The following is a 111,222-nucleotide window of genomic DNA, read 5'->3' on the forward strand; positions in this document are numbered from 1 at the left end:
AATGCAATTCCAGATAGCTTCATTGACTTGTAAGTTTATGTGAAGGAAAAGCTTGCAGATAAATGCCTTGCATCATCAAATTATGCAAATGGATCATTTCTGTGCAGTAAAGCTCCAGTTTAAAAATAAAGTAACAATAAACAAAGTATTTCTTTTTAATTCTGGGTAAAGCTTATGCAAGTCAATTGGAGGTGTACTAATAGTAATATTCTGATGGGGAATGTGCTGGGTTTATTCTGATGTTTTCATACAATAGGCCTACTATTATGATTTCATGCCCATGTTTGCTGTTACTGATCCTTTGTATGTGAAGATAAATTCTAAATAAATAACTTATTAATTGAATTACACATGCAAGTGTGTTTGCGTTTTGTCTTCCATTTCAGAGTGTTAGAATGCTTTTTCTGCATGCAAAATACCTGAGAAAAGTCTGATAGATGTGTGCATACATATTTTAATCAAGAAAATCACTTGCTTTAGTGCAAAAATGTCGATGTAAAACCCATAACTGCTGCCGTGCATCATTCAAGATGAAGGTTGGGTCACAACTGCATGATTCAAACACTTAAGCATTCCTTCTATGTGCCCACGCAGAGATGAAGACACACAAACACCGCTTTTGTGTAGGTGTAGTTGTGAGTACGACACACAGTTTGTGGCTCTGAATGGACTCGTGGAGACTCGGACAGCACACGCTCTGTCATGTGTCACTGCCAGATGTTTCCATTGTCAGATACTCAGTCAGCCAGAAGCGCTTTGACTCTCCCAGGATGTGTTTATCTTTTCCTCTGTGTGTGTTCATGTGTCATCGCTATGTACACAAAACAAAGAGAGTGAGTTGGTTTTATAATTTCTGATTGTTGGGAGGGTTAGGCCACTGGATTTGTTGTGTTATTATATAGTCACCTATAAAGCAGCTGCACTAAATTAAAAAAAATCCGGGTAAAATAAAATTTTAAGTTAATATTCAACATTTGTTAGACATGAATATTGTAATGTTTAATTCTAAACAAAAACTATTGGGAAAGGAAAGGAAAGGCAAACAGACTAAACACTGCAGCTAGTCACAGTATAACGAACAAAAAAACTGAACAGAAGGTTAGATTCACACACAAACAACAAGATATGGAGAGAAAAATGAAAAGAAAAGGATAAGAGTGAGAAAAAGTGAACTGCTCACAACATAAACTCATCGGCATCCCCCCTGAAACAAATGCACACTGATGGTGAGACAGTTTAGAAATCACAGCTGAGAACAACAACACCTTTGATAAAGAAATGTGTGCTGTGAAATCTGTACTGTGCTGTACCAGCTGACTTCTGGGAGGGGGTGGAAATGTTTAGTTGAGGTGAGAAATCAGCTGTTGATAGAATAAAGACCAAGGTTGTTGTGTTTGCTTAGTTGTACATCCACAAGCTTTGCTGCTTCCCACAGGCTGATGCTGTGGAGTTTTCAAATTACAGTTATTGCAACTGAGCACCACAAAATCTAAATCCATGGTCGTCTCAAATCCTGAGCAGAAAAAACCCCAAACTCTTTGTATGGTGAAATTTTGTGATGTTGGTTAAAAAGGCAGTAAAGAAATATGAGGAGGGATCTAGGAATGAATGCAGGCCTTTGTAAGTATAGCAAATACAGAGACTCCACAACCTGCTCAGACACACATGCATTTATTCTGCAGCTAACCAAGCATGAAGCACACATTTTCTCTCTTTTGTATTTTTACTCCTTCATCTCCCTCCTTTCTTTACCTCTTTCTATTTTTCTCTCACACACTTCTTCTCCCTTGTGCTTCCCTGCTTTCTCCTTCTCCATGGGCTGAAGTGACAGGGATAACGGGAGGCTGATTATCACAATGAAATTATCCTGATTTTCTGCTCCACTTGGAGCCGTGGGGCGGGCAGCTGCTGCCTACAAGACCCTCCTATCCGCCTCGCCTCTAATCATTTGGAAACATAAATTCTCGCGGGCTGGAAACCTGCCGGTTCCTCCCCAGATGACTGTGGGCAGCTGCACAGTGTGTGCATTTCTGGTTAATGTGTGTGTGCAAGGGGGAAAAAGTGAAGACAAAAACCAAAGAGAGAATACAGTTTCTACATCTGTGTGTTCACCAATTGTGAGAGCTTGTTTGTTTGTGTTCTAGTCCTGCCTCTGTTCGGTGTTGCTTTTGTTTTTGCAGCCGTTGTTGAGCTAGTTATTAAAAATCTGCATAATTTCACTGGCTGCAGAAATATTTAATTTATAAGAGGAAACAGTCCTGTCCCCGAAGGCCCGGAGGTTTAATCTTAATCTGTTTGTTATTTTGAGGATTTTAAGAAAATTGGTGATAAAAGCAAAGCAGGGGGATACAGCAAAAGGAAATCAAATCTCATGTAAGCTTTAGAGGAAAACATAGTCAGTGGTCTCACACATGATTATGCTATTAGCCCGTTTATGCTACCACCAGCACTTTAAGTGAAAACCTGATAACCTCATAAGCTTTGGTAGATCAGTGGAGCTCACACTAGCTTTATCCGGATGCAAACTCGATCAAAATCAGTCAAACTTTAAAAGAATCTGATGAAAGATCCAACCCAACTCATCAATAATGTAATAGCTCAATTATTTAATATTCTAATCTTCTAAAGAAGCAAAGAACTGCACAGCAAACTTGCTATAAAGACTCTGACCAGATCTGAGGGACAAAAATGTTTAAAATTTTGTTACAACTTACAACAGAGAGAAGAAAGGGAAAGAGAAAGTGAGTGAGAGACTGAAACACCCATCGGATTGGAGGATTTTCAGGCTCCAGTGTCAAACACAACAGTTCAATATCAACCCGTGCTGGACTGGAAAAAGTTAGTAGCAGACTGAGCTTTCTCTGTCAGCAGACGCACAAAATATTTATTGACCTTGAACACGATACTTCAGTCAAGAAGGCTCACACTGATTTTCCTTTTGTTTTTGTCTGACTGACGTGATAAAAGAAAAGAACACTGACCGTTTGAAACTCAAGCCTGTCAGACAGTGTTACCATGCTGCCTCCTTCAGATAACATGTAATAATCATGTGGAACAGAAAGGTAAAATAATCATGGCTTCTCCACAGTCTGCGTGTGTCTAATTGTGTTGCTATGTTGTGGACATACAAATCTGTTTACACAGTCACATTGTGGAGACCTGCATCCTGTTTTGTGACAAACAATCATGTCCTTTATACATTAATCATTACATTTTATGGTGGAGCCTTAGTTAAAGGTGAGATTAAGGATAAGTGTCAGGGAAACAAAGTTTACAGAACCTTTAGAGGAAATTAATTTCCAGGAATGTATTCTGAAATGAGGGATGCATAACTGTGTATGTTGATGTTGTGAGTGTTACAATATGGGTTTTAATTGACTCTCTGAGAGATTTCTGTTCAGTCAAAGAAACAAGCTATGACAGCAGCTAATTTTCTCTCAGGTGTATAAGATGTGTAAATGTGGTGCCCTTTGGTGTTTGGTCATTTGATCCATCATTATTTTATACTGAAATATCTCCTAAGCGATTGGATGTTGACCATTTGATACCAAAATCTGTTGTCTCCTGTGAATTAATCCTAATGTTTTGGTGCCATATTTCTAGCATCACTGTATGATTGCTTTTTTTTTTTTTACTTGAATCAAAGACCTCAACATGTGTTGGGTGGATTGCAATGACTCTGGTGATCATATAACTTTTCATCAAGTGTCACCATGAGGCTATTCAGGCTTTAAATAGAATGTTCAATTTAGCTCATTTTTATCGGTTTAACTACGCCTGAACCTAATCAAGCAAGCACTGCCCTAAAGCAACAGTGCTAAGGAAAAACCTTCAGCAGAACGTGGCTAATAGGGTGAGGGTGACTTATCTGCTTGTGGCGGACAGTGTAGAGAGATGGAAAAGAGGGGAGGCAGAAGAGAGAGATGGACACACCATACATGTAGATGACGCATGATACATACCTGATTGACAGTAGATAAAGACTGGATAAAATGAAGGGAGCCTACAGTCAAAGTTAATTATTGAACAGCTTCAGGGTTTGATTGGACAGTCAGAAGTTAACAGAATGTCTTTATATTGATTAGCCATACCTGGTTTATCCTGTAGAGGGTTGCAGGGGGCTGGAGCTTATTCCTGCTGACACCAGGCGAGAGGCAGGGTACACCATGAATTGGTCACCACCAGTCCATCACAAAGACAACACCAGTTAACCCATCAAGCAGGTTTTTAGACTGTGGGAGGTAGCCAGAGCCCCAGGTGGAAACCCACACAAGTATTGCCATATTGCTAACTGCTGCACCACCATGCTGTATTTAAATAGAGTTAAAACAGAATGTTTTGATCAGGAAAATTCCGCTTAGATCAGAATATTCCTATAATTAATTACAGCAAAAGAAATCACTATTTTTCAGGTAGCAGTCGAGACCTCATGCTTGTTCCGCTCTGTTTACTTCATGACTTGCCTCGCTGTAGGCCCTTGTGTCCTCCAAGTGTTGATGCATGGAATTAAAAAAGAATGTGATGTTCAGAGCTTAAACACATAAAACGGAACATACAGAGTTTCAAAATATTCACCAATGTATGCAGACTTTAAACGGAATTCAGAATTATTGATCAATGGAGATTACTAACAGTTACTCATCAGTGTGAAACTTGAAAACTTACACAGCTTAGGCAGAAAGATATAACCGGATGGAACCGGGATGCCAGGGTCATTTCTAGTGGATAACAGTCCACAAACAGTGAAAGCAAGAGGGGGCTTGTCCTGTATCACGTAACTAAATCACCACAGATCATTAATGAAGCACTGGGCTCCAGCGTGGCGTATCACAGCGTGGATGACATCAGATCGGGTGGACCGATTCAGGGTTTTAATCTGTTTAATCACTATTCAGAGTCTGAATAAAGTTTTAAAAGAATGTCATGAGTTTGGATTAAACATACAAATTTGCAAATTTAGAGTTTAGATGGCTCAAAAGAGGGCTGGAGTTCAAATAGAAGTTTGAGGGATTGGATAAAATGTTCAGTGTTTTAAAAAGATATTCAGATATGAAACAGAATGCTATTCAAAGTGGAAACTGTTTCATCAAAATTTTAAGACATTTTAAAGGATATTCAGAGTTTAACTGCATGTTCAGATTCAAGCAATTTTAACAGAATGTCCAGAACTGAAGCAGCAAGAAAGTAAAGAATGAAAAAAAACTCTTTGGGCTGGAAAATATCTCTTACGATGAATAGAAAAGACTTGACCTCTAACACCATTCAGTGCTGACGTGTGATTTTCGTTTGTGTCCTCTGGCATTTATTATATGCTTGTATTGTGAATTTTGTCCTTGGGAGGAATATTTGTTAAGCATACTTTTATCATGTCATTCATTTTCAATTTCTTGTTTGCATCAGGACGCTGTGTACTCCAATTGTGTTTGTATGACTGTGGTTGTGTGTTTTTGTGTCAGAGTACTGCATCCAGAGCCAACTGGCAAAGAGTGAATGAAATCTGGCACACTAAAGTCATCAGATGTGAGTCAGCTGTGTTTTGTTTGTCATCTGTACTTGTGCACACAATTCTGAGTGTGGTCATATACATGTGTAAGTTTGTGTCGTGGTGCAAGTGTGAGTGAAGATGCATGCATAAAGTGTATGTATGCAAAACTGTGTCTGCCCACCTGTGCTGGTGCATGTGCCAATATGTATGTATGTAAATCTACATTTGCATATTTTCGTCTGTGTGGCTTTATCAGCCTGCACATGCTGGTTGTGTTTGAGGCAATATTTTCTCTTAGTTCTGCTAACTGTGTGTGTACAGTGTGTACATGTATATATGTCCTCTACTGATGCAGTTATTCCTCCGGACTTTGCACCTTGGGGTGTCAACAGAGAGGACGGCTGCATTTCATTTCTGTGTGTCTTTCTCTGAGTGTCACAGTCCCCTGAGGAGCTTATAGTGCTTGCTGTAAAGCAAAAAAAAAAAATCACTCTAGATTTCTCATCTAGAGTTCCAAAAACCTTCAGTTGCCTAACCTTAACCCTCTGGACAAGACAGACAAATAATGAGGCATCTTCTGTCACGCTCCCACATATGCAGTGTGTCACATTTAAATAAACTCTGTGTGACTGCATCACAGACGCTCTCACTTGTTTGAGCTCTGGGCAGAAGATTTCATATTGTATGTACATTCTCATATTTGTTCATAGCGTAAAATTTTGTGAGGAAATTATTTGTGAAATGACACCAAACTGTAAATTGCTACAACAATGCAACAAGAAGCCTTACAAACCATGTTGTCAAATCACTCGCCACTTCCAGTTTACAATGAACATCCCTAACCAGTAAGATGAAAAGATTGCAAGCTTCAGTCACTGATGTATGGGAGAGTTTGCATACAACAACTACTGCCTGGGTTATTCATCAGTCAAAATATTATGGGAAAGTGGCAAAGAAAAAAGACTGCTGAAAAAGAACTCATATTCACTAGCAAGGACCACATCATCAATTTGATTGTTTTGTTTTAATTCTACCTTAATTTATGGTCATGATCATTGTAAGTCATATAAGTTTCCTTTGCATATGGGTTGGGCACGGCCTTTGAGGTCGGGCAAAGAAGTGGTCATTTGTAGGGAGTTTGGAGCAGAGCTGCAGCTCCTTCATGTCAAAAGGAGCCAGTTGAGGTGGTATGGGCATCTGATTTAGTTGCCTCCTGAGTGACTTGTTAACATGCTCAATAGAGGTATGTGCCACTGGCATCTTGTGCTGAGAATTTAAACAGTAGGCTGATGTTGGTATATTATGATGGAAGAAACTGGCATCACAGTGCCAAAAATGCAAGACACAGACTGTTGACGAGGTGTAAAGATGCTTGTGAAACTGGCATCCTGGTGCCAGAATGAGAGCCAAAATTGTAGAAGAGGAGGACAGAGATGAGTGGAGCTGGCATTTCACTGCCAGAGAGAGGGCAGGAGATTGTTGATGTTGGGGTCTTTGAATTTCTTTACTTCTTTGACTGGCAGCGGGCATGCTGCCTCTGGATCTTCTACTGCAGACTGAAAATTGTAGCACTTGCTGAGGAAAGTGAGATGAATCGTGGGTAGAAACTGTCCAAAGGCACTTGATGTGGAAATCAACAAGTCTGGTGTTGGATGAGTTCCTAGAGCACATTTCTGTACTGGGATGTTGATGGGAGTTTGGCAGATGTGACGCAGGGTCAGTGACTTGGTCAAGTTCTGTGGGGTTGTGGAGGCAGCACAAGGAGCAAATGTGCTGGTATCGGTACTAAAACTGACTGAGAATCTGACATCTCAGTGTGCAAAGGTGGAGGGTTGTTAACGCAGGGGTAAAGGATAGTGACACTGGCATCCAGGTGCTATGAATTAAAGTAGAAGAATGATAATTGCTGTGGGTTCTACAGTCAAGAATGACCGATGTTGCAGAAGAAGAAGCATGCCAAATCTGTATTGAGACGTCCTAGATTAGGTCTGTTACAGATAGTTTGTCTTTGGAACTAAAGTATTGGTTTTCCTTTATGTCCACACGTTTGGGCAATAGTATGGAAGTGGAAAGCCTTGTGAGTTCCTGGGAATGTGAGGGTGGAGGAGAGGAACTGGCAACCAGGTGCTGAGAGAAGAAAGAAAGGTTGTTAAGAGGAAGAGATAGTGAAGAGGCGGATTTCCACTAGAGCACCAGAGATGATGCTTGATGTGTTGGACCTGGGAATATTCTGGTATAGGAAATGAGGTAAGGAAACCTGGCAACTTTGGTGGAGCAGCAGGGAGCATGCTGATGTCATAGCTGGGAGGATTATTGTAGTTCATCATGCGCTGAAAGATCCAGGAGTTGTTCAAATGTTGAAATAGTTTAGCTTTCTGGTTGGAGATTTCGTGTTGAGGGAGATCTGTCAGGAGTCTTTGAGTGTGAAGAGCTTTTCCAGAGGCGTTGAGAGAGTGATGGTACATATCAAGAGATCAAGTCACAGTATTATATAGAACGGTCCACTAGGGAGTGTGACAACAGGCGCTTACCTTCACCGGAAACTAGTAAAGCCATGTTGATCCGATCCCTGATGGCTCAGTCTCAAACTTTCTCTTTTATCACGAAACAGTTTAATGAGAAGTGTTTTTTGAAAACATTTGAGGTGAGAACTAATCTATGCAGATGCTAAATCTGTCCTGACATTAGTTTAACAACTAAAGTCAGGACAGACTTTATTCAGCTAGTTAAGAGGTTTACTGAAAGTTTGATGAGGGGTCTAACCTCCATTTGACACACCTAGCATTAAGTAGTGAAAACATCAAATTTATGCAACTATGCCCCGTCACTTGAAACATGCCATGATGCAACCAGAATGTTAAACGGGACGTTTTACAAAGGCGATTCATGTAAAGCGTCCTGTGGACAAGTACCATGAGTTGATTTCACTGGACACTTGTCTGCTTCAGATCTCAGTGCTATTTCTCTTTCTTTTTCAAACTGGGCGGAGCCACGGGTACGTGGTGACGTCACTCTCTGGCGCACAGCTGGGACGTCAGCTGGAGATTGTTGTGGTTTATCACGTGGTCTAAACTCCAGAAGTTTGCCAGAAGCTGAAAAAGTTTGAGTTTGTTGTCGGCGCTGTGGCAGGTGAAGACTTTCTCTTCGTGCTCTCTGAAGACCCACGAAGGTCCGGTGGGAGATTTCGTGTGGAGGGACATGGCCCGGAGATCTGGCAGGGAGCGCACCGATCGTTTCAGGACGCGACTGCTTCTCTGGAGGTCCGCCTGCTTCAGACATCAACACTGGACCGAGTGTAAGTTGAGGAGGGAGTAATTGCATTTTGGACTAAACTGAGAATAGCGTTCATGGTTGTAGCTGCTAGACGAGGACTTCTGATTGGACTCGTCTCTTCAGGACAGGCGGACAGTTAACAGCATTTCTGGCGATTTCCTCGTCTTCTGCGCTTCAATGTGGATTAGGCTTATCGATGTGGAGAACATCTAATCGGACGTTCCCTCGTTGAAAGGCGCAGACGATAGAGATATCCATGGTAAGACAAAGTTTTCTAAAACTTTCAGACTGGTAACGTGGCGAAGCTGTGCTGTGTGTTGCTGTGTGCAGGAAGCATGGACATGTCTGAAGGGCCAGTGGTTTATGTAGACATAGACAGGAAGGGGAGTGACTGAGGTGGAGGTGTGGTCCTGCTCTTGAACTTCAGCTGAAGATTTTTTTTTTTCATTTAAGAAAGTACTATGGTGTGGTAAAACCAAAATGTAGCTTTTTGTCCATCAGACTCAGATGCTATGTTTGACAATCAACCATCATTGGACTGCAAGTTGCTGTGAAGCATGGTGGTGGCAGCATCATGATGGCAGGATGCTTCTGAGCAGCAGGCCCAGGAAGGCTTATGATAATAGAGGGTTAAATGGCTGCACCAAAGTATAGGGAAAGCCTGGAGGACAAACTGATATAGTCTGCAAGAGAACTGCAGTTTGAGGAAGAGTTTTCTTCCAGCAAGACAATGATGAAGCATACAGCCAAAGCTACACAGAAATGGTTTACAGACAACAAGGTGAATGTTCTGCAGTGGCTGAGTCAGAGCCCAGACCTCAATCCAATTACGAATTTGTAGCTGGCCTTGAAATTGGCTGTTTTTCACCATAGCTGTGTCACCTGACAGAGCGTGAGCAGTTTTACAAAGAAAAATGTGGTAAAATTGCAGTGTCCAGATGTGCAACGCTGATTGAGATCTACAGTATCCACACAGACCCGGTGCTGTAATTGCAGCCAAAGGTCCATCCATCCATTCTCTATACACCGCTTTATCCTCATTAGGGTCGCGGGGGGTGCTGGAGCCTATCCCAGCTGACTCGGGCGAAGGCAGGGGACACCCTGGACAGGTCGGCAGCCAAAGTTGCTTCTAGTAAATACTGAATTGAAGAGTTTGAATGCTTTTTCTGCTTGAGCTGTGTATAGATAATGGATGGATGTTTAAATTGGCATTACCTTGTCGAAATCTGTTCTCACTTTTAAATGAAATCGTATTTTTTTGTATGTTTTTGTCACTAAACTAAATGAATCATAATACAATGCTGAACAACAATGAAGAGGGAAAACTTTTAAAGGCAGTGAATATTTTTTTCGGCACTGTACAAAGCTGATACTCACAACATGATGTTGAATGTTCACTACCCAGCTTTTGAGTGTTAATTTTTGTTAGTAATTTCTTACTGGGCAAAGCTGTGTTTTGTTTTGCTTTTACGGGATACATTCGTGACTATATGTGAGAAATTGTATTAAAGATAATACCTTGTGCTGTTCTGCTATTGGGGCAACACACGTGTACATACACAAAGGACTCAGGTGTGTTATAGTTGCTGCATTTTCGAGTATGTCTCTCTCTCTCCGGTGTGTCAGCGTCAGATTAAAGCGTGGAACATCTTGCTGCTCCCAGCTGCTCTACAACGTTCCCTTTTATGATGCAAAAGTGCACTTTCTGACGGTCTGACGTTGTGACACTGCTCTCACAGTTGACATGAGATTTCAGGGTTTGGATCGTTGCTACGTTTCACTTCCTGTTTGAGGTGCTCCAGCAGGGCTCGCTGTCCAAGGTGCTGAATCTTTTCCCTTAAGCTGCCCAGTCTAATTTAGTTTTTTATTTATCTATCTTTTTATTAGTCATTTCTGCAATGAGATCTGATATATCATTTTACAAACCCATTTATTTGTAAATGAGTAATGAGGATGAGATGATGACACCATGAATCCATCAGTTGCTCCTCAAAATGAGCTTTTAAGAACCAGTGTTACATCCTTCCATTCAAGTATTTCATTTTCTACCCTTTCCTCTGCAATTTTTTTTAAATATCTTATATCTTATACCAAATATCTTAGCCAATAGGTGTGTGTTAAGCTTGTTGTCTGATTATATTTAGCAGGTGTTTCTCTCAGCAGGCAGCTTCATTTGACCAGCTTCAGCTCTGCATGAAGGAGCTTCTCTTCTCTGAGGTCATAGAAAGCAGTAGAGGTCAAAATTGTGTTTCATCAGGTAGTTTTGTTTTATTTCTGCTTCTATTTTATGCTGTCCCAATCTGCAAAGCATTAGCAAAAAACAGAATAAAAGTCAAACAAGCCAATATTTTTGATGAATTGATGGAAGAAAATAAAAAATCCTAAAGAATTCTCTCAATGACCAGACAAGAAATGCCTCCTTTTTTAAAATGTTAAATTATTATGCAACATAGAAGTGCAGATGCTTTCTTGATTTATCAAAGTATTGTGTGCATTTCGTTTAAAGGTAATTTTCTTCAGTGTTTGCTCAGGAAAAAAAGACACTCGAAGATTTTTTCCCCCCACAAATATTTTTTTTTCTTAATTCCAAAACAACGTTTCCTCATCCATCTATAAATATTCATCACAGAGTAAAAAAAGTGTTCTTTGTGAGCATATGTGAGTGTGTGTTTGATGTGAGCAATATTCTACTTCAAGAAACAGCCATTGGTGTGTGAGAGAGGACCCTGCGTGTGTGTGTGTGTGTGTGTGTGTGTGTGTGTGTGTGTGTGTGTGTGTGTGTGTGTGTGTATGTGTGTGTGTGTGTGTGTGTGTGTGTGTGTTCAGAAGGCTCCCATTGGAATGAATTATTTAACGGAGAGTCTCCTTTACTTATCCACGGTCCGCTGGCCGCAGGCATGTACCGTTCTGCTCCCAACGACACAAGAGACTACCCTAATTTACCCTCCACCCTTCTGCAGTATGCCCCCATCTCACCCTACAACCCCACCCTAACATTTCCCAGCAAGCTCAAGTGGTTCACTGCAGATGTCCTCTCTTCAAATCCTTGCTTATTGTCACACAGGATCCCCATAACTACTGATCAACAGGGAAGAAGACAGCAGAATCTAAAGAGAGATTTATGTGGGGCAAGAAAGGTCAGAAACCAAAGCATATCGCAGAACTATGTTTATATTTTTCCAAAACTGAAAAGAAGCATGAAGCGATTTCCTGCTGACACAAAAGCTGTGACAAGTCTGTCGTCCTGCTATCCAGGAGTTGGATGCTAACATTTGGCGTCAACAGTGAAGAATCATGTAAAATATTCATCCATGTGGCTGGCTTAATAATGTATTATCCCGCAATTTACCACCCAGAGCTTTGCTGCGCTCAGCTTTGCTCTGACTCCCGCCAAGCACTTGAAGTCCAGTCATTCAAGAAAGACCCACAGCTTTAAAATATCAAACTTGCAACATTACAAATTCAGATTAAAGTGGCTGCAGCTTTTCTAGAAGCACCCAATTTGGGAGTTTTTGAGAATCCCATTACGTCAAAGGGAAACATCTTTGTTTAGGGAGAAATGAGAGGTTTAACATGAAACAGATTATAGAAGAACGCAGCGTTGTCAGGCTTGTTTACTACTTCATTCCCTGGTAAAAGTTTGAAGGGCAATTCAATAAGTTGGGGTAGAGCCTGTTAGGGAAATTACATGCATCACACAAATACAGTCCAAATATAGCTGGAGTAGCTGGTAGATCACAGGCTGATCTCTTCATTCTGTGAGAGCCAGGCACTGATGTGACCCTGTCAGGCTGCAGACTGAAACTGATGGGATACTGTGTGTGTCTGTGGTTCGGCTGCTGCTGCTGCCTCTCTATATTTATAGCCCATCCATCCTATAATCCGCATGTAGTGAGAGCTGGGCTGCTAAGTGCATATATGAACTCACATAAACATGTTCCCACTTTGTCGCTATCTCAGCCTCTCTCTTTCTCTGTTTCATGCTCTCACTTCCTCAGGTTGCAGGCGTAATCTTCCTTTCCTCCTCTCCAACACACACACACACACACACACACACACACACACACACACACACACACACACACACACACACACACACACACACACACACACACACACACACACACTCATCATGCGCACACTAATGTGTATTTGCTCATTGAGTATGCACAAATAGGGATTAAGTGTGAGCAGCTGAGTTGTTGAGAGCCACAGGCTGGGCCAACTCAAAGCCATAGTCACACTCCAATGTGACTCTAGGGCGAAAGGGCTGTGTGATGCGCCTTCACCACCCTGAACTTTCAGTGAGTGTGTGTTTGAGTGGGAGAGCTGACAGGCACATTCAGACTCACCCATGACCTTTAATCAACCGAGGGGAAAACGGGAGAAATCACAAAAAGTGAGGAACATCAAAAGAACATGCTGGGCTTTTGCAGTGAACATGAAGTTTGTGCCATTTGGAGTTTTATTGTACTTACCTAGTTTACATCCATGGCATGATTCTGTGTAGTTATTGTTTTGTAAAATCATATTTCAGACTGATGCCTGTTGGAGCAAATGATACACTAAACTTACCTTATGTCCTCCCTGGCATGAAATCACTCTCAATTTTCTGAAATAGTCATTTTCTGATGAAATGATAGTTGTTAAATGCATCCACAGATATACTGCTTTGAGCCTAGCTGCCACACCTGCTCAACAAAAATCAAAATGTTTAACAAGGTACTACTCCTAACAGAATTATAAAGAGCTTCACAATTAATACACAAAAAATTCAAAATCAGTAACACAGAATGAATAAATCCATACAAATTAAAATCTTCTGTGGGTAATGTTTGTTCTTTTGTCAGATATAAATCAGTTATTCAAATATCAGTGTGGCAGTATCCACATGTATAAAACACTAACCTCAACTTACAGTCCATATGTATATTTGCAGTGAATCTAAGAGTTTTATGGGACGACTCACATCAAGACCCCCACAAAAAGAGAAATCTGGTACTTCCCCAACAGCCACATGACTCCTCTGACACCACCTATTTTCAAGATAGTATTTATGCATTGTTTGTTGCACTGATAGCGTTGTTTAAGAAATGCACACTTGTTAATAGAGGCTACTATGCAGCACTTATGTGTCAAAACAACAAAGACAGCAGCCTCATTCATTTATCACATTTCTGAAAATCACTGCTTTAGAAGCAGAAGCTCAAGAAAAGCTCAATAAAAAGGTTATTGATGAAGCAGCCGTGAATTAAAATTCCCCCTTTTTCGTTTTTTGATACTCACTGGATGATAATAGCAACTCAGCTTTAACTAGACCAGTTCTGAGCTGCTACACAAGATGAAAAATAACAGAGTGCAGTTGTTTATACAGTGCTGGGTGTTTTTGATTATGTTGTGCTAAACAAAGAGGTCCTCTCAAGTTTAATCTTTGCGTTTGCTGCAATATTCTTTGCAGCTTTTATTTGTTTTCAGTGGCTTGGGGCAATTGTCATGTCTACATATTGCAGTACAAAATCGGACTATATATGTCTGTAAGTTCTTGACAGTGCAGTTTATGACTTCCAGTGATTTGAAGCTGCTTCATTTGTGCTCATAAGCTACTAGTGCCCATTTGTCCAGATCTATTCTGTTCATGCAGTGTGATTTTGTAGATTTTTCAGTTTTCCATCCGTTCTGTCTTGTTCCTGTCTTTTACCCTGCGTCATCTCCATTTGGCCTTTTAAAACCTGTCCTTTTCTCTTATCTTTTACTCAGCAGCTGCTTATTCCTTTACTTGTCAGCTTAAAAAACATGCGCCACTATACATTGATCATCTACAATAGAAAAATCACCTGCCTAATACTGTGTGGGTTGTCCTCATGGGGCACAATAGCTCTGACCAGTCAGTACATGGAGATGGGCCCTCTGAGGTGTCTTATGGTGTCTTTCACCAGGACCGGGGCTGATCTGACACTAATCAGATTGGGATCTGGGGAGTTGGAGGCCGAGTCAACACCTTTGGCTCTTTTTTCATGTTCTTTGAGTCAGTGCAGTCATACTGAGGGAAGCTGCTAGTGTCTGCAGTATGAAAGATGCTTGTTCTGCTAAAATGGTTTCTACATGTCAACATCCACATGCACAGTTAGATCTAAGGTTTCCCAGGAAAACATTGCAGTGTTACAGGATGATCAATGTCCATTCATTTCAGCGGTGAGGGCTTTAAGTGTTGTGGCTGATCGGTGTATGTTTACCACCGATTTACAGAATTCACACAGAGACACAACAGTGAAGTCATACACCCTTTTAAAGTCGGTAAGTCATCAAACAGAATGTCAACATTCAACATCTTAGAAATGACTTGAGGCATTTCGTTATTTTAAATCTTTTTACAAGTTTAATCTACATTGTGCATTTTAAAGTATTTTTATACATTGCAAGTTTGCACTGCTGTCGTCCGTGTGTGTGTGTGTGTGTGTGTGTGTGTGTGTGTGTGTGTGTGTGTGTGTGTGTGTGTGTGTGTGTGTGTGTGTGTGTGTGTGTGTGTGTGTGTGTGTGTGTGTGGTGCAAGATTAAAACACACATCGTCATTAAAGGTGTACAGCCACAGTCAGTGTCCTTCTCAGAAGCCATGCATGACTCACTTATATCTTACAAAGGTATTTACAGGGAAATGTACTTTCAGGTTCAACAAGAAAAGACAAAGTTATTACCAGCTGTCAAAAAACAGTTAAGTAACAGTTAATCATATTTAAACTTAAGAGTATATACTGTACCATACAATAGTGTATTGTCTTTATTGCACTGGCTTTACAATGACAACGTGCTATTGCAAAGTTATTCAGGTTCTATTTTAGTGATTCATGTCTTAATAGATTCTTCTACAGTCATTTAAATAAAAATCCCTTAAGTAATTACCTGACCATGTTAGACATTGTACAAGACTGTACAATACCAATGACTTAGTGCACATCTTTTAGTAAAACACACAGAATGGAAAGGCAGCCACAATGGAGAATGAAGACGAATGTGAGAAGATGAGCTGTCAGCTGTGGCAGGTCAAAGGACGGCACAGGAGACGAGAAAAACAAAGAAAGGAGAGTCAACGTGATAATAAGTTTCGGAAAAAACTGTGATGCGAAGAAGGAGACTGGACAACGACGACATTGCCTGCACATTGACAGGGCATAAACACTGAAGAAATGTGGAAATCCGAATAAGTCATGCGAGAAAACAGACAGCGGAGAGCTGTAAGTCACGGATGATGATGGAGTCCCAGAGAAGAGCTAGAGACAGATTCAGGAGAAACAAAGAAACAGAAAAGGAGGACGAATGTACTCTAGTGTTGATGTGAGAGAACTGCAATGGGGATAATTCAAGTTGGGTATAGAGATGGAGAGGAGGAGACAGAAAGAGTGAAATGGGAGAGCGATGACAAAGACAAGCGTCTCATTTTAGGAAGCTGATGAGCGGCTGGAGGAAGAGTCCCAGAGTGCCCAGCACCACACACTGTCACAAAAACCCACAGGAAAATCCTGGTCGATGACCATGGCAACGTACTTCCAGTCATCCTCCACCTGAGGAGAGAAAGAAGGAAATTTAGGTGCGTGCATAAGCAGCAAAATAATACCGTACAATAGCGCTGTGCTCTCTTTCTCTCTGTTTCCCAACACTCCCGCGCCTTTGCCTAATGGTAAATTGTGAACTTCTATAGCAACGGTGCAGATTGTCACATCCACTGCATGTCAACGGGGTCAACACTGCAGCTGTGTGGCTGTGAGGGAAATATGTGTGTGTTCTGTATTTCTGTGTAAGAGACACTAATAGAGAGCCATCATTGTTCACTATTGCGTACCTCCTGTTCATGTTCTTTGGTTGGAATAGTTTCTACGGTGTGTTTGGAGTACTGTGCAAATGTTTCAGCATGTTTTCAAATCACAAGGACAGTCAGGAAGTTGTCTGATCAGTCCTGCCTTCACCTGCAACATGACAATGACTGCAAACAGAGTCAGAATCATAAAGGACTGACTTTAGCAAAAAGAAGAACAAAAATACACAATAAAGAAGCCCTGACCTCAATACTATGAAGGAGTCTGGGGTTGTACAAAGAGACAGAAGACACCGAGCAGCCTAAATCCACACAGGAACTATGGCAAGTTTTCCAAAGACGTAGCACAAATCTACCTGCCAATTACCATGAATACATAATATGCCAATTGATAACTAGGAAGATCTGTGGTTACACCAAATATTGAGTTATTTCTTTTGAATTTTTTTTTTAGCTTTAGATTTACCTGATCTATTGCAAGAAGGCTTAACTAATAAATAATAATATATTGTCACCCTGAAAGCATCCTAAATCAATGTTAAGAGCCTAAAACATTTGCACCAGCCTGTTTAGTAGCATCCCTCCAGTCAGTCAGTGTGTGGGACAATAAGATCATAGCTGCAATGGATCCGTGATGCTATTGTGTGTTTAGCCGGAGGCAGGTGCAGCGACTCCACCAAGGCATCAAGAAAAGACCGCAGCGCTGGCTGAGAAAGATGGAGCCGACAGCAACAAAACATATCAGGACCATCCAGAGTGTGAGAGAGGCGCACACAAAGCCCTCAATCTGTAGCAAACAAGCGGCTTTACACTCCCTTTATAGCGCCATGTAAATGGGTTCTCTGCCATTTACTAAGCTAGGTAGAAATTCACCTCATATGCAGAGATGGCACACATGCAGCAGAGCTTTGTTATGTGAGTGTGTGTATTTTTGTGCAATGTATTAATCTGTTTACATTATTCTTTAAAAAACATTCTAAAATATACTAAATGATTAATCATGACTTTGCTTTAAGGCCAGGTCATGGTTAAGGCAAAGCTTCAGGTTAGGCATTTCAAATTTACAGTTACGGTTTGTATACGCCTCTGTGGTGGATTCTGGCTTTGTCATGGCCTTGAGGAGTTGTTTTCAGCGAGTTGTTATTAGCAATACTGGGTGCCTCTGGTCACATCATCCACGACTGACCCTGCAAAGTTTAGCTGCCCTTCTGCCTGCATTTGTTTTGATTAGCTTTAATTTACCCCAAAACACCATACATACGCCACACATTTATTTGCAAAAGCATTTAATTTTGGGGGCATGAAAAAAGCCAGATTCTGCAGTTTTCTGAGTAATTATGAGTGTGAGTCTGTACAATGTCCTCACAAGTGTAGCAGCTCAAGGTTTTGTGTGTCTTCTCTGCTACTCTAAATGTTCCTGTACGTATTTGTAGCAGCATTCAGGGCTGTGAAAGCAGCAATTTGTGAGAACAAGAGCTGCACACAGCTGCATGCAAGATGCTACTACAGTAATGTAAAAAAAAAAGATGTGAGCAGGTTTGACAGCACTGCACACAGAATGCAGACAGATTATTATAATTATGAATGTTGTTATTGTTGTGTACTCTACAAGACAGAAAATTGCTCTTATGCCTGCATAACATTATCGGACTCCTAACAGACAATTAAAAACAATTAAAAAAAGAAGGATAAAGACCAATGCAGGAGAACCAGAGATATTGTGTTTATATTCCACAATGTCTTACTCCTTGTAGAAAACCTGCTATTTTAGCAACTATGTAGGACAACCATTGACAAAGTGGTCAGAGACTCAGTGCGTGCTATACTAGTAGTGACGAATACAGCCTCAAGCCTCGAGCAGACTAAAGTCCTGGTAAGCTTTCTTTTTTTAACTCCAAACCCTAGACTATTTTCGTTTTCAAACCTGTAGCTCCGCCACCATTTCCTCAAATAATGTCACTTAAAGCATTTTATCCGATTTTCTCTCTCTGAGGCTACAAAAGGATTTATAGAATTCTTTGCAGAACTTCAGTCGTGTTCCCCAAGGCCTGTAAACGGACTGACGTGTAAAATTCAATGGATTGGCCCTTCAAGACTCAAATGTTATTTTCTTTATTACATATAAAAACAGTATGTGTTTGGAAGAATTCTGCTTTTCTGTGGGTAGTATTCTGGTTATCAGTGCAGCTTCATTTTGTCAAACAGCATCCTCAAACAGTGCAGTAAGACTCTTTCTCTCTATGAACTTGGACATTTTCAGTGTCATACTTAACCATGATTTCACATTATTAGATCTTCTGCTGAGAAATATCAGCAATCTTAATGGAAGATGCAAACTAGTGCTATCATTCCAAGTCACTGGATTTGTTGGGCTTCTCTCCGTAATACATTAGTGTAAAGTCTTGGCTGTGTGAAGTGCCCCGAAATGACTCATGTTGTGAATTTGTGCTATAAAAATCTAATTAAATTGCACTAAATGGAAATTCAGAAAAATAAATAGCCATCAATAAATACATTTACAGGTCTCCACGGAGACTGCCCCTAATGATCTTCCCCAGTTATACAAGCAGCAACACACACAACTCAAGCGTACGTACCTCTTTGGCTTTGTTGCGAGTCCTCATGTTCTCTGCGATGTACTTCACGCTTTCAATGGCCTGCTTGATCTCTGGCGACACCACAGAAAACGCGACGACAGCATTGACCGGCGATGGAGCACTCAGTGGCCTCGGCACCTTGGGCAGCTCCGACTCCTGGGGCCCCTGGTTGAGAGGTGCCTGGGGGGGAGGAGGAGGAGGAGGCGGTGGTGGCACCATCGGGGGTGGAACGGGAGTCGGCACCTCTTTGCCTCTGTAGGGGCACCTCCTGTTTAAATCCCGGTTCAAGTCACGGTTTAAATCGCGATTTAAATCACGGTTCAAGCCTTGATTTAAGTCACGGTTTAAGTCACGATTCAGGTCGCGGTTCAAGTCGCGGTTCATGTCGCCATACTCCACACAGTTCATGGAGCCTCCAGCTGACGAGGTTCCTCCTCCTCCTGCGCCACTATCCAGCGGTTGACAAGCTACACCCCCAGTTATACCTCCAACACTTACACTTCCCGATCCACTTCCGATGCTGTTCTTTCTCTTCTTGTTTCCTCCACTGCTTCCTGACATCCCTCCGGTAATACTGGCAGGCGAGGAGCAGCCCTGGTCAATAGGCCGCCTCATGAGCATCACCTTGGGCAGCACCCCGAGGAACACCGCCCTCACCCACTCCGGCATTGTGTGAGTCATTGGGGTGCGGTAGTGAACATTCAGCACAAAGACGGTGATGACGATGCTTAGCGTGACGAAAATCATGGTGAAGAGGAGGTACTCGCCGATCAGAGGGATGACCAGAGATGTTGAAGGGATGGTCTCCGTGATGACCAGCAGGAACACAGTGAGGGAAAGGAGGACGGAGATGCACAGAGTGACCTTCTCTCCGCAGTCAGATGGGAGGTAGAAGACCAGCACGGTGAGGAAGGAGATGAGGAGGCAGGGGATGATGAGGTTGATGGTGTAGAAGAGAGGCAGGCGGCGGATGTAGAAGGAGTAGGTGATATCCGGGTAGATCTCCTCACAGCAGTTATACTTGATGTCGTGCTTGTATCCCGGTGCATCGATGATTTCCCACTCCCCACTTTCCCAGAAGTCTTTCAGGTTCACCTGGTGAAGTAAACGCAAATATGATTACCGTAGTAAGCTTTAGAAAAAACTACATTTTGGAAAACCTAACAAAGTCAGACAAGAAGTTATTCAAAATCCACTTAATAGGTGTCTGTTTTTTGTTTTTTTAAAAAGTCAGGTTTGTGACATAAAAGTGAAGGGATCAACACTAAAATATTCTCAAAAATGTTAAACACAAATCCAATCTAAGAAGAATTAAAAATATGTCATGTACAGTAACATTTCTAGACCAGATCACTCCCATGTGACACCAGATGATTCCTCTGACCTTTGAGCCAATGAGCACCAGGTCAATCTTGGCCTTGTCGTAGGTCCAGGAGCCAAACTTCATGGAGCAGTTCTGGTAGTCGAAGGGGAAATAGGTGATGTCCATGGGGCAGGAGGATTTGAAAATCGCTGGAGGGACCCATGTTATTGTGCCGTCAAACTTCAGCAGAGCCTTGGTCTTGTCCTCCACAAGGAAATCACCTACAGCACTGTGAGGGAGCATTTTCAAGGCCATTACAGCATTTGAATAAAAAGGTCAGGGAACAGAAAACATACTTGAATATCATTAGCAAGCACGACGTAAAGAAATAGAGTAAATATACTATTTTTGAAAAGTTAAAGGGCGAGGTGTCAGTCGGGCTGACGTCACACTATTAGTCCTACTGGCAAGTAAAAGGACATGCATATTTAATGCATTGGTTGCGTATGACGCAAGATGTTTCTTTAAAATGTAGCTGCAGCAGCTACTCTGGCAAAGACAGGACAGAAAATGACACACTACATACTCAGAATTTTACAGATGTGAAAGTGTAAGGAAATGATCACTGAAAAAGCTTGATAGCAGCTATGTTTCTCAGCACGACACCAGATAAGCTGACAAAAGAGACCTTTACTGTTTAGCATTTATGCACTAAAACTTAATTGTTGAGGGTGCTCCGGTATCTCAACTGGTTGAGCAGGCAACCCGTAAACGGGGGCTATAGTCCCTCACCCTTCTCCCCATGTTTCCTGTCTAACTCCACTTTCAACTATAATAAAAGCTAAAAAGCCCAAAATAATAATAATTATTACTAGTTTTTAAAAAAAAAAACTTACTTGTTGTACAGGACAATGTCTGGCCTCCAAATCTTATTGGATGGAACTCGTATAAACTCAATCCCGTCATATTCAACGGGGGTCCATCTCAACTTGTAGTCGTTCCACACCTGAAAGACAGGCAACGCTAGAAATAGTTAGATCTTAACATAATTCACCGTGAGCAAATAAACAACGCAGCTCATGAAGGATCAGACATGACCAGCACTCACATGTCTCAGCCACAAGTTGGTTTCCATGATTTGATTCACCTCATCCTGAAAGAACAAACAGGACATATCAGTTCAGTGCACGGATTGTTCAGAGAATATTTTGAAACGTGATTTTTATTGAAAGACAGATCTTACCACTTTAACAAGCTGAGATATGGACACCTCAAACTCCACAGTAACCGGATCAGATACATTCTCCACTGGCCGGATGAACTGGTTGTACCTTCGGAACAGCCTCCGGAATAATCTGTCCTCCGCTTTCGATGAAAAGCAGCCTATTACAACAAAACAAGATGAGCAGTTACCATGACATAAAACATGGAGAGGAGGGAAAACACTGTCACTTTACATTGAGTGAAATTAAAGTGAAATGTAAACTTCGTGGAGCCAATCAAGATGATAACAGCTGGCAAATTGAACTTGACTCCAATACCCTAAAAAGGTCAGTCACTCAAAAGGTTTAACATTAGTGTCTGCTAAACACATATTATATGGATGTGTAAATGAATGTTATGCTCTCATCAAGGATTAAGTTCATTAGCAAATGAGAAAGTAAGAAAAGACACAAAGAAAATAGCACACATAAGGAGTCACACTGAATCTGCATAAGTCAGAACAGCTCTTATATGATTATTATTAGTTCTATTTTTACTCTGTACAGTTTTGCACCTTTTATTGTAAATCCCAACAATTTCACAAGCACTCAGAGCGCAGTATTCCGCCAAGGCTGCTCAGTCATAAGATTCTGATGGATAAATCTCAATGTGGATTCGCAATCAATGTGATTGTCAGCAGGCAGCTGACGTAGCGTTCACTTGTTGTCATAGTTACAGTGACGCCGTGTCGCTATCTGGCAATGATACAGAAATCTTTAATAAATCCATGGATCCATACTATAAGCTGCATAACTGCCCAAATCTGTTGAGGTGGTCCTTTTGTCATTTCTGACCTTCCCTGAAAATTTCATCCATATCCGTTTTTGAGTAATGTTGTGCACAGACAGACAGATTCACAGAAGGATAAACGTACAGTGATCATCACACAACTCTGCTGTGTTCCTTGGCAGAGTAACAATCAAGTCAGAAGTCCAAAGTATCCGTGCACCACACAGTTTGTAATTCTGCAGAGAAACATTACTTTTCTGAGTGTAATTTAATTTTTCCTACAATACAGACCAGTTTTGTCCAAAAAGTTCAATAATCTTTAAGCTATTTATCCATCTATCTGTCTGTCTATCTATGCAATATTTCTTCACTTTCATTTAGTATCTACTTTAGACAACCTAACCAACACACTTGTCTACATTATTTAAAAACTCACTCATAGATGTGCCTTGTAGATATACATATATTTTAAGTTTACTCAAGAATGCAGTAAAGGTGAATGGCATCTTTTTTGTGGTCACCTCCATCATGCTTCAGACCTGACAGTGGACATTCTGACCAAATAGTCACACCTATCCACACAGTCTTCTCAGTACTTCAGTTCTGTATAGGCAAAATCATGTTTGAGCTATTAAATCAGTGAGACCACTACGATCAATTAAAGTGTGTTGCAAATGGCATTTTATTTGTACATTCACACAATGAAAGCAAAGCTTTTACGAAGTTTTCAAACATGAAAAGCTCTAAGAATCTTGTGTCTTGGTTGGAGTGTCTGCAGATGTGTTAGTGTGTGTCTGAGGCTGTAAGTGAAGGTCATACTGTGGAAAACTGCCACTAGTAACATTGGTGCTGGGATGGCACATGGACCCACGCCTGTCCAAGCAGAAAATGTTGCCTCACTTGGGACGGCACACACTCAAGCCACATCACACCCTCAGAAACGCTGTTTAAGTGGCTTCAACAAGCTGCACTCTAGCTCCTCTATACATCACATCATAAATGCACATAATCTTCTTTTAAATTCTTCCTTGTCTTCATCCCATTTTCCTTTTGTTCTATGTTCACTTTCTTCTTCTGCTTTGGCCATTTCTTTGTCCTTCGATTCTGGACTGGCCGATTTATTTTCTTCAAGCACAAATAACAACAAAAGGGAAAGGACACGGCAACCTTTTCTATTACAGCTTTCAAGTCAAGAAGTGAAGCACACATTATTCAGCGCAGCCTCACATCATCAAACCAGCACTTAGCGAGCCGCATGAACCGTTTTAGGAGGTGAAAGTGTTTCACCAAAAGGGCATCTGGGGCACAACCCATATACACACAAATAGCCATGTTCACTGGAAAGGTTTGTTTCCTTGACAACAACTAAATAAAACATGGATCTTTACTGGGACACTTTCTGGTAAAGTCAGTTCACTCTCTACAAGCCAAAACGCATGGAAAACTACCTTACTGTCTTACTTTATTCTTCATTCTCTTATTATCTTTTTATCTCTGTGATGTTTTAATACCGAAACAAAGAAGAATAACAAGTGAAATTCTATGTTACAGAATGTGCATGCAAGATATATAAATTTGTGCCAAAAAATTTGACCTTGGGAGAGTTTTTTTTTTTGCAGAAAATATAGCAAACAAGCCCATATAAGGGAGAAAATATAAATATTAAACAAGCAGCGCTGCTAAAACTGAGAGTGTAAAGTTTCAGCCAGATTGGACTATGTACAGGGTAGTTACACAGAACTTCCTGTTTAATGGCGAGAATTCCAAATGGCTGCCAGGTGTTACATGTAACATTGGGCCGGACTCTGATGACACTTGTAAAATTTGAGACAGATTGGAGCATGTACAGGCCAGTTAGAGAGCACTTCCTGTTTAATAGCGAGGCATTCAAAATGGCCGCCAGGTAGCACTATGATTGTCAGTGTATATCGGCCTATGCATGTGACTGTGAATGGACTCTGATGACAATTGTAAAATCTGAAGCAGATTGGAGCATGTACAGGCTAATTAGACAGCACGTCCTGTTTCATGGCGAGGCATTCTAAATGCTTGCATTTCGTGGGTCGCCATTTCCACGCCTTCAGTCTTTTGCAGAGCGTTTTGATAACTTTTGATCACCTATGACTGGAGAACATCCTGGCCAAATTTGAGCTCTCTCATTGTTAGTTGGTTTGAGTTTATAGCTTTTGAAAATGTCCAAAAATGACAAAGTTGTCCAAAATATGAATCATATGTCAAAATGGCCACATTCCGTGGGTCGTCATGGCCACACCCTCAGACCTTTGCGGAGCATTTTGATAACTTTTGATCACCCATGAGTGGTGTACACCCGGACCAAATTTCAGCTCTCTAGACATTACGCTGTTTGGGTTAATAATTTTTGAAAATGTCCAAAAATGATTAAATATGAATCATATTTCAAAATGGCCGCATTCTGTGGGTCGCCATTCCCACGCCCTCAGACTTTTGCAGAGCGTTTTGATAACTTTTGATCACCCATGATTGGAGTAAATCCTGGCCAAATTTCAGCTCTCTCGGGATTACGCTGTTCGAGTTTATAGATTTTGAAAAGTGTCCAAAAATGACACAAAATTGTCCAAAATATGATACATAATTCAAAATGGCCGACTTCCTATTGGATTATGGGTAATGGTCCAAGAGGCTTTTTTTTGCATCTTGACGAGTTACATATGTGTACCGAATTTCAGAAATCTATGTCAAATGCTGTCCGGGGGCTGAATTTTCTTAATTTTCTAGGGGGCGCTGTTGAGCCATTTTGGTACGCAAGTGTGCCATTCCCCTAAACTTTTTCGCTGGTTCTGATGTGTGTGGCGATTTTCATGCGTTTTCATGTATATTAAGGGCATCAAAAAGGCCGATTTCCCGGCTGAAAAATAATAATAATAAAAAAACCCTAGGGTTTCAATAGGGTCTTCGCACCGTCAGTGTTCGGACCCTAAATATATATAAACTGTAAAAAACTAAGCAAGAAAACTAAGCAAGTATGACTGGAGTGTAAGATTGGTTTGGTTGGATGCTCTTTTTTGTTGATCAAAATAAAGGGAGAGCCCCTTTCCCATGGACTCTATTCCTATTATTATTATTATTATTATTATTGTTATTATTACATAGCTGATATATACCTTACTTTGATATTAGAATGTATTCAGATGCCACAAGATGCTGTACCAAAGACAGTCACCTTCTGTAAACTGACTTTCAGCAGGGTTAATACTTTAATATAGCATTTTTTTTTTCATATTCACTGTGCTTACAATAAAGTCATGAAGCCACTCTTCCATTTATTGCCACTGGGAGTACACTTGGATGAATATCTTGCAGACGTCTCAGCTCACAGTCTGTCTGAACTTTCATTTTACGAGACTAGCTCATTAGCTCATGTTTACAGAATCCACTGTAACTTGCCAGAGTCGGATAAGTATCACTGAAATGTATGCCAGCTTAGTTTATTTGAGGGTCTTTAAGAATCAGACAAATTCCAGATAATGTCAGACTTTGTTAACAGTAGCACAGAAACACAGTGAACAAACTTCTTAAGCCTTTTACAGGTTTTAATACTATTTAGTTTAATCCTCGGAGCAGCTCAGAGGGAAACTCAGCTTACTGAGCTCAAAATTTCAATCACTAAAACAAAACACTTATGTAATCGCAACATCTGGTGCACAGACAACGAATACACCGATAAGACTCCAGACAATATTTAGTTCACCGTAAAGGTCAAAATACTGACATGAACAGCAGGCTTCAGCAAAAAACGCAAAGTTTTTCAGGCTCAGAATAGGAATTTTGGGGTGATGATGCACAACAGTAAAGGCAATGATTCTGTATTACCTTATTAGACAGAAAGTTGTGATTTATCCCTTCTTTCTGACCAGTTGATTAATTAAAATGTCTATTTTTCTCCATTCTTGTAAATTTGGTGTTGATGGTTTTTCTTTGGTGCTATCTAAAACCTGTTTCGAGGGGCTCGGACCAAAATTTGTCTATGCAGAAAACGCCCGCAATAATGTGATAAATCTGAATAATTTGCATGCACAACATTCCTTTAAAATGATGCCGTAGTAATCGTCTCCCTAAATATCAGATTTAGATGAAGCACACACAGCTGTGCATACTAGAGGAGGCAGAAGTCAATCATATACAGTGTGATAAATGCGGACTAGGCCCTGTTTTTTCAGATGTTTTCAGCTGCTTTGCCTTCATTAAACTCATCGTCCTGGTCATAATTGCTACACTGGTAGAAAATAAATAAGGCAGGAGAGTGGAAGAAAAAAGTAGAAGCTGATTTTCTTTTCATGAAGCTGTTGGTAACAAAAACCTTAAATACACTAACTGAAGACAAAATTGCATCCACACAGTTGGTAAGAAGTTGCATTATATAGTGACTTTAAAACTCCGAAGAAGTTTCTGAGGTCACTTGAAGAGGCAAGTTGACTCTTAAAGCTTAATGAAAACGTCTTTCTCTAGAGACGCTTGTGTAATTTCAGCTCTTGGTACCTGTCTTAAAACTGCCTGCTGCTCTCTGATTCGCTGCACTGTCAGAACCTTGTTTAAGCCTCTAATTGGGTGAGGGGAAACCAAGGCAATTATAATCAGTCAATTAATTGGACCTTTTGTTCATTGTGACAGAAAAAAATGAAGCCAGTGTTTTTTTCCACCCTCTGTTGGTTTAGTCGCTCCCTTGATTCCCTTTATTTGTTCTGCCAAAGAAGATCTTAAGCAGCCTCACTTTAAAGGAAGTTAATTATAACCTTTGCACTTTCACCTCGGCTGATTATACACTGCTTTTACTGCTCGCCACACTCCCCGGCATTTAACGTGAGGTTTTAATTTGTGAGGTACAGCAGTTAATTTGTGAGTGTGTATGTGAAAATAGCAGACAGAGGATTGAAGCAATGGTGGTTCAGGATGATTAACTTATTTCATGAGTAAATGTATCCCCTTAGAAACCAAGTTAGATTAAAATCTAGAGCACATGTAGACTGAAGAAATATTTATCTTTCCTTTTTTGTCCCTCTCAATCCGCCGGCCAGTGGCAGATGGGTCCTCCTGTATAAAGAAACGGGTTCTGCTCAAGATTTCTTCCCGTTAAAAGAGTTTTCCTTGCCACTGTTGCCTTAGGGCTTGCTCTGGGGTTTCAGGCATATATATGGGTTCTGTAAAGCGTCTTTACAAGATTTTTTTGAACTGTAATTGGTGCTGTACACACACACACACACACACACACACACACACACACACACACACACACACACACGTACATATATATATATATATAGATAGATATAGATATAGATATCTTTTTTTAACGTATGGCTTTTTTTGGGGCATTTTCAGCTTCAGCTATGCCAAGGGACCGCTGTAAATAGCTATTTTTCAATGAAACGTGAGAGTTCCAGCCTTTAATGAGCATAACGTCATAATCAGTCACATGAATACACATGGATGAATCTTTCATTGTATTTTTCTTTTGAATGACTGAGTATTGAGTTCCCTCACCTCCTTGTCCATCCCATCTACTTACATGGATAATTAGCTGCTGACTGATGATGACTAAACATGTCAATTAATGCTTCTTTCCTATAAGTTATCTGTAATACAACGAAATAGGGAATATCTGTAAAATAACCTTTACATGGTTTTAAAATAACTACTGTCAAAAACATTTTGAAAATGTTCCTCTTATTTTTACAATGTACATCCAACTGATGCAGCTGTGGAATTATATTTACAGTATTTTAGGCCTGATCTCCTACCCTTAGATTATGGTAACTTCATAGCTTTCAGGTGAAGAAAAACAGCACATTAGACTGACACTACAGCAGCACAACTTTGACTGTTCTTTGGCACAATGTCGCTTTAGTTAAGGTCACCGTATCAACAATCTTGACATACTACTGATGTATATCAGATATCGTGTTTGCCTTCTCAGTTTATGTGTATTTAGCATTCTAAGATTTGCTAATTAGCACTAAACACAAAGAACAACCAGAAAATACATTTGTTCTACAGGTATATGATCACAAACTTGGCATGGAATATTTTTGACTTTGAATGCTTTTATTTTGACAATCAAAAAATCACTGGAATACTTCATCTTTTTAAACACAGATGTCTTCATAAAATTTGCAATACATCCAACAAACAAATCATTCTAGCGTTATAAAATAAATCTATTTGGATTATCTAAGATTTCTCCAGGAGTGATCCCCATCCAAAACCGTCCTCTTTTATCAACTCTCACATCTCCAGCTTCAGAGCAAAGTTGTTAATCAGAACTGTCTTTGTCTCTGATGATAAAATCATATCAGATCAGCTTGACATTCATGTCTCACGTTACCAGACACGTGGCTCGTTACTTCACCAGACTTTGTGACGTGATATCAAAGTGACAAGCCTTTGTACTGACACAACTGAAGTCAAGTGAAGCAGTCATGCATTTCACCCTTAAAAGCCACATTGATGCAGAATTAGAAAACCAAACAGTGAGTGTGTCTTTGTCTCTCGAGGCTACAGGAGCCTGAAAGCTGCATAAGGACCAGCAGCCTGTTGGAGGCTCTTTGATCAGACATGCTTAACAGGATGAGCCTGGGAGCCAGTGGTGGACACTCTAAAGGAACTAATTACCCTCCAAAAACACATTGCCGACAGTGTGTGAGTGCATAGAGAAGAGATACAAAGAGCAAGACAGTGGAGAGAAGAGATGGGGGGGGAACTGACAGCAAGAACAGGCAGAGAAGAGCTAGATAGCGTGTCTCCACTCTCCAGGGTTTTTGATGGCCCGACTGTGACACGCTGAATGACGCATAGAAGGATCCGCAGTGATTACTGCATTTGCTGTGGCCATCCTATTAAGCATATGGTATCTAACTTATGTGTGTCTCCGTGAATGAGGTCTCGCCGTACAAACATGTAGCTGAATGTTTCCGCATATGCACACATTGCTATTTTTGAACAGAATGTCCATTCACCTTTGATTTGACTCACTTTGAACAGCATATGATTTTTCTTTCACTGAGGCATGAAATTCTGTGGCTCCTCTCCTGCATGCTTTCATCTGAGAAGATGTGGGAATTTTGAGAACAGGATTTCTGCATATGTTATAATATGCTTTAACAAACTCACATTTTTACGACACAGAAGATATTTCTCAGATGTAAAGCTGATACGGTGAGCCAACAATGTATTTCAGTGAACTAATCCAATAATATGTTTATGATTAAAAAAAAAAATGAAAACAAGTATGTTTCCTTACCTGCTAACGGATACGAAGAGTTGGCAACAAAGAACTGCTCACTGTACCTTGTGTATTGTATTATAGTGGAAGGAAACTGTGACACGTCAGGATTTCCTCACGAAAAGATCAGCGTGTCAGCTATTTTAGACTTTCTGTTGACATTTTCTTTGACAACGTATGACAGTTCAGGATGAGGAGCTTGGAAGACTTTCTTCACTAAAAGCTGAAAGTGATGAAGCACTAGAGAAAAGATGCTGCTGATGGTAGTTGACTGACCTTTTCAAGTGAACCCGGTATCGACCAGATGTGAATGATCTCAACCTCCAGGTGAATGTAAAAGTCAGTCCATTGAGCTTCTTCTGATTAACAATGACTGATCCATTTCTATCGGTCAGAAATTCAGAATTTCTGATTCTATAGCCATCTCAGAAACCACTGAAATAATGTGCTGTCTGATCCCTGCATAATACGTAAATTATGTTCACTGTAATGTTGCTGCATGTATCAAACAGATGAAGATGTAGCAATCATCAAAAGAGATGAGCGTTTTATTCAAAACAATGAGCATAGGCGACTGCATAATACCCCCAAAAAAGTACTGACATAAAACAAAACAAAAGAAAAACAATTACAACTGTTGTGTCATTTATAACTCAGAGAACGGTGAAATTATCCTGAACACTACTGACAGAGCTGACCAGACAGACAGTCAGCAGCTAATTATCCATGTAAGTTAGATGGGATGGAAAAAGAGGTGAGAGAACACAATACTCAGTCATTCAAAAGAAAAATCTAACAAAAGATTCATCCATGTGTATTCATGTGACTGATTATGACCTTATGCTCATTAAAAGATGGAACCTTGTGTTACGTTTCACTGAAAAATAGTTATTTATAGCGGCCCCTTGGTGTAGCAGGAAGCTGGAATTAACAATTCACTATTCAGAAATACACTTTGGGAACGTTTTCTGTCGTATAGCGGTGGTTGTGGTGGTTTTCTGACAGTCACAGCTGCAGTAGTCAGTACTAGTGTCTTATCTTTCTGCGGTTTCCTGTCTATCATGCATGTCGGCCGCATTGACTCCATCAGTATTCAGTGAAGACTGTAAACTTCTGTGCCCCAAATCCATAACAAATCATAAAGTTTCTCTCTTTTTCAATCCTTTGGGGAAAAAATGTCCTTCCTACAACATAATACTTAGATTAACAAAACAGATTTTTTTCCAGCAGACTTGTCATATTAGGAAAACAGTGTGTTAGAGGATTTTTAATCAGCATACTTTCTACTGCTTAGGATTAACCATCTGATTCTGCAGTAAACGAGCATTTTAGGTTTTGTTAGAGACCTCAGGTGTTCTGAAAATGTGGTAATCTTCTCTGTGCTCTTGGGTATGCCGCAACAAAGTCCTCAAATTCATACGGACTGCATAGGTCGTTTGCCACCGTGCACCGGAATGCGACCTATGCGGTCGTATGAACGTTTGCGCCCCTACGGGAAAAGGAACACATTACGGATTTAATTGCGAAACGGCTTTTTCTCACTTTCCCAGCACGGGTTTAGGGTTATGGTTAAGGTTAGGGTTAGGGTTAGGGATAGGGACAGGGATAGTGTCAGATAAAAGTGTTCATGTGACGTTCAGCTGACACACCGGAGTGTCGATATTTACTTCAACCGCTTAGAGTCGGAAACGTCAAAACTAACATGCGGTCATAATACGGGCGTGTACAGACGACCTATGTGGTCGTTTTTCTTTTGAGGACAGGCTGGTATGCCTGGAGTGCTGCTGCAAGAATCAGTATTCAATTCAAATGGCAAATTCTGTTTCCATTCTAGGGTCAAACCACAAACAACCAGAAAAAAAAGTCTGAGATATTCAGGGAAGACGGGAAGAGTCTCAACCAAAGCTTCAAATGTTTAGTAGTGAGAAAGCATAAGAGATAAATGATACAAGTAGATCAAATGACTGGATGGCTGTGATTATTCTTTGAGCATTGTGGGAGAATTGAGGGCTGCAGGAGCGTCCAGCTCCCACTCTGCCATCGAGACAAGAGTCACTCAAGACGAGCAATAAAAAATGCTGAAGAGGCTTCAATAGATACAAACAATAACAATGTGAATTCTCATGATTCATCAAGATGAAGGAAATTCTTAAATAAATTATACTGAGCTGCTTTGTTTTTCACAACCTACCCATGGATAAGAGAATGGAAAATGGATGAATAACTGGATGGCTCAATGGAGGGCTAATTAACAAGCCACACTGATGGATTCTGAGCACGAAGCTGCAACTAAGACAGTTTTTTTTTGTAAACAGTAGCTATTTTTTGCCACCATGATTGTGGAATTTATTGGAGCGTGGAAGGTGACTACAAGCAAGAACTATGATGAAACATGAGGATAAATCAGTGCAGGCAAATGGGCAACATGGCAAAGCTTAATCTGGTGAGGCTGGAGACTTTACAGCAAAGTTGCAGAGTCATTTCAAGAATGCAGAGATTAAGTTTACAGTGAATTGGAATAGATGCCTTCCTGCAGACACCCTAAAGACGGTGGCTGTCATCAATCATGAAAATGACAAAGTTTCCTCAACATTTAAGATGCAAAAATTAAAGCAAAATGTACCATTGGTGATGTTAACCATGAAAATTGTTAAACCTGTATGTCTGTTCAAGACTAGGAATGCGCTGAGCCTTTATGAAACATACCAGAAAGAAAGATATGAGACATATTTTAAAATCCCAGTTTGAGTGATAACAGCTTGTGGTAGCTACTAAATAAATAATGAATGCATGGACATGCATTGCTGTGACCTTTACTCGCTTGCAATAAGTGTGTTCCCATCTTGAACAACGCAAGACACTTTGGAAAAACATTTTTTAAAATGCCAAATCGCAAGAGTCGCAGCAGCACGTCACTACAGAAAAGTGCGAATGGTCGTAGAGTGAAATGGAACAAGAAATGTGGAGAGATAAAAACAAGCCTAACCTCCATCTGACGCATCTTGCGCAACCTCATCTCTAGCTTTCTATTTCTCACCTTCCCTCCTTCCATCCCAAAGCGTGACTTAGTTCATTGCCAGCACAGAAGACCAGGATGTCCCAGAGCAGTCAGCAGCAGGACTGTCTGGAGGAGGGAGTGCGTGTGCGCGCGTGTGTGTGTGTGTGTGTGTGTGTGTGCGCGCGTTTGTTGGAGAGGAATGTGATGATGGTTTAAACCAATCCATGGGGGTGTGGACTAAGGCCTCTCCGCCTGTGGTGGTTACACAGTATGTGTGCGCGGAGAAGGAGCAAGAGTTTGGTTGCAGAAATCACATGACAATCACGTTAAGAAGATCATCAAGAAGCCACACAGTCCTTAAGCCACACGAACGAACACACACACACACACACTGATTGCCTGTCAGACTCTAATGCAACTATATTGCTTCTGGGAGGGAAACCAGAGAGCTGCTCTGTAGTTCCAAGCGAAGCTCAGATGAGCATTTAAGTCTGGCAGAGGAGCAAATATGCTTGATGATGCTGTGATGCATGCAGACGACTCAACACAAGCAGACTTGGATAAGAGCTACAGAGGCTTAATACAAACCATTTCTAAAGCTGCTGTTAGAAAAAAAAAAAGAGAACGCCTGATTGTTGCCACACTGCAACTTCTGTTTTGTTGAGACGATCACTTGCGATGACAGTATTTTTTGCATTATTAGCAGCCTGCCTGCATTTTCTGCTCTCTTGTGCTTTGGAGGCACCGTCCGCTTACAGCTGCACCCTTTTATAATGCACAGCAAAGTGAGATAAAGAGTCAAGCCTGAAACATAATGCGGATCAGATCAGCACAGTGCAGGCATGGCTGGACATCTCTCTCAGCTATTTCTGCTGGAGATGGTGCTGCAAGGAAATGCATCGCACAATTTCCCTCACTCAAACCTTAAGGAAAACCCCCTGTCCTAAAATATGCTGTCACTTTATTTTGAAAGTCATAACTCCAACTAGCCACCCCACACTGAAGAAATCACTCCTTCCTTACCTCCAAGCTACTTCAACCAGATTCTATTTTTGACTCCCCCAATCCTATGAACTGCAGGATCAGCATCTCCTCTGTTATGGGGACAAATCACTCAATCCTGGATGGCAGGAGACAATACCTTCTGTAGCCCACTAATCGGACCCCCACTGGGACTGTGTGTGGCAATGTGTGTTTTTCAGGCTCTTATCTGCACACACAGCCCTGTTGAATATCGTACAAAAGCCCACACAGTCAATGAGGGATTGAGGAAACGGGGACAGGAGAGATGGAGACCAGAATGGGAGAAAGAGAGGGGAAGGTGAGGGCAAAATCCTCTCTTTCCCCCCCTTCCCCTTAGAGCCGAGTTAACCACCTCTAACTAGCAAGAACATGGAAGGGATTTCCTCTTACTGAGCAAAATCTGTCTGCGCTGACACTGTCATCCTTTCAAAGCACAGTTTTCTTTTGAATTCTCTCAGTTCAAGGGCAAAGCGACAAAGCGGCTGGCTGTAGCAAATCTCTCCAGCTGAAGAGAATGAAAGAGAGAGGCATAAAGAGAGAGAGAACGGAGGAGTCTTCATCCATGTGTTACAGAACACATCCTCTCTCCTCCACTGTAAGTCTGCGTCGGTTGCAGGAAGTGTAAAGCCGGTGTCTCTCACGTGATGACTGGAGCGTGACAATACAAAGGCAACTTATGCTGCTCCACAGGAGGAGCTCCAGGTAGCACATCTGGGATAAACTGACTGGTGCACTCAGGGCTTTAAAGTAAAACACTGTATTGATCAAATCTGCAAGCTCCTCCTACAGTCCCTATCTAAAAGCACATGGTGCCTGCTGGGACTTCCCAGCAAAACATTTAGGTTTGTTGGGATAAATGAGCAACAGATATCCATCATAGATGAAACAACCAAGAAACATGTCACCTACAGGCCTCCGAACACGCAAATACCTACATACACCGATCAGCCACAAGATTGAAACCGCTCACAATAAAGTAAATAACATTGATTACTCATTCCAATGCAATGTTATGCTGGGAAACTTTGGGTCCTTGAATTCATGTGGCTCCAACTTTATCGAAAACTATCCATTAAACAACAGCTTGAGGAACATGACCAAGAAGCTTCCACATTTGATTGAGCTTCCATTGGATATGCTGGGAAAAAGCCTGCTCCACGGAGGGCCCCACCCTGCAGCCCAGACTGCTCAGAACTGTTTTAGTGGCACAAGTGGACCAACACACGGTACTAGGCTGCTGTTAAAGTGAGGCAATGTGTTGTTTCCCATCACTAACGACAGGCACTTACCTTCACCGGAAACCAGTCTTGTAGAGGCTTCAGACCAACCATGGATGGTTCTCTTGTTTAATAAAGCTGTTCAGGAAACAGTTCTGAAAACATTGAGGTGAGGAATAAGCAATGCAGCTGCTGAATCTGTCCTGATTTTAGTTTACAGCAGTTAATTTAGAGGTTTTATGTAAGTTTTGTGAGGTGTTGGACCTCAGTTTCGACATGCTTCGTTTGCGTGAAGTAGCCAGACCTCAACTTATGCAAATGAGGTGCGGGCAGCCTAGCGGGCAACGCAATGGCCTGTTGCTTGAAACGTGATGCAACGCTACCAGAATGCATTTCACAGAGAAAATGAATGACACGTTCACCCTGTGGACATGTCCCATTCATGTTGTGGCTGATCGTTGTGTTATTGTTCAGGAGAATCAGTCTGACTGACTCCTGACACCTGTTTTTCCACATAAAAATGCTTCTAATAGTTTCTGTGAAAGTAGTTTTTTACGTTTAAAGAGAAAACCAGCAGTAAATGCGTTTGTCTTTTCTGCTCCTATCATAATTGATATATAATAATTAATTAATTAAGTGAATATATTGATATTTCAGCTTGTTATCCCACATAAAATCTAATCACATGAAGAGGAAATGAGAAATACAACTCTGACTGTGGCCAACTTCCTTAGCTGCTATGTTGGTTTTTGCCTACAGGCAATTAGATGAGCTTAACTATGTGTTGAAAGTAAATTGATTCATAAACGGACATTAACCTAGCAAAGCGACAACACTTTTATTTCTGCTGAACTATCATCTGTAAGTGAAACAACTAAAGCTGACAGGTAAAATGGACATTTCACAGCTCGGTGTAGTTTAAGTCTATGTGCGCTTTATATCATTATATATTGGCAGTGACTTTCGTGTGGGCTGAAATAATCAGCGTTGAGTCATGCAATGAAGACATTACAACAGGTTCTATGTGCTGAACAGTTTGTCCTTCAGCCTGCAAACATCTTCACTGCCTCTGTGGTTTCTGCCCTCACTGAAGGGAGGGGTGGAAACATCAACTTCAGCAACAGAATATTCTCAAAAAAGACACTAACACATCTCACTCTCTTTAACTGACAGGTGTTAAGCGTAAAGACAGCACTGAGCATTTAGAACAAAGTCGCTGCCAAAAATACATAGCTGCTGCCATTCAAAAGTGAGTTATTTCATCCTCCACATAGATACCCATTATGCTGGCTGTTCCCATCGGTGAAGACGCTCTCCCAAGAAACCTGTGTTTGTGGAGGCGAACACAGATGAAATTCAGGATTAAAATAGCCCATTCAGCTACACGGGAACACAAATTTTGCTTTAAAGCATTTTATCTATTTGTTGTTTTGCTCCAGATCCCCAAGGAGACACTCAAAGACCCCAATTCACAATCTGCTGTTTGAAGGCAGCACTGAAGATTGGCTGCAAAGACAGAAGGAAATGGAAGATATGTGTGGAAGCAACCTTATAATACAAGAGAAAAGAAAGAAGCAGAAAACACAGAGAGCAAAACTAAGCATAGACAACCTGCCTGTTTTTTTTTCAGTGCAGCCCAAACCATGAGGGAAATTAATATTCTTTATCATTTCCACTCACATTTTCATGAGGATGACCTGTAGGGGGTAAACCCTGTGCAGTAATTACCACTGTCAAACCATCTGCTTGCTGATTTTGCCTCCAGCAAGACACTGAGACCACACAGCTCCAGCTATACTCTGATTTACACCACCTAACCCTGACCTCTGACCTCAGCGGAAAGAGGAAGCCTCTGAGCTCTGCACATCTGGAGAAATCATGGATGAAATCAAATTTGACGGTTATTGAGTTTCCTGCCATAGATATGTATGCCATGTTGGCTCGTTTTTTGCTTTTTTTTTCTTGCATGGATGGCTGCTTCCCAGTAACTGCAGGAACTGAGATATCAGCTGTAATGAGACCTGTCAAGATCCAGATCATCATCTCCTTGGTAAAGTAAACCCAGTGTGCATGTTAAAAATGGCACGTTTAAATAATTCCCTGTGCATGGAGCCCACTGGGGCCCCACAATTTCTGACTCCACAAGTTTGAAGGTGGGATATTAGGCTTTATTTCACAAACACGTGGGGTTTGTTTGGAGTGGAAATAACCGGAGTGCAATATACTTAGTCCCTGGTTGCAAAGCGGTGCAGGACGCACACAGAGTCACCTTAGATCAAACGTGGAGAGCAGCTCCTGTGTCGCTCCGGGCTGTGCGCAGCTCAACTCCCAGAATAATTTGAGAAGAATGCGTTAATATTTTAAAAACTGCCATTCCAGCTATTTGTCATTATCAATATGCATCAGTGCACAAACAGAATCCAGCTAAATTTAAGGAAAGTTTAACTTGTTCTCTTTAGAAATGAAATCCCGACTGGGTTTTACCGAGCTGAGTTGGAAATAAAAGCCACTTAGAAGCGCACAAGAGAGTTTACTGGAGGCGATGTAGGTGCACAGAAGATATGTAAACTAACGTGACAAGCGAGATAAACAGACAAAGTGGTGGTCCGGTGGAACAGAAACGTTACTTTGCGCGTTGCGACCGAGCGCCGTCTTACCTTGCGCTGCGAGGAGCACCAGCAGGAGGACGTGTGGTAGTTTCCCGGAGAAATTCATCGATACATCAGCGCTCGACGATGCTTTGTGTGGATTAAAAAGGTGATGCCAGAGCGGACAGTTGTCGTCAGTAACCTGCGGCAGACGTCTGCGAAGCCTCCGGATTAGAACAACATTTCCCTTTTGCGCTCCGGAGCGTGGAGAGGTTGGGACTCGGCGGTGCGCTCAGCCGACATGGACAACTTCTGCACGTCCCGCCTCCCCCCATCCGGCTCCCCCACCCCTCCAGTCCCACACACCCACTCACCCAAGGGCCAAACCTAGCGACATGACTCACTGTGACTCAGAGGTGATAGGTTTGGAATAATGAAACGGGCTTCAAATGTGGCTCAGAGAGGTTCTGCAAGTTTCACTGAAAAAATGTTCATCTTAAGAAGTAATTTACTGCCTCTCTATCTGTATGTCTGTCTAGATAAAACTTGACATTATCTTGACCCTTATGAATTATTATCCTCACATCTCCTCAATCAAGCACAGACACACACACCTACACACACGAAAGATCTCATATTTTCAGTAAGGCTGTAAATGACCTATTTAGTCACTTAATTGATTTTGTACGCATAACAATGCTCATGCAGCTTAAAGCATTAGCTGCTCTATTATAGAGTCTTGAAGGCTGCAGACTCTGCCCAATTCGAATAATGGAAAGCCATTAATGCACAGCAGCGCTGTGTTGGAATTGCACTGAGACGATTCTAGAGCACGCAAGTCCAGACTGACTACTGACTCATCTTTAAAGGAAAATGCACTAGTGGATGGTTTTAGAAACCATACCCTGACGTCGTCATTGGGATTTCTTTACTTTATCTTTAATTCACATTGTAGCTCTGTGCAGCAGAAAGTAAAAGTAAGATTAAAGTCAACTACAACTCTTAGATTGTTCATCCCGTCATTGCAAACAACATAACAAAAATATGCATCCAAAGCATCTTCTTTTTCCTACATTCATCTTGCCTTAAGCTCGTGTTCTACCTGCAGGTACACAGTGCATTATTGTATGAACTCACAAATTACAGGATGGACAGGAAAAGCTTTTAGTTGATTTGTTCCTTAATATTTGATGAAACTGTGTTAATGTATGCATGTATATAGAACACAAGGACTCGAGTGTATGTGCTGATATGCTACATTTTTCTTTCTCAGCAGCGTGAGATGTGTTTTCATCTGCTCCGCTATAAACCCACTTATGTGTCAGGGACTGCTATATCTGCTTCTCAAGTGGAGCTATACATACATATGACGTATTCTATCGCCTGCATACACACACAGCTGGGCAGGCTATAACATATGCACAACAGGGGAGAGTGTTGCAGACGGAAAAGCAGGAGACAAACATGATATTCTGATTTCATTTTATGGAAAACAACTCTGTCTAGTTCAGCTCAGGTTGAAAGCAGTCGCCATTCATTTTATTCAGGTGAGATTGGTGTATATTTTCTTTTCACTCTGCCAACAATTCAACAATTTGCTTTACAGCAGTTTAATGTGAGTGCAGGATCAGTGAATGTGATGCATGTGCTGTTTATTGTAAGGGCTGTGCAGGTTAAAAGCTGACAGGTCAAAACCAAGAGGTTAAAGACAAGTGGAACTGCTCAGTCCTCAATGTTAAGCTCAATTAGTTTTGTCGTTTGGAAGTGAAGTCAGCCGAGGTCGTTGCTGGACCTCTGAGGAGGGAAAGCTGCAGTGATTAATGCCTTACATGGGTCAGTGTGAGAAGAAAGGAAGGAAGGAAGGAGGTATAGTGTAAAGAAGGATTTTAGGAGAGCGAGACAGAGAGGGTGTGATCAGTGAAATTAAAGGAATGTGGGCAGATCAGCTGACCAGAAAATGTAAAAAAAAAATATCCAAAAATGCAGTGTAGTGAGGAAGAGAAGAGAAGCTGCTTCAGTGCTTCAGTGTGACAGACTCAGTGGCTCTGTTTGCAGAAATGTATTTTTTGAATTAGCAAGAAGCAGAGAAAAGCTGAGGAGGAGTCTCCACCCACCGGCCCTGAGAGGAGAGAAACGGGAACGCTTTCTTATTCTCCTGCATTCACACCTGCTTGTTGCTTTTCTCGGGTTTACTTTTTTTCCTTTTCTGTCTGTTTTCCTGTTGCAGGATCCAGCAGCTTTCTGCAGTAAGTTCAGTGACTCGCTGCACGCCAGGTAATGATTGATTGGCATTTAAAGCCTTTTCGATATTTATCAGCAAAGAAACAAACATTTGGGGGTATCATTTTGTACCATTGAGCCAAAAAGGTCAACTTTCTGCATTTTTTTACATCTTAATTTTTTCCTTTGTTGCCCATAACTGTATGTTTTCATCAACAAAGTAATGAAGGTGGAGGTTTTTAGCAATGATCTGTGTTTTTAAATCTGATTTGAATAGAAGCATTGATGACAAAATGATTTTGTAAATGTAGGATTTTCTGGCGTCACATTGGTAGTAGAAAGAAATACTTTATTATTTCTCAACTACACTCCACCTGCTTCTTATCTACCTCCCTTCCTTTAAGATTAGTTTCCATTTAATTAAGGAAGTCAACGGGGATTAGGACTTTGCCTGCATTCACAGTCCTCATTAAGATATTTTGTACACGGATATCATCTACAGGCATCAGGAAACAGTGATAAAGCTGCTTTGTGAACTGTGACAACTGCATTTTAAACAAACAATAACAAGTGCTGAAATACTAAAGGAATTCATTCTTTTTTTAATTTCTAAGGAATACAATAGGTTTCATCACTGCATTTCATTTCAAGTCACATTTTAAAGCAGCAAAAAAACTTGAATTATCTTCACAAAGGAGTTATGTGCAAAAAATATTTTTTGAAAAAGTGGATGTTCAGATTTACAGGGAGCAACTTAATTCATGTATTAGTGTGGAAATACTGTATGAATGCCAGCGTGAGACGGTAGACTCTATGGGCTAACAAAAGGCAGTCGGATGGAGCAAAAATGGGATTGTTTTTTTTTTTTTTTTTTTAAAGACGCGCGTAGCACCTGCAGTGATGCAGGAATTAGTCAGGTTCACAAGAGGAGAATATTGCTCTGTTGTGTCACCATGAGTTGGTTGGTATTTGGGCACCATCTCAAGCCAAGGTGACATCCCAGTGTGAATCATTCTCCATACGAGCAAGCAAACAGGGGAAACATTCCCTCTGCCTTTTTGCATGGCATTTTTTTTTTTGTCACTTTAGGACTTTTCTGTCTTTCTAAAAGAAAAATAGAAAGGCTGAATGCAGACATCCACCCTTCAGAGCTGCAGACTGTTTACTACCATCCAGCAGCAGATGAACTGTGCAATTAGAAATGCTTCCACGGTGATTAATTCAGTGTAATTTTCTGATTAGTTCTCAATTGCAGACCAACTGATGTTGGCAATGTGTGTGCAACATGCAAGCCCGCTTCATTACAGCTAAAACATACACGGACAGAATTCCTTTATGTGATCCACTACAATATTTTACAGTCATTAAACCCGAGAATCTTCACACAATAGATGTACAAAAAACAGTCTTTAGCAATTTAGTTTAGCAGATTCTAACACATTTAAATTATTCCGCATGTGCAATATGAAAAATTACTGCATCAATAGCAAAACTAAAAGAAAACGAAAAAAGCAAATGTCTTCCGAGATAAATATGCTACCTAGCACTGATAGTCTGCAAGTCCAGACATTTGTATTCAGCCAAAAGGAAAATGGCAAGTGTAGTTAAAGTGTGTGTCAGACAGGACTGTCCTGCTTTATCCACATCAACCGTGCACACACTTTCTTTCTCCCTGGCTGAGTGTATCCCTATTTTTTTCTTGTGTGCAGCCTTCCTCTCTTCTTATCACGCTTCTCTCTAACTCAGCCTACCCTCTTTTTTGATTTTCCCCTCTTCATAGCTTAATGTGCGGAGATTTCCCTAATCTGGCATAATGTCTGTGAGTAATAGTAGTTTTTCACTGTGCAGTTTGATTTGTCAAATACAGGTGTAACTCATGTCATTATGAAATGCTGGAATGCATTAATTCCTAATGCCATGACAATTCAAAATGCTTGCTGTGTAAAGGACCATTTAGAGAAGCATACAAAGGGAAGCATAGGACAGGCCAGATCTATTATGAGAGGTTAAGGTCAAGGACATAAGAGAAAAGAGCATAGGGTTTAGTCTTTCCACACCTAAATAAATAAAATATTTGTTCTCATTAGTTCCTTTTATCCCCTCAGCTGCTCACTGTCTCATTTCATTACTTGTCAGTCACACTGAAGAGGTGTCTGCTTGTAAACAACCTGTAGTCTGACGTTACAGCAAATCCGAGCCTTCACCTGTATTATTGATCAGGTTGTGTCTGTGGCAAATTGAGCTTCAACTTGGATTACAGTTGACCACCTTGTCACCCAGACAGTTTTTCACTTTTTCATCCATCAGCCCTGGTGAACATTTTGTGTATTTTGGCCTCAGTGTTTTCAGTTTTACACCCTAAAACTTTACTCACAACTTTTCTTACTATTGTTTCTGGCCACAGCAGACACCTGTTTGCGTTTTGATAATGCACTATATAAAGACAACACAACATAGAATTTTTAGCAGAAGCAAATATATGTTGAAGGAAATAAAATGTTGAACAGACTGCATTGTCTAAGGATGTAATTAGTCAGTTTTAGTGTTTAATATATCAGGCATGTCCCGAAAATGCTGATCTAAAGTATCTATAATATCTTGACTTAGGTTACCCAAGTTCTCTCTGCCAGTATGTTCAGTCTTGCAATACAATATCTGCTACTGCAACATTACCTTTTTATTCAGAACATTTTACAGGCTAAAATTGGTTCAGATATTTAAAAAAGATTCAAGTGCAGTTTCAGTTTTAATCACATTTTATTTATATATTATGTGGGTATATTATATATATATTTCCATATGTTAATTCATCATGCCTTGTACATTGTCTTCATGAGACCTTTATTATATCTTTATTTTTGGATTTATTGCACTTTTTGTAATTCTTGTGCTGCTTTTGTCATGCTTCATCTGTATGCAGCTGCTGTAACATGTTGATTTCCCTGGTGAGGGCTCTGTAAAGTGTATCTTATCTTATCTTATCTTATCTTATCTTGAAATATGACAACATATAAATGCCATTATAAACATCATCTTCTTTCCCTTCCCCTTTAGCCTTATCTTGAAAAGTTTTATCTTTTTACCATAATCCACTGCTTCCTCATGCTCTCCACTACCACAACCCATTTTAAAAGCTCTCAGCAACCCCTTTACTCCCGCAGCTCGTCCTGATCTGCCAGTCATACTACACTCTGTGACCCCACTCAGTCCTCCAGCATGAACATCCTCATTGCCTCCTTCCTCCACCGCTGCTCTCACCACTCCCTACTCTTCCTCCAGACCCATTAACGCCACAGAGATTCCTCCTTCTCTCCCATTCATCCAGCGTCCACTATAAACTGTCTGCTTGGTCATGCCGTGGCCACTTCCAGCCACCAGCAACTAATTAAAGTCCCTTCACCGCTCAAATCACAGTGATCTGATTAAAGCCCTTTGCTGCTAATTAAACTGCCATCTCTCTCTGTGCCATGTTTTCCCACGAACTCCCCCCTCCCTCGCCTTGCTGTGCTCTCACAGACACACACGTCAATCTGCAACAACAACTGATACAATACACCGAGGCAATTCGCTCCGTTCAGCTGTATGTTTTATTACCATTGTCCTTCTTATTGTCTGAGTAAAAGCAGTGTGATTTTCAGTTAAACAGCTGCAGCCTGAGGGACTCAATCGGAGCAAAGCTTACTCATTATCTGGTCCACTCATGTTTGTCCTTAGATGAAATCCCAACAGTTGTCTGGGCCTCTGATGATGTTCTCGTCGTAGCTGCAGGTGATTTTTAATCAGTTTGAAATGTGTTAGGAACATTTCATTAATAGCCCTCCTCAGGGGTCTTAGGGCAAATATCCAAATGAGCCATCTTATCCCTTATATTATTATGACTCAGACATCTGCTAACATTTTTTAGCACAAACTTTAGCATTACTACACATTTAGCAACTTACAGTATCTATAGTTTGAACAAGCTGCTAAATTAAAAGAGTTTAATGAAATTCTGCTAGATACGAGGTAAATTATAGCTTTTTTTGACCTTGAGATTTACAGAAGATTCCGTTGCTTTACATGAGACCAAAGGGGAACATTGAACTCTGCAGTACCTCTTCTGGCCACTAGTTAGCAGCAGCGGGCATCCTGATCTGTCAGCAGGTTACAGACTTGAGGAGATATTTATTTCTCAGGAAAGGACATTACAGAATGAGCCCTTTAGCCCAGTTTAAAACCGTGTAAAGTGTTTGGAGCACAGCAGCACTCTGTCTGTCCCTCAGCTCAGCAGAGAGGATCGATGCTCCCCCTGACTGAACTGTGTGGCAGCTACACATTTTGTAATGCAGTAATGCAGTTCATAAATATCGACCACAGAGCTGAAATGGCAGGTATAAATCCTAAAGGGATGTCCTGTGGATGATAATGGGGGAGATGGAGGGCAGCAGCCAACTTCAGGAAACGGAACAAACTGCTGACGCTCACCGGTGCTGCATCATGATGACCACAGCAGGTTAATAGAATAGAATAGAATAGAATAGACCTACGACCTCTGACCTGTAAGTTTCTGCTGTACTTCTTAATTTCTTAAATGCATCACATGAGGTTAAACTTCTCAAGCATTTCCTTATCCAATTCCCAACCAAAACAAGCTCCTGGTTTTGCTTTCTGAGATCAGGTTTTAATGTTCATGGCTGACATTTCAAAAAACAACCCCGTAATGTTTAATCATTATTCTGCTCGAAAATATATCTCTTCTTAAAAATCTACTCTATATTATACAATAAAACAAAGCTAATTCAAAAACAGTGAGAGTTGAATGTGCAGTGAACATGTTCACCCGATGCATGTGTGCACATTATACATGTATGAGAAGAATAAATGCTTATTGATCTCTGACTGCAGAACGAAATGGTCTTTAATGCCAGCTCCTCTGCCGGTCTAACAGACTACAAAAGTCTTGTGTCTCCAGTTTATGTCCGACCTTTATCATCTCTGTCATCCTCCATCATATCTCCTCCCTCCTTTTCTTTGTACCACCCTGCTCGTTACTCCTCCCTCTACCTCCACCCATCTGCTCTCATCTCTGTGGTCACAGTTCATGGTCTCGCCTGGAGAGCAGAACGCATTTCTCCCTGGTTCTCTCTACTCACTTGTTGTCTAACAATGGCTGACTGCTGGAGAATGGGCCTTTATGCGGTGATGCCATCATGGAAGGAGTTCACCTCTAAAGGGACACAAGTTTCACTGTATTTAGGAGGCAGTCCTGTTGAGGGCTGATTCTACAGTATAAGCCAGTGAGACAGGTGGGTAAATCTGAGTACTGCTGAGGGAATATTCTGTGGGTAACCTAGTTTTTCAGGTTTTTGTTTGTTTGTTTGTTTTTTGTTATGGACAGTCAACAAACTTGTTAGCTGATACAAGTTACCCACAACAAGCCAATTCCCTAACCTTGCCAGCAAGTTGATTTCTCGCGATATTTGAGAGTTCACAAATCTCTCAAGAAAGCATCTTGTACCGCTCCCGCTTTCACTGTTCGGACAGAGCCAAGTTGGCACGGGCCAATCACGCAGCAGTATTCGTGCGTGGGGCGGGATATCCGGGTGTGAAGACGACACCAAGCACCAGTAGATCAAAACAAACATGGCAACGGAGGACAACGATTGTGTAGATGCTGCTATTAAGTCAGTTTTAGCCGAATCTCGTATCGCTTCTTTGAAGGAAGAACAACGAGAGGCGCTTTGCGCATTTCTGGATGGTAAAGATGTTTGTGCTTTTTTACCAACGGGTTTTGGTAAGAGTTTAATCTACCAATTGGCTCCACTCGTTGTGAAGATCCCGCGATTGGCTAAAAACAAACCTGTAAGAGGCGGGACATACTGTTGCATTGTCCAATCCGTGCCTCTTTCCTCCAAACGGATTTACATGGAGCGGTCCCAGATTGATATTGTGGAGTACTATCAAGTACTACACAATTATTAATCTGGCTATTGCCAGGTTACCAATTCCCAGGTCAAGAAGCATCTTTGGAATCAGGATAAGCTTGAAAATACTTTCAATTGGTTGTCTCTTTGCATTGCTCTTTGTTGGGGTTTTTTTTGTCTTTTTTAGAGATATATGTGTTGCACTGGGACAGACATATCGACTAAACCCTTCCATTGTCAAGCAATAGTCAAAATTTATTTAAAGTGCCTCCATAGTCATTGATTAAACCCTTAAAAACTTCATCTCTTATGCCTAAAAGTGACTCAGTTGTAAGTCTACACTGAAGCCTTCTTTAGAATATGGTCATCTATGTAGTTTTTCCTTCTATCTCCACACTCAACCCACCATCATTTAGTGCAACTTCAGCACACCAGCTCACCTCCGCTCTGACTCTGTAAAACTACTCTTACGCTACACAAAGGCAGATTCAGAAATACATCCTCAAACTGGAAACCAGTTCTCAAAAGAAAAATTTTAAGAAGCATCCCACAAAATTGACCTATTGAAATAACATAAATACACACAGAAGCATAAGATAATATCACAGGATGTTATGCAAATGAATGTCAAATGGCAGCAAATACAATTAAAACTGAATTAAAAGTTAAATAATGTTTACAGATCAAAATGTGATGCAACTCTGCAGCTCCTCAGACCAAGAACAACAACACTCCTCACCGCTCAATTCCTCCCTACACTCATTTGGCAGCGCTCCTAATGAAAATTGATGCAGATGTCAAGTGTCTAATTTATGTGTCATACGAGGGAAAGACAAGGGGACAAATATGAGCCATGATTGCTGAATCCAATTCCAATTTACTGTCTGTCACTACATCTGTAGGATTATGCCACTGTGTGTGTGTCTGTGTGTGTACATGTCAGTTTGTGTGAACTAATTTCACTTATAAACCATCTACTGTGCAGTGTGAGCAGATTTTTACTGTCTGTCACATCTTCAAAGAGCTGTGTGAGGGTGAGGTCCTGGCTCAAGATAGAATCAGTTTAAGATTAGAGGTGAAATCCGTTTACACGGTCATGTTGTAGGGTCTCACTTCCCTTTGAGGGACAATAAGCAAATCTCCATGACATATATCATAAAATGTGAGGATAAACACTTGGTTTAATGCTGGGGCAAGTAGTGGTTATGGACAGGGTTGTAGTAGATTTTGAAAAATGTAATCAAGTAAATGCAGTGTTCTCTTGAAGGGATAGAAACACAACTCTGTGTGTGTGTGTGTGAGAGAGAGAGAGCGAGAGCGAGAGAGAGAGAGAGAGAGAGAGAGAGGATGTTTGCTGGAAAATTTTTATGACTCTGTATTATCTGCTGGGAGCATCAGCAATTCCTGGGAAATACAGGCTTGTTTTCTTGTCAGGTTTGGAAGAATAATAGATAATCAGAGACCTTAAAATGGCCATGCAGACTCTTGCAGAAACTGTAAGTAATCTGGAAAATCATCGTAATAAAATCTTAACTAATGCTGTTATTGCTAAAGGTTAATCTGAATCTTTACTTGTATCTCAGAAGTATTATTAGGACAACAGTAGATCAGCTCCAAACTTAAAGTAAGATTGTGTAAAATGTGATTACATCGCATGGCTTCCGTCCCTTTTGTAGGTCTATGTGGCACATTTTGGTAAGTAGTTGTCATGTGATAAAGAAGAGGAGAGCTGCCATCTTTAGCTAACAGAAGGTGAGGCTGCACCCCTGAGGATACTAGACTGTCTAATGAATCTGTGCTCAGCTGACTAATATTTAGCCCTGACGCAGGACAGTTCACACACAGGAGCAAAAGTACCAAGAAGGAAATACAAATTTGAAACAAAGCAAGAGCTGGTGAGGAAACTGTGAGCGTCAGTGAAATGCTAAAGAGATTAATGTAGAACCTGGGGCATGTTTATGATATTATAATGAAAAACTGCATGACACAATGATCAATTAATGCGCATGCCATTCATCAGGTCCACTTAATGCTTTCATTTCCCTTTATTGATCCACTTAACAAGATATCAGGTCCCATCACAGTTCCGTCCTGCAAGACGAAACTCAACAAGTCACACAACATGACCGACCAGTGGGAAGAAAAAGAAAAAAAACACATTTCATTTCACCATCCACTGAGAAAACAAAGATGAAGGAAAATCAAAACTGCTGGATTAGTACAGTACACTATTTCCCGGCTAACTTTGGCAGCAGTGGCAGACGAGTGCATTATGATAGTGACATGTTAGAACACCCGCGAGAAATAATCACTGGACACGGATTCAAGTAACGTCTCTGCAAACAGAACGCGATTATAAAGCATACAATATGATGGACGGTAATGCAAGTGAAGACACAAGCTGTTTGGTTATTTTTGTTCCAGGTCAGAGTGTATAAAATACTGTACAATATTATTACTGCTGGTTTCCTTGGTGATGGATGCTGACAAATTACGCCGACAAAACCAGCGTACTGTACCTTTAAAAGACGCACGTGAGCAGCAACAGCCTTGTGGCCACTAAAGAATTTTTTAAAATTGTAACCTCCATCCTTCATTTAAAACAAAGCTGCTTTCAAACATCACAACAGCAGATGGTCATAGAATAAATCAGGCCAGAGTTTGCACAGTGAGTTATGTGAGCACAAAAACAGGCTGGGCACTGCCTCACACCCTCCCATCCATTTCTATTTAAGCAGTCGGCCGTTTTGTGTCCTCTCAGTCTCATCTTGAAGGCAGATATAAAAATTCTTTCAGTATGTGTGCTACTGGCAAAATGACGCAGGGAGAGTGAGCTTCTTCTTCTGTGTTCCCACACAGATTCTTCTCTTCAGGGGTGCGTTAGCGATATGAGCCCCATATCAACTAGCTGAGTTGACTTGTGAGATTCTGTGGCTTTGTTCATTTTAAGCTCTTTGAATCAACAAAATGCAAAGTATAAAAAAGTCTGTGCCTTCTTCTGCGCATGCTTACCCCAAAAATGTCCCTTCGGTGCCACTGGAACCTCATTTAGACACCGTGGCTCTGTTCAGACCTGGCATTATCATGCATCTTTGGAGATCCAGTCACAAATGGACAACTTGTTTGTGTCATTTCACACCTCCATGAACATCTCCTGTCACCACACATAATCACATTTCTGCTTGTTAAAAAAATAAATACATATATTATTTTCATTTGCAATGACCAAGTGCATTGTTCTTTTGATTAAGAAGAAGAAATCACCATTTTGTCTGTTATCTTTTTAGTTGTCAGTCAACGCACTTTTCTATGATTCTGCTGGTGCATGAATGAGTACGTACTCCTACTGAGTGAGGACAGCAGTTGAGTAGGTGGTCACATAGACTCTGCTCAATTTATGTAGACATACACAGCCCAGACCACCTGCAATGTAGTCTTAGTGACTGGATCTTATTGTGTCTTCGAAGGATGATTCACTTCTGTGCTTAGGTGTCCATTTGTGATCAGATCACCCAATATTCATGTTAATTTATAATGTGACCACAGACATAGATATGAGCTAGAAAAGAGCAAAACCAAGTTCATTCTGAACAGAAAAACAAAGTCCTGAGTTGCTGTTGGCCGGTAAACCTTAGTGAACAGTGATAAAGGTCAATATATTTTCAATCTGACATTTTAGGTAAAGCTGTTTAGATACTGCTACATGTCAGTCCTTGGAGAATTGTATTTGTGCTGATTCCCAAGTGAGAGCATCATGGCTGAAAGGTGCCTTCACCTCACATTTTAAGATAAAAGATACTTGTGGTAAATTAAATGTTGGATCTTGCAGTTTTGGCCATTCTTTCCTTTGATTATGGCACCAAAATATGACGCAATTGGAACTGTGATTTACACCACAAAAGACATTTTGCGGTGTAAATGTACTGGTTCTCTTTTTCTTTCTCTGCCAATGTGTCTCCGCTAATGTGTTGGTTTCAGGTTGGCTGAAATAAAAAGCTCCCGGTGTACATGACAGAGCGTGGCGAGACATTTAGATGAAAGGAAGATGGAGGAGGAGCAGGTGATGGATGAGGGCTAAAGTCCATCATTATCAATTCTCAGTCAGGAAGCGGTGAGAGGCAGAAGTGCGACTTTATGTGTTAGGATGCCATAAGAGCTCTGTTTCTGGGAGGATTAAAAGTTTGTTTCTGGGTCATGTTGAGATCAAAGTACAGGCTTCAGATTTTAGTTATGCTCCACGTCATCAACAATAGGCGTGTTGTAACTCTGGAACAGAGGCTGCATGAAGAGGCCCAGCGTCCCGACCACACAAACACACACAAAGATCCACAGGAAGAGACGATCGATCACCATGGCCACGTATTTCCAGTCCTCAATGATCTGCAGAGAGGAAGAGAAGTTAGATGTTAAATACTGCCACTGTTTGGTTCATAGTGGACTCTAAAGTGGACTGATATTATTTAGGTGATTTAAATTCTCACATTTGATTGAATTTGATTTAGTAATTAGTTTTTCATATTCAATTTTGTGTCTGGTAATTATTTATATTTATTTATTTACTGATTAAAAAAACAGTCACATATTCGTGACATTTTTCTGAAAATATACATTGTACAAATTCACTCATTACTGAATTAAAGCTGCTCATTAAGGGTTCTGAGCGCGCACATTTGGCATTATAGCTTTTTAAAAAAAAGTATTATTGATGTTACTAATTTTGGTTTTCTCCTGGTGCTCCAACTTCCTCCCACAGTCCATAAATATGCTCAAAATAGTTGGTAACTTTAAATAGACCGTAGATATGAATGTGAGTGTGATTGTTTGTCTCTATATGTAGCCCTGTGACAGACTGGTGACCTGTCCAGTGTGTCCCCTGCCTTCACCCTAAGTCAGCTGGGATAGACTCCAGCCCCCCCGTGACCCTAATGAGAATTAAGCGATGTACAGATAATGGATAGATGGATGGATGTTGCTAATTTTCTTCATTATCAAAATCATGCAAAAATGTAATTTAAAAAGTATGAAATATGCACAAACAAGCAAAGTAAAGTCAAATTTACATAAAGTAATCCTTCACATTGAATAGACAGTACATACAGCTAAAGCAAACTGTATATTTACAGTTAAAATCTGTATCTAAAGAATTTAAAATTGGTCAAATTGTGTCATTGCAGTTGTAAATAGTTAGGAATGTATTTCTAGTATTTCCACTTTGTTAGTGGAACAACTTTCCCAAGATCCAAAGTGCAACATTTAGTGTTTGGAAGTAAATCTTAATGTTAGCATGCTAACTTGTTGATGTTCAGCAACACGCTGTGGAATATTTTCTATGTTCACCATCTTAGTTTAGCAAATGTTGTACTTTTGCATGTTTTATTAGGTCATTCAACAAAGTACTAGGAAAAGCAGTGTGGGATCATGGGACTCAGAAAAAATCTATCAATGTCTGTACAAGGTCTCATGTCAATCCTTTCACTATCTTTAAGTCAGTATCAAAGCAATGTGCCGACAGGCAGGCCATCTTTGCTATTCATAGAGTCATATGAAATGTGAAAAGGCATATTCTTGAAATGGCAATGCTGCCACAAATGTCATTAAAAGCCCTTTTAAAACAAAAATTGCTTATATGACAATTAAATAATTTACCGTATGAGAAAAAAAAACACAAGTGGACTCTATGTCATGGCTCACTTTGTTTAGGTTCACCCAGGCAATTTCATGTTTTCTGTGAAAATTCACATTTTTATTCATGTGCTAATATAATTGCAAAAAGATTTTCTAATAATCAATTAGCCTTTCAACACCATTAGCTAACATAATGTAGCATTAGAACACAGGAGTGATGGTTGCTGGAAAAGGGTCTCTACCCCTATGTAGATATTCCTTTAAAAATCAGACTGCATTTCTGATTAATTTAATCTAGTCTACATTGTAAAATAAATGATTTTCTTTCAGAAATAAGCACATTTCTAAGTGACCCCAAACTTTTGAATGACAGTGTATATGCAGATACTTCCTCCAGATACGTACCCCCTCATCATCATCCTCGGTTTTCATCTTGTCAGCGATGTAGCGTACTCCATCCACTGCATCCTCCACATCTATGTTATACTTGAGCGTCATCCTCCTCCTGAACTCCGTGTTCTCAGACAAGTCACTGATCCTCCAGCCGTAGCGTTTGGCTGAGTCTTCATTGACAAAGAAGGACGAGGAGGAATCTGCCATTCCTGCAGAGCTTCCAATCCCACCATCTGCTCCACACAGCTTCTGGTTTTGCTTCTGGTGTTTTTTCCGGAACCGCTCGCGAATGTTGGACTTTCCGGGTCTCCGCATGAAGAGGAAAGAGGGGAGCCGGTACAGGAAGACTTGCTTGACCCAAGGAGGCATGGTGTGTGTGCTGGGGGACCGATGGTGCACATTGAGCACACAAACGCTGGTGACGATGGAGAAGGTGACCAGCACCATCGTAAACATTAGGTACTTCCCAATCAGAGGCACTGCTAGAGATGTGGGTGGCACAATCTTTGAGATAAGGAGTAAAAACACAGTCAGGGCCAGGAGCACTGAGATACAAAGAGTCATCTTCTCACCACAGTCTGATGGAAGGTAGAAGACCAGAATCGCTAAAGATGTGATCAGAATGCAGGGAATGATCAGATTGATGGTGTAGAACAGAGGTTTCCTCCTGATAATAAAGTCATAGGTGATATCCAGGTATCGGATATCATTGGGGTCTTCATTCTTGCGTCCAGGTAGTGAAACAATATCCCACTCGCCGCTGGGTTTGAAGTCATCACGTGAGGCATAATCGCTGAGGAGGATGAGATCGATCTCTGTGTGGTCGTAGGTCCATGAGCGAAACTTGAGGGTGCAGTTCTGCTGGTCAAAGGGGAAATCACGGACTTCGATTTTGCAGGCCGACTTGTAGATAGCTGGTGGGAGCCAGGCCACTTCACCGTTGTTGGAGACCACAGCGTTGGAGTAGAAGGAGACTTCATAGGTCCCATCAGCACTGAGGAAAAGTTAGGAGATCAAAAGAAAGGTGAAAGTAAAGTCAAACACTGACAGACAAGCTGATTACTGGAGCATCTATTAGATTCAACACTTCTACTACAACCATGCATGGTACCATGCATACATAAAAGTTTTTAAATGTAGGAACAGAGCAGATCTGAGCAAAACAGCAGCTTGTTTGCATTTCAAGGAGTCAGTTCAGGTGCTTCAAACACCCTTTGAGGATGCCCACTGGATATACTTACATAGATATTCACATAATATCCATCTTGGAGGAAACCCTGGGGCAGGAACAGAATGCACTGGGGAGATTATTCAATATGTCCTATGTAGTCGGGGAACACTTTGGGTTTCCCCTAAGGGCAGCTGAAGGAAATGTCTAGTCAAAGAAATCTGATTAATTGGCTTATATTGCCACCACCACAACCAAGTATGAGAAAATCAACAATAGAAGTTTCAAAGGACACTTGAAATAATACATATTTGTAGTTCAGACAGAGGCACTTGCATCAGTAATTGAACCAGAGTAACAACGATGACTCTTGTAAGAGAGTTTAACAGGTGATGTTGAAATGGGGTGAGCTTAGCAGAGTAACGATGTGATCAGACAACAGCATGAACAAATGCCAATACAGAAAGCTCAGGTTAACATACACAGTCCAGCAGCAACAGTTTAACCTGATTATACATATATATATATATATATATATATTTTTTTTTTTTTTTTTTTTTTTTTTTGCATAATGTTACTTCATCCAACAAAGCGCTGCATCGGCCAGTTAAACACAATTCTGCTTGTGCTCATGGTGCATTTATTTTCCTTACCTTGTCATCATCACAACAAAGCATTAAATGATTGCTGCCTTAATGAAACACCCGTGTGCCTACACTCACTGACCTCTGTGGGTCTGTTTTCAATCTGACGAACAGGGTAAAGTGTCAGGTTTAATGGCCACATCACACATTACTTGTTAGTTCATTCTGAAGTATACATGAGGCAGCTAATTAACATTATGCTTCATTAGAGTGTTCATTTACGGGTTCTTCCAAACCTCCTAATGTACTTAATAAGAACCACTGTGCTGCATGTCATGGGCTAAAATCTGATACATTTGTTAGATTCATGTTGGACTTGTGCAAAATCAGACTCAGTGCTGCAATGTTGTTTCAGGAGACAAAGAGTAGATTAATTTGCAGTTCAAGCTGATTGCATGTTGAGAAAAGGATTTCATGACTGTCACCGCACATCTGCACAGGTGACAAATGTTACAATTTGAATTCAAAGGAATGTGTTTAACATCTCAGTGGAGGAGCTCGGCCTGGGACTCATGTCAGCAACGAGACAACAACTGACCCCCCCAAGCTGCAAATCTGCTGAGACTGACTGTTTTTCTTCATCTCACCAAGGCTGCATGTGATGCATTATAAATAAGTGACCTATCAATTATAAAGTAGGTCAGGAATCCAACCATCACACTTGGTCTCTAATAGTTTGGGACTGCTGATGTGTATGCAGACTAATTAAAAATGCAGAGGCCCCACCTGCTCACTGTGACCTCTGCTCTCCCAGACGTCAACCTGAAGTCTCAAAGTAATGCTGATCATCACCTATCATTTTGCCTCCTAACCCGACGCACTCTTCATGTCTTCTTTAGCTGACCAGCAATCTGTGTTGGTAAAAGTTTAATGCCGACAAGCCCTGTAAACGGTGCGGTGACTCTGCTGACCAAAACACGGAAGCAACAAACCAGACAGCCATGTGTCCGTCACATTATCTCAGTCACACTTACAAAAGTACGTAATTTTTCTCGGACGCAGCAGCTGAGAAAAACAATCAAGTTAAAATGTTACTTTTTCTGAATTCTTTAGGGGCTTCTCACCCATGCTGGCTTAAAATCTGACATACAAAGTTCATTCTTGAAACACCATCTGCTGAAGAAAATCGTGCGTCATGACTGAAAGCTCTAAAGCAGCTGCTAGAGGGATCTTGCGGTTAGACCTGATTCAGTGCGACAAATGATTGCTCTGATTCAGACCATTTCATAAGTTCAGGTGGAACTTTAACAGTGGTAAATCTCAGCAGGGAGAGGGAAAAAAAAACACAGCAGCTTGCATCTCGTCTCTCATTATCACTCCTGAGATGCCCTTGAGAAAAGGACCCCAAGCCCCAACTGCTCAGTGGCCAGCAGATCAGACTGCGGTTGTAGCGAGCAGCTTTAGATATGAGTGTCCATTAGTGTGTGTGTGTTTACTGCAAAAGACAGCCTGGCTCTCAATGAAACTTTCCTAAAAGACAAAGAGTTTTTGGTCTTATTGTTTCTGATCTACAGGCTAACAGTTTTGACAGTGATATATAACAATTTGAATACAAATGCTGACAAATTATTATATTAGATGTGCAACTGTTCTGTGCTCTGACACAACTCCTGCAATGAAACACGATTCCCACGGTGACAATTAAGCGTTAACGCCGTACAAGAAACTAGCAGATGGAAAGGAGGCGCAGGTGTTGATCTCTGTGGGTGACAGATGAGATGAAGTCCAGGAGCCTTCGTGTCTGTCGGCTAACACTCCAGTGAATAGAAGCAATGAGCTAATTTCTCTTTGACTTCACTTTATACAGCACTGACATTCTGCTGTATTGATTTTGCCCTGCAGTCATTTTGTACACTAAGAGGATTTGTTGAACTGCACTGAAATATTCTCACATGAATATTTTGTACATTCCTGTTCAATCTGCAAAAACACACAGTACCACACAGAGATGTCATGTTGTCCAGCATCTATATAGTGTTTAGACGCACTGTGAGGGTCTGATAGGTGACTGATGTCGATTTATACATTCAATTTAAAGGCCATGACATAATGCTATGTGCATATTACATGATTCCATGCAGAAGAACAGTGTAGGCATGAATCTTAAACATTGTTATCCTCTGTGTTTTTCACTCTGTATGCGCTCCTACGTTCAGCTAGGTATGTAACGGTAGAAAAAGCACCACCTGAAGTCAGTATAATCACAGCTAATGTTGACTGGAAGCCTAATTGTGTTTAAATTACTGCGAGCTGAAATAAAAAAAAACAAAGAGATGAGGTTGAGTTTTGGCAGACAGATTGTAGTTGATATGACAAGTTTTTCTTCAAGTGGAGTTGTGAATTAGTATTTTCGTAAGGGTACCAATAGCCAAAGTTTGGACAAAATGTGTGAAAAGTGGTGACCAATGGGATTAACGTTTAAAAGAAACAGGGAAGGATGAAAATTCTGTTCATGTTTTTGTCATACAAAATTACATTTACTGAAGTATTGTACCGAAGTATAATTTTTAGGCACTTGCACTTTACTTGATATTTTTTTAATGATCGTTCATACTTCCACTCCACCATATTATAGAAATATTGTACTTTTTCCTCCACTGCATTTATTTAACAGCTTGAGTTACATTTTAAGATGATTTAAGATTTTGCACAATAGATGACATTAAAAGCAATTAAAATGCAACACATTGTTTAAAAAAAACACTGTTTTTTTTTTTTTTTTACCATTTTTGTATCTCATGTCTTACAAACAGCAGTCAAGTTGTTAACAACTCTACCAAAAATTATTTTCCCTCTAAACTTCTCACGTGGTTTCATTTAAACAAATGTTCAAATGATCTAATATCACGCCAAAAATCACGGATTTGAGAAAACATCCAAAAAGTGAAAAACCACCTATCATAAACTTTGTTTTTCCTTACCTTCTGCTTCCCTGTACATATAGCTGTAAATAAAGTAGCTCAAACTTGCTCTACGTGCAGCAGCTACGCCAGTAACCTGCTGCTGACACACACAATGTAACAATGTCAGATATAATAACACATGATTCATAGGGATCACACCAGGACTTTTCCTTTGCTATTTTAACTACATTTTGCTTCTTCCACCTCTTCATGTTTGACACTGTGTCTACATTAACCCTGTTTTAATTTATCCATCTGGTAGATTTTAAATCTCGTTTTCTCTCCATCCTGCCTCCCGTGCAAAGACTGTAATTTCTCTGACCTTAAAAGACCAATCATTATCCCGAGGCTGTCTGCAGACGCTTCAGACAGTGTTAACAAAACAGTTTTGGTAGCATGTATTATCCCAAAAGGTGGCAGGTGGGATTAAAAAAAGAGATAAGAGGATGAATGGAATAAGAGGATAGGATGACAAACCTTTTAGGAAAATGGAGCTTTTGAAACTATTACTGTGAAGTTTCACTACTTTCATCAGTTGAACACACACACACACACACACACACACACACACTTTTTGTTTTTCTATACCGGTGGGGACTTACCATTGACTCCCATTCATATCTAACTCCTAACCCTTACCCTAACCCTAACCTTAACCATCACCAAATCAATGCCTAACCCTAAACAAACGTTTTTGCACTTTTACATTTTTTATTAACAACAATATGGCCAAGAAAACGGTGTTGCCACCCGTGGGGACCTCATTTTAGGTCCCCACCGTAAGACAAGTCCCCACCTTTATAGCAAATAGTCAGGTCAAAGTCCCCACTGGTATAGCAGAAACAAGTACACACACACACACACACACACACACACACACACACACACACACACACACATACATTGTGTTTGTCACACAGCAGACATACTTGTTATAGAGAACGATGTCTGGCAGCCAGATGTGTTGTGTCGGGAGTCGGATTTTCTTGATTCCTTCATACTCTTCCGGATCCCACATTAATCTGTAGTCGTTCCACACCTGAGGTAGAAGTCCACAAATATAGTATTTGAATGTATGAATCACAAACAAATATGATTACAAGTAAAAAATGACGGGTCCAAAATAAAATAGATGCACTCAGAAATCATATATAAAATTGTTGGCTCATGCATGTGAAGATAAAGACTGGTTTTGTATTTAAAACTGCAGCACACTGAAGTCTTTTCCTCACATACGATAAGGTGACCTTACCAGTGAACTCAGTAAATGTCCTTGCATGTTTTTCTTCAAACTGCTGCACCACTACAAACCTAAATGTACATGACTGTGTGTTTTTGCAAGTGAGTGACAATGATTAATTCGAATCAGCCACTCAGAGGCAGTGTTTTCACATGGCCAGACCTTCACATAGAGACTCACAAGAGGATGTTTCTGGACACAAACCTGAGAGAGCCAGCAGTTGGTGGTCATGATCTGCTCCCTCTCATTCTGAAACAGAAACATGCAGTTCAGGCAGTGACTCCGCTTACAAGTAACAACTACGTACACGTTTAGTTTTAGATTCCCGACAACACAGCTAGAGTTTTTTTTTCCTTCCCAATAATGTTCTGCAAAGTTCTGCTAATGTTTTCAGCAGGAAGTTTTCTTTTAGTGGTTCTTAAAGATATATAACGAAAGATGTTCTAAAACTGTTTTGGAGATAAGATTGTTGGGTTGCTACACCTTGACATTCTCAAAACTACATGTTGCACTGAGAACATTGCTCTTTTGTTGTCATGGAACACTGTGGGAAGGTTTTATAGATTCTCAAGATGTGCTCCTTGACAGCATCCCCAAAACATCCTCAGAACTTTACAGGCAGAATGTTCCATTTTTGGTAATATATCACATTACATGAACGTCTTACAAAGAACATTCTGTCATCTGAGGTCTCAATAGCATCTTGAAAATGTTTCTAAATGTTATATAGAGAACATCCTTCCTTAGTGTTCCTTTGAAAGTAAATACTACAGTCAGGTCCGTACATTTTTGGACACTGACACTGTTTTCAGCATTTCGGCTCTGTACACCATCACATCTGCATCACCACGCACCAAAGCCAGCATCTGGTGATGTCTGTGGGTTCCAGACTTCAGGCTGCCATTAACTGCAAAGGAATTCTAGCCAAATATTGAAAGTGACAATTTGATTTGTGATTATGTTAGTTTATCCGAGTTGAGTTGTAATTCATGCACCGTTCACCTGATTTGGATGCAAATGCCCTCAAATAAAAGCTGAAATTCTGCACTTGAAACACGTCTTGATTGTTTCATTTAACCGTGGTGATGTACAGAGCTGAAAATGCTGAAAATTGTGTCATTTTCCAAGAAATTATGGACCTGACTATATAAAGTGGTTCTTCAAAAAAGGCAAAATGTTTGAGCCTTAATATATGTAATTACAGGAACATTATAAAACATTCTTTATAAAGACACATTCTGTCATCTGAGGTCATGTTGGTTTGAGAACGTTCCTCCTTTGCTATCATGTAACATTGTGAGGAAAGTTTTATGATGTTGGAACGTTTCTTGTCAGATGGGAACAGCATATGTGGTTTTGAATAAAGTGTGTTTGCGTGCATGTGCGTGTGTCCTCACCACGTTGATCAGCTGAGCTAGAGACACCTGGATGTAAATGGTGACCTGCTGGCTGTTGTTGACAGCTGGTCTGATCAGCTTATTGTAGCGCTCCGGTGACAACAGGTGACTCACCAGCCGCTCCTCCACCTCCGCACACAAGGCAGCTGCGCACACACACACACAAACACACACAGAAAAAAACAACGCATTTTGAAATGAACTGCATCATTCTCTGCGTCAGAATGTGTATTATGTAATATCCCGTTCATGTGTTTGGGGTCAAGTGAGATGGGGTGTGAATGTGTTCCAATCATATAAAAGCTCGAGTCAGGTTTTAGCTTTAAAAGTGTCATTCTACGACTATTTTTAGTCGCTCCTGGCTGAACACTGTCAGCTTGACATATTGTCGCATTCATGTTTTGATCGTACTTTTGGGGGCCTTAAAATCCACTCAAGTCAGCCTCGAATTGAATTTGTAGGTCAGAGACACTGGGAGTTTCAGACAGCTGTGATGTGTTAGACAAATGTCACTATGATCCAATATTAACACTGGTTCTTTATATTAATACTTCAGTACTTGAGTATGTACTCTGGTTTCATTTGTCTCTCTATAGATCTCTAAAATGTAATCATATTTTATATATTATATTTTTACTCACTGTTGGCTCATTTTTCACTGCAATATAAAGTTCTGTAACTCCACTGAAACTCTAAAATGTTTTTCTGTGCCAAATAACAGTCAGCAGGCCATAAATCTTTAAAAAAAAGACAAAACAAGGGTTATATTTTGTTATTTATTTCAAAGAATAAAAAAGGAATCAAAACATAACACATTTTTGTGAGCACAGGTGTTACCAATAATGAAAAGATTGTGACTCTAAATACTATTTATATTTTGCTTATTAATTAAACTTTGAATTTGTTTCTAGACTCTTCTCTTATCTGCTCTGTGTAAGTACAGCCTGAAGTGCAGCCAAATTTTAAAAAGTCCCTGCATTTTTGTTACTGGTAACTGCTGATTGTAGCTGAGTTACTAATAGCTTCCCAGTTGTGCTAAGCTGTGCAGAATTTTTAGTTTGTTTTTTTTGTGTTCAGTGCAAATGATTAGTTTTTAGTGAATTTTTAAATGAGGCATGTATAGACTTGATGTTGATGAAATGTCATGATTTTAAGCTTAAATTTTAAACTCTCAGAAAATTGAAAATGCAATCAGTTTTTGTAGTTTTTGCTGATAAATGGCGATTTTTTTTAACAGATTCCTTATAAATCCACCAGTAGGAGTTATGGCTGAGAGGATTAAATGGTACCAATAATTACACTTGATAATTAACTCTGACAAGAAATTAGCTGCGATTTTAATCACAGTAGAGGAAGAAGGATTTTGTTTTTCCTCTTGGTTGTTTCTACTGCAAACCGTGAAAACCTTAGGGGAACTACTCCGACTTCTGTTACATAAGGCTAAAATATCTTCTGGTCATTATATAATCTCATTCTGCTGGACGCCTTTCCAAAAATGTCAAACTACAGTGTCTACAACTGCCTCAAAAAAATCCTGACATTCCTAATTTCATCATGTCATTGGAGCGAGCGTTGGGACGATGCACTTAAATCGGGTTTACACAGGAAGTTGAAGATGCTTCACGTCTCTTAAGCGATTAGATAAGGTGAACTGGGGCCACATGAGAGAGCTCTCTACATGTTAAATGAGTGTAAGCCTGTTTGTGAACCATGAATTTATTGCAATCTACGGTTCAGCTTTACAGCCACACAGTCTCATGGCAGCAATCGTACCGTTTCCTCGTTAAGGTTTAAGTGACACTGATGTCAAAACAAATTCCATGAGTGGATGATGAATAGAGCATCATTGGAGGAATAAACGGGTGTTGTTGAACAGTTCATTCATTGAACATCTCCAGCCTCATTTGGAGCATTGCATTCCGGTGTGGTTTCTATGGAAAGAGTAAATAAAAGCTCTTGAAAACATGACATAAAACCTGAGAAAAATCCTATCATCAGCTTCTTGGTCAGCTTCCTGATCAATGATGACTTACTCTTGATTCCCATTTCTGCTAAATGGGATCATAATGAGAAAACTCACACTAACAGAAGCACACACACACACACACACACACACACACACACGTGCCCAGGGCTCTAGTTGGTGAAGCGATGTTTAAATCTCGTGCTGTGAGGTCTCACCAATTAGGTGCTGTAGTGATGTTGCAATGAATGTGTAATGAGAGCAATGAGAGTAATGTGTGTGTATGCATGTGTGTGTGAGACAGAGGGAATGAGCTTTTCATGCCTCTGCACTCACAAAGAGATCAGATGTAATGCTGTGTTTAGTGACAGTCCAGCACACACACACGTTTTATACCTGCCTCCGCCTAACATAATATACGCTGCATGCTGCTTATTGCATGTTAACATTACATGCAATATACACTTCATATGACAGTAATGAGTCACATTTTAACAGAAAAGCATACAGTGAGACAGTGTACCACCGCAGGGCTGATTTCAACCATGTAATCGACACAGAGCGATGTCTGACTGGGTCACAGAGCATCAACAACAGTGAGTGGTTTAAAACACGGACCATGCCAGACTTCAGCACATTTTTAAACGCTTTTTGCAAAGCCACAACCTGTTTGCTTATAGTTGAAATTTTCTGCTCTTCTGATGCAACACACATTAAGAAATGTAAATCTTTAGATGGATTTCTCATCACCAAGTTGTTCTACATTACTTTTGACTACAATATGCTTAGGACAGTGGAGATAGACACCGGAAATGTGGTTAGAAGAGTGAGGGAATGACATGCAGTAAATGGATTCAAACCCATGACCGCTGCGTCAGGGAATATAGCCCCTGTTTGTGGGTCACCCGCTCATCCAGCTGAGCTCTCTGGGTGCTCAGTAGACTGTTCTTTTCCCCTCCAGATTTGTCTCGTACCTGCTTCTAACATTTCTTGGAATGTTTTTCTTCTTGTCTGTTTTTATTTGTGAGGCACAAACAAAGCTGTCACAAAAGCCTCCCAGAAATCAAACAACATCAAATTTTCTTGACATGACTGTTGGCTATGGTTTCCCTGCTCACAAGGTAGTACAAACTGAGGACAGGAGGGGCAAAGATAGACAAGAGAGCAGCCCGTTGCATAAGAGGTCGATACTGTGTAAATCTCAGCCGAAAGCACCGTAATTCTCCATCTTCTCAATACGTTGCTTAATCTCATGATTATCTAAACTTGAACAAAGAACCAGTAAACAACCCTGTCTCACAAAAATTACATTCCTATACAGCTAAACTGCATTTTCATGTATGTTTTAATAAAAAACAATGCAAGGTAAGACACTGACATTGTAGGAAACATTTTTACATTTAAAGAGTCACAAAGTCCACATTAGGAGGTGGAGGCATGAGTCATGAAAAAGAACTTTAACCCAAGGGACTCAGGTTTGTGTCCTGTGTAGAACCAACTTTCTTAGAAATGTGGGATTTGTTTAATTTTTCATTTGCTGTTTAGTATAGGATTAGTTGTGCCGATGTCTTACGTGAGGGATGATACGATTAGGAGTGAAGTCTGTTTTGAGTCGGTCATCCAGACCTCAGTGGACATAGAGATAATTGGGTTCTGCTGCTTGTTCCAGGCCGAGGTGTGTTTACCTTGAAACAACACAGTATTTGAAGGTGATCTGACCCTAACATGTCAGCAAAAAAAGGGGAAACTTATGCAGCTTTTCCAGCGTTATCCATCCTCTAATTGCCTTAAATCATCTAGTGTGTAAAGTATGACCTCATCCTCACCCAGTATGCAACTGCTATCTAATGTCTGTGTCCTTGTTTAACATCGTTTACCATTTCCAGTAGAATAATCTGTATATAGTGCACAGTATCAGATAGTCAGCTCATTCATGATAAACAGGTGCGCAAACAATCCTGCACTGACATCAGCACTAAAGTAGAGTCCAAACATCTCAAAGTTGTGCAGTTGGTAGCTTTGGACATCCATATAGTGTTTGTTTTGGCACTTGCATATACACCCAGCTGTCTTATCAATATCCATTCAAGAGGACAATGTGTTTTGAGACGTGTCAGGATGAAAGTGAAAATAAGAGGCTGTGAGCTTTAAAGGCAGGTGCAGGAAGGAGAGACAAACTCTACACTTGGTCAGTCTAGATTAACCTCCAGCAGGCTCTGATGTGAGGAGGAGACAGGAGAAGTGTCCAGCATCGGAGCAGCTATGACGTGACACTAAACCCAAAGGGGTAAACGTCCTGAGAGACAGAGAGCTCCGTCTGCCAGAATAAGAGAGAGAGAAGAGGCAGAGGCACATGTAAGAAGACAATAGATGCACACAAACCCACCACAGTAAACAATGGCAACATCCAAGTGAGACAAAACAATTTCCAGATTAGTGTAATCATCTGATGAAATGGAATAGGATCATGTCATATTATGGTGATGATTCATGGGGAATGACAGACAGCGATTCATAAATTTGCTTAATGGGATTACAGTGTGGCAGCAATCCATTGTTTAAACGTGATAAGAGTGCAAACTGCTACATGACGGTCTGCTGATTTCTTGTTCTAATTAAAAGGTTTTTAGATTCTGGGAGTTGAGACCACATTTTGTCTAAATCCTGTTGGGTTTGCTCATTGTTGGTTTTTCAGCTTTGTTTGTCCGTCTGCTTTGGTTAATTGGATTAAAACCCTCTTAATGAGCAAAGGACATAATACCCCAGAACACTGACAAACACATGAATTCCCACTAAACTGACTTTGAGGAGCCTGATTAGCAGTTTAGCGAACTATAATTGACACTTATGTAACTACAATGATGCAACCGAGGATCAAAGAAGGAATATACTCTAATTAAGCTTTGACTAAAGAACCAGTACTCCAGTTTTACACATTAAGCGCCGGTTACACATCATGAGGGCTTGTAGTCAGCTTGTGTAAAAGCTGTGTAATGTAATTTGTGACCCTGATCCCGTGTGATGTCAAAGTTTGAGGGATATGGCTATTTAGCAGAGGAAAGTCAAACAAGATTGAATTGGATCAAGAGTTTTCTCTGCCTCTAATGCATCTGTCTCTTACTGTACACAAGTGTAAAACTAAATCATTTCTTTATTCTCTGTGAAATTTTCGGTAGGTTCGTAGAAGTGAATAGCCAGTGATATCCAAAAAGATTTTAAAAATAAAAATAAAACTAAGATATTAGTGATAATACACAAAATTCAAACACGTCCACAAACTTACATCGAGTATATGCATCATACACATGCAAGAAAACTAGTTTTGTACAAAATCTTAATTGAGAGATTGTTATGGAGGAATTAAATAGATGCAGTTTACCTTTAACCCTTTGACACCTGAATTTATTTACAATTAAAGAAAAAAAACATTTTTGTGTTGTTTTTTTTTGCTTTCTAGCTCATGCTAAAATAAGTGGAGATTGTTAATTTATCTGTTACACATAGAACACAGATACATAGATGTATTATTATGATAATAACAGATATATAATAACTGCGTCTCACTCCGACCGGTCCTACGAGAAACCAGTGCTTGCAAAAGGTTCTGAGGTACATATTGAATATGCACAAACCGGAATGGATACACTATCTCAGTTGCAGTCTGAATGAAAGTGGTATGTTTCAAATTTGTGACAATAGGCATCAAGGGGTTAAAATACACATTGTGGCAATCACCAAAATACTTGGTACTAAATATTAAACCTGATTTAGGCTTTTTTTCTGTTTGGGTGAGGATATTCTTTCTTTTGGATGAGTGAACTTTGAGTATCTTCTTTTTTCTTTGAGTTGTGTGATCACTGGAATAATCCAGAGTTGGTCATTTTGAGTTGACTGAAATAGATATTTGATAATTCCAAAGAACTATTAAAGAAAACCCAAATTACTTTTTTTTATTTTTGGACTGGAGTAATTTCGAGTTGAACAGTGGATTGGTGGTGAGCACTATGGCCACACAGTTAGATGATCCCTCAATTTGCACCGCGGACTAGACCTGGGATCTTTCTGTGTGAAGTTTGCATGTTCTGGTTTTCTCCAGGTTCTCCAGAGTCAAAAAAAGGTTGAGGTTAACTGGTGATTCTAAATTGTCCGTAGGTGTGAATGTGAGTGGGATTGTTTGTGTCTATATGCAGCCCAGTGACAGACTGGTGACCTGTCCTTCACACTAAGTCATCTGGGATCCAGCCCACCCGTGACCCTAAGGAGGATTAAGCAGTGTATAGATAATGGATGGATGGAGTATTTTCTTAAAGTTTTTTGCTGATAATTATTGGTATTTGGTATTTGATGTTTGTTGATGTGTTCACTTTGAGTAACCTTTGTTTTACATTATGTAAAGTTAACACAGGCAGGGCTGGTGTAAAAAACATTGATCCTTTGTGGGGTTTGACTTTTCACCTGAAAATAATTTAAGTTTATAATTGTATGACCCTGTACTGTGGTTCCTCATGTAGTTGCTCTTCCCCAACTGCTCTCTGACTTCTGCCCGACAGAAATAAGAGATGTCATATTGCCTTAAAAATGTAAAGGGGGCAGTGTAAAAATAAACCCAGCACAAAAAATTAATAAACTGGGGAAAGACAGTTTACTCCATGTGAGCAGAGAAGAGCACTGAAGCCGGTGAAGAGGCGCAGTATGGATTGTATAGAGTGATGTAAGGTGCTGGGTTTGACAGTAAAATGTTAGAACGGTAGATGAGGCTAAAATGAGATGTGTATGAGGCTGATGCAAATAGAGACGGAGCATTAGGGGAGTCTACCAGCAGGTCTCATCACACATGTATGCACACACACCACACACACACTCCTGTCCGCTTCACTGCACTCTCCACACCTCAATAATTCATCGGCGCTAAAATAAAAATGCCATCATCTTACTTGCGCAGAGACTCAAACACAATCAGAGATTATTCTCCAGGTCTTTCTCGCCCACATAAAGTCAACACAGTGTCCATCACAACGTAAAGATGGTGCAAAATCAAACAAAAAGATGAACCTTTCAGACATGCTGCTGTGTTTGACTGATGCAGATGGATGGATAGTCTGTGTCATCAGTGAAGAGCAAAGAGAGAGAAAAAAAAACAACAATTCTGCATCCTCTAGCTTTCTTTTTAGGGAAGTGAATTATTCAGTGGGTTACCATCTGGGGTGGCCTTTCTGAGGCCAAAACAATTTAGGCTTCAGCTGTCTTTGGCTTCACTCGGTGCACTGCCCAAATCAGTCATGCTAAAAAAGACAACCCATGTGCCATTCATATGCATCCACAGCCACGTGGTTGAGGGAGAAAATTTGTCATTGTGAATCTGCCGCCTGAGATTTATAGCTTTTCAGCATCTCGTGGGATTTCTGTTGGTTGTTTTTGCCCCAAACTTTTCCTCTTCACAGACGTGCCTTCTGTCTTAAAAAAAGAAAAAAAAACTATCCTCTTAATACAATTTTATTTTATCTGCCACAAACTCTCCCTCATGTGTTTCCGTCCTGCTTTGCTCTTTTCTTTTCCGAGCAGGAACATGTGCAGCTTTAGGAAAGAACGGCAAACAACGGATGCCGGAAAAGTTCTCAGATCCCTCAGTGTCACTTTTACATGTAACCACTGCTGAGGTTTTATGAACTCACTGATCTCTCTGTTCATCTGACCGCGTCATGCAGCATCCAAACAAGTGTGCCAACGTAATGACTAACAGTTTACTATGAAGCATTGACTCACAGGGCCCTGCTGACTGGACGCACATCTGCAGTTACACACATACACACACGAACAGCAGTTTATTAAACAACGAGAAATAACAACTTTACAATAACCCCAGGACAAAACTTTGAGTTGCATATTTGTGCACACCCACATGCAAAGTTTCACCTGGGGGCTACAGCGAAGCAGTCAGGGGTTGAGAGGGGGGGGTTCGTGCAACATGCTAAATACAGATAGTGTGTGACCCTGTCTTGCACTTAGTGGCATTTCACAAGAGCTTAATAAGGAGAACATCTCAGTGGGTATAGCCAGAGCACCACACTAGCACATTCACCACAATACACAGCTGATACAGAGGGAGAGACAGAGCGCAGGAGACAGATGTAGAACCGAATATGTCAGATGAGCATCAAAGTAGGGAGAAAATGGTGAAAATATGCAGTGAGACAGGACAATGTGGTGTGCAGGAGCAGACAGTGGCTGGCACAGAGAGTGAAAAGGGTAGTGAAACCAACAGTAGACAGAATGAGACAAGGAGCAAATATATCCCAGCTGAGTGGTTGACTGGGTTTAGCCCTTTTACAGTCACAGTCAGGGGGTAGTTTAGGATAGGAGGAACGAAGCCACAGACATGCAACTCCTTGATTATGGACAGAGCACAGGTGACACGGAAAAGTCACAGAAAAGAGACAAAGTTGGCTCTATGAACTTGGTGTTTAACTGTTTTAATAACAAATCCACCTTTCTAGTGCTTGGTTTTTTTAGATACAGTTAAATGAAGGTTCCCATCTGTTGTGGGTCATTTTAAGCTTTACGTTTCTTATAAATTTAGCTATTGAGCCTTATTCTTTAATATTTTGTCTGGGATAACACTATTACAGTTTAAAACCTCCTAGCTCATGGTAGCGAGGATGAAAATCATCCCTAATCAGTGATTTATTTACACCGATTTAGTTGTGACGTCCAGGAACATTCATCTTTAGAACGTAAAAAGTTGTTCCCCTTCACAATTCTAAATCTAAAGAACAATAATGATCAGCTTTCTGGACAAAATTTAGTCCTGTTTTACCAGGGCAAAGACAAACATATTAACTTAACTGTATCGCCATCAAAACACTCACTGACACTGTGGAACCAAAGACCTGGTCTTTGTCATGTTTATTCCTGTGCAGAAAGATCCCATTTCAGCACCTTGGACAGCTCCTGCCTGAATATTCCCCTCCAGCCTCATTCACAATCAGAGACAGCTGCTCATAAGTTGCTTCATTTGATAGAAAAACAACAGAAATTGCTTCTACTGAGTATCACCTGACATAAGTGCAGCACGTCAAAGGTTCACTGTGAGCAAACAGTCCATTTAGATTGTTGCTATTAATATCAAATGGTCCTGGTGCACCACTGCAGGCAGTAAGACGCAGCAAGGTCCCACAGAAAGCCCATCGTGAGGTTTCATGTAGATTAAAAGCCCTAATTGTGTCTCCAGTTAGAGCCCCATTTATGCCACTGTTTAATGAGTGAGAAGAAAACCATTTGCTGTGTAAATCAGAGGTCAGGACAGAAGGGAAATGTGCGTGATAGCAGCACGCCTTTCACAAATTTCACACCCCTTGTCCAAATTTCAGGATGATTGCGCTGGCTTGATGTGTAAATAGGACCAAGTTGGTTAATTGAGGCGTGCAGAAAAATCACGTGCTGAAGTGTCTGACGCACGAAAACGCCACTACTGATCCCCACCGGCCTGCTTTCCAGCACAACCGAAGGGAAAGAGTGGCTTAAACGTTTACCAAAACAAATTAACAGAGGGTATTGTCCCGTAAGAGTTCCATTGTGGTCGTTTGGCAGCATTAAGCATTACTCTTCAGTATTATTCTAATAATTGGCATGCGTATGGATTAAACAGAGCGCGCCATGTTGCCATTGACTTCCAAAAATTGTGTGATTAACGCCCCAAAGTAGAAGCCCCCGTCCCGTACCGCGAGGATTTAAAAAGATTACTCACTTGCCACGGTGAGAACCAGGAGAGCCAACGCTGCTTTCACCGGGACTGCCATCGCTTCCTCCCCTCCAGTGCGACACACACACACACACACACACACTAAAACTTGCAGATGAAGAGTGTTTCTCGCCTTTTCTCTTGTTTGTAGTAAGTAATGTGTTAAAGAAAAAAGAAAAAAGAAGAAGACGGGACGGATTATAGCGGTTTCATTGCGAGGGATTCCGCAGATGAGAGTCGGTGGATGGAGCTTGGAGGCATCTAAAGGAGCACCGTCTGAGCCGTGAGATGAGGAGGCTGGATGCTTTCTGCCAGAGCGCACCGACTCCAGCGCTGCTCCTGGAGCTGTGATTGCGCGCAGCTGAAACCGGCTGTACGGAACAGAGTCGCCCCTTAATTCTTCCTTAGCGATGCAAACAAGGTTTTCCTGGGGAATTTGGGTCAGCAGTTAGTGGGGATACGCCAAGCCTGTTATCACCAAAGCGGCCATTCTTAAGATAAAAGATTTAAGCGCCCCGGTCCTCGCGTCGCCGTGCCCGCCCAGTGCGCTCCCCCACCGGGCGTCACTTGCTCTCTGCCGTCCTGATCGACACACTTTGACATGTGTGACAACAAAGAGGAAATGATAAGAGTTAGAAACCCCCCAGGGACGACATTTAGTACCCAGAAGCCACTGAAAGCAACCTTATCTCGTCCGTTTGAAAGAATCCGTTCAGTGAAATGTGGCTTCATCAGCGTTTGTGAAGCTCAACTTCAAGTGTTTTGCTTGAACTACAAGAAGAAAATTTTATCTGATTGAATTTCTCTAATCTACAAATTAAAGTCTATAATTCAGAGAGTGGAGCAGGTTCTTGGAAGCAGACTAAAGGCTTTGTTATCTGCATTGAGCACATTGTGGTCCAGCTGTTTGCTCCTCACTGAGAAATGGAGTGTGGAGATTAGCCATGTGGAGGTCATGACATTTTACATATTTAAAAAAGCAAGGAAACCTTTGGATCCTGACAGCCCGCCATTTGAAATAATAATGATTCAGTGAATGTGATATGTGGTTGGTCCCTTTGGGGTTTTTACACCTTTCAATATACAGGATCAGTCTGTGGAGCAGGTTGAAGTTTTTAACATTTGGGAACAGAGATTGACACCAACCTGTTGTTTGGGGATCATGCTGATTCAGTTTACAAAAAGCACAGCAGCGCCTTCACCTTCTGAGGAAACTGAAGACTTTTAATGTCAGCAGAGGCATTTTTAACCCTGGTTTATACCTCACTCATTGAATCCATCCTCACATTCAACATTTCATCCTGGTACAGCTCCCTCTCTGCTAAACACAAAACAAAACTCTCCTGTATTGTCAATCAGGCCAGAAAAACCATTGGTTCACCACAGACTCATATCTCTGAACTATTTAACCGCTCTGTGATCAGGAAAGTCACCCTGATCACAGAGGACCCCTCTCACTCCCTTCATCACTCCTTCCAGTTAGTGCCATCAGGTAGACGTTACAAAGTCCCAATGGCCCGCAAAAACATCTACAAAAAATCATTTTTCCCCATTGCAATAACCACCCTGAACAAAAAAAAAGACACTGAGCACTACATTTTTATTTATTTTTATCAGCTGCTCTTTCTTTTTAGCATTTCTTTTAGACATCTACTTGTGAGCTTGCGTTTTCAGTGTGTTTTTATGTGTTGTATTTTATTGTTGGAGCCTGTCAAAGAAGAATTTCTGTCACCATTTGGGACAGACAGTTACAGTAAGTCTATCTATCTATCTGTTCTCCACTCATCACCACCAGGAAATCAAAGGTCACTCTAAGCTGCAGGACAACACAATATAACTTGGAGCAACAGTCCTGTGATCAAGAGGCTGCCACCTGTTTCAGACAAAATCATCTGATTTGAACACAAAACCTGAATCGGGGATACCCAACACAACGTGAAAACTCATCGTCGAAATCATTAATCATCTTCAGCTCATCAAATCAACTGTCTGCATTCATCCAAAAACAGTAATAACAAAGCCCCAGTAAGTGTTTGTTAAATCTGTCTTTGCCAATCAACAGGAGCCTGTAAGTAGTAAACCAGATGTAATTCACCTCCCTTCTGATAAACAAGGGGGAACCATGAGAAGCGACACTTTGTTTTACACAGTCATGATGTGGTGAGGCCGTCTGAACTGGTCACAGGCTTGTTGTGTTCGAGTGTTAATGTAAGAGTGTAGAAAGCAGACATCTTCAGTCAGCACACATCGCTGCAGTTTAACTACCCCACAGCCCCCTGTGGTGGTGAGAGGAGAGGAGAGGGCAGCAGGAAGATGTGGATTCATAAAAAATTCTCTCTCAAATTACATTAAATACAAATCAACCAGTTCACGGATCACCAGGGCCGTAAGCAGGGCTGACTGTGAGGTGCCAGTAAGGAAAACAGCTTTTGGTCAAAATGTCCTGTCCTATAAAGGTTGTGTGCAATGGAACAAAATACCAACTTCGGTGAGGGAGGCCCTGAGTTTTAAAACTTTCAAAGGTCACTTAAAGGAGTGGCTTAGATCTAATCAAAAATGTGAGCATTGATTGATGGCACTGAAGAGCACCTTATGGATTGATGTGCAGTGACCTGGTTGCTGAGAGGTGCTTTATGGATTCATGTGCAATGCACTACTGTACTTTATAATTTGGAGTTTTAGAATTTTGTTTCAAATGTAAATGATAAATGATTAACTTATTGAAATTGTGTTTGTGATGAATTTATGAACTCATCAATGTCACTAATGCCTTGTGGTTGGGAACTGCTCACGCTCTGACGATCTTCAACTATTTAATGTTTTACTTTTAGTTTTTGTCCTATGTCTTTTGTTCTCCCTGCCCTTTTTGGTTCTTTTTTCCTTTTTTCCCCTTTGTCCTCTCCTGTCCCTCCTGTGTCCTCTTTCACTCTGTCCCTGTTTGTGATCCAAGTGTATAATGTTAGTTGTGTTTTCTGTTTTTGATTTCTTTTTCATATTTTTTCTGTTACTGTTTAATGTGACCATTCCACCAGCCTGTCTAGGGACAACAGATGAAAATTAGCCTGTGGCTATAATCTGACATATTTACATATTTATATGTTCATTAATATGTGCTGTCCCTATCAAATAAATGAATAAAATAAATAAATAAATAAAAATAAAATGACTCCAGCTAATTGTTTCACTGCCCTGCAAAGAAGAAAGAATAAGGTTGCTGTTATTGACTTCTTGAAGACAACATGCTAAATGTGAAGGGAAAGGTGCATTTTCTTACAAAAAAAATTAGATAATGTAAAACAGTCTCACAGCTAGAGTACCAAAATGTGTTGAATTCTTGTTTTCAGTCAGCTTACATGATACATGATTTATGAGATACGTGTGAAGTGTTTTGAATGTCAAGAACTAATCATTTGAACACACAAGTAATTCAAGTCCAGAAGTTTCTAAATGAACCACAATGAATTCACTTATCACTGATGTGAAAAGGTGCTGCATGCGCATTTAACAATTTCATTTCCCAAAACTGAAGATGGAAAAGAGGACAGAAGCGTAAGTCAGGCCTAGAAAGTATGTGTTGATCTACAATAGAAAAAATATATATTGACGCAGAAAAGGAACAAATTGCTACATAAAAAGTTACCTGCATGCAGGAAATTAAGTCTTCAGCATTCAGAATTTATTTGCTGAAAACTCTCACACCCTCTGCTATTCAATAGATATCACGACTTGTTTGATTGATTCACAAATAATAAAATAAAGCGAATAAAATGAAGCAACAGACACACTGTGGTGTAACAGAAGGTTTATTTATCAAATATCCTGGAATCTGGTGTGTCCCAAGCGGTTTCTAGACAACCAGTATCGATTAAAAGACACACATCACACACACACTGTTTGTCCACATAGAAGTGCTTTCTGATTTGTTGGCTCTGTGTGTAGAGTGGTTTAGGTGTGGGGTTTGGATTCAGTTCAGAGCTTCTTTGCCTTTGTTACAATAAAGAACATGTTGCTTTTTATACAGATTATAGATGCTAGTAGGTGTCATTTATAACTGTTGCATAGAACCAGGCTAGTTGTTAGCTTCTGTTACATATTTAGCATTCAGATATGACAGCACTGTAAAAAAGATCAATGTTTTTAAACTGTTTTTACAGTATTTTGTTAATGTTTAATGTTTTTTTTTTAAGATTTTACTCGTTTTATGAAAATTTGATTTAAAAAATTGTATTTTCACGAATAGTAATTGTTTTTCTGTAATTGGTAACCATAAAATTATATAATTTTATTGTATTTAATTTGGCTAAAAATGTCATTATTTTACAGATATTTTCTACATCACAATATTCCACCATTTCAGTGTGATTTTTCTGGCCCTCTTGCTACGTGTTTCTTTAAAGAATGTTTTTTTCTTTAGTGTGGCATCCATGTCTCATCTAACTCTTGGCAAGAAAGTGAATAAACGTGTAGTCTTTCCCAAAATGTCACACTATTCACTAAGCTTCACACGGACAGTGTTCCTGAGAGGAAAGAAGATTAGATTTTTTTTTTAAACAAATGTTGTGTGGTATGTGACTCTTGAAGCATGTGCAGTCAAGAGAGGATGCAGGAACACAAGGTTTTACTTCAGCTTCATCTTCAGTCCCACTCCTTCCCCAGACAACAGAAGCATTTTGTGGCTCATATGTTTGTGAACACTAACTCCATACAACTAACCCCTCATCACAGCTCCAAAGTCAGCCTAATTGTATTACAATCCCATCACAGCCCAATACAGCCACACTTGAACAACATGTGAACATCCGCCTCCCAGAGTCCCCACCCGCCTCCCCTAATGAGCATTATCGCTGCATCCTAAAAGCAATGGAGAGGAGCAGAGGGAGGCCAGATTTAATCAGAGCTACTTAGAGCTCGCTGTGGGGTCTGAAGAGCCACCCGGCAAACACACAGACACACAGGATAAAGGAGGATAAAATGTTTGCTTCAGTGTTTTGTGCATGCTGTAACCGATATATAAGAGATTAGCTATATCAAATGCATTCACATAAACACACAAATTAACAGCACACATATCGCATTGCTTCATCAAAGCACTTGTTCAGAATCTCAGATTTAGCACTTGTCTAACTGTCAAGCTGCTCATACTTCTTTTAAAAGCCCATCGTGGCGGGTTTAACCAATTTAATATAAATTGGGTGTAATTCACACCAGTCCTGTCCATTTTATAAAGCATTATTAGATTTTTGAAGGGGTTTCGTTTCTACTTTCAAGACAGGCGTGACTTTTCAGTTATTTTGCTATGGAAGTGGAAACACTTCACAGAGCTTTTAAAAGTTATTAGATATAAGTAAGGCATCAGGTAAAAATGTATTTTGTTACCAGATACTTTATATTATTATACCGACACAGTTGAAAGCAGAGAACATTTCTAAAAAAAAAATCTTCTTCGTCTACAGCTAAGATTTGTTTAAGATGTCAAAAAACATTGCATTTATGCAATACCAAAGGAAAAATACTGAAAATGTACAATTTTGTTGCTTTTTTGTGTTTAGCAGCGATATCGTAGCTCTTAAAAAGCACAGCTGACCATATATATTAGAGACCCTTCGTGATACATTGCAATAGTGCATTTATTTGACATCTCCTCTGGACATCTGAATATTCTCATCCATCTCAACCTCACTGCTTCCTTTGACACCATCCACCATTCCAACCTCCTTTCTTGTCTTGAAACATTACCCCACATCACTGGATTCCAACCATATAAATAACCACTCCTCCTCTACTGTTCCCCTGTCACAAGGCGCCCCACAAGGTTTGGTACTTGGCCCCCTGTTCTTCATCCTTTACTTCCTCCCCCTTGGTAACATCATCCATTGTCATGGCCTCCAGTTCCAGTGCTATGCCGATGACATCCAAATGTACATCTCCACCAAATCCATCACCTCCTCCACCCTCTCAAACTGCCTCTCTGAAATAAAGTCCTGGATGCAAACTAACTACCTTTAACTGAACTGTGACAAATCTGATGTCACGATCATCAGCCCCAAATCTTTCACCCAGTCCATCCATCACTCCTCACTCTCTCCTGTCACACCTGCAACCTTGGACGAATCATTGGCACCTACCTCACCTTTGTAAAGCACATCAAACACATAACGACAAAAAGCCTTTTTCATCTGGAAAACATTGCTCATCTCTGGCCATCTCTCTTCTTCCCTGCAGTTGACACTTTCATCCACGCCTTCGTCACCTCCAGACTCGACTATTGCAGTAGCCTCCTCTATTCTACCCTCCAAACACCTGAATAGACTTCAGCTCATCCAGAGCTCTGCCACCCGTCTCCTCACCCACACCAGCTCACATGAACACATCACCCCCATCCTCCAACGTCTCCATTGGCTCCACATGAGACACCTTCTCTTTCTCCTCACCCACAAAGTCCTCCATCACAAATACCCCCCCCCGGACTTACTTGTACTAAGTAAGTACAAACTTACTTTGCTTAGAAATTATCTCATCAATGTCACATAAGAATTGATGTAATGACCAATTTAAATCTTACAAAACTTTCCTGAAACACTCAAATCATTCATATAACTAGGAAACTATTTCTGGGTTTCTTGAAGCTGCAGGGTCTTTTGGCAAGTTTCAAATAAATGGATTTTGATTAGATACGGACATTTTGTTATGAACAAAACCCCCTGAAAGGTAAAACATCCACATAAAAGCTCACAAATAATAGTGTATTATATAAATATATTGTAAAATTGTCATAATTTATTCCCTTAATCCACACTTTTAATAAATCTTGATACATAAAACACATCACGAGAGAATTTTTGTAATTTTCCACATGTTTTCCCTGAAAAGACAGATGTAGATGAACACATATCTTTGGTCCAGTCTGCTGGTCAAAGTGCTGAAGTGTTTCTCATTTGCATAATCCTTCGTCAGCTCACTTCCTACACCAGCGATCATCTGATATACAACAGTCAAATCTCTTTGTCATCATAATCCAGTTAACCATATATCGTACACAGTCCCCATGTGTGTGTATCATCTCCCCTCTCGACAGACAACCTCACAACATCTGCATTTATTTCCCAACAGCAGCATTGTGATGTTGTATATCATTTGAGTGGATTAAATTTGTTTAGTTTCCTCGTGTCTTCACCAGCCTCCCTGTCGTCTAATTGTGTGTTTGTTCGCCTCTGGGCAGCATAGTCAGTAACAGTGTGCCCCGGTGAACGAGTCGATTCCCCTGCTGCATTAATGTTGTCATAAATTCATATCACTGGAGGACATTTGTGTCTTGGACTGACAGTATGAGATGAGGCTTTCTAAATTCCACACTGGTAGCCTGTCACAGTGGGTCATTGTCCTGCTCCACTGGGGCACAATCAGTATGATGGGGCCTCCTGGATGTGCAGTGATGAACGCATCTCATCATCTTTTTCCTTCTAATTTTCCTGGTGCTGCTCTGTGTTTCTCGCCATTGTTGATAGCCCTCGGTCTCCGTTTGTCACTTCAGGTTTTCTCTCATGTGCTTCTTGTAATTCTCCACCTCCTCTTATCTCCTCTCAGTGCTCCTCTTGCTACTTTTACTGGTTCTTCTCGAGTCCTCTGCCTCTCTTCTCTCATCTCTGTCATATCAAACCAGCAGCATGAATGTAAACCTCACCTGAGTTGCCCATAGGTGATAGAAAAATGCTGGAAATACTGCAGGACTCCTATCTAGGCTGAACTCAATTAAATGTCCTTAAGCAGCCTGCAGTCTCAGAGCATGTTTCTGAGTGTTCTTGCTGCTCCACCATGTCATTTGATTTTCTGTACAATGAAAAGTGGGTTTCTGGGAGATTCCCCAAAGCTTTTGAAGAAGTAAGCAGATTCAACAAGTATATTTGAGTATTCAGTGTGCCTGTTCAGTAGACAAACTGTTCCTCTCCCAGTATTAAAATACTACAAGTCAAAGAACACATTTTGGAAACTATTAGCGGCTGTGAGGCTTTCCTTATGTGGAAACTGATATCAGAGCAAAGGATTTCAGCTGTGCAAATGCTAATATGTAGGTTAATCAAATTTTAAAATGTTCTTATAGGGCTCATGGTGTGAAGGGTCGAGTACATGCATGATTACTCTGTATGAATCAAGTATATTGTTCAGTTGCCACACGGTCCATTTATTTGTCTCTGTTGTGAAGTTGCCTGTGTCAACGCCTAAAGAACAAACTAAAGCAACAGAGCCAAACCCAGTTTAGTGGTGAAAAGAAGCAGAGGAAATGTTTGACTGCAGACATAAAGCAGGAAGACACTGAGCTGCTCAGGTGTTCCTGATAACACCAAGCAGCCACCTGGACAGCCAATAGGAACACAGCTTACTGGAAGTCCAGAGGGCTGGCTTAGTGAAGTAAATTTAGTTTAAAGTTGAAGCAGAAAGTTAACAAAGAAAGTTGAAAACCACCTTCTGATACCTGAAATCTGAGTTTTCACACAAAGAACGCCTGAACATGTCAAACTGGTTTCATATTAGAACCTTCACTGTAAAAACGTCATAGTATGGTGTGTTGCTCAAAAACATTACAGCCCGGCTGTCTAGAGTCGCGGAGAAGCAACACAAAAAACAGGACAAACGCTGGTTTCCAGGGGGTTAGGCAGGTATTTATTTGAAAAAGTAAGTTTACAACAACACAACATGTGAGCAGAAAAATCACAAAGTCTGTCTTTAGTTCAGCTGAAAATATTAGTAGTCTTTTTTTTTTACCAAACTTTTCAGGAAGTAGATGAAGAATAATTAAAGCTCTCATATAGAAGTCCAACTTATTTTGGATCCTTGTGGAGAGTTTAATCTTAGAGTTTGTAAAGCTGTTGAGTTTTTAGAGTCACATGGATTGTTTTGACATTTAATAACCGAGTCCTGAAATAAAATTACAGTTGTGGATTTCTGTCATTTAGTCTGGACTAAACAAGTAACAGCAGCATAAATCTCAAACGTCATTATGAGGAGTCTGGATTGAGGTTTGTCACTTGATAATGATCAAAACATGAAATTTAGGTGGGTTTAAAGGAATATTCCACCTTAAATCTTTGAATGTTGACCTAAAAGTTTGGTTTCAGGAAGTATTTCACCTACAAGATCCTCACACATCGACCTTAAAAGAACATTCCACCAAAAATCCCTGGACATGCACCTAAAATGTTTGTTTAACCGAGTATTCCATCCAAAATCCTCAAAGAGACCTGAGGGGCTGGTTAAAAGGAATATTTCACCTAAAACCTCAACTAGGACAGACGACAACCTAAAGGGAAAACCACCCTCACCAGCGCCTGATCAAGAACCTACCCAACTGCTGCGTGGTCCATCAGGATGACTTCGTCAAGCCCCAAGATCAGATTGAAGTTGGTGAAGCTGGCTTTAAGCAGTACAATGTCATCACTGCTCTGGACATGAACACCATGATGAGTAGGATCTACGCGTGGCTGGAGAACCCGGTGAAGTTTGAGAAGTCTCATGGCGTTAATAACACCCTGGACACAGAGATCAAAGTCCGACCACAAGGAGGAGGAGGAGACTCACATCCTCATTGTGGAGGGCTTCCTGCTTTACAGCTACAGGCCTTTGGAAATAAAGTAACCAACGTTACTTTATTTCCATCCCATATGAAGAATGCAAAAAGAGGAGGTGCTCTCGAAAGTAGACGGTGCCAGACCTGCGCCCCACTGCACAACCCAGAGTACCCAAAGGATCCACTGCCAACGTCCTGGTGCCAGACCCCATAGGACATTCTGAGAAGTCCTCTTGTTTGGGCCCGATGGTCCAGAGCATTTTTGACAATGGAAGGAGGACCAACACAGTATTAGGCAGGTGGCCATAATGTTATGCCTGATCAATTTAATTTTGTAATATCTCCTTGGCAGATCAGTTTTTAGAGTTTAATGTTCTTATGACTCAGTTATCATCAGTATAGACTCTGGTACATAAGACACATCACCTGATTGAATTTGAATCTTCTGTTTCCAGTGAAAGGATTTCAGATGAGCAACAGAAGGTGAACACCAGACTCAAGACACAAATCGAGATGAATACAGAACATTCTGACAGCAGTGACCTCCAAGCTACACTCTGTTCTATCAGCTTCACACTGTTATCAGGTTACATTAAGGTTTTCTGTTGTATGTTTTATACCACATCGTGCCTTCGGTCTGTCTTCCCCAGCTGATGGAACAGGAGGTGAAAGAAGCACAAGTCTGGAAGCGTCTGACCTTCTGTCATCCAGGCCGTATGTAGACAGATCATTCCAGCTCTTATGGGCTGACCTTAGCCGGCATGACAGTGTAAAGAACAAGATGTGACGCAATTTTCTGGGGCAGAACATACAGTCTGCTGCCGAACACATGAACCTTGTGGAATAGGTCAGAGCTGGACCATGAAAAGGTTGGTGCTGCAGTCCAAGTTCCAACTGAAAACCAGCAGGACAGAGTCATAGTGGTGGGCTTTGGGTTTGTTGATCCATAAAGAGGTTATATCCTTTGGTATAGTCCCTTATTTACAGTAACTAATCTGGCTATACTGACATGACAGCTTATTAAATTACATGTAACATTATTAGAATTTAAAACACTACTACACATTTAAAAATTCTACATTTTTTTAGAGCTTTTAATCTGTATTTTTTTTAAATGCACAAAATAGCAATACAATTACACAAATTAGACTGTGAATTTACACATGGGATGTAAAAAAAAAAGCCAAAACATGAAACTATGACTAGCCATCTAAGTTACTTTTTTTAAAAAGATTTTTATATGTAAAAATGCTCATAATAATACATTTGCAGTCTGTTAAATTCAAATTTAATGTTGTAATATACAGTGGGTATGGAAAGTATTCAGACCCCTTGAAATGTTTCACTCTCTGTGTCATTGCAGCCATTTGCCAAAATCAAAAAAGTTCATTTTATTTCTCATTTATGTACACTCAGCACCTCACCTTGACAGAAAAAAACAGAAATGTAGAAATGTTTGCAAATTTATTAAAAAAGAAAAACTGAAATATCACATGGTCAGAAGTATTCAGACTCTTTGCAGCGACATTCATATTTAACTCACATGCTGTCCATTTCTTCTGATCCTCCTCGAGATGGTTCTGCTTCTTTATTGGAGTCCAGCTGTGTTAATTAAACTGATTGGACTTGATTAGGAAAGGCACACACCTGTCTATATAAGACCTTACAGCTCACAGTGCATGTCAGAGCAAATGAGAATCATGAGGTGGAAGGAACTGCCCAAAGAGCTCAGAGACAGAATTGTGGCACAGATCTGGCCAAGGTTACAAAAGAATTTCTGCAGCACTCAAGGTTCCTAAGAGCACAGTGGCCTCCATAATCCTCAAATAGAAGAAGTTTGGGACAACCACAACTCTTCCTAGACCTGGCCGTCCAGCCTAACTGAGCAATGGTGGGAGAAGAGCCTTGGTGAGAGAGGTAAAGAAGAACCCAAAGATCACTGTGGCTGAGCTCCAGAGATGCAGTCGGGAGATAGGAGAAAGTTCCACAAAGTCAACTATCACTGCAGCCCTCCACCAGTCGGGGCTTTATGGCAGAGTGCCCCGATGGAAGCCTCTCCTCAGTGCAAGACACATGAAAGCCCGCATAGAGTTTGCCAAAAAACACATGAAGGACTCCCAGACTATGAGAAATAAGATTCTCTGGTCTGATGAGACCAAGATTGAACTTTTTGGTATTAATTCTAAGCGGTATGTGTGGAGAAAACCAGGCACTGCTCATCACCTGCCCAATACAATCCCTGCAGTGAAACATGGTGGTGGGAGCATCATGTTGTGGGGGTGTTTTTCAGCTGCAGGGACAGGACGACTGGTTGCAATTGAAGGAAGGATGAATGCGGCCAAGTACAGAGATATCCTGGAGGAAAACCTCTTCCAGAGTGCTCAGGACCTCAGACTGGGCCGAAGGTTCACCTTTCAACAGGACAATGACCCTAAGCACACAGCTAAAATAACAAAGGAGTGGCTTCACAACAACTCTGTGACCGTTCTTGACTGGCCCAGCCAGAGCCCTGACCTAAACCCAATTGAGCATCTCTGGGGAGACCTCAAAATGGCTGTCCACCAACGTTCACCATCCAACCTGACAGAACTGGAGAGGATCTGCAAGGAAGAATGGCAGAGGATCCCCAAATCCAGGTGTGAAAAACTTGTTGCGTCATTCCCAAGAAGACTCATGGCTGTACTAGCTGAAGAGGGTGCTTCTACTCAATACTGAGCACAGGCTCTGAATACTTATGACCATGTGATATTTCAGTTTTTCTTTTTTAATAAATTTGCAAAAATTTCTACATTTCTGTTTTTTTCTGTCAAGATGGGGTGCTGAGTGTACATTAATGAGAAATAAAATGAACTTTTTTGATTTTGGCAAATGGCTGCAATGACACAGAGAGTGAAAAATTTCAAGGGGTCTGAATACTTTCCGTACCCACTGTATTTGTAAACTTGAGCTGACAAACATGTATCAGTTTTGTAATTTTGACATGGATTTGTTAAGAGATATACTGCATAATCACAGAAATTTTCACAACAAGAAATGAGTGTGAATGTCTTTCATTAGTATATACAATTTATAAGCTTTGGAAACCTGAAAATCTTGTCAGTATATCTATGTATCAATTACATATATGTGTATATATATATATATATATATATATATATATATGTTGACATGATACATAAGAGGCAGTTTAATTGTAATATATGTTCTGTATATGTCTTGTTTAGATTCTACAATTATAGCTTTTTAAAATTCCAAAATATACAGTAAAATTAGCTTATCCCAAATAAATCACCACAGTCAATGAATTTGTCAACAGTCAATAGAGATGTACAAATTCATTAAATTGATTGTATCGCACAGTGTTGATTCCAAATATAAGGATGCTGTTGTTATCAATCCTTCTACAAGAACTACCAGGAGAAAGTACACAAAACAAGACAGACAAAAAGAGAGAAACAAGTAAAGTTATTGTGACTTACAAGTTTGGTGTGTTCTCAGTTCAGCCAGATATTTTCCAAAGATGCACAGAGGAACTTGTGTCCCTTCCTGGTGTGACTGGACCTTTAGGTTGATATTACTAAAACGTAATCTAAATTCAGTGTAATTAAATCACTAAACGTGTCGTATTTACTGCTAGAGAACCCACTGGATTTGCAAAAAGCTGCAGCATTTTGCAAGATTTGGGGGGGATATTATTTGTAGTAAATGCCAGCTGAGGGCTACTTATAGAAAACAAATCAGTGAATAAACAGACAGCGAGGAGACACTTTACAGCCCCATAATTCTGTTTTGGTCCTTGTGAGTCATTTAGGATGTGTGCGCTTGTGTGTGTTCTGAGGTTCACACCCCGTACAGTGTTACATCACCATGACTCAGTCTGTGGCTGAACTCACCTCACTGCTGCCCATCCTGCAGCCAGAACCTCGTCCTGATGTGACATGTCCACAAATACACACACGCGCAGGCGAACAAGCAGACAAACACACACTCAGACAGATGCACCACTTTACACACACAGCTGACGAAACATGCAACGAAGCACAAAAATCACGCAGCCACCCTGTTCCAGATGTCGGTGCTGGCACCTCAGCTGGGAAACGCAGCCTCCCAAGTACATGTGTTTTGTGTGTAAGGGATGTGTATGTAGGAGCACTTTGTGAGATGAACTTGATGGCAACAAGAATATTGCTGTTTAAAAAAATGGAAATCCTGTGTTAGGTCAGAAGTCCATATCCAAATCTTTTTTAAAATAAAAAGAAACACTGTTGATTGTCTTTTTCAAAACTTCTTTTTATGTGTACACATTATAGTTTGGCACAACTTTATCTCTCATCCACCTAAATACAGTATACCATTATTGCTTCCTGCTGTAGGAACAGACAGCAGCTGTGATTCTGATCATCTGGGATAATGTGAGTGGTTGTTTACACCGGAGATAAGTTCTACTCATGTTACAAATAAACACACAATTTAGCGCTGCTCTGCTTAGAATTGATGGGACATGTTTCTTCTTATCTGTTGTAATATTATAAAAATTTACTTTTCAGTATGTTTGTGGGGAAAGAAAACAAGACGCATATTATTATATTATTGTTATAACAAGCTCCAGTATTTTTTTTTTTTTTTTTTTTGGCCTATTGTGTGGTTTTAGAGTGTGGAGAAAGTTTGTATTATTGTGGTGTACAGCTGACTTCATGACAAATTGCCTACTCTCTACTCTCATCTACCTAAAATAGTAATAATATCTACTGTTATATTTTTAGATATGAATTCTGGAGCCTCTTCATGGAGCCCTTGTTGAAGGATGCATTAGGGTTGTAATCATAATATACAGCCCAAAGACTGTGAAAAGTGACTTGATCACATGCACTAGAGAATGTTAAACACAGAATATTTAGAAATGCAATGAATGTAAAACTCAAATGAACAACATGCAAACTAAACACACCAAACTAAACATTTTACTTTATTCATTTTTCACAGGAGCATTATGTTTACTTTGATACATGCATTTCTTCTCCTATTAATAACTGGCTTTGTGTGTTAAAGAGACATTTTTTAAAATATTGTACTGAAGTTTATATTGTGTACTTTCAGTTTACGTGCTCACTTTATAAGTGGGCCAAGTAGTTTTGTGGGTTATTGTTTCATCGTTTGGACCTAAATAAGCTGAAGGACTTGTGCCATTAAATGATTTTGCAGTGAGTTCTAATTTTATAGTTTGATGTTTCATTAATGAATGTTAATAAGTCTGACAGATCAAAAGCATTTTTTAACATTCATATTAAATAAGTCGGGTCTGTCACTCCTTTTGGTGTTACTTTTTGTCCCTGAAGTCTCACCCTGCATCTGTGGGTATGAACTTTATCTGTTTCCTGCATCTACCAACACAATATAGTTGCTTTTTTTTCCCCCTCTGTTCCACCAGAGCAAGCCAGGCCTCATAGATTTGAGTTAGGTGATGCCATCAACAGCAACAACACCAACGTCAGAAGGAAACTTATGAGACTCATATCAGCCAATTTGCCGCTTTGACCTGTTTGCCAACCCTGCTTGAAATAGAAGCCAATATTTTTCCATTTTCTTTATTGCACGCTTTGCCTTACAACCAACAGTTAAATGCTGTACTAAATTGTATTTCTATGACCTGATCTGACACACTGGCATGAGCAGACATGGAACTTAGAATAAAAACAAAACAACCCCTCCAGCCAAATCATCGAGCCATCTGGCAACAGATGTGTTTTTTTGCCTCTTAAAAATTCTCACATCAAGAGTGAAAACTGATGTAACACCAAAAATATCGAGGCTTTAAAATGATAACCAGAGGGGTGGAGAAGGGGGCAACATATAGAGATGGAAAAAAATAGCCTTTCTGACGTCCATCTATCTATTATTTATATACCGCTTTATCCTATGTAGGGTTGCAGGGAGGCCGGAGGATATGCCGGCCGGCTCAGCACGAAGGCAATGGGCACTTGGATAGGTCCTCCAGTCTATCACAGGGCTACACAGAGGGACAAACAGGCACACTCACTTTTACAGCTACATACAATCTAGAATCACCAATCAAACTCCAAACAAACCAGGATCTTCTAGCTGTAAGGAGAAAGTGAAAACCACCAAGCCCCTATTGGGACATTCATTACAGAATTAAAAGAATGTTCTTTGTGTATATGTGTGTGTTTGTATGTGTTATGGATCATCATCATTTTTTCTGTACAATGTGCACGTTGCAGACATTAATGGAGGAACATGTGCGTGTTTTGTAATCCTTCTGCCAAAATGAGAAGCTAGGTTTAGATTTCAGTTAAAATGAACGATGTTGTTTAATGTGTAGATCCACACTTAAAAAACATTTTTAAAAATTGATTTTCCTCATTTGTATATCTTAACAACAATTTTTTTTTTTTTTGCAAGATTTTGAGCACATTTTGCACTGTGATGCACTCATGATGCGTAATGGTAACCACAGGTGGCAGATCTTAAACACAGATGACACAAATGTATTCTTATTAGTCACCAACAATTTAAAGCAACCATAGTAAGTCAGTTCAGAGTACACAGGAAGCACAGGGGAGTTGAGAGTTGATCCCAACCATGGATGGAAATAATGTGAGATTCAGAGGAAAAAGGAAACATGTGTGAGTTGGTGGATGTGGAAGAACAGTCATTTCAGATGAAATGTGAGCAACTGTGATCGATTTTCTCCTTGTTCAGTGAATGACAACAAGGGAAGCAAATCAACGAGTACAATAAAATCTCAGCAGATTCTTTGTGGCCACCAGGAGAGTCAAAGAACTAAACTCACAACTATGTTCTCCTAACAGGAAGAGCCTCTCATTGCTGATGTGCTCCTTCAAAACAATGACTGTTCCTCCAATGCAACAAGATGTCCATGAAAAAGACTGTTATCAAGGATTAAAGATCAGGTCAAAGCCTGACCTCTGGCCCAACACAAAGATGCGATGCTGAATAAATCACTTGTTGAACTTGATTTTACAGCTACATTGGCACTGTACTGTGCGCCATATTTACGTTTGTGTTTGGGCTTTTCAGTATTATATTCATACTGTTATGTATTGTATTGCTAGCAGTTCATCGTGTAATATCTAATCCGAGTTACTGAATTGTGTTTAACTGTATTAAAAACAATTGACCTTTTTGGGGGGTTAAATGCCCTGAACATGGTTTTCAACTTTTCAATGTCATGCGTCTTAAATGCTCAGCTGCATTTTCATTTTCTGTGTATGATCTGATGAACATCAGGTTTTGCGAGTGTAGTTTTGAGAAAAAATGTGGAGGTTTTCAAGGAATGTGTCTTAGCAATTGTGAAAAGCTGTAATCTCTTTTGTGAACCGTAAAAAGGCTAGCAGTCAGTGATGAAAGCATTCATACTTGGACTAAGAACTTCATGAACTTTGCTCTTCTCTTCATGGCTCACACCAGCTCCCTGGGGAGCAAATTATCCAGCAGACTGGGAAGATGACCAGAGGGTGCTGCTGCCCATGCACACAGTGTTCATTGGTCACAGTGAACCTCGCAGCATTCACTGTGTGTATCTTACAAACACACATGAGGCACTCTGCCTCCAACATCGCCTTTTCTCATCAACTAACTGAGTGAAACTGAAAGCTTTTGTCTGATGCTGCCACTCCCATTGAGCTCCAAGTATTGCTCTATTTCCACTATGGCTATCCTCGCACACACAGTTCTGCCTGTGTTTCTGTCTTGTCTCTTTCTCTTCTAGTTCTGTCTCTTACTCTCATACACTTCGTGTTCCACCAGTGACAGTGATGGCCTTTGACAGCTCAGAACATGATGACATGGCCAGCAGTCACCCCACATAGAAAGAGGGAAATCCCTATGAAATAAATATTACACACACACTTCACTCAGGGAGATGGGCTGGGAACAACCTGCCCCGTTAACCCTCACACTGCTGAGCGCAGAGAGAGAGAGAAAATACTAAAAAATAAAAGCAAGAAATGGAGAAGGGAAGCGGTAGTGCGTGCAGGCGCATACACGCTCGTGTGCGTCTGAGTGTGACTGTAAGTGAAGCAGGCAGAGCTGGATGGCCTCACTTTCTTTTTATATACAAGCAGGATGGAGAATCCATGTAGCCTGTCAGCCTGGGACAATCTGTATAACACACACAGGCTCTCTCACTCACACACAAAAACTATTCTGCATTTGTGCATTAGAAGTGTGGTTGGAGGAGAGCAGTGGAGACAGCTGAGGAGCGTGTAAAACCCTGGATTCATTTGGGCAACAGGAATATGGAATCAAAGAAAAATACATCATTTTTGTTGTAAAGGTCAGAATAATGGTTGTGGTGCCTGATAATGATGCTGACCGTGTGTCTTTTTTAATAAACGGCTTTGCGTTGTCCTCAAATTAAATCATCAGGGACAAGCACAGATAACTTAAACATAGTATATTTTGATCCTGTAGTTGTGTGAAGCTACACACAACTGTTAACATCCCATTTGAATCCTTACGCATAAATATACTTCACTCATACTCACATGTGATATTTGTGAGGAAGCAGTATTGACTTTATATGTATTATGTTGAGTTCTAGCTCAGTATTAACCATTTCCCTAACTTTACACCAAAGTATTTCAACTATAAGCCACTCAAAAATCAGCTTAGTCACTCTGATAATAGACCAGTGTGTCCAGAAATCCCTGATCTATTGGAGCATAAAATTTTAGAGCAACTTGAGGAGGCAATAGCATGGTATGCAGAGGTTGGAATGCAACTAATGGCTTTCAGAAAGTTCACATATAGAGACAAAGACAGGCTCCATGGACAGAAATATCTTCTTTCTCTTCCCTTGTGTTTGACCTGAGACTGACAGACTTTAAGAAAACTCTTCTTTTCCTCAGACACTGCAGGACAAGCTGTCTGGAACATGTCACCAGTCCAAGCAGAGCCTCAGGATGAACAGAGAACCACACAAGAGTGACCGGAGTGCAACTAACCAAGCAAACAGGAGGGCATTCAAACCAGTAGGACCCCTCTAAGGCAGCTACTTACTGTAGGAAAAATAATATTTGGGTAGGTAGCCCATATGTGAAATGAATAGGATGCATTCAGAAGCATGTTTTAAGCAGACAAAGTGCAGACTGTCATGATTCTGTGTAAAATAACAGCAGGTAGTATGCTATTTTCAGAAGAAAATGAGTCACAGCTGCTTGATTTCCGTCCCACATAGCTATTTCCATGCTGTAGTTCATATCACACTAATAATTCAACTGCAGGAAGGTTACAACATCACGATGGGCTCATCTGACATCAACATTTAGGCAACTTCTGGCTTCGTTCAACGCTGGTCCGGAAATGGTAGCGGAGTGGGGAACAGAAAGCAAGACAAGGCAAATTATGTGTTCCCTGGGAGTAACTGTGCAGACAGTTTTAGACAGAACCCCCCCCCCCCCCCCCCCCATCACTTCCATCTCACCGCAGCGGAAGCAGGTTAAAGGAGTGGGTGGTGATCACAGCAGAGGCAAAGGAGGACGAGGATGGAGGAGGAGATGCATAAGTAAAAAGACAGAGAGGAAAACAGAGCAGCGAGGACAAACAGCTGAAAGAGACAAGAAGAGCGTAGAAGACGGTGCATGAACAGGACAAGAAGAAAAGAGGAAAAAAGTGGCAGAGGAAAAGGAAACAAGAGCAAAAAATGAAGCAATAAAGTGGAAGATGGTGGAGAAAGATGTGTAAAAAAAAAAAGGAGGCTGAAGCCAAAAATAAAGACTGAGGAATAGATGAAGGAAGAAAAAAGTAAAGAAAAAACAAAGCTAACAGTTGGACAGGTGGAACGTCAGCGATTCATCAGGCCAAGAGGTTTCTCATTTAATAGCACAAGAACTCAAAAATATACAGTACTGCCTATTTTCAGTAAGAAGAAGAACAAGTTGTCCTGCAACAGATGGGATGTCCCCCACAGAGTCCTGGTCTCAACATCGTGGAGTCAGTCACAGAACAACTGTGGCAAGTTCTCAGAGATGACTACAACAACCTACCCAATGTGTGTGCAAATGTACCAAGAGGAAGTGGCAACATTAAAGGGCAAAAGGTGCATCAACTACTGATTCATTTTAGGGTTTTCTGTTAGCTACCCTTGATCTGATACATAAGAAACTACTCGTGGCATAATTTTAGTGCTTAAACATTTGTTCTACATATCCATTATGCCATTTCGGAATTTTCCAAGTTTAAGAAGGCTGCATCATCTCAAGTGTTTCAACTACTGTTTTTCAGTTTACAGATAGTTTTATACCCTGGCTACTACAGGACAAATACAATAAGTTATAGCTAGAATTCTTGAATTCAACAGAAGTTACACCTACATTTCAGGAATAAATAAGTGACCAAACTTGTGCTCAGGGACATTTGTTTGAGGTGTGATGTTGGGGTTTCCTTCAAACGGTTACACTGTTGTGACCAAAAATGCAGAGCTTCTTGTAGGTGATCTGTACTAGAGGGACAGGAGAAGGTTAAATGGAGGTGATAAGTATCGGCATCAGGAAGTTCAACAGTTTGCGAAAAATAACTACAATGAATTAAAAAAAGCTCTGGTAACATAGAGGTGCTGACGATCAAAGAAAACATCCCTAAAATATGCTGGACTGGAGACCTGCGACTGTAGTAATGTTTTTGTACGTAGAGATTTTAATTTTCTTTCAGTTTTACCCTCAAGGTTTTTTATAGTCTTGATTTTCTTCCTGACCGTGGCTTTTTTTAAACAACAAACAAGTCTGGATTTGGTACAAGATCTTACTTTTAACAATGCAACACAAATATCTTGAGCAAAATAGCACGAAAAAACCCCCAAAACACTGCTTCCATCAGTAAGTAAGACCGCCATTATGCAGATAAGATGAGCACTGGCATCAGGTGGCTGTGCCCTCATTTGCATCCTCCATGAATGCGTTTTGTAAATTGTGTCCAGTAAAAAACAATCACATTTGTTTGCTCGGCGCCTCGAAGCAGCTCCATGCAAGTTGCTTGCAAAAATTTTTGCCATGTGTGCTGCAAAGCCTGGAGACACCTGATGTTAACATTCAACTGTAGATACTATGTTACTGTGTACAGAAGCACGTGCTCTGTTCTATTAATCAACGAAATGCACAGAACCACAGGGAAACATACATGTACATGGAAAAGTAGGTTTGCAGACCTTTCCTTCAGCTGCATCGCAGATTTGATAAAACATTCTTATTTCACTGAGCAGCTTTTCAGATTAGATGCTTGCCATCCTGTGTTTCCATGTGCTTTCTCACATATATGTATAGTTCTAATCTTAGTTACTACACAAATTACCTCTTGGTGTGTCACTACTTACCGACACATCTAGCCACAGTTATATTCTGATGTGCTGTTTTTTAATTGCAGAATTAAGGTTTACTTGCTGTGGGGAAATAATGGGGATAATTGAGGACCACAGTGTGAAGGGAACCTCAAGAGGGAGTGTTAGATGTGTTCATCTAACAAGATTTAAGGGAAAAAAATACTATGTATCCTGCAATCCAGAGTCAAGAATGTACAATTACAAAAGAAACTGTTACCACTTTAGCAACCTGTCAATACTACGCGAGAGTCCACAAATGTCACAGTCTGTAGTGAAATGATTGCAACAGCATTATGTCACAACAATGTTGCATAGAGTACATTAGGAAAAACCAAAACATTAAGCAAATCCACCAACATGGGCGAGAGTGAAGTGACAGTTTAGAAGAGTAGCAGCACCATCTAGTGGTTACTTTAATCTGCTGAAACCTCTTAACCAGCTAGAGCAGCAGTCTGCAGCATCTCCTGTTTAATAATACCACCTCTTTAAATCTCTAAAAAACTAACTTCATTTTGTCTCTCGAGCACTTGATGTTCAACTGAAATTTATGAAAAATATATACAAAATACTACATTTAAAATTTTATATCAAGCCTTTTATTTGGTATACAGATATTCATAGATTTATACAGTATATCTATATATATCTATATATAGATATATATATGTAACATGTGCCACTGCAAAGTCACAGACAAACTTATTGTTGCTAAGAAAAGAAAGGAAAAGAAAAATATATGTGCTTAATTTCAAAGTAATGCTGTGAAGCGCTTTTAATGAGTGATGACCAAAACTGGAATGATGAGGTAACTGCCAGGCAGGAAAACAATCACTTATTATGGTCAAATAATAATAATAATAATAATAATAATAATAATCTACTGAAACAATTGGATCAAATAGGCAACCGAGAACTATAGTGGCAGCATGGACCCTTAGTGTTAAACTAGAGAAAAGATTAAGTCTATAACATACATACACACATAGTATGCATACAAACAGACAGTGCATAAACATACAAACAGGAAGTAAAGTCAGTCACTCATGAGAGCAAAAACTCTCAGATGTCAATACTCTTGTCTGATACACAACAGAAACTCAGGCATGCTCCATCTAAACATTTCTCTCTCTCATACACACACTCTCTCTCACACACACACACAAATATCACACACAGTCTTGTACCACAGCCCTGCATTACAGGGTTGACCTAAGATCACTTGCACAGTTGTGGTGCATGCACGTGTACACACACCCTCACACACCACTGCGGGATGGTGGGTCATTCCCTAAAACTCTTGAGGACCCATGTGCATGTACAGCAAGGAACAGAACAAGAAGGAAAACCGTCTGAAGAAAATCACATCAAATGTGAGAGGAGATACAATATTTTAGCAAAGAACGAAAGAACAACCAATGAGGAGAGAGTGCTGTACAAAAAAAGAAAGGTACTGGTGTGTGTGAGTGTGTATGTGTGTGCACGCACATGTGTCTCAATACATTGGGAGCAGGCAGTGCTGAAGTGTTTGACAGACAATAGGGAGTGTGTAGCTCCCTCTTGTGGTCACTCTGAGTCTCTCTGGACCTCTGAGGCATCGGCGCGACAAATAGGACACGTCCTGTTGGCCTGAGGAGAGAGGAAACAACATTTAAAGGCAGTTCAGTATTTTCGGTCATGACACCCATTTCGAAAGCTGTACATCAGGACAAGAACCAAACTCCCCACTTTACTCCACTAAAAAGCTGCTATGAACTTCAGCTTTTTTTAAAACAAATATTTGTATTAATTTTGAACCACACCAAATATGCTTTGGGCAATGCCACATGCCTATGAACCATAAAATTCTTTGACTTTGTGTTCAAGTGCCTCTTTTAGATTTTCTGTGGGAAATTAGCTTGGAAAATCCAAACTGAATCTCCATGTAATCTCCTATCTCCATGTTAGGAGATACAGGAGAATCAGTTTGGCATTGTGCGAATTGAATCGCGTTTCCCTCCCGGGAAAGTTTGGTACGACCAATCATAGCACAGGAGGCGGGAGTTAATGCTGCGTCATCTTCAGCGCCTGGATTACCCATAAAACACCTGCGCACCTCCCGTAACCAAACACAAACATTCAAGAAGTTATTCCTAACACCGCTAATCTTTCGGAAGGAGTCTTTTGTTGCATAGCCTTTTCAAAAATAAGTGTTGTACTTGAGAGTACCCCATGTATTCGCAGATTTTTGTGACAAAAACGCCAGTAATCATTCACCGCGACGCTTTCTCGGCTACATGCCATTGTTGTTTGGACTACATGGACTTCAAGGTCGATTTGTTTGTGCGTCGCATCCGTGTTACGCTGATTGGCTCTTTCTCATTCAAGCTGCATTCGTTAGCCCCTCCTTTTTGAAATCGTCTCCTATCATCACAATGCCAGACTGCCTTTATTTGTATTTATATTAATACATAAATAAAGTCAGTCTGGATTTTCCAGGCAAGTGGGAAATCACATGTCACAGTGTCCTCTGATGGCCCTGTCCAGGGGTTCATTGTGGTTTACAGCTTTTAGGGGCTCATATGTGGTGAGTTTGGGAACATTTAAAAACATGGTACTGATGTTTCTCTCTTATTTATCAGATCTCTTCAGAAGTGAGATTCTCACTACAGTTCTATAGTTAAAAGGTGTTTGTGTGTCTAAATGTGTACACGCTCTGGTACATTAGGTGACAGACTTGAATAAAAATGGGAGCTCAGCCTCAGTTAAACTCCACTTGTACATGTGTATATAATAAAGATTCAAGACAGCGTGCTCCATGCTGAAGATACTTACCCTCAGCCACTTGTCGACACATTTTCCGTGGAACTCGTGACTGCAGGGCAGGACTCGCAGCAGTTGGCGGGACTCAAAATCACTCATACATACCACACACCTGCAATCCAATATGTATTAGCATGTGAATAATAGCAACACAAAAACTGTGGCTTAACACATTTTCCACCTGACCTATAGGACAAGAGACACATTTAGCTTGACCGTAACTGAGTTTAACTACAGCTGTGGGGCCACATGATATTTGAAGACACAATCTCTGTTTACTGAATTGTATTCATATAATAAACAAAATTTAAAATGTCAAAAATTCTGAAAACATGTGCCTTTTGTATAAAAACTTCAAGTTCTTTAGGATGTTTGGTTTTTAGAAAATTTCATATCAAGAATTTTTACATTTTTTTTTTTACAAAACCAAACCTAAAAAAAATGATTATGGCCGATATGGGCTCACCTCAATATGGCTTTATGGTTATTATAAGCTTCCAAAGTTAGACTGTCATGAAACATTAAATGCACAAAAATGGAGAACGTGAAAAGAATTCTTCCTTATGAACAAGTGAAGTGGCTCTAAAAGGAAGCACTCACAGTGTTTGTTCAGACTGATGGTTATTTGGATTGAATCGATAGGAAGGAAGCTGTTCAATGTCCCCTTGGTCAGTCCTCTGAGTTTGGCCTCTCCCAGGCGCTCAGCGAGGTTCAGGAGGGCCTGTTGGGAGAAAACATCAGCAACAACAGGAGAATTAGAGCCTGCATCCGGCAAAACATACAGCCCGAGAGAAAAAAAAACAGAAAAAACAGAAAACAAACCTCATAATTTTCCACTTCTCCATCGTCTACATCCAGCTCTAGACTGATGGCAGGACCTGTGGGCTGGACTGGCAGCATTGATCTATGGAGAGAAATTTCACAGAGAAATGTTTATGTTCACTTCATCCATTGAGCTATAAGCAGTTAAGGTGGGAATTTGCCAAGTTTCTCACAAAAGAAACCAAAAAAACGGCTGTCAATAGAAGAAAGGCCCTTAAAAACATTTTTCATCCAGTCTTAAATATTAAAAGCTTAGTCTTTATTCATCAGTGTATTTTTTTAACTGTTCTAATGCTGAAACCACAGTAAACAGTTGCTGCATTACTGGAATCTCTTTGTTTTCCAGATTAAACTACTGTCCAAATTAGTGAGTCCTTATTGTCAAGATAATTTTCAATATCCCTGACCTTGTAGAACTTTCACTAATCAAAGTATCAACAAAATAAATTGGTCAGGTTAATGCTTGAGATTATCCATTTCTGTAAGGATTTCCCTTTGTGTTTGGAAAACAACATGAATAACACAGCATAGTCATCACTCTCCAACTGACTGCATACTTCAATTATTAAAGGTCATCCGGCCAAAACAAGTTAAGAATTACAACCATTTTTTTTTTGTCTAAGTAAGTTAATTTAGTGATCCACTTACAGGAAGTAAGGCAGGAGGCTGGGGTGGTAAGGCGAAGGTGGAAGCTGTTGTGAGCGGTACCGTCGCCCCGGGAGACGCCGAGGAATGAAGTTTGGATAGGACTAGGAGGCAATTCAAAACACAAACATGTCAGATCATCCGCACAGTTTGTATTTTGTGAGAGCACTCTGCAAGCTGAAAACACACATTTTTCATCAGTTTATTGCAAATGCTCACCACTCCAAAGAACTCCTGTGGCAGGGGGTCATGGGAGACGAAATGGAGCTGAGTGGAGTGTGGAGTGAGGGCAGGGTGGGTGGCAGGGGGATAGTGGAGGCCAGCACCCAATGACAGATGCTCTCCAAGGAGCTCCACATCATTCTCTATCCTCTGTAAAGGCTGGGAAAGCAACAGACAAATTTGTGAATAATCAAAGGAATTTGGGGGAGCCACATACTCTGTTATTTGTTCATGTAACAACAGGAGAAATTCAACCACTCAATAACATATACTTAATGAAGAGTGCACACGTGGGAGGCAGAAAAAGGTATCAACCCTTAAAAGACCAACAACAAACCCACTATACGACACGTTGGTCAGCCGCAGGAGCTAATTCAGTCCGACTCATCCCTCCAAGATGCACCACAGGAAATCATTCCTGCCTGTGGCCATCAAACTGTGGAACTCCTCAATCAAGAGTCACCATCAATAGACTGGACTCATCACGTTTCAGTGCAAACAGTCGACTCATTTCTCAGCTCAGAAAACGGGGTGATCAAGACTCCAAAGTGTAAATACTTTATGATCCATATTTGTGTAAAAGGGCTGGACACACCTTACACACAGTAGAACATTTATACTGTATAGATCTCTGCTGTGCATACACATCCCTGATCCGCTGTTCACATGCCTGGTGTGGTCACTGTCTTTGATTAGAGTGGAAGCACCCCATAGTTTATGCGTTCAGTATTGCCCTGGGGTAATACTGAATCTCAAAAAGCATCCAACTATTTTTTTCTTTAACTCAAAGACCACCTTGATCTAGTTTTGAATGGTGGAGTTTATTGATTACACTCTATTCAAGTAGATGTCTGCTTGATTAGTAAAAACCGCACTGTTTCCAAGTGCTAGCAGGCACTAAAGGAGAACAGCACAAATTGCTTCAACTCAAGTGTTTAAAATATGCATCATCTATTTTGCTTTAACAGTGTAAAACACCTTTACTGCTGAATGTTTTATGTGGTAGGAGGAATGTTGAAAGCTTCCCTGAAAGACACTGACTGTCACACTGGCTTCTAAAGAGAAAACTTTGTGCAAGTATCACAGTGTCTTTGTAGGGATGCACACATCCGTCAATTCAGAATAAAAAAAAAACTAAATGGCATATTTTACTATATTCACAAAAGCTGCATTTAGCACCAATTCAACAAAGAATGAAACAAGAACAACACAGGAATTCATACTCACCGAACGGGCCTGCTGCGCTGGATAGGGACCAAACTGTCCAGGCTGAGGCAAGTGAGGTGGATGGTGGGAAAGGTGTGTTGGGGGTGAGTGAGGTGAGGAGGGGGGAGCAGAAAGGCCGGGTCACTGGACAGCAGTGATGGGAATGGGTAGGGCATGGGTAAGTGCTGCACAGAACAAGTCTGAAGGACCTAGAAAAGAGAAACGGTAAGATTTGACAGAAAGACATTTTGTAGGGCAGGTTGCAAAAATGACTTAAATGATCATAAAGGAAACTATTAACGGCAACTGTAGAAACATTCTGACCAAACTAGACACATGAATCACTGAAGGAATTACACTCACAGGAGGAGGGACGCTGCATACCGGATAGTGCTGTCCACTGAAGACCACGGAGCATGCTGGTATCTGCTGTGGGGCAGAGCGAGGGGGGAGGCCTGGTGGCGCTCCCGGAGGAGATACAGGATATGACACTGGAGCTGAACCCTAAATGTGGTGATCAAAGGGGCGAGGTTCACAACTTTATGCACAGAGACTTGGACTTTAAGCTGAGCATCAGCAGTTAGAAGACTCAATCCACACTGTCCAGGTTGCAAACAGAACATTTCAGAATCTCATGCATTGGTGCTGACAACACAGATTGTATTTGGTGTTGAACACCAGCCGATCAGGGTTGTACGAACACACAATGCTCATAGACAGGGATAGCGGTAATGCTTACGAGTGTATGCAGTTACAGAAGGACTCTAAAAAAGAAACAATAAAAGCAATACCATTCCGTATTGAAACTTGCACTAATCTGTATACATGAATTCTGAGTTTAACTATAATTTAAATGTGAGTGACACATAATTGATTGAGGTCAAACACCTTGACACAGTATTTTACCTGGAAATAAAGTGCACACAAAAATTTGTCCTGTGACCAATTTTACATTTTCTCCATTTCTGTGGACTGTTGCCATCAAATCCAATTATCAGAGTAATTTGCTTGGCAGTGTCACACACACATACTGCAAGACCCCCTTTAGTAACAGCCATAAACTATTTGCTAAATATTAGATTTGTGCTTTCAAATGAATTTGACTCTCTGAAAAGACTGATGATACACACCATGATTTCTAAAGGATAAAGCTTCCATTTTGCCAATAAACTTTCCTCCGCTCCAGCCAATTTAAAAACCTGTTTTCCTGAATCTTCCCCCACTGGAAAAAAGCACACAAGCCAGACATCCTAATAGACAGGCCCATATTAACCAAGTAAATATTTCACTTGCATGGATTAGCTTCCCTTGATAAATAGCAGAAAGTGTATTTGCCATTTTCAAGTTCCAACAGATCACAGTGATTTAACAGAGTAAAATAACATAATTCATTCGTACGTAACCATCTTCGTCAGCTGCAAATAAGTTAATATAGACACAAGCAGCTGGATTTAATTTTTAGTGCATTGTTTCTAGAAGACGTGTCTTCCAGTGTTAGTTTTTAAGTGTCTCACATTCTTGGGCAGAACAAAAACGAGACAAAATGCCAAAAAAGACGACCACCTTAGTGAATATGTCTTTCAGTGATACTAGCATCATGTCAGTCCTTTCTAAAGGGCTGTGCCATTGTATTTTCTTCATTACACCCCAACAACAAGGCCACATTATCCACCCACCTGCTCATGGAGGTCCAGCACCACACTGCTCTGTTGCTGGGATGGGTGGGGGTGTGGGTGCTGTGGATGTGCCGCAGGGTGCAGCAGCCTGGGAGACAGGTTGGGAGACTGATGAAGAGGTCTCGGGGAAGGGTTTGGGGGATGGTAACCTGGGCGTTCTTCAGGCCCCGGCCCTCTAGGAGGTTGCTGGCTATAAGGTGGGTAACCCTGAGGAGGCGCTGGGTGTCGGTAGTTTTCATCCTGATGGCCCGGCGATGGGCCATGGTGGGAGTGCAGATGGTGGTGGTGGTGGTGGTGGGCGTTGGGGTGGTGATGGTGGTGGTGGTGATTGTTGTTGTTGTTGTTGTAATGGTGGTGGTTGTTGTGGGCGTGATGGTGGTGGCGCGTCAGACGATCTCTCCGTCCACGCTGGCGTCTCATTGGAGGGCTGAGGTGGAAGGAAAAAGGTAAAACTAAAGAAGATACAGAAGGAGTTTTGTTGTCATCTGTGTTATGAAATATATCAGAGCTCCCACCTACTGACAAATTCTTGACAATGAATTCCTTTAATCCTTAATGCACACAGAAAAGCTGTATGCAATGCATTTTAACTAAACAAATATATCAAAACCCCTCGACAGGCAAACTAACACTAATTTTCAAGACATTTGAAATTCATCATTATTACAGATAGCCTAGTTGAATAAAAGATAACCAGTAGTTCACAAATCTGTGCAGACTAACACACATCCACTTACTGCATTTTGTGTGTACCTATTTGTTTTGAGATAATGACTCAGAAAGTATTCAATTATCTTGTTCAATCATTTTTTCCCCCACAAATCCTTGTTTTAGTTTGTTTCATATAATTTTGCACATAACATCTTTAAGTTTTTTGACTGTTCGTGAAAGAAAATAAGCAATTTCAGACAATAACTTTGGAATTCCGTGAATTGTAATTATTTTTATATATTATAAGCTGAACAATTATTTACAGAGATAAGAGTTGTATGTGCTGGTGCATATTTATCCACGTATTTGTATCATACCTGCGACGGTTTCGTACAGGTGTGTGGCATCTCTCTGGCATGTAGTGGGGGTGAGGTCTGCGACTAGGAGGCAGCTCCCAGGGGCGAATGGGAGAGGAAGGAGTAGAGGGAGGGGCGGAGCTTAGATCTAACATGGACTGCTGGGAAAGACGTTGCCTTTTCGGGCTTGGACTGTCTTCCATCTGCACACAGAGGTGAAAGAGGAGAGGGAACCATGGCAATGGTCGATCAGGACAAAAAGAGGACAGACAAAAGAGAGGAATGATTAAGAACGACAAAACAATGAAGCACAAATTCTATTTAAACCAAAAGCACAGCAGAGGTAGCAGGCCATGGTCATGTTTCATACTTACTTTGTCCCGATCCTCGCTGCACACATTATCTGGATGAAAATGTAGCACTCCTCCTGCAGGCCACAGAGGAAGAAAAAAAAACCTAATCAGATAAGATGGGGCTGAGAAAAACACCAACATCACAAGACACATGGACATACGCTTAGCTAAGCCAACAAAAATACAACACCACCAACACACACAGGCAGCTGGTTGTCTTTGAATTTAGTTTCCATTCTAAGACCATGCTGGATGCCAAAAAAGGACATTATCTAGATGAAGCCTGGCTGATTTGCTTGAGCAGCTCTACAGACTTAACACTACCAAGTCCAACAGCGATAACAAAAATGTGCATCTGAAATCTTGTTACACAAACAGTTACAGCCGTGTGTCCTCAGCAAGGGGTTTTCTTCCTAACAGGCTTTTGAATTTCCTGCTTTAAACAAGCAAACTGGACTCATCCTCTCACAGACAAATCACTCCCTCGAATCTACCATGAAAAGCGTGTGCAGGCACAAACAGAAACACACATCCACAATCAAGCACACAACAGCATCTTGTTGGGTTTGTACATGTAACACTTTCTTTTTTTTTTAAACAGACAAAGACACCTACTTTAGTCTCCTGTCATTAACTCGCCACTACCACTCTTCTTCAAGCTGCCATGGTGTACTGGGTAGAGGTGAAACAACTGACTGAGCAACTGGCATCAATTTTGATAATCAGGGCATTTGTCTCAAGCAAAAATGCCAAACATTTGTTGGTTTCAGCTTATCAGATGTGAGGATTTGCTGTGTTTCCCTGTTTCGGAGTAACTGAATATGTTCTGGTTTAGGCCTGTCTGTTGGTCAGACATTAGACACAATTTAAAATCATGATTTTAGGAATTTCTGTAAGAATTTTTTATGATTTTGTGGTATATTATAAACATTAGATTCAACAACAAATTAAAAACTAGACAGATTAATGAACAATGAAAATAATTGTTGCAATCCTACCACCATCTCTTAAACTGAATTATAGAGTAGTTACCACGGGGGGGAAAAAAAAAAGAGTCTGTGTTGGCAAGCTTCTGCAATGCTGAAGTGTCCTTAAGCAAGGCAGTCAACCACTACTATCTCTGTAACAACAGCTATGTACTGTGTTGCTTCACCCCGTTTTTTTTATCTCCTTATGGCGTAGAAGTGATAGCGTCCCTTTTCTTAAGCTTAGACCATCACAAAAAAAGAAATTCCTTAACGATATGAATGAGATTAATGTGTCAAAAAAGTAATACAAAAAAGAGAGAAAAATAACATCTCTGCATAAAGCGCTAAAGCCATAAACATAATCTCAGAAAAACACAATGCTCTACCATCTGTTTATCTGACAGTCCACATGTGCAGTCTGGATTCAACATGTGCACACAGACATTTCAGCAGCTTAAGACGGATGTCCTTGAACTTAACTGACAAGAGTTTCCTCTAAGCAGTCCCCCCAAAAAAAACTAACCACCAAAAAGAAGGGAAAAACTCCTCCCCTCATCTCTTTCTTTTTCTTCCTCTATGCCTCCCTCATCCAAAACAGCCCCTTCTGCCTCCTCAGAAACAACAGATCTGAAAGCACCCCCCTACCCCTTTCTTGTCTTTGCGCCGCCACTCCAGAGCCATGTGAAGTCTGCCGATAATGACAGCTCAAAGACGCCCTGCTAGTGGCTGCGGAGAACAGAGGGACGGGCAGCTGACTGAGTAGCCAACAGTAGGGCCAGCACACTGGCTCACATTTTTATTCATCTTACCATCCCTTTTTACTTTGGAGCTTATAGGGTCCTGGGTCTTAGACACCCATTTGTGTTTTCTGGAGAACTAGGTCTGTCAATGCTGATTCATCCCAGGGGCCATGGGAGAGGGGCTAGTGAGCCAGACGAGACGGGTTTTGTTGGCGAGCAGACACAACCTTATTTCCTCTGAGCATTGCTGCTGGGGAAGACTGACACCATTTCTTTCACCACACAGAATCGAGTCCGGCAGGGTAGTGAAGTGTCAGCTGTCATCAAGAAGCAATTTGCTCATGTTCTTTAGCGGAGATACCAAAACTTGAACCATTACTTAGGAGAGACAAGCTGTAATTAGTGAAACAATCTATTTTACTCACACAATCTGCAAAGATCTCATGTAATAACATTAATGAAGATTTGTAAAAAAAAGAAAAAAAAGAAAAAAACAAACAACTAGCTGCCGTGGAGTTGTAATACTGGCAGGTTGTGGGCTGCAACACTCACTATTAAAGCTACACTGGGTGACAACATGCCTGAAACTGGAGGAGTACAAAAAGGATTTTAAAAAAAACAAGGAGGTAAGACAGTGGGACACATCTTAACACCCCCAAAGTCCAACCCTGACACATACTGCATAAAGTGATGCCAAGAGGCGTAATGCAGTGACAAGTACAAAAACAAACAAGCATCGACAAACAAGAAATCTGTAACACACTTAAACATATGCAGTTTTGGTCATCTCACACATAGACCCCCAGTCCCCAAAAGAGAGGCATTTACAGCTGCTAGGAGGAGGGAGACCTCTCACACAGAAGAGAAATACATTGTTTAAGTCAATCACACAATCCCTGCTATACTGTCTCAATTTTGGGAAGCATGTGTTTCTCTGAGTGCCCCCTTTGTGTGGCTTATTTTGGTTGTTTGGCAACAGTTCTGCTATTACAACAGAGGCCCATTAGAAGCCTGCTTTCATTCGCTCACTGCACTTTTTTAAGCTTTTGAGAGAATCCATTGTGGCATTATAGAAGATTTCCCTACTTACTTTGCAAAGGTCAGCAATGGAAACCCATTAAACCCCAAAAAGTGGTGTCAATGCTGACAGCAGTCTTACATCCATTTTTTTCCCTATTTAAATTATTTCTTCCTCTTATGTCGTAAAGCTTTGGTGGAGCCTTTCATTGTTTCAAGGGTTTTCTCGTGAGTTTGGATTGGGTATGGAACCACTGTTGTTGAGAGCGAGAAAATCCAGTTGAATGTTTTATTGATACTCGACAATACAAATATATTGAACTGACAAAGTGAAGAAATGTGCCAACACAACTCCATAGTTATTTTTTTCTTGTTTGGAAATGACAACATTAATCTTTACGCTGCTCTGAGCCACTAAAGAAAGACCTGTTTGACAATTTTGGGACAATGCAAAGCTTTACACGGGCTGATATGCAAGTTAAACAATGTTAAGTCTTACAGATTAATGAGCTGAGGGTGAATTACAAGGGGAATTGTACTATGGCAGCCTGAATCACAGCAGAGAGCAATCTGAAACCAAAAGATAAAATCACTATCAAGGGATTTCATGTCAAACAATTCCAAGGCTTATTTCAAGGCTTCAAACTGTTTTTTAATCAGACTCCTCTCATACATACATCTTGTAGAGACTAAAGAAGAGTATGTGGGATGTCTGAGCCACTAGGCAAATGCATCCGTCTCTGATCTGATAAATGAACACACACTGCTCTATGGCCAACACGATTTGAATCCACAAAATTTCCACTAATCAACTTATAAATAGAATTGCTTTATTCTGTGTCTACTTCAGTGCTGAGCAGATCCCTCTATGTAACTGTAGTTCTAATTTAAATTAGTTCATTATTAACCCATGATGTTCATTTCTTGATCGCTCAACATAATGTAACTTAAAGGCCTTCAGCACAACCATGAACTGTCATATATAAGGAAAATTCTGCAGTGCTATATTCCAACTTGGAGCAAGGATAATTTGCACTCTGAGAATAAAGCCAGTCAATGGCACACAAGACAAAGTTAATGAACCTTCCCATGCCTTATTTACCTGACTCAATGCCAGTCAAGCATCTAAAGCAGAGCTTTCAATACAACAAGCCTAACAACATATAGCTGACCTGTCATGCAACAGCTGGCAGTGAAAGCACCAAAGCTTTTGGCTAAACGTCTCAAAGCCTGATAAACCGTTAGTGGTCTGCCTGCATCCCTCAGGGGGTGTACACTGTGCGAGAGTGGAACGATGCATCTGGCCGGGCTGCAGGCCCAGTTTATTTAAGCCTGCTTACCGGCCCCGGGGTGTCTGTGAGCTCCGTGCGAAGAGTGGCGCTGCGCCCCTGAGGACAGGTAGCTCCCCGGGGTGTGCTGCTGCTGGCTCTCCGGGTAGCTGCGACCTCCGTGGTGCGGCGCCCAGCCGGGGTTGCTCTGCTGCGGGTAGCTCACCCCTCCTCCGCTGGCGTTCATCAAGCTCCCGTTACCGACCGCGTTACCGCTGCTTCCAACGCTACCGTTCATGGCGAAATGATAGAAGCCAGACCGAGACCGCGACCGAGTCCTCGGAGGGTCCATGGCTGGAGCTGAGGAGGGCGGTGGTGGATGGATGTGATGAAGGCAGGCTGGAGAGATGGACGTCCAGAGAAAAGGACGGACAGCAGCCTCGCTCTTCAGACCACTTGTCAGCGTCTCACTACCCACCTAATTACCTCTGATGACGACCGAGTGTTTTCTGAGGCATTTAAAGCTGTTGTTTTAATGAGATATGATACCTGGAAGCAGCAGGTTCAGGGAAGCGCAGCCCTCATATGTCGCACAAGCACCATCTGCATCGACTCCATCCACTGTCCCCCGAGCTATCTGTACGGGTCAACTGAACGTAAATCGCTTATTTATTCTTACCACTTAAGAACCTAAGTAAAAATTTAAAAAAAATCAACAATTTTATCACCATGCGGTATAACAAAGCAAAATAACCAAAATGCTATTTCTCTTCACTTAGTTATCAGCGGTGTCCTCGTTACCAGAACAACGGCCGAACAAGTCGCTGCTTTTCTATTGTCTTTTCACAGTGGACACTGACAGGCTTTCACACAGAAAAATAAAGTATTTTAAATGCATTGCTCGCACGAAATTGGGTCCTACATGAGTCCGACTCCTACATTAACAAACAACTGAAGTCATTTTCGCCTGCTCTGTGCCACCAAAAGCTAGCCAAGTTAAATACTTAAATCCGTCAACACAAGCAAGATGGCTAGCTGTCGAGCGTTAGCAAACTAAAGGAAACCAACTGAACCGATAACTGGTAGTAAAATAAAGTTATAGCATAGGTTCGTGAATAAATTGTGACTAAACTGCAACGACTAGCCTAATGTAAGTGGTAAAGTTACACCCCTTTGCGTTGGCTAACTATACCTGCTCGTTCATTAGCATAATTTCGATTTTCCAGCTAGCCCAAGGCTAACAGGAAGCAGGGTCTAGAGGGGAAAACAAGTCCAACAGTGCCGACATTACAAGCTAGCTAACGTCGCACTGTATCAACGTTCGGCTCGTCGCTAAGCAGTGCTAATAGTGGATTACCTCTGGCCGCATGAGAAGGCAGATAGCTATCCTGTCCGTCAAATACGGTGGACAGTATTTGTCTAATTTAAATCCCCTCTCGCATTCGCTATCGAGTGTTTTCTCTGGTCAGCGGGGAGTGTGGTGGAGATCAATCAATGGGAGTTTCACATCTCTGTCAAGTCACTGTTAATCGATAACAGAGAATTATGTCGCTCTTCACAAGGCATCTCTGTGCTCGTTATGCAAGCAGATCACACAAACTCACACGTTTGAAAATGTTAAAATGCGTACATTTGCCGTCACAGTGAGATCTGTTTAGTTAGCTTCGGGAAAAGACGATTATAAGCAGCAGCTTGTTATCAGGGTTGACTATTTCTGTCTGGCAAACCCCAGGCAGCTGCTCCGCTCATTAATAATTCAGCAGCTTCATAGCCGAAATACTATGAGACAACGCTTTGAAAGCTGCTGGCTTCACACGGCTTTTCAGGTAGATGTCCTCCATACATTGGTATTTACCAATATACTATATAAACCCAAATCGATGTTCTTGTGTTTCACGCATCAAACATTACACACTAATCTTGTATCTTGAAGACGAAATTTAAATGAGGTGAGACTGGCGTTCTTTATATTATTTATGTTCATCTTTACAAAAGGCAAAGCAAAGTTCTGTGCTTTTGTCCAAATAAGGTATTTTAATTCCGAAAATGAAACGTTAATGTAAAATGAGCATAATATTTAGCATAATATTCAAATGTGTATTGACACATTTGAATAAAAAACAGGTATATAGTGTAAAAAAAATATTAAAAATGTATTAAACTGTACCAGCAAAAAAATTCTAAAGGGCATAAAGAAAAGCTAAAACACACTCTTACCATACAATTAGGATGAGTATCCTTCAACTCTTTGCGATAGCCTACAGTGTTTAGTACTGACAATAAATAAATGGATTAAAAGACCATGAGACAAAACACATTTTATGTTATTATGTTACATTTCACAATAAAAACTTGTTTTGTTTGAATCACACTTCATCTTCTTCTATGGCGTACTCTTTGCTTTGGAGAAAAAAGGTTTTCACTTCCAATGTCTGCGTCACCATGGGGAAACAAATCACCACGTTTCATCCCACCTCTTTTCTTCCACCTCTCGGCCTCTCTGCTCTTTCTGCTTTTTTTGTCACCTATCTTGCTTTTCCTCTCCTTCTGTGGTGGAGGTGTGGACTGAATGCGATTGTGGAAAGTGTCTCTGAATGGATCTGTGGGACAGACTTCATCATTACAGTTATGATGGGACCTCCTCAGTAGTCCTCCTTCCCGCATGGCCTGGGCCTCCCTCCTCAGTCGCTTCACCTCACGTCTCTCTCTGCGCCTTTCTGGCCACGTCTTCCTCCTGCCAGCTTGGTTGCACGCCTCCCGTTTTGTCCTGCTCCTCCCCTGAACTGACAGATTCTCCTCACCACTCTCACCTGTTTTTTCAGACAAGTGTTCTGGGTCTGATGGAGGCAGGGATCCAGCACTCACAAGCTCTGAAAACACAACCAAAATTGATGCATAAGACATTCTTTATGGTCTATAACATCATATTTAATACAATATTATATCATCAGTAGAACAATAAGTTAAGAGAGGACTTAGCACTAATCACCGTTATATATTAGGTCAAATACAAAGTGAAAAGGACTGCTCACTGAGACAAGTGCAGAGAATTATCCACCAAGTTAACAGTTCTCTCCGTCTTAATAAAGTATTTTAGCATAATTCTCTTCACCATATTGGTTTATGGTGAACATAGTGGTACACTTCGCAGATGAGGAAACATATTTTCCTCAAGACAGGGTTCTCGTCAGGATTTTTTTTCAGCGTAACGGCAGGTCCTCCTGCACGCACGCGCAATAGACGGGAACACGCATGCATGCATGTGCAATAGACAGGAACGGGTCAATCGACAGGAAAGTACAGCTGAGGTGGGGAGACATAAATTAACCTAGATAGGCACCCAGTTGATAAAAACAAACGCACATGGCGTTATCTGTCAAAATAACAGCGCAGCGGCCCTAATCACAGTGTTAACCCTTCCTGTTCGGCCCCCGACCGTGGTCAGGAAGCCCGGGGTTAACCCCCTTCACTTCCTCAGCAGCCGTAGAGGCAAAGACACAGGAGCCCAGCCGTATCAAAGAACACTGCAGCCTTTATTGTCTATAAACAGTGGCTGAACCGCACAGTAAGGCCAACCCAGCAACTACACACCTTCTCTCCTCCTCCGACTGCCCGTCTCTCTCACTCGCTCTCCCCCTCCCTCCCACACACACACACGCTGCCCTCTCTCCCACTCTCATGACGGAGCCACACTCTCATAATAACAGCGTAATCTTTGAAATGCGCTGGCGTAGCGGCCCTAATCACAGCGTAATCTTTTAAACTGAGTGTAACGGGCCGTTAAGACTGCGTAACGGCCCGTTAGACAGGGTAACGGGCCATGCGCTGGCGAGAACCCTGCAAGAGCTGGAAGGGACAAAACCAGACATAATAACAGACCGACTATTGTATTCATCTTTGGTGAGTGAAAACCATGAACGCTAATATGCAGGAAGTGTAAATAGATTTACTGACACATTCATCATAAGAACCTTATTAAGTGATAATATGTCAATGTTGCACACATGTGAGCAGAGAGAAGAAAATGGATGTAACCAGCGGCATGCAGTGAAGGCTAATGGTAACAATATTCACGTTAGCCACACGATGCGGTACCACTTAGGATCTCCCTGATATTGTAGTGGCATTGTTATGAACAAAAGTAATCCCCTGCGGCTTTCAGTTCCTCAGATGCTGGGAGTGTATGAAAACTGTTGTGTTCATTCTTGCAGGCAACAGCAGATAACCATACGGGACCTTTAAAGCATTCCAATTTCATTTATCTATCTGTGAAAGGTGATTTTTTTTTAAATTTCAAATCAACTTAGAATAAATCACATATCCTTCCTTTAAACATATCAATAAATCCAAAATGAACAAAGACTTAAAAAAAACAAAAACAACCACTGTGTTATGAAAATGTTTGCATCATTGTATGTTAAATAAAAATGTATACACTACCTCTGGCTCTTTTCTGCATCCTGGTATGACAGCAGAGAATGTCATCTATGGTGGCATAGTGGCAAACATAAGGCAGTGAAGGAAAAGTGCCACTGACCATCCTCCTGTTCGTGCACTCCTGATACCAACAGACAGAGACACAGATGAGGCAGAGAAAGATAGAAAAGTCAAGGGTTGGATACAGGACAGCAGCAAATGGTGCTATTACAACAAAACAAATAACAACTATCAACATAGCAAACAACAATAAGAGCACCAGGTAAAGGCAGAGAGATATGAATTGAAGAAAAAGAAAGAATTCAGAGGGAGAATAGATTAAACCCTTCACAGAAAATAAAGGCTGACAAAAAGCCCAGGGGAGTTGTATAAGTAGCGGAAAGATCTCTTTCATTTACCACTTACATAGCCATAATGTCCTTTTTTGGAGCAGTTGTAACAATAAACACAGCATCTCCTGTGTCTGAGGTTGTGGGCCGTCCGTGGTCTAAGGGGAACTTCTAACCTTGTCTAGAACAAAAGGTCAAATAACAAACATTTTTAAACATAGAAAACTGAAATTGGTTGATTTCTTGAATTGTTTATGAACACACACCCATGAATTTAAGTTATACATTTCATATTAAAAAAACCACTTGATTTTAAAAGGGCATCTGTCACCTGCTTCCAGTTTGGATACAGCATATTGTCTTATTTTGAACCAAATCATATACATAGTAAGCCAGAAAGACCTATTCATGTTCAGAGTTATCACACAGTTTGGTCAGCAAAGAATATGCAAGGTGGAGTTAAATCAACTTCAACTCACTGTAAAGTGGTATTGTCTCCATGTATCGGGGCAGGTCTAAGGAAAACCCAGAAAACAGAGAACAGGAAATGAGTCTTTTGAGCAAAATACCGAGAAAAAAAAAACATTGTGTAACTCCACAGGAAGAGAGAAACTATTTGCAGCAATAAAACAACACCACACACACCGAAGACTACAAAATCTGTCAACAAACAATTGACAAATGCTCAAAGTTTTCCTTCGACACAGAAAGACATTCTCCTCCAACACCATCTTGTCTGACCTGGGAACTAATGGACAAACTCACATCAGAAAGGTGCCCAGTGATCCCACAGCGTTGGCAGTGTTGGTTCCACATGGGTGGTATTTCACAGGGTCTGAGGCCGTGTGAAGGCAGTCCACAGCTGGGGCAGGGGCGGTTTGGACAGTCCCTCTGGACGTGGCCCTGGATCCCACAAAGGACACAAGGAGGACGTTTCTTCTGAAAAAGTTTTTTTTAAGATGTTTGGATGAGAGTTGTGATCTTGTTGATCAACCTCTGAAGACGGCAATGGAAAAAGGATAGATGAGTGTGTTGCTTTACTTTGTAGAGGTAGCAGCTTTTGGCAAGGTGTCCCATCCTGTTGCAGATGTGACACATCAGAGACTGACCAGGCACAAAGTAGCGGCTGGCCAGAGACTGATCAGCACCATACTAAAAAGATGAAAGGACAAAGACATGATGGACATTTTTAAAAGAGAATAATAGCAACCCATACTTCACACTGCAATGTTAGACTACAGACAATCCGTTTTTAAAAGATTTCTTTTTCATCTTTTGCCATAGTTTATATCAATGATGGCACAGTTTCACATTACTCTCTCTCTCTCTCTCACACACACACACACACACACACACAGGATGTTATGTATCTAAAATTACAGTTTTTTTCAATAAATCTGTCTTTTAATCAACCGTATTCAGTTTCAACTATATTTAAAATCAAAATTTCTGTCAAAACCTACCTTGTCTTTCTCTGATACAGCCCAGATATCTTTGATTGATTTCATACTTTCATCTTTGACACCTGTGATGGAGAGAAACAGACCAAGAACAACACTGTTACATAGAGAACTCGACAATGAGAGATATAACTGAGTTGCTCTTCAAAATAGTTCTTGAACTCCTACACAAACTTCTAACAGCCTTTGAAAAAAAAGAACAAATCTGGAGTTTTTTTCAAGCTCAGTAAATAAAATCTTCTCAAGGTATTCAGTCTTGTCTGGGTTGTATCTCTTGGACCTTTTTCTTCCGAAACTACCTATGTGCAAAGAAAACCTAATGCCAAAGAAGCCTCAAGCTGGAATGACAAGATGAAGTGGTTGTGCAGCGAAGCCCTCTGGTGTAAATGAATCTTTGCTAATGTGAAGGGGAGTGTTTTTAAAAACTTACTGCAGTTTACTGAGCAAAATATCTCTGTATGACCTTCAAAATAAAATTGCACTCCCACCAATTTACAGGAATCCCCGTCATTCATTGTCCGTGATGTATGTTCATGTTTTTGCTCAGAATATAACAGAAATGTATTTCTAATTGAATTCATCATTGATTCAGACATGATTCTGCCTATAACCACATGAATGTTAGAACATTAAGATGCATAGTGACTATCTGAGCTACAATTTTACAGCCCCGTCTATGAACCATTACAGCTCATGCACTTATCCATTTCACTAGAAAAAAATATTTTTGCAGAATAAAAAAAAGTTCATCCCTACAGCTGTCCAGAGAATTCAGTAGAAAGTTGCCTAAATAAGCAGAATCACCAGTTGTAGATTGAATATCATCATAAACATGTTTTTTTTTTTTTTTTTTACCCAGCAGTAACATCATCTTACAAACTTAGGGTATGATTCAACCACAAATTGCACATATTCAATATGTACTTTAATCATCAACATCCAATTTAAACTACAGGTTTATCCTTTCCGACTTCCATATTGTTAAAAAGGCGATTAGTGGCATTCCTTGGTTTTTGGGTCCTGTTTTGTATATTTCTTTGTTTTGTTTTACTGAATTATTATCAGTTATTCAAAGTTACTCGAGTCCAAAATCTGACACGTGTCAGTCTAATCACATAATGACAAGCAAAAAAACTGCATAGTTGCTGCACTGCCTTGTTTGTGTGTAGCTGCACATCCAAAGCTCAGCAGTGATAATCTCATATACTATAAACCACCACATAGAGTTGAAGCCTGGTGGCCTTGTACCGTACTTCAGCGTTGACTTTTCTGAAGACCATATTGTAAGTATCACAAAAGCTATTTAATTTCACCAGAATTAGGACTATTGAGACTAGTTAAGATGACAGAAAGCAAAACAGTGTTAAACAAGTTGCAGGTAAAGTGTAGTCTAACCTTTATCTCCACAGTCATCCTCTGAGTTCTTCCAGTAGCTCAGGTTGAGCTGGATGCTGGAGTCCCCCGCCTGTTCCTCTCCTTCCAGGATCATCCACTCCTCGATAGACTGGTCGCTGTCCTCCTCCTCCTCCTCCTCCCAGTCAACATCAGAAGCCAGGCTGGAGTCCTGCGGAGTCCTTCCAGAGGAGACGGAGAAGGCCAGGAGGAGCGGAGGAGAGCTCTCCCTGTTGAGGCGTGCAGTTTCTTTGCAGCTTGTGTGATGTTTTTGCAATCCCAACTTAATTTCTCCTTCACCATCTGAACCGCTGCAGTCGTCAATAAAGAACGATTCGTCTTTGGCGACTTCCACACCATCTTCAACTTCATTTTCGTCAGTAAAGTCCATGGTACAACTGTAGCTAAACAGCACCGCCCAACGGCAGCTGTCCGCACTGCTATCAAAAAGTGGTGGCTAAGGTTTCATTTACGAGAACTTAAAGGTTCTTATAAATGTGCCACCGGCTGGATAGGGAAATTCTTTAGAAAAAAATGAAATTACGCCGTGCGTATGTAAACATTAAAAATGCCTTTTGACACGTGAGTTGAGGCTAAGGGGCGCTATGCTAGCGTCTACTAGCAGTTAGCAATTTAGCTAGCCACACAGCTACATATAACCGAGTCAAATACCGGCTATAAAGGCGCTTTTCGGTCGCTTACCGTTTTACTTCACTCCACCTTGATTCTTTCATTCGGTAATAAAGAACGTTCCCTCAATTCAGCAGAGACAGAAGTTGTTCCCTCCATGCTTGTTTGTGTTTTCAGCACTTTACCCGGCGTTTCCGGAAAATGTTGGACAACAAAAACTGAACCCGGAGTTTAAACTGTAGGGAGTGATGAGCTCTGTTCTAGCGATAGGATCAGCTTGATAAGAAAAAATAATAACATTTAAAAAAAAAATCGTCATAGTTAACAATATGTCAGTCACAAGTAAGGTCAAATTACTTTCTAAAAACAAGAATGTTTAGAATTTTCAAATTTCCGTGAATTTCAATGTTTTAATTGTGCTACCCCCCTCCTCATGTTTTACTCAGGTGCAATTTTATTTTAAAAAAAGAAGAAGAAAGAATAGCATTGCAGAGGTGTGCCTTTTTCTACATTAATACAACATTCTAACATAAACTTCTACAAAAGCCGATTTTCTTAAACTGCACATTTACACACAACAAACACAAATAAAACCATT

General features: G+C 40.7%; 4 protein-coding genes across 6 annotated transcripts; all 4 read right to left on the reverse strand.

The window, feature by feature from the left end:
• Positions 1 to 15,026: 15,026 nt before the first annotated feature.
• Positions 15,027 to 37,881, reverse strand: LOC110948185 (neuronal acetylcholine receptor subunit alpha-3-like). The gene is given in 9 exon segments (XM_022189608.2): positions 15,027 to 16,240; positions 16,242 to 16,274; positions 16,276 to 16,314; positions 19,163 to 20,257; positions 20,547 to 20,754; positions 21,362 to 21,471; positions 21,574 to 21,618; positions 21,709 to 21,848; positions 37,611 to 37,881. Coding segments are annotated over 9 exon segments (1,782 nt in total). The 5' UTR covers positions 37,669 to 37,881; the 3' UTR covers positions 15,027 to 16,186.
• A 9,804-nt stretch (positions 37,882 to 47,685) lies between these two features.
• Positions 47,686 to 69,464, reverse strand: LOC110948184 (neuronal acetylcholine receptor subunit beta-2-like). Its single transcript, XM_022189607.2, has 6 exons — positions 68,742 to 69,464; positions 59,035 to 59,180; positions 57,842 to 57,886; positions 57,327 to 57,436; positions 51,695 to 52,676; positions 47,686 to 50,044 (listed from the first exon to the last, which is right to left on the reverse strand). Exons 1-6 carry the CDS (start codon positions 68,791 to 68,793, stop codon positions 49,889 to 49,891), a joined length of 1,491 nt encoding a protein of 496 aa, XP_022045299.1. The 5' UTR covers positions 68,794 to 69,464; the 3' UTR covers positions 47,686 to 49,888.
• A 20,762-nt stretch (positions 69,465 to 90,226) lies between these two features.
• LOC110948181 (E3 ubiquitin-protein ligase RNF38-like) lies at positions 90,227 to 103,889 on the reverse strand. Its single transcript, XM_022189604.2, is given in 14 exon segments — positions 90,227 to 91,279; positions 92,465 to 92,564; positions 93,053 to 93,116; positions 93,119 to 93,173; positions 93,275 to 93,356; positions 93,923 to 94,023; positions 94,139 to 94,300; positions 95,369 to 95,455; positions 95,458 to 95,556; positions 95,711 to 95,851; positions 97,024 to 97,450; positions 98,052 to 98,233; positions 98,405 to 98,457; positions 102,449 to 103,889. Coding segments are annotated over 14 exon segments (1,896 nt in total). The 5' UTR covers positions 102,729 to 103,889; the 3' UTR covers positions 90,227 to 91,216.
• Positions 103,890 to 104,677: 788 nt separating this feature from the next.
• Positions 104,678 to 110,877, reverse strand: LOC110948148 (zinc finger CCHC domain-containing protein 7-like). 3 transcript variants are annotated; one of them, XM_022189554.2, is made up of 9 exons: positions 110,697 to 110,875; positions 109,998 to 110,305; positions 108,606 to 108,667; positions 108,184 to 108,294; positions 107,908 to 108,081; positions 107,622 to 107,657; positions 107,219 to 107,323; positions 106,817 to 106,934; positions 104,678 to 105,246 (listed from the first exon to the last, which is right to left on the reverse strand). In XM_022189554.2, exons 1-9 carry the CDS (start codon positions 110,726 to 110,728, stop codon positions 104,750 to 104,752), a joined length of 1,443 nt encoding a protein of 480 aa, XP_022045246.2. In that variant the 5' UTR covers positions 110,729 to 110,875; the 3' UTR covers positions 104,678 to 104,749. The 3 variants fall into 3 exon arrangements, with proteins under 3 accessions (XP_022045246.2, XP_051810873.1, XP_022045245.2); XM_051954913.1 differs by having other exon boundaries at positions 107,908 to 108,045; positions 109,998 to 110,877; XM_022189553.2 differs by having other exon boundaries at positions 109,998 to 110,874.
• Positions 110,878 to 111,222: the final 345 nt, after the last annotated feature.

Source organism: Acanthochromis polyacanthus, chromosome 10 (assembly GCF_021347895.1).
Source record: "Acanthochromis polyacanthus isolate Apoly-LR-REF ecotype Palm Island chromosome 10, KAUST_Apoly_ChrSc, whole genome shotgun sequence".
Classification (NCBI taxonomy): domain Eukaryota; kingdom Metazoa; phylum Chordata; class Actinopteri; family Pomacentridae; genus Acanthochromis; species Acanthochromis polyacanthus.

What these genes read in the sequence shown, in the direction of transcription:
- LOC110948184 (XM_022189607.2), bottom strand. Translation starts at nt 68,793, where the DNA reads ATGGCAGTCCCGGTGAAAGCAGCGTTGGCTCTCCTGGTTCTCACCGTG. An exon ending in TAGCTCAGCTGATCAACGTG is followed by an intron (nt 57,887 to 59,034) that starts GTGAGGACACAC and finishes TTTCTGTTTCAG; the next exon opens with AATGAGAGGGAGCAGATCAT. An exon ending in GACATCGTTCTCTATAACAA is followed by an intron (nt 52,677 to 57,326) that starts GTATGTCTGCTG and finishes ACTTTTCCTCAG; the next exon opens with TGCTGATGGGACCTATGAAG.
- LOC110948148 (XM_022189553.2), bottom strand. Translation starts at nt 110,385, where the DNA reads ATGGACTTTACTGACGAAAATGAAGTTGAAGATGGTGTGGAAGTCGCC. An exon ending in GGATGACTGTGGAGATAAAG is followed by an intron (nt 108,668 to 109,997) that starts GTTAGACTACAC and finishes TCTCCATCACAG; the next exon opens with GTGTCAAAGATGAAAGTATG. An exon ending in TCACTGGGCACCTTTCTGAT is followed by an intron (nt 107,658 to 107,907) that starts GTGAGTTTGTCC and finishes GGTTTTCCTTAG; the next exon opens with ACCTGCCCCGATACATGGAG.